General features: G+C 45.4%; 1 protein-coding gene across 9 annotated transcripts; it reads right to left on the bottom strand.

The window, feature by feature from the left end:
- Positions 1-9728: 9728 nt before the first annotated feature.
- On the bottom strand, positions 9729-97779 carry slc2a11b (solute carrier family 2 member 11b). 9 transcript variants are annotated; one of them, XM_078553949.1, is made up of 14 exons: positions 97663-97729; positions 97165-97273; positions 68486-68584; positions 65885-66045; positions 63650-63774; positions 62118-62247; positions 48958-49106; positions 47967-48154; positions 40940-41014; positions 38682-38792; positions 22829-22930; positions 20504-20579; positions 16620-16747; positions 9729-10394 (listed from the first exon to the last, which is right to left on the bottom strand). In XM_078553949.1, the coding sequence occupies exons 2-14, from the start codon at positions 97222-97224 to the stop codon at positions 10203-10205; spliced, it is 1596 nt and encodes a 531-aa protein (XP_078410075.1). In that variant the 5' UTR covers positions 97225-97273; positions 97663-97729; the 3' UTR covers positions 9729-10202. The 9 variants fall into 9 exon arrangements, 8 of the variants coding, with proteins under 8 accessions (XP_078410075.1, XP_078410077.1, XP_078410074.1 ...); XM_078553951.1 differs by lacking the exon at positions 97165-97273 and having other exon boundaries at positions 97663-97773; XM_078553948.1 differs by lacking the exon at positions 97663-97729 and having other exon boundaries at positions 97165-97305.
- Between the last annotated feature and the right edge of the window lie 3385 nt (positions 97780-101164).

Raw genomic sequence — 101164 nt, 5'->3', positions numbered from 1 at the left:
TCGTTAGGAAAGCTCCTTCGCACTGTCACGCTCAATGGCACAGAACTTGGTCTGTCAGCACAAACTGCATGCAGGGAATGGTCCTTGCGCCAGAATGGATAGGCCCAAGGCACACCTGATATTGGATTTCAGGCCTCGTTTAACTGAGACCAGCGAGCATGCTGGGCATCCCGAGGTAGCTTGCCGTCAGAGACGGTTGTATTTCTGAACTGTCCCCTAGCTAAATCCTGAGGGAGGTTGGGGTTGAGCAAATAGGAAACATTCATGCAGCGACTAGGAAGAGCAGAAAACTGGAATAAGGGTGACCAACTGAGTGGGTGGGCGGGGAGGTGGAAATTAGAGAGCAGATGAAGTGGCCAGGAGGTTTTGGAAGAGAAAGAGGCAAGTGGTCAGGAGAGGGAGGGAGAGGTAGTGATTGGAAGGAGAGGGGTAGTGATTGGGAGAGTGAGGGGTAGTGACTGGGAGAGAGAGAGTCAGAGAGGAGCAGTGACTGCAAGAAAGATGGATAGTGATTGGTAGAGAGTGGCAGTGATCAAGGGGTGAATTTAGCTATTTGGACCTTTTAAGGGTTAATGCCATGGTTATGCTGCACGCAATGATGTTTTACTGAATACAAGTGACCCATTTTGGAGATAGTGAGGAGGATGCTTGACACCTCAAGAGGGCTGTGAGGGAAGCTGACAAACTTGAGGTTAGAGGCTCAAAGAGGCATGAGTGAAGCTCTGGAGCAGATGGCTGTACCATAGTGAGCTGCAGTGGAGAAGGACGAATTGGATGACTATGTCAAAGGCAATACCCCACAGCCATTTCCAGGGGCCCCGACAGGATTGCATGCCTTTCGAGGGCTGATAGCTCTTCAGCCCAATAGCACAATAGCACCACCAGGTGCTGGCCACTGCTGGGACTGAAGGCCTTGAAGCAGCAGACAGTGGTGGAGGCCCTACAAGGCATGTGAGTGGGATGGTCTAGCCAGGGTTAGTCAGGCAGGCCCTAGTGAGGGGAGTGGGGGAGCGTTAGGGGGGTTGGGGGTGTCCAATGAGAAAAACGGGTTGGTGGGGTGTTCTTTGAACAGGGGTGCCCCCTGTTACCTGCAGGGCCCTCCATGGGGCACAGGGTTCCTGAACAGGAGGGTCCCCCGACCACCTGCCAGCCTTCCCACATGGCATGCGCTCTCCTCATCGCCGGCAAATACCAAATATCCGCAGCAGTGCGGTGAGGCCCTTAAATGACCCATTTACGAGCCTCAATTGGCCCAGGGGCAGGAAGGCCGACCTTGACATTCCCCATCCCTGGTTCAATCGAATGGAGCTGGGAATGCGATGGTCTTTCCACCCTGCACCTCCCCACCCAATTATACAGCCCCTCCACCTCCCAGCCCACTCCCAGGGCAGTCATTAAATTCTACCCACCATACTCAACTGTATACAAGAATTATAAACAAGGAAAGTTCTGGCCACTCAACAGTTAAAGATTTCTGCAAAGTATGGGTTCGATACTTTGAAAATTGTCTGAAAGTGGTAAACAGTGAGGAGGATGGTTGGAGATTTCAGGAGGTCTTAGATGGACTGGTGACATAGGCTGATTCATGACCAATGCAATTTAACCAAGAGAAGTGTGAGGTAGTTCACTCTGGTTGGAAGAATGAGGAGAGGCAACAGAAATCAAATGGTCCAATTTTAATTGGGGTGTAGAAACAGAGAGATTAGGGGACTGTATGTAGACAAATCTTTGAAAGTGGCAGGATAAATTGAGAAGGCTGTTTAGCATAAGGGATCCTTGGCTTTATTAAAAGAGACGTCGAGAATACAAGCTAGAAAGATGTGCTAAATCTTTACAACTGGACTGGAACATTGTGTTCAATTTTAGGCACCACGCTTTAGGAAGAATGTCAAAACCTTGGAGAGGGTGGAGAAGAGATTTACTAGAACGGTACCAAGGATGAGGGTCTGCAATTACACAGACAGACTGGAGAAACAGGAATTGTTCTTCTCAGAGGTGAAGGGGTTTGGGGAAATTTAACAGAGGTGTTCAAGATCATGGTAGGTTTTATGAGAGTAAGTGAGGAGAAACTGTTTCCAGTAGCAGATTGTCCAGTAACCAGGGGAGGCAGATTTAAGGAGGTTGGCAAAAAGAACCAGGGTGACACGTGGTTAAAAAAAAAACAATTACACAACAGGTTGTGATGACCTGGAATACATTGCTTTTAAAGGGTAATGGGAGCAGATTCAATAATAACGTTCAAAAAGAAAAATATTTAGATAAATGCTTCAATGTTTTTTCAGTTCTCTGACCGAAGGCAGCTCTGACTCAAGGTGCCACGACCTCTAACACACGTAAGGCAAGAAGGCAGGTCCCGAGTCCACTCCAGCTGAAGCAGGGATTGAACTCCGTGCGGTTGGCACCAATCTGATCCACACCTGCTGTCCAGCCAATTGGCCCCCAAAGCTGTCTGAGTTGCTATGGCAACATATACTTTTACATGGATGCTGTAGCCTGGGGCTATAGATAGTGAAAGATTGGAACATAGGATTTAGAAGCAGGAGTATGCCATTTGTCCCTTGAGCCTGCTCTACCATTCAGTAAGATCTGGCTGATCTGATTGTGGTCTCAACTCCACTTTCCTGTCTGCCTCCCCATAACCCTTAACTTCCTTGTCGATCAAAATCCTAACACAGCCTTGGATATATTCAATGACCCAACCTCCACTGCTCTATGGGGAAGAAAATTCCACAGACTAACACCTCTGAGAGAAAAAAAGTTTCTCCTCATCTTTGTCTTAAAAGGGAGGTCCCTTATTTTTAAACTGTGTCCCCTCGTCTCCCCCACAAGAGGAAGCATCCTCCTGGCCTCCACCCTATCAAGTCCCCTCAGGATCTTATATGTTCCAGTAAGATCACCTCTCATTCTTCTAAACTCCAATGGACACAGGCCCAACCTGTTCAAACATTCTTCATGAGATAAGTCCTTCATCCCAGGTATGAGTCGAGTGAACCTTCTCTGAACTGCTTCAAATTGTTATGATCCCTGCTGATGTTACTACTGGACAAGTCAGATCCCAGGGCAAAACCCGGCTTCATAGATCCTAACTTTTATTTTTTGTTTAGAAACGCGAAGACTGAACAGGGTCACAGAGTCAGCGGATAAACTTTTAACAAAAGAATAAAACATACATTAAACAAGAAAAGATGAACTATATTACAATACTCCTTCACCCACACCTATACCTTTACAGATATATTCAGTTTCATAAGGATAACACAAGTTACAAAAACTATATTTTACTCTCATGTTCACAGTAAGTACACAGTCCATGTAAACCATAGGCAACCTGTGGCCAGACGCACCAGACTCTGAAACCAGGTGGCAGATGCCACCTCAATCAGATGCTATGGATCTCTCATCAACTCCCTCAGACGCTTGTCATACCATGAGCCAACCAGTCTCACTGAACTCTGTCTTTCACACGAGGGTTTCCAATCTCCACTCTCGAAGGAACCACTTTGGAATCTTCACCCAAACGACACTTTCTCTCGGATGCCTTCCACAAGGGTTCACCTCCAGGATTTCGAACTCTCTTTCCAACGTTCCTTTCCCTTGCATTACCAGTGCATTCAAGTTTTGCTTTCCATGCACCCTCTCTCAGAAACTCAGCCATGGCAACAGCTTCACGTGCCCATAGTAAAGGGTTACAGACTTTCGGCTGTCTCCTTGGATCTTCTGGCTTCTCACAAGCCTATTTTACTTTAAGCCTGCATCCTGCAGCTTTCTCCCTTTAAGCTTGGAGCCCTCCTCTCTGCTCCTTGCCTTCACTTCCACTGAACAGGACCTTTTCCAGATTCCTGTTCTTTTCTTTTAACTAGAAGGTCTTGGAACTTTCTTTTACTTTCTCACTCCCTGGTGTCTGGGACCTTCTCCGGTTCTTATGGGAAATCTGCTTTCTGCAGTTCCCTCTCCTGTCCAGCTCCTCCTGGCTCCGAGTTTCAACTTTAGTTTGGGACTTGCTATCTATCCCTCTCCTGTGCTGCTTCTGCTGGCAACTCCTTCCAGCTGAACCAAAACAACTTTTCTGTTTTCCTCTGTCTATGTGGGTCCCTCTCTCTGGATGTCTGTAGCTAGCAACAGCACAGTTTTTCCTACCTTGAGTTTGTTCTAACTTCCCTTCCAGAGTAAAATCTCATTAAAATGCAGGCATCCTTTAAAGTGAAATGAAAACTCAAGTTCCCCCCTTTCTTAACATACAAATGCAGACATTCAAATGAAACTTAAAGCTAAAACTCATTCCTAACACCCACAAATGCAAATATAACTTACTTAGACTATCTCTAGTTCCTAACACTAATGCAATTATATCCTTTATCAAATAAGGAAACCAAAACAAAAACAAAAAGTGCTGGAAAAACTCAGCAGGTCTGAGAGCATCTGTGGAGAGAAAGACAGAATTAACATTTCGAGTCCGTATGACTCTTCCTCAGAACTAAAGAGAAGTAAAAATGTGGTGAAATATATACTGTTTAAAGGGGGGTGGGGTGAGACAGGTGAAGCTGGATAGAAGGCCAGTAAAAGGTGGAGGCAAGGGATAGATTGCAAAAGATGTCATAAACAAAAGGTCGAAGGGGTGTTGATGGTGGTGATGCTGGCTAAAGGAGGTGCTAGTGGTGACCCTAAGCGTAGAAAGCAGAATGAGCCAGTGACAGATGGTCCTAGTGGGGGTGGGGTGAGGGGAGGGGACGGTGTGGGAAAAAAGATCGAAATGGGCTGAAAGGTGGGGATAAAACAATGAATAAAAATGGAAATATTTTTTTTAAATAAGTGGGAATAAAAATATATATACAAAAATTTTAAAAATAAATATTTGAAAAATGGGGATCAAAAAGGGGTGGGGATGGGGGAGAGTGTTCATGGTCTGAAGTTGTTGAACTCAATGTTTGCCTAATCGGAAGATGAGGTGCTGTTCCTCCAGTTTGCGTTGAGCTTCACTAGGACATTGCAGCAGGCCAAGGACAGACATATGGGCATGAGAGCAGGGTGGTGTGTTGAAATGGCAAGCGACAGAAATATTGATGGATAGTCTATCACCAGAATTTCAGACAGAGAGACCAAGGAAGGGAAGGGAAGTGTCAGTGATGGACCACGTGAAAGTGATGTAGAGGGGTGGAAATTGGAAGCAAAATTAATAAATTTTTCCAGGTCCAGATGAGAGGAAACCAAAATTGTACACAATATAAGACCATAAGAAATAGGAGCAGAAATTAGGCCATTCGGCCCATCGAGTCTGCTCTGCCATTCAATCATGGCTGATAAGTTTCTCAACCCCATTCTCCTGCCTTCTCCCCGTAACCTTTGATCCCCTTACCAATCAAGAACCTATCTATCTCGGTCTTAAAGACACTCAATGACCTGGTCTCCACAGCCTTCTGTGGCAATGAATTCCATAGATTCACCACTCTCTGGCTAAAGAAGTTTCTCCTCACTAAAAGGTCTTCCCTTTACTCTGAGGCTGTTCCCTCGGGTCCTAGTCTCTCCTATTAATGGAAACATCTTCCCCACGTCCACTCTATCCAGGCCTTTCAGTATTCTGTAAGGTTCAATCAGATCCCCCCTCATCCTTCTAAACTCCATCGAGTATAGACCCAGAGTCCTCAAATGTTCCTCATATGTTAAGCCTTTCATTCCTGGGATCATTCTCGTGAACCTCCTCTGGACCCTCTCCAGGGCCAGCACATCCTTCCTGAGATACGGGGCCCAAAATTGCTCACAATATTCTAAATGTGGTCTGACCAGAGCCTTATAAAGCCTCAGCAGCACATCCCTGCTTTTATATTCTAGTCCTCTCGAAATAAATGCCAAAATTGCATTTGCCTTCCTAACTACCGACGCAACCTGCAAGTTAACCTTAAGAGAATCCTGGACTAGGACTCCCAAGTCCCTTTGCACTCCAGATTTCTGAATTCTCTCCCCATTTAGAAAATAGTCTATACCTCTATTCTTCCTACCAAAGTGCATGACCTCACACTTCCCCATGTTGTCTTCCATCTGCCACTTCTTTGCCCATTCTCCTAACCTGTCCAAATCCTTCTGCAGCCTCCCCGCCTCCTCAATACTACCTGTCCCTCCACCTATCTCTGTATCATCTGCAAACTTAGCCAGGATGCCCTCTGTTCCTTCATCTAGATCATTAATGTATAAAGTGAAAAGTTGTGGTCCCAACACTGACCCCTGCGGAACTCCACTAGTCACCGGCCGCCATCACGAGAAGGACCCCCTTATCTCCACTCTCTGCCTCCTGCCAGACAGCCAATCTTCTATCCATGCTAGTACCTTGCCTCTAACACCATGGGCTCTTATCTTACTGAGCAGCCTCCTGTGCGGCACCTTGTCAAAGGCCTTCTAGAAGTCCAAGTAGATAACATCCATTGGCTCTCCTTTGTCTAACCTACTCGTTACCTCCTCAAAGAATTCTAATAGATTAGTCAGGCATGACCTCCCCTTGATGAAACCATGCTGACTTTGCCCGATTTTACCATGCACTTCCAAGTATTCTGAAATCTTATCCTTAATAATGGACTCTAAAATCTTACCAACGACCGATGTCAGGCTAATCGGCCTGTAATTTCCCGTCTTTTGCCTCACTCCCTTCTTAAAAAGGGGGGTTACATTAGCGATTATCCAGTCCTCTGGGACCCTCCCTGACTCCAGTGATTCCTGAAAGATCATCACTAACGCCTCCACTATCTCTTCAGCTATCTCCTTCAGAACTCTGGGGTGTAATCCATCTGGTCCAAGTGATTTATCCACCTTCAGACCTTTCAGTTTTCCTAGCACCTTCTCCTTGGTAATGGCCACCATACTCACCTCTACCCCCCACCCCGACTCTCTTGAACTTTGGGGATGTCACTCATGTCTTCCACTGTGAAGACTGACGCAAAGTACCTATTCAGTTCCTCCGCCATTTCTTTGTTCCCCACCTTCTCCAGCGTCATTTTCCAGCGGCCCAATGTCCACTTTTGCCTCTCTCTTACCCTTTATATCTCTAAAAAAAACTCTTGCGATCTTCTTTTATATTACTGGCTAGTTTACCCTCATATTTAATCTTCTCCCTCCTTATTTCTTTTTTAGTTGTCCTCTGTTGGTCTTTGTAGGCTTCCCAATCTCCTGGTTTCCCACTGCTCTTCGCCGCATTGTATGCTTTCTCTTTAGCTTTTATGCTGTCCCTGACTTCCCTTGTCAGCCATGGTTGCCTTGTCCTCCCTTTAGTATGCTTCTTCTTCCTAGGGATGAATTTTTGCTGTGTCTCCCAAATTACTCCCAGAAACTCCTGCCATTGCTGTTCCACTGTCTTTCCTGCTAGGCTCATCTCCCAGTCAATTCTGGCCAGCTCCTCCCTCATGCCTCTGTAGTTGCCTTTATTCAACTGTAATACTGTTACATCTGATTCCAGCTTTTTCCTCTCAAATTGCAGGGTAAATTCTATCATATTATGGTCACTTCCTCCTAAAGGTTCCTTCACCTTAAGCTCCCTTATCAAATCTGCCTCATTACACATCACTAAATCTAGAATTGCCTGTTCCCTAGTGGGCTCCAAAAAGCCATCTCGTAGACATTCCACAAATTCCTTTTCTTGGGATCCACTACCAACCTGATTTTCCCAGTCTACCTGCATATTGAAATCCCCCATGATCACTGTAACCTTGCCTTTCTTACACGCCTTTTCTATCTCCTGGTGTATCTCGTGCCCCACATCTTGACTACTGTTCGGAGGCCTGTACATAACTCCCATTATGGTTTTTTTTACCTTTGCGGTTCCTCAACTCTACCCACACAGATTCTACATCATCTGACCTTACATCATTTCTTGATATCGATTTAATTTCATTTCTTACTAACAAAGCAACCCCACCCCCTCTGCCAACCTGCCTATCTTTTCAATAGGATGTATATCCTTGGATATTTAGCTCCCAGTCCTGATCCCCTTGCAGCCGTGTCTCCGTGATGCCCAGCACATCATACCTGCCAATTTCAATCTGCGCCACAAGCTCATTGACCTTATTTCGTATACTGCGTGCATTCAGATACAACACCTTCAGTCCTGTATTTTGCGTCCCCTTTCTCATTGTTGGCCCTTTATCTGATGTGCTTGAAGTTAGATTCCTTGCCCTTTCCAAACACTCTGTCCTATTTTGTGTTCTGGAGACTTTAATAGCCTCTCCTGGGCTCTCCTTTCTTTTCAGTTTTTTCATAACTTTCCATGAAGTTGAATCCACCCCCCCACATGCTAACCTGCTGCTTTGTTTCCCATTAGTCATACTTCTTGGAGTTTTACCCTCGCTCCCCACCCCACCCCCCCTCCCCCATCGCCCGCCCGCCCCACTTTCTAGTTTAAAGTCCTGTTGACCACCCTATTTACCCTTTTCGCTAGAACATTGGTCCCAGATCGGTTCAGGTGGAAACCATCCCAATGGTACAGATCCCTCCTGTTCCAATACTGATGCCAGTGCCCCACAAAATGGAACCCCTCTTTCCCGCACCACTCCTTTAGATGTGGTCTCAACAAGGCCCTGTACAGCTGTAGTAAAACTTCCTTACTTTTATATTCCATTCCCCTTGCAATAAACCCCAACATTCCATTTGCCTTCCTAATCACTTGCTTTACCTGGATACTAACTTCTTGTGATTCATGTACCAGGACACCTAGATCCCTCTGTACCACTGAGTTCTATAATCCCTCTCCATTTAAATAATAAGCTGCTTTTCTATTCTTCCTGCCAAAGTGGACAAGTTCACATTTTCCCACATTATGTTCCACTTATCAAATATGCCCACTCACTTAACCTATCTATATCCCTTTGCAGGCTCTTTACCTCCTCTTGACAACTTACTGTCTTGGTGTCATTGGCAAATTTAGCTACCATACATTCGGTCCCTTCAGCCAAGTCGTTGAAATAGATTGTAAATAGTTGAGGCTGCAACACTGATCCCTATGGCATTCCACTAGTTACAGCTTGCCCCTGCTTCCTGTTAGCTAACCAATTCTTTATCCATGCTCTTACGTTACCCCCTACAGCATGTGCTATTATCTTGTGTAGTAACCTTTAGCGATGGTAGAGGCTCCAATTTCTTTCCATCACATGGTTGACCAGGAATCTTTCCCACTCCTACCACCTGCCATTGGTGTGTGTTGGAAGGACTTACAAGTTGATATCTGTTTTGGCCATGTTGTGAAAACACTTTCTTTAGCCAGCAAGTCCAGGAGTAGGACTTGAACCTGGAGCTTCCAGCTCAGAAGCTGGGACAGTACCACTGCACCACAAGGCCTCCAAATACTTGAACACGGAAAAAAGAAATTGCAAAACTATTGGGAACAGGGTAGGGAGTGGGACCAGTTGGATAGGTTTTACCAAGAGCCTGCACAGACACAATGGGCTGAATGGCCTGCTTCAATGTTGTATGATTCTACTGCATATTAACCAGTATTTGAAATTCACACTTTATGGCAATAAGCATAATAAAGTAAGGTTCAGGCAAAAACCCTATCATTTGCTCTGCAAAATTGGAAAGCATTTCATTGCCCCTTAACGAAGGACCAACTCATTCCGACCAATTCCAGAGTTTGGTTATGTGCTTTTAGCAGGAGATTTGTAATTGAGTAGAACCAGGGCAAAGTGGTTCAGAGACCACTCTCAGTATTTGTGTGTGTGTGTGTAAAGCAATCTGTTCTATAGAAGAGATACTAGGATCAGAAACCAACTTTAATTTTATATGTTCATAATATTATTTGTATCAGTAGTTACAAGTTCTCTGGGTAAAAACTTTAAAAATTCTACTGGAATATAAGTTTAATAATGTTTATACTTTGGCCATGATTTTTTGAACTAAGCTTCACTTCCAGTTTTTAAATCATCTTGTAATCAGTGTCTGACTGACTATCAGGTCTGTGTGTGTTATATAGTGCCGCCACATTCAATTCAAATCAAAACCTTCACACTGTCCATGAAATTACTGATCCCAGTTTTCCAGGAGGTGGCGACTCCAGCTGAACTCACTCAAATAAGGCATTAACAATTTCTCCCTTCTGCAGAGGGGCTGAAATATTGCACAAGTACGGAAGGGACATTTTGCGACGCTTTAATGGGGCAATTTTCCAGGCTCCTTAACAGTGTGACAGGCTGCAGTTGTGCTGTTTTTTTGGATACCAATTAAGGTTTTTAACAACTTGACACTAGCATGTTTCTGTTGACGGCCTCTGTTATTCCACTCTTGAAATTCCGGGCTCGAAATTCCTTCTCGATATCCAGGAAGGACTTATTTTTAGTTTCAGGTAAGACGATATATATGAACAGTGTCACCAGGAGGCACTCAACCAGGAAGATGATGAAACAAAACTGCTGTAGTCCCTCCTGCCAAGCAAACCCACACAGCACTGAGCACATGTAAAACAAACATTGTACATTGAAGAATAACACAGGGGGATGGGGGAGAGAGAGCCACCCACCAATTCCACCACTCTTCCAGCCCACCTCTTCAACCACACTCCCACCCTATTACCACACCCCCTGCCTTATCCTGCCACACCCCTCGCCCTATTCCAGCACGCCCCTCGTTCTGTTCCGCCACACCCCCCGCCCTGTTCCACCACACCCCTCGCCCTGTTCCGCCACACCCCTCGCCCTGTTCCGCCACACCCCTCGCCCTGTTCCGCCACACCCCTCGCCCTGTTCCGCCACACCCCTCGCCCTATTCCGCCACACCCCTCGCCCTAATCCGCCACACCCCTCGCCCTATTCCGCCACACCCCTCGCCCTATTCCGCCACATCCCCCGCCTTACTGTACTAATTATGGTTTTATTTAGTATGTAATGTACCTTTAAGAATAATACTTATTAGGCAAAATCACATGATCTGTAGTAACCAACAGGAGAGTAGCACGGGCTACCTCAGCAGTCAATGTAGAGATAGAGTTGGAGTTGAAAGCACACGTGTAGTTGCTGCTGAGTATATTGTAAATAACCTTAATGTTTCCACCTAAGAAGTGTCTGCAGAATGACTCTATCATTAATAGTACAACTCGGCCACCCTACAACAAACTGGCGACGAGGATAAAACAGGATTGAACAGAAGAAATCAAGTTAAAAAGAAATCGACACTGTACCTCGCCCGGTGATTGTAAGTAGCAAGCTCCGTTAGAATTGAAGTTATCCTCTCTCAAAATACCACAATTTGGGAGAATTGATCCTATCGAACCTGCCACAGACGATTGGTCTCAATACTTAGAATGCTTCACGTTATTTTTTCAAGCAAATGAGATTACAGGGGAAAAGAAGAGGCGAGCGATCCTCTTGAGTACTTGTGGGAGCAAAACCTACAGCTTGATTCGAAGTTTGACGGAACCTAGTGCCCCAGATTCTAAGAATTTAGATGAATTGGTGGGCCTCGTGAAGGGTCACTTTCAACTCAAGCCCTCAGTGATGAATCAGAGGTTCAGGTTTAATTTGCGAAATAGAACCCCGGGTGAGACAATTGCATGCTACGTGACAAACTTGAAGCAGCTAACAGAACATTGTGAGTTTAGTACGACTCTGAATGATATGCTCAGAGATCATTTAGGAGAAATTTCTTCACCGAAAGTGGTGAGCCCTGTGGAATTCATTACCACAGAAAGTAGTTGAGACCAAAACATTGTATGCTTTCAAGAAGGAGTTAGATATAGCTCTTGGGGCGAAAGGGATCAAAGGGTACGGGGAGAAAGCGGGAGCAGGGTATTGAGTTGGATGATCAGCCATGATCATAATGAATGGCGGAGCAGGCTCGAAGGGCCGAATGGCCTACTCCTGCTCCTAGTTTCTATGTGTGATGTGAATGAGGATACTTCAGAAAAGATTACTGTCCGAAGTGAATCTGGATTTCAAGAAAGTGCTAGAGATAGCGCTGGCCACGGAAAGCGCAGTAAGAGATTCAAAAGCCATACAGGGTGAGCAAAATGGTGCCGTCCTCCACATCGGGCGGGAAACCTCAGCTGAAAGAGGCGCAAAAAAGCGAGATTCTGCTGAGAAGCAGGAAACAGCCCCCACTAGCCAAAGAATAAAGAAAAATAGCAAAATTTAAGAATAATTTTAATAGCGGTGAAAACAATCAAATCGGTCTTTTAGCGATTGGCAGTTTAAAAAAAATCAAATGCTACTATTGTCATAGAAATGGACATATGATGAGGCAGTGCAAGGAAAGATTCAAGCAGGCTTGTAAACAAAAGAAGAAGCCCAATGAAATCTACAATGTCGAAGAGCCTGAAACAACAAATTCAGACATTCACTCCTTGTTTAATCTGAAAGTTGGAAAGACAGAACTAATATTTGTCACTGTTAGAATGGAAGTGGACACGGGAGCTTCCACTACAGTAATTGGGGAACATACCTTCAGACATTTGAATAATGGTGAACATCAACTAAGTTTGGAAGAAACAGATGACAAGCTAAAAATATATATGGGTGAAAACATTCAAGTAAAAGGCATAAGCAGAATAACCACCCATTATGGAAGCCAATCAGCACAGCTACCCATGATGGTGGTAGCAGGTGAAGGGCCAGGCCTCCTGGGGCGAAATTGGTTAAAGGAGATTAAGTTAGAATAGGCTGAAATTTTCCAGTTGAGAGCAAGTGGGCCACCAGAGCTACTTAGAAATCACACCACCATTTTCAATGATGAACTGGGGAAAATCCAGGGCCTGCAGGCCAAGATTCATGTGGATCCAGAAGCAACCCCTCGCTTCATGAAGGCAAGACCAGTGCCATATGCCCTGAGAGAAAAAGTCAACATTGAACTGAACAGACTAGGGAAACTGGGCGTTGTACAACCCGTTCAGTTCTCAGAATGGGCAGCAACCATAGCCCTCGTCCTTAAACCCGACCAAAGCATCAAATTTGTGGAGACTACAAACTGACAGTTAATAAAGTGGTCAGGCTAGACGGGCACCCCAATCCAAAAACCGAAGACCTGTATGCCAAGCTGGCAGAAGGGACAATGTACACAAAGCTTTACATGAGTCATGCTTATCAACAACTAGAGTTGGATAATGCCTCCTGGGAATTTGTCACAATTAATACCCACAAAGGGTTGTATCAATTTACACGATTGCCTTCCGGCGGAACAATGGAAAGCTTACTGCAGGGACTGCCCCAGGTTGTAGTCTATTTAGACGATGTATTGGTGACAGGATTCACTGAAAAAGAGCATTTGGCAAACTTAGAAGAAGTCTTAAAACATTTCTTGCAAGCTGGAGTGCATTTGAAAAAAGAAAAGTGCACATTCCAAGTGAGGGAGCTATTTGATTCACTGGGTAGATTCACAGGGCCTCCACCCAGTTGAGGAGAAAGTGACAGCCATAAGAGGGGCTCTGCACCAAAGAATGCCTCAGAGTTCAAATCATTGCTAGGAATAATCAACTATTATGGGCGGTTCTTACACAATTTATCTAAAGCGCTGGCTTCCTGCATTCTCTACTCAAAAAAGGACCAATGTTGGTCATAGCAGGTGCCTCAATAAGAAGCTTTCATCAAGGTGAACTATTGTTGCACACGTCCAATTTATTTGTGCATTATGACCGGTGATGACATGTGACACATCTCCCTACGGAGTGGGAGCAGTGCTCTCTCATCGGATGAACGATGGCTCGGAACGGCCAATAGGTTACGTATCAAGAACGCTCACCACAGCGGAAAAGGGATACTCGCAGATAGAGAAAGAAGGCCTCTCCAGCATTTTGGTGGCAAGAAATTTCACCAGTATGTACACAGCCGTCATTTTACAATCGTTTCAGATCACAAACCATTGCTAGAAATGTTTGGTGAGGACAAGGCTATACCACCCATAACCTCAGCAAGAATACAATGCTGTGGTTTAATTCTGGCAGCATACAAATACACTTTCGTACATAGGCCTGGCAATCAAATCCCAAATGCCGATGCCCTTAGCCGTTTGCCTTTACAAGAAAATGATGAGTATGTTCCAGTTCCACAGGAACTTGTTGTACTGTTAAATTTATTAGATTCCTCGCAGGTATGTGCTCGACAGATCAGAGACTGGACAAGTCAGGACCCAGTCCTATCTCAAGTCGGAGAACAAGTGCTGTTTGGTCACAGGAGTCGTATCTGATGAAATGAAATCGTACTTCAACAGAAGACATGATATAACCAGCCAGGATTGTGGGGAGCACGAGTGATAGTTCCTCCAATGGGGAGGGAGCCACTTTGAATTGAACTACACAGGGCCCATCCAGGAATTTCCCAAATGAAGACCATAGCACGCAGCTATCTATGGTGGCCTGGGATGGATGACGAAATAGAGAGTTTAGTAAAGCATTGTGTGCTATGACAGCAACTGCAAAAGTTGCCAGTGACAGCTCCATTACACCCATGGGAGTAGCCAGGTAGACCCTGGGTGCTGTCACATGTTGATTATGTTGGACCTTCCCGGGGAACAATGTTTCTGCTCATTGTCGATGCCCATTCAAAATGGTTGGACGTATATGAGGTGATGTCACCAATGTCGGCCTCTACAATTGAGAAACTATGTCAGAGTTTTGCCATTCACGGACTACCAGAAGTAGCCATTTCCGATAATGGCACGGCATTTACAAGCGCTGAGTTTCGGCGGTTTATCAGCCTCAACGGTATTACTCATGTGGAAAGTGTACCATACCACCCTTCCTCAAATGGACTGGCCGAAAGGGAAGTTCAAACGTTCAAGGCAGGCATGAGAAAGCTAACTGGCGATTACTTGACAAACAAGCCAGCACGCTTTCTATTTCATTGCAGGACTCCCCCTCACACAACAACAGGTGTCACACCTGTGGAGTTATTGTTGAAACGTAGTCTCAGAACGAGATTGAGCTTAATAATGCCGAATTTAGAGGGAAAGGAGGAAAGGAGTCAGGGAAGCCAGAAAACTAGACACGACTGGCATAATCTCGAGAGGAAATTTACGGTGGGAGAGCCGGTATACGTGAAGAACTTCGGGGAAGGACCAAAGTAGTTACCGGGTGAAATAAGTGCGGTGACTGGACCTCTATCTTACCACATGGAGGTGGAAGGCCGGATCATCCGTAAACATGTGGACCATTTAAGGAAGAGAGAGACAAATCACCAAGATTTGGTTCCACTAGTGATCATGACCGGGTCTGTGTTTCCTGCTGAGGATACTCAACCCAGGACTGACATGTCTGATGTTCCTGTAAGAGTTGAGCTTACAGAACTGCAAGTGCCCACTGAAGCACCTGATGTTCAGGCAACTCCAGAAAAGGAGGTTCCTGACAAAGAATCTGAAGTTGTGGAGCTGCGACATTCCACACGTACCAGGAAACCACCTGAAAGACTGAACTTGTAAATTCCTTACCCAGTGTAAATATTATGTTGTCTGGAAAAATATGTACTTGTAAATATAATATGTACAGCCGAGTTAAAAGGGGAGGAATGTAATAATTATGGTTTTATATAGTGTGTAATGTACCTTTAAAAATACTTGTTAGGCAAGATCACATGATCTGTAGTAACCAATAGCATAGTAGCACGGGCTACCTCAGCAGTCAGTGTTAAGATAGATTTGGAGTTGAAAGCACACGTGTAGTTGCTGCTGAGTGTATTGTAAATAAACTGAATGTTTCCAACCAAGAACTGTCTGCAGATCAACTCTATCACTGATAGTACAACTCGGCCACCCTACAACACTTATTCTGCCACATTCCTCGCCCTATTCCGCCACGCCACTCGCCCTATTTAGGCACACCCCCCATGCCCAGCCACACCCCTTGCTCTATTCTGCACACCTCTCGCTCTTTTCCGCCACACCCCCCACCCTATTCCGCCACACCCCCCACCCTATTCCGCCACACCCCCCCGCCCTATTCCACCACGCCCCCCGCCCTATTCCGCCACGCCCCCCGCCCTATTCCACCACACTCCCCCTTATTCTGCCACACCCCCCGCCCTATTCCGCCACACCCCCCGCCTTATTCCGCCACACCCCTGCCCTATTCCGCCACGCCCCCCCGCCCTATTCCACCACGCCCCCTGCCCTATTCCGCCACGCCCCCCCTTATTCTGCCACACCCCCCCGCCCTATTCCGCCACGCCCCCCCCCACCCTATTCCGCCACGCCCCCCCGCCCTATTCCGCCACACACCCCCACTATTCCGCCACGCCCCTGCCCTATTCCGCCACGCCCCCCGCCCTATTCCGCCACGCCCCCCGCCCTATTCCGCCACACACCCCCATTCCGCCACGCCCCCCGCCCTATTCCGCCACGCCCCCCGCCCTATTCCGCCATGCCCCCCCGCCCTATTCTGCCATGCCCCCCGCCCTATTCCACCATGCCCCCCGCCCTATTCCGCCATGCCCCCCCCGCCCTATTCCGCCATGCCCCCCCCTATTCCACCACGCCCTCACCTTATTCCGCCGTATCCCTCGCCCTTTTCTGCCATACCCCTGACCTATTCCACTACACCCTACCCACCTATAGGGTGTTCCATGGTTTGCTGTGGGAGTGTAGTGGAATAGGTGGTGGGGGTTTTGGTAAATGGCTTTCAGTGGATAAAAGGCTTGATGGGTTGACTAAGTCTGCCTGAAGGTACTTACCACAATCATGGGGAATATTAGACCGATAAAGAAGAAGCTGATCCAGTTCATGGAACTACCGATCGTGTATGCAGCAGGGCGTGTGGATTGTGTGAACAGCTCCCCTGTCACAGTGTTGGTCACACCCCCTGGGTGAAACATAAGCACAACACATTAAAAATATTCCATTCTAAATGGATCATACAAGGAGATTGCAGTCATTGAGGCAACTGGCATTAATCCTTTAGTTAATCTCTGGATAAGAAACATCAGGAAATTAAATTGCGAGATTGTGATACCAACTCACAGAGAGCTTGTTGCCATTTACATTGAGAATATCCAGCTTGTATAAGATGGAGACTTGGTGATGTATGTTCATGAGCAAATTTAAAAGGATAGTTATACCTATTTGTGCTACAGTGGTGCTGATTGGGAACACCGACACTGGCACTATGTACAAGCACATGGTTTTAGATTTACAACTGCCCACACTGCCTAGTTACTGATCTTAGGTGTTTCGCTATGGGGAGACACTGACCACAGGCCAAGAGGGGTTTTTTTTAAACAGAAGGAAGGAGAAACAAAGAGGAGCATAGTCCCTGACTTCCCCTTGTCCCTCCAAATCCATTCCAATCCTGCCCTATTTCCCTGGATCAGAGCATATTTGTAATGGTTGACAGGCAGTCAGCAGCTTCAGCCACCAGAATAAAGTGCATTAGTGTGGTCTATAAAGGGGACTTTTAGTCATTACCTCCTCTGACTTATATTCGACTGTTTGGTATGTGTATTCAATTGACTTTGTTGATTGCTAACCATGTCCAACCAATGGCTCTAAGGGGACTTGTAGGTTTCTTTCAACTTTATTCTCAGCTGCGTTGACAGGCCTCCCAGCGGGTTCCAGGTAGGGAAGGGCCTCCTTTATGGCCACACCATGGCCCAAGAAGTGCCACCCCTGCCATGCCCATGGCAATATCTGCCCCTGGGGCTACAGCACCATTGCTGGATGTTCTACTCCTCTATCCCCATTGCCTGCCTGCCCACCTGGACCCACCACATAGGAACTTAGTACTTAGGAGCAGGAGTAGGTCTCCCTGCCCGAGCCCACTCCGTCATTCGACAAGAACATGGCTGATACAGTTGTGGTCACAGCTCCACCTTCTTGTCCACACCCCCCCTTTCCCAACCCCACACCACACCCCAACCACAACCCCGACTCCCCCGTCTATCAAAAATCAACCTAACTCAGCCTTGAATAAATTCAATGACCGAGCCTCCACTGCCTTCTGGGAAAGAGATGGTGTGGGCTGAGCCATTGAATTTTTTCGAAGCTCAGTAAATGAAAAATCTTACCCTAACATGAACTATCACTGGCACTGCCATGCTTCCAGCCCTTGGATTGGGCCAGCAGCTCTGAGAGATGGGCCACTGTCCTCAACTGGATGGTGGTCTCTAAATTGGCTGCCACCAGTAAAATGCTACCCAGGCTCCCACTGCCCACTCATATGGTCACGTCTTGCTTTTGGTCCCAAAAGTGGGACTACCATTGTTCTACCCACTCACATATCTTGTCCAACTCATTCTGTAATTTCTGAGCTGCCTCTTCCATTTCCACCGTCTCGCCTAGTTTGGCACCACCTTCATATCTGACTACTTTGCAATAAGTTTCTGATTCCAGACCATTTACGTAAGCTAAAAATTGTATTAGCTGAGCCCCTGAAGAAAGGTCCTTAACCTGAAAGGTTAATTCTGTTTGCCTCCCCACAGATACTTCCAGACATGTTGAATATTTCCAGCATTTTCTGTTGCTATTTCAGATTTCCAGCATCTGCAGTATTTTGCTCTTGTCCATTCAGTATTTCTCTTTACTCCAACTCCCCTATTGAGCACTCATTGTTTCCTACCCTTCCACCAGTTTCTTATCTATTCCTAGAGTTTACCCTGAATTCCTACAACTTTTGAGTTCAATAGTCTTTCTGTTGAACTTTATCAAAAGTCCTTTGGACTGGAGTTGAGGCAAACTATGCCATTGGGATTAGCACAGTCCACTTCAGTTATCACTTCCTCAACAAAGTTGACAAGATTGCTCTGGGAGGATCTTCCATTTCTGAATCCATGTTGACTGTTGTTTACTAGATTGTTAATGTATTAATGGCTCCCAAATTTACCCTTGATAATTATTTCCATTATTTTACATTGAATGGAAGCAAGGTTTTGCAGTAGCCTGTTTCTGTTTTGTAAAGATTTTTGAATATGCATGCCACATCAGCCTGCTCCCAATCATCTGGTATCGTCCCAGTGTCCAATGACTCCCTCATAATGATCATCAATGCTTTATAAACCTCTTCCCGATAAATACAGTTACAAACTATGATTTATTTGTTTGGAGCCTGTTTATTAAAAATAATGTCAAAGGCAGGCTAAAGTCATCAGTTTTACCTGGGTTTGGGGAGGGTATGTTGCTTAAATCTTCCTTTGTGAATACTTTGAGGAAACAGTAATTCAAAATAGTTAGTATTTTGTGCTCATCCCTTGTTTCAAGCTAGCTCACATCTTTTCTGATTTTCACTTCTTCTCTGATTGTCCTCTTGTTGTTGCAGTACTGAAAGGGTTTTTTGATGTGCTTTCTTCAGCTTCAATGCTTTCTTTTCTCTTTGCTTCTTTGATGAACTTTTTAACATGTATCTGCAATTTCTTGCACTTATCCAAGAAGCCTCCTTCTCCTTTCTCTATGCAGGAGATGATCCATTTGGGGTCACATTTGTTTAGCCTGAGCTTGTTACTTTTGGCAATATATTTAACATTACGCCTTTCAAAGGTGTTCTATTTGTCTTCTATCCAAGAGTTGTCCATAAACTTTCCCCAATCTATTTGCTTTAGTTGTCCCTCATTCCATTGAATCTAGCTCTTTTACATAATGTTCCTGAGTTCTAGTCAAGATACCTTTATGTGCCAGATCATGTTAAACTTGATCATTCTGTGGCCACTGTCTCCTATGACTTCTTTGTCCTATGCTACTAATGAACATCAGATTAACTGCACAGTGCTTCTTGTGGATTCCTTCATCATCTAAAATCATGCATTATATCTGCCAACTCTCACCCTAAACAGTACAGAAGGAGGCCATTTGCAACTCAGCTAGTCCCACTCCTCCACACTTTCCCCATAATCCTGCAAAGGTTTTCATCTTCAGGTGCTTATCCAATTGCCTTTTGAAAGCCATGATTGAATCTGCCCCCGCCACACTCTCAGACCGTGCATTTCAGATCCTAACCACTTGTGGTGTTAAAAAAAAAATTTCTCATGCCTCCATTTTTTTTTGCCAATCGTCTTAAATTGGTGTGCTCTGGTTCTTGCCCCTTCTACCAATGGGAACAATTTCTCTCTTAACCACTCTGTTTAGAACTCTCGCAATTTTGAGAACCTCTATTAAATCTTCTCTCAATCTTCACTTCTACATTTTAAAAAATCTATCCGCGTAACTGAAGTCCCTTACCTCTGGAACCGTTCTTGTAAATCTTTTCTGTACCCTGTCTAAAGCTTTCACATTTGTCCTCAAGTGTGGTCCCCAGAATTGGTACAATACTCCAGTTGGGGCCAAACCAGTGTTTTTTAAAGGCTCGCTATAACCTCTGTGCTTTTGAACTCTGTGGGCTTGGATTTTATGCCCCTCTCCCAACAGGCATGTTTTGCAAACAACCAAAGACATCAAACAGACTCCAGAGTGCCAGGCACAACACAGTGCAAGGCAACTATGCTTCTTTCTAGGTACCAGGCACGAAGAGTGAGTTGATCCATATGAATTTGCTGACCTAGCAGCCTTCAAGCAAAAGGAAGGTGTCATCAGAACTGCTGAAGCTCTGTTTGTGAATACTCACTAACTTGTGCTTTATTACGAATATACCCACCTGGTCCCAGACCGAAGCTCAGAATAAATGCAAACAAACAGGTCATGGTCATGTAGGGCACCCAGAAATAGGAAGCCTGCAAACAAAAAACCCAAAGGACAGCAGGTTACAGAATGCGTCATTAGGAATTCACGGCATTTCTGATCATTTAAAACTGAGCAGACATCACGATCAATTTTTGAGCTTACTAAGTTAAGAATTTCAATCTGTAGTACAGGTTCCTATGTGGAAGTGGCAGGGAGGGCGGGGGGGTGGGGGGGGGGGGGGTTGGGGCAGCGGGTGGTTGAGTTGGAAGCAAAGAGGAGGCAGAAATGAGACATTGGCCGGGATTTTCCGGTCCTGTCGCGGGCGAGGCGGAGCCCCAGCCAGAAGTCCATTGACTTGCGGTGGGACCGGAAGATCCCGATGGCGGGCGGGTGTGGAAAATCCTGCCCATTATCAGAGTGAAGAGGACTGGCTGACTCACACCATCTGTGAAAGGAGGTATGCTGGGGGGTGTGCTACTTGAGGACTCTGCCTCTTTGCTGTTATTGTAGAGGAAAACAGAGAGGGAGGAGCATAAAATTTAATTGGAGTAATGTGGCAATAATATGTAGAGTATAACAAATGTCTGATTAGGTTGTAGAGGGCCAGGCATTTTACAATTGCTGTTATTTGCTCGATGATTGTTCATAGACCTCACCGTAAAACGCTGGAGATCAATGGTCAAGGAGTAAACTCGTTGACAGTGAAGCACTTTGAAAAGCCAAACCCTGCACAATATTTTACCACCCATTACATCGCATGTGTGAACCATTGAAAGTAAATGTTTCTTTTTCCTATAGGAGGTCACTCTAGTACAGTTAATACTGCAAACTAAGTAAATGCAATTTATATAGTGTTCTTTGAGAACTTGTGACACACCAACATTTCTCCAGTGGCATTTCACTGAACTTGGAATAAGTGGCTTCCTTTACTCATATCAATCTTGTCATCTCCACTCCTGACTATGTTTTATACTTGCCTTTTTGCACACAGAGGAAAAATAGGTAATATTTAGTACTCTATGCATTTAGACTTCTGTGTCCTCAAAGTGATTCAAAGTGCTTCACAACTAATGGATTACTTTTGAAGTGTAGTCAAGGTTATAAAGCATCTTGAAACACTTGATTATGACCAGAATTTTCCACTCCCATTGGCAGCAGGGCCATGGCAGGCAGGCGGGCGTGGGGGGGACAATATGGTGGGAAGGCCAAAAGTCAGCGTGAAACCAGCTAGCCAGAGCCCGCTCCGCCCATCAACGGCGGGCTGCCCTTCCCACTGTCCAACGTTGGGAACCTAATTTCGATGCATTTGCATCTCATCATCTTGCCTGCTTGCTGGAATCATCGCCCCATGTCAAATTTACCGTCCACATCGGCAGGAAAACACACCGGCCCAGGACACGTCAGGACAAGTGTGACATGCAGAAGTCAGGGCTCACTGTTGTCAAGAAAACAGGAAATGGTAATATTTTTCTTCTGTTAATAACCATGTCATGCCATCCAGTGCCCAGAGCAGTCCTGGTCTGAAGACATGAAGTAGGCTGCTCTCTGGTGTGCTTTAAATATGGTGCCCGGAGTGAGGAAGCACTGAGGTCACAGCATGGCAGGCAAATCCGAGCCTGCCTGCCAGTGAGCCGGCGTTCCCTGTGAGTGCATAATTAATGAGGCAGGAAGCGCTGGGAATGGGACGATACGGCGTGAAAACCCGCCATTGCGGCCAGCAGGTAAAACTTCCTTTTTTCCGCCCGCTGCTGCAATTTGTGCATATCTGGGACGATTCCACCTCATGTCAAAGATGCTATATGCTAAATACAAGTTGTTGTTGTTGTTGTTATGTGGGCAAACACAACAGCCAGTTTGCACAGAAAGCAGCCTCACAAACAACAACAACAACGTGAATGAGTGTTGTGGGAGCCGCACTCATCCAGGCAAGTGGAGGGTGTTCGATCACACTCCTGACTCGTGCCTTGTAAATGGTGGACAGGCTTTGGGGAGTCAGGAGGTGAGTTACTCTCTGCAGAGTTCCCAGCCTCTGACCTGTTCTTGTAGCTTGCTAATGGCTGGTATGTATACCAATGACACATTTTAGTTTCCAAAACTAGCTATCTTTTAAATGACAAGACCAAAGGAGGGGTAAAAATCCCCCCCGTTGGCGTGCAAGTTCTCTCGGTGTGGCACAGCAGAATTTGTACCCCCAAGTTTTGAACCTAAATCTACTTGAATACATAAGAATATCAAACGGATTTCACTTTGTCTCCTTGATATTAATTCATGCTTGTAAATGACATATGAATCATCTTACCTGATAGGTTAGTGTGATGGTCATTACAGCACACCACAGGGCCATAAGTGAGTAACCACCAAGAATGAGCGCTCGCCTTCCGAGACGTTCAATCAGAAGGCCCTGGGGAAGCAACGACAGCATCAGCACTGCTTCTGGTATAGCAAGTGGAAGAACTACACAAAGCTTCACATAATGACTGACTCCAGCATTCACTAAAAAGAAATCAAACTGAATTATGTCATGTGATTGAAACTGCTAATCACTGACACACTCTGTATTACTGTCTCTAATGCTAATACAGCCCCTACACACTGTGCCTCTTCATCATTTCACCACCAGCCTCTGAACGTACCTTTTCTAGCTCATTAGGCATTTCTACTTCGTAATGTCTAAAATCCGATGCACATTCCTTTCTATCCCAGGAGGTGTCAGCTGTGGCTCAGTTCATAGCACCCTCGCCTTTGAATCAGAGGGTTGTGGGTTCATGTCCCAATCCCGGAAACCAAGAACTGTGATTGTACTCGAAAGAGTTGCAATCTGTGACTGTTGATAACTCGAAAGAGTTTCCTTTCTATCCCAGGTTTCTCACATTGTCTGCTGCACTGTTCAAGGGTGGGTTTCAGACCTCTGCTGATATGCATATTAATTGTGCTTGAAGTTTATACTAAAATATGTTAATAAGGAAATGTTCTTGGTGAGCTGAAATCCTGTGATTTGCTTGACTGAACAATTGAGGCATGGGCTGATATTGGCTAAAGTGTGCATTGCCTGGAGATGTTTAAAACATTGATTGCTGGGGCTGGATTTTTAAACAGCACTGGATCAGAAACAGGCAGAGTGCAATTGGGTACCATCGGCCTCCAAGCTCCACCAAGTCCTGACCCTTAGCCATTCTTAAAGGGGGTCGTATCAGCTGCTCACTAGCAAGCGGCAAGCAGGGAATTTAGGTTAGTTACATTTAATTAAGGGGCCTATTAAGGCCCTGTTCCTGCTCCAACTTGGATTTCGGTCAGTAATGTGGGCCGCCCACATTGATATGGACTACATGCAGGTCATCGTGGTGGGCTCAGGGCAGGAAAGGGGTGGGTGGCCCAATGGTTCACACGAGGAGCCCTCCCCCAACCGGACCAATAATGACCACCAGACCACAGAGGCGAACAATGGCCGTCCCCTATGTTAAGTTGCTGAACATCCATCTGCCAAAGGAGGAAGCTGGAGCCAGTATGTCTTCAACATTGATTTATTCACAAAACCCTGTGGAGGTACAGACTACTTTTCCCTTTCACACAGCCTCTACCTCCACAGGTAGAAACTGGTTCTTATATATGTGCCCGAACCTTTCCCCAATTAGTATCAGCTGCTCTTAATCACAACTAGAGCAAGCATTCAATTGTCACAGCATGTACAACATTAACACCCGAGAGGGGTTGTCCCTCCAGTATCATGGCCAGGCAGCTGTGGCTTTTTAAGAAACAAAATAAACTTTCCTGTCCTTATCCCTTGGCTGGGTGGAGCTGCTAATCTCTGCATCCCCTAGGGCCTCCCATTGGTCCTCCAGCATCCAGAAACCACCCGACATTCCTGATTGGGCAGCCAGCCTGCTTCCTAGCCTTTAATTGGCTGAAGTAATGAAAATTACTTTCGCTGCCTAAAGCGCACCACGCGGAGCTTGGGACCTGGAACCAGCCCATTTGTTCACTTCCTGACCCATGATTAAAAATCCAGCCCCTGGTGTTTGAAGAGCAGTTTTTGTTGATTTGCAGGGCATCTGTACAGAGTTGTCATGCCTTTTAACAGCCTGAGGGCCTGTAAGACCCCACCCAAAGCAAAAGGTAGCGACAGCTCCCACTAAGGCTCAATGGGGGGGGGATGGCCATAGTTTTCCTGCTATAGTACACAGAGGAGCTGGAACCAGTGTAAAACCCCTTGGGCTGTATGTATCAGGAAAGGTTGAGTGTAATATAAATGTAGATGCAATCTGGATTGCAAGAGGGGTGAGGCAGCCTAGAGTACTATGTACTGTATTTAACCAAATTGATCTGTTTTGCACTATATCAGCTGCCGCACATGAATTGCAGTTTAACATGTCTGGGAAGAGTGTCCTGCGGTCAGCATCGTGGTGAAGCAGTCTGGGAAGAGCATCCCGCAGTCAGCATCGCGGTGAAGCAGTCTGGGAGGAGTGTCCTGCAGTCAGCATCGAGGTGAAGCAGTCTGGGAAGAGCATCCTGCAGTCGGTTCTTGTTGAAAATCACACGAGTGACATCACAAGACAGTGCGAGAGAGCAGCGGAGAGATCAGAACCAGCGTGAGTGCAGGGAAGCTTCAAAAAGTGACTTCAGCAGGTGAGAGCTGATTGGTGAGTAGTGGGTAAGTGTTTTTCTCCAGTTTTTTTCCTTTAGCTTAAAATAGATTAAGCTAAGGAAAGGTAAGGGTTCTAGTTTTTGTTTAAAATACATACAGTTTTAAAAAAGTTTAATTATGTATTTAACTTAAAGTAAGGATTTTTTTTCAACTAGAGGCATGGCAGGGCAGCTCAGTCCTGTGCTATGTACCGCCTGCAATATGTGGGAAGTCCCAGATGCTCCTTGCGTTCTGACCGACCATGTGTGCAGGAAGTGCCACCAGCTGCAGCTACCTGAGCTCCGAGTTTCGGAGCTTGAGCGGCAGCTGGAGTCACTGAGGTGCATCCACGAGGCTGAGAGTTTCGTGGATAGCACGTTTTTAGACGTGGTCACCCCACAGCTTACAGAAGTGCAGACAGAGAGGGAATGGGTGACCATCAGTCAGAAGAAAGGTGTCAGGCAGGTAGTCAGGAAATCCTCAGGGTGCATCTCACTTGAGAACCATTTCTCTATGTTGGAAAACGGTGAGAGTGATGGTTCCCCTGGGGAGTGCAGCCACACTCATGGCACTGTGAATGGCTCAGCTGCACAGGGGAGGAGGAAAAAGAGAGGAAGAGCAAGAGTAGTAGGAGACTCAATAGTAAAGGGAACAGACAGGCGTTTCTGTGGCTGTAGACGTGACTCCAAGATGGTTTGTTGCCTCCCTGGTGCCAGAGTCAAGGATGTCACTGAACGGCTGCAGGGCATTCTAAAAAGGGAGGGCAAACAGACAGAGATCATGGTACATATTGGTACCAACGACATAGGTAGAAAGGGGGATGAGGTCCTGCAAGAAGAATTTAGGGAGCTTGGAAACATTAAAAAACAGGACATCAAAAGGTAGTAATCTCTGGGTTACTTCCACTGCCACACGCTAGTGAGTATAGAAATAGGAGCTTAGTCCAGATGAATGTGTGGCTGGAAAGGTGGTGCAAGAGGGAGGGCTTTACATTTATGGGACATTGGGACCATTTCTGGGGGCGGTGGGACCTGTACAAGGCGGACGGGTTGCACCTGAACCGGAATGGGACCAACATCCTTGCGGGGAGGTTTGCTAGTGCTGTTGGGGAGGGTTTAAACTAACTTGGCAGGGGGATGGGCTCCTGAGAGGAGGTTCAGCAGGGGGAGATGCACAGCCAAAATTAGAAGAGAAAGCAAGTGAGTCTGGAAGGCATAGAAATTATAGGCCAGTTAAGGCATCAGGGAGTTTGGCAAGGTTGGATGGTATTTATTTTAATACAAGGAGTCTGACGAATAAGGCAGATGAGTTAAGGGCACAAATTAACACATGTAAGTATGATGTCATTGCTGTCACAGAGACATGGTTGAGAGAGGAGCAGGATTGGCAGCTCAATATTCCAGGATCTAGGGTCTTCAGGCCAAGACAGGGAAGGAGGCAAAAGAGGGGGGGGATATCACAATATTGATCAAGGAATCAATTACAGCAGTAAGGAGGGATGACATCTTAGGAGGCTCCTCCAATGAAGCCATATGGCTAGAACTTAAAAACAAAAAAGGAGCAATCACATTGCTGGGAATGTACTATAGGCCCCAATCAGAGAGAGATAGAAGAGCAGATATGTAGGCAAATTTCAGGGAAGTTTAAAAATAATAGGGTAGTAATAGTGGGGGAGTTCAACTTCCCTAACTGGGTTAGTCATAGTGTGATAGGTTTAGAGGGAGGGGAAGTCTTAACCTGCATCCAGGAGAGCTTTTTAAGCCAGTATGTAGAAGGTCCTACAAGACGGGGGGGTCCTGGAATTAATTTTGAGAATGAAGCCGGGCAAATGGTAGAGGTATCAGTGGGGGAGCATTTTGCAGACAGTGATCATAACTCCGTTAGATTCAAGGTTGTTATGGAAAAGGACAAGGATGGGCCAGAAATCAGAGTTCTAAATTGGGGGAAGGTCGATTTTAATAAGATCAGATATGATTTGGCCAGAGTGGACTGGGAGCAGCTACTTTTAGGTAAATCTGCGTCAGAGCAGTGAGACTCATTCAAGAAGGAAACAGGGAGAGTACAGGGCCAACATATTCCAGTAAAGACAAAGGGTGGGACCAACAAATCCAGGGAACCCTGGATGTCAAGGGATATAGAGGATTGGATAAAGAAAAAAAGGGAGGCTTATGGCAGATACCGAGGGCTCAAAACAGCAGAAAACCTAGAGGAGTATAGAATGTGTAGGGGGATCTTAAAAAGGAAATTAGGAGAGCAAAAAGAGGGCATGAAAAAACATTGGCAGGTAAAATAAAGGAAAATCCAAAGTTATTTTACAAGTACATTAACAATAAGAGGGTAACTAGGGAAAGAGTAGGGCCCATTAAGGGCCATAGTGGTAACTTGTATGTGGAGCCTGAAGACGTAGGTAGGGTTCTAAATGAATACTTTGTGTCGGTGTTTACAAGTGAGAGGGACGACATGGGTATGGAAATCAGACAGAAGGATTGTGATATAATTAAAGAAATTAGCATAGAAAGGGAGGAGATTCTAAGAGGTCTGGTAGGCTTAAAAGTAGATAAATCTCCAGGCCGGATAAATCTCCAGGCCCGGATGAAATGTATCTCAGGTTGTTGAGTGAGGCAAGGGAGGAGATAGCAGGGGCGCTGACAATAATTTTCAGTACCTCTCTGGCCACAGGAGAGGTGCCATAGGACTGGAGGACAGCCAATGTGGTACCGTTATTCAGGAAGGGAGGAATGAATAAACCAGGGAACTACAGGCCAGTCAGTCTAACCTCTGTGGTGGGGAAACTATTGGAAGCAATTCTGAGGGACAGAATTAATCTACACTTGGAGAGGCAGGGATTAATCAAGGACAGTCAGCATGGTTTTGTTAAGGGGAGATCATGTCTGACCAATTTGATTGAATTTTTCGAAGACGTGACCAGGTGTATAGATGAGGGCAATGCATTTGACGTGGTCTACTTGGACTTCAGCAAGGCTTTTGATTAGGTCCCGCATGGGAGACTGATAACGAATGTAGGAGCCCATGGGATCCAAGGCAATTTGACAAATTGGATCCAGAATTGGCTGAGTGGCAGGGAGCAGAGGGTGATGGTCGAGGGGTGTTTTTGTGACTGGATGCCTGTGTTCAGTGAGGTTCCACAAGAATCAGTGTAGGGTCCCTTGCTGTTTGTGGTGTATATAAATGATTTAGACTTGAATGTAGGAGAGTTGATCAGTAAGTTTGCGGATGACACGAAAATTGGTGGGGTGGTAAATAGTGAGGAGGATAGCCTTAGATTATAGGAGGATATAGACGGGCTGGTCGGAAAGGCTAATCAGTGGCAAATGGAATTTAATCCGGATAAGTGAGAGGTGATGCACTTGGGCAAGACAACCTAAGGTTTAAAATAGTATACAAACTGATGGTAAAGGTTGATAAAATATATTAAATAAAAGAAAATAAGTGATTGAATAAAATAATTAAGCAGTTAATTAAAACACATTAATGATGGCAGGACAGGTGATGTGTTAAGGCTGCAGCATGTGGGAGCTCGTGGATAACAATATCCAGGGCAAACACCTCTGCGGTAAGTGTTTGCAGTTTGAGGAGCTTCAGCTCAGAGCCATTGAGTTGGAGGCCGAACTGCAGTCACTACAATGCATCGGGGGGGTGGGGGCAGTTACCTGTACACTTTGTACCAGGAGGTGGTCACGCCCTTTAGGTCTTCTGATTTGGTCAGTGGTCAGGGCCAGGAGGGTGTGACTGCGAGTGAGCCAGGTAAAGGGACCCAGAGGGCAGAAGTGCAGGAGCCTCCGCCTTTACAATTATCCGACAGGTTTGAGGTTCTTACAGCTTGCCTGGATGAGAGTGGGGGTGTAGGGTGGATGAGCTGACTGGCCATGACACCATGGTACAGGAAGCCATTCAAGCGGAGTGGGGGGAGCAAAAAGGAATGTATTGATGGGAATTGACACTGTTCTCAGCAGCAAAGAGCGAGAGCCAAGACGGCTGTGTTGCCTGCCCAGTGTCAGGGTTTAGGACATTTGCTCAGGGCTGGAAAGGAACTTGCAGTGGGAGGGGGAGGATCCAATTGTTGTGGTCCATGTTGGTACCAACGACATAGGCAGGACAAGGAAAGAGGTTCCACATAATCAGTATAAGGAACTAGGCACTAAATTAAAAAGCAGAACCTCAAAAGGTAATAATCTCTGGATTATTGCCCGAGCCGGGTGAAAATTGGCATAGGGTAAATAAAATTAGAGAGATGATTACTTGGCTCTAAGACTGGTGTGGTAGAAGTGGGTTATGGTTTGTGGGGCACTGGCACCAGTACTGGGGAAATTGGGAGCTGTACCATTGGGATGGTCGACACCTGAACTATGCTAGGATCAGTGTTCTAGTGTTTCACATAACTAGAGGATTTTAAGCCAAATAGTGGGGGCAAAGGATCAAATTTAGGAAGATGTGGTAAATCAAAGAGTAGAGAAAAGGCAAGAAAGAAAACTAATATGGGAATTTTTTTATAAATTCATTCACGGGATGTGGGCTTCACTGGCTAGGCCAGCATTTATTGCCCATCTCTAGTTACCCTTGAGAAGGTGGTGGTGAGCCGCCTTCTTGAACCGCTACAGTCCATGTGGTGGAGGTACACCCACAGTTCTATTAGGGAGTTCCAGGATTTTGACTCAGTGACAGTGAAGGAATGGCCATATATTTCCAAGTCAGGATGGTGAGTGACTTGGAGGGGAACTTCCAGGTGGTGGTGTTCCCATCTATCTGATGTCCTTGTCCTTCTAGGTGGTAGTGGCCATGGGTTTGGAAGGTGCTATCTAAGGAGCCTTGGTGAATTTCTGCTGTGCATCTTGAAGATGGCACATACTGCTGCTACTGTGCATCGGTGGTGGAGGGAGTGAATGTTTGTGGGTGTGGTGCCAATCAAGCGAACTGCTTTGTCCTGGACGGTGTCCAGCCTCTTCAATGCTGTGGGAGCTGCACTCATCCAAGCAAGTTGGGAATATTCCACCACAGTCCTGACTTGTGCCTTGTAGATGGTGGACAGGCTTTGGGGAGTCAGGAGGCAAGTTACTCGTCGATTCCTAGCCTCTGACCTGCTTTTGTAGCCACAGTATTTATATGGCTAGTCCAGTTCAATTTCTGGTCAATGGTAAGCCCCAGGATGTTGATAATGGGGTAATTCAGTGATGGCAATGCCATTGAACATCAAGGGGCGATGGTTGGATTCTCTCTTGTTGGAGATGGTCATTGCCTGGCACGAATGTTACTTGCCACCTGTCAGCCCAAGCCTGGATATTGTACAGGTCTTGCTGCATTTGGACATGGACTCCTTCAGTATCTGAGGAGTCACGAATGGTGCTGAATATTGTGCAATCATCAGTGAACATCCTCACTTCTGATCTTATGATGGAAGGTCATTGATGAAGCAGCTGAAGATGGTTGGGCTGAAGACACTATCCTGAGGAACTCCTGCAGTGATGTCCAGGAGCTGAAATGACTGACCTCCAATAACCACAACCATCTTCCTTTGTGCTAGGTATGACTCCAACCAGTGGAGAGTTTTCCCCCTGATTCCCATTGACTCCAGTTTTGCTAGGGCTCCTTGATGCCACATTCGGTCAAATTCTACCTTGACATCAAGGACAGTCACTCTCACCTCACCTCAGGAGTTCAACTCTTTTGTCCATGTTTGAACCAAGGCTGTAACGAGGTCAGGAGCTGAGTGGCCCTGGTGGAACCCAAACTGGGCATCAGTGGGTTATTGATAAGTATGTGCTGCTTGATAGCAGTGTTGATGACCCCTTCCACTACTTTACTGATGATCAAGAGTGGACTAATGTGGCGGTAATTGGCTGGGTTGGATTTGTCCTGCTTTTTTTGTACAGGACATACCTGAGCAATTTTCCACATAGCCGGATAGATGCCAGTGTTGTAGCTGTACTGGAACAGCTTGGCTAGGGGCGCGGCAAGTTCTGGTGCACAAGTCTTCAGTACTATTGCCGGAATATTGTCAGGGCCCATAGCCTTTGCAGTATCCAGTACATTCAGCTGATTCTTGATATCATATGGAGTGAATCGAATTGGCTGAAGACTGGAATCTCCGGCTCGGGATCTCTGGAGGAGGCCGAGATGAATCATCCACTCAGCACTTCTGAATGAAGATTGTTGTGAATGCTTCAGCTTTATCTTTTGCATTGATGTGCTGGGCTCCTCCATCATTGAGGATGGGATATTTGTGGAGGCACCTCCTCCAGTGAGCTGTTTAATTGTCCACCACCATTCACAACTGGATGTGGCAGGAGTGCAGAGCTTAAATCTGATCCGTTGGTTGTGGGATTGCTTAGCTCTATCACTTGCTGCTCAAGCTGTTTGGCACGCAAGTAGTCCTGTTTTATAGCTTCACCAGGTTGACACCTCATTTTTAGGAATGCCTGGTGCTGATCCTGGCATGCCCTCCTGCACTCTTCATTGAACCAGGGTTGATCCCCTGGCTTGATGGTAATGGTAGAGTAGGGGATATGCCAGGCCATGAGGTTACAGATTGTGTTTGAGTACAATTCTGCTGCTGCTGATGGCCCACAGCGCCTCATGGATGCCCAATCTTGAGCTGCTAGATCTGTTCAAAATCTATCCCATTTAGCACGGTGGTAGTGCCACACAACGCGATGGAGGGTATCCTCAATGTGAAGGCAGGACTTTGTCTCCACAATGACTGTGCAGTGGTCACTCCTACCATCACTGTCATGCACAGATGCATCTGCGGCAGACAAGTAGGTGAGGATGAGGTCAAGTATGTTTTTCCCTCTTATTGGTTCCCTCATCACCTGCCACTGACCCAGTCTAGCAGCTATGTCCTTCAGGACTCGGCCAGCTTGGTCAGTAGTAGTGCTACGAGCCACTCTTGGTGATGGACATTGAAGTCCCCCACCCAGGGAACATTCTGCACCCTTGCCACCCTCAGTGCTTCCTCCAAGTGATGTTCAACATGGAGGAGCACTGATTCATCAGCTGAGGGAGGGCAGTACATGATAATCAGCAGGAGGTTTCCTTGCCCATGTTTGACCTGATGCCATGAGGCTTCACGGGGTCCAGAGTGGATGTTGAGGACTCCCAGGATAACTCCCTCCCGACTGTATAACACTGTGCTGCCACCTCCGCTGGGTCTGTCCTGCCGGTGGGACAGGACATACCCAGGGATGGCGATGGCGGAGTCTGGGGCATTATCTGTAAGGTATGATTCCGTGAGGACGACTATGTCAGGCTGTTGCTTGACTAGTCTGAGAGACACTCTCCTAATTTTGGCACTAGCCCCCAGATATTAGTAAGGAAGACTTTCCAGGGCCATAAGGGCTGCAATTGCCATTGTTGTTTCTGGTGCCTTGGTCGATGCCGGGTGGTCCATCCGGTTTCATTCCTTTTTTGTGTCTTTGTAGCAGTTTGTTACAACTGAGTAGCTCGCTAGGCCTGTTGGGCCATTTCAGAGGGCATTTAAGAGTCAACCACATTGTTGTGGGTCTGGTGTCACATGTAGGCCAAACTAGGTAAGGACGACAGATTTCCTTCCCTTAAGGGCAAATGGGCTTTTACAACAATCAGCAATGGTCATCGGACTTTAAATTCCAGATTTTTATTGAACTCAAATTCCACCATCTGCCGTGGTGGGATTCAAACCCTGGGTCTCTGGATTACTAGTCCAGCAACAATACTGCTACGCCATCGCCTCCCCTAAATGATAAACATATTGTAACAGGAAGGGATAGAGAGTACAAATCTAAGGGTAAATCAACTGATAAGGCTAGAGGTTACAAAAATAACAAAAGGACAAAACTAAAGGCTCTGTATCTGAATGCACATAGCATTCAAAACAAACCTGATGAACTGATAGCGCCAATAGAAATAAATAAGTACAATCTGATAGTCATTACAGAGACATGGCTGCAGGATGACATAGATTGGGACCTGAATGTTGAACGGTACATGACATTTAGGAAGGACAGGAAGCTAGGAAAAGGTGGAGTGGTGGCTCTGTTAATTAATGATAGTATTAGCACTATAGAGAGGGATGACCTAAGTTCATGAAACCAGGATATAGAAGCGGTTTGGGTAGAGATGAGAAATGATAAAGGCAAGAAGTCACTTGTGGGGGTGGTGTACAGGCCCCCTAACAGTAACCATACAGTAGAACAGGATATAATAAAAGGAATAATGGGAACTTGCAGTGATAATCAAGGGGGATTTTAATCTATATATAGACTGGAAAAATAAGATGGGCAAAGGTAGCCTAGCTGAGAAGTTCACAGAATATTTTTGGGTTAGTTTCATTAGAACGGCAGGTTCTGGAGCTAACCAGAGGGCAGGCTATATTAGACCTGGTATTGTGCAATTAAATAGGATTAATTAATGACCTCATCATGAAGGTGCCCCTAGGTAGCAGCGATCATAATATGATTGAATTTTACATTCAGTTTGAGGAAGAGAAGAATAGGTCTAAGACTAGTATTTTAACCTTAAATAAGGGCCATAACGAGGGCATGAAAGCAGAGCTAGCTAAAGTGAACTGGCAAATTAGGTCAAGGAATAGGTCAATAGAGATGCAGTAGCAGACACTTAAAGGGATATTTCAGAATACACAAAATAGATACATTCGAAGGAGAAATAAAACTTCCAAGAGGAACCACCATCCGGAGTTAACTAAAAAAGTTGAAAATAGTATCAAACTGAAAAAGGTATATAATTGTGCAAGGATGGTGGACAGGTCAGGAGATGGAACAGAATATTAAGAAAAAGCAAACAATGACTAAAATATTTACAAGGCAGGAAAAATAAGAGTGCGAGAGAAAGCTAGCTAGAAATATAAATATGAAATACAAAAGTTTCTATAGATTTGTTATAAAGAAAGGAGTTAACAAAGTGAGTGTTGGTCCCACTGAAAGTGAGTCTGGGGAATTAATAATGGAAAATAAGGAGATTGCAGATGTCTTGAACAGATATTTTGCATCGGTCTTCACAAGAGGATACAAGTAACATCCCAGAAATAGCTGTAAACCAGGAAATGGAAGGAAGGGAGGAACTCAAAATTACAATCGCCAGGGAAGTGGTACAGAATAAATTGTTGGAACTGTGAGTTGACAAATCCCTGGGTCCTGTGAACTTCATCCTAGGGTCTTAAAAGCGGCTAGTGAGATAGTTGATGTATTGGTTTTAATTTTCCAAAATTCACTAGATTTGGGGAAGGTTCCATTAGATTGGAAAATATCAAATATAATTCCTTTATTCCAAAAGAGAGGGAGACATAAAGTAGGAAACTACAGGCCAATTAGCCTAACATCTGTCATTGGGAAAATGTTAGAAGCTATTATTAAAGAAGTTATAGCAGGGCACTTAGATAAATTCAAAGTAATCAGGCAGAGTCAACATGACTTTGTGAAAGGGAAATCACATTTAACCAATTTATTGGAGTTCTTTGAATAAGTAACATGTGCTGTGGATAAAGGGGAACCGGGGGATGTACTGTACTTAGATTTCCAGAAGGCTTTTGATAAGGTGCCACATCAAAGGATATTGAGGAAAATAAAAGCTCATGGTGTAGGGGGTAACATATTGGCATGGATAGAAGATTGGCTCGCTGAAGGGAAACAGAGTAGGCATAAATGGATCATTTTCTGATCGGCAAGATGTTAACTAGTGGTGTGCCACAGGGGCCAGTACTGCGGCCTCAACTTTTTACAATTTATGAAGGTATGGTTGCTAGATTTGCTGTGATACAAAGATAGATGGGAAAGTAAATTGTGGAGAGGACATAAGGAAGCTCCAAAGGGATACAGATAGGCTGAAAAATGAGACATGTCAAAGCTTTTCACCTTGCATTCATCAGGACACCACAAGAATACCGATATAAAGGGAAACAACAATTTACTGTGTGTGAAGAGAGTGCTGATTGGTTGGCAAGTGGACTCTGATTCGTAGAGGCGTTACCATGGAGAATGCACTAGTAATGGCGATTGACAGTTAACTACCAAGCATTGTTTGAAATGTAAACCAGACAGCTTGAAATACACACAGCCATGTTCTTTAGGGACAGAAAGAAATTGTACACACATTGCACCTGTTTCAGCTAAACAAAATAAGTGACAGCCATTCGCTGACTCATTCCTCAGGACAATGCCTTGACCAATCAGGGTCAAACTGCCTGGTTTAACTTTCAAACAATGCTTGATAGTTAACTGTCAGTCACCACCTGTGGTGCATTCTCCATGGCAATGCCTCTACCCAATCAGAGTCCTCTTGCCAACCAATCAGCACTCTCTTCATATACAGTATAAATTGTTGCTTTCCCCTTTAATTGATATTCTTGTAAAATCAGTGTCCTGATGAGTGCAAGACAAAAAAGCTTTAACATGACTCTTTTTTTCAAGCAATACTCAAGTTCTGTACTACCAAATGTACTAATACCTGGAATAGGAGGGTTGTCTTATGAGGAAAGCTTGGACAGGTTAGGCTTGTATCCACTGGAGTTTTAGCAGGCTAAAAAGTGACTTGACTGAAACATAAAAGATCCTGAGGGGTCTTGCCAGGGCAGATGTGGAAAGGATGCTTCCTCTTGTCGGAGAATCTAGAATTCAGAGTCGCTTTTTAAAAATAAGGGTCTCACATTTAAGACATAGGTGAGGAGAAATGTTTTCTCTCAGAGGATAGTGAGTCTTTGGAACTCTGCTTCCATTGCCTTTTGCAGAAGAGAGTCTTTGAATGTTTTTAAAGGAGATAGATTCTTGATAAGCAAAGAGGTGAAAGGTTATCAGGGGCAGGTGGGAATGAGGTTACAATCAGATCAGCCATGATCTTATTGAAAGGCAGAGCAGACTCGAGGAGCCGAGTGGTCTACTCCTGCTCCTAATTCGTATGTTCAAATCCCAGTGTTCTATGCCCCAATTTGTATTCTTTCATGGGATGTGGGCATTGCTGGCATTTGTTGCCCATCCATAATTGCCCTTGAACTGAACTAATTTCCCTTGAGTGGCTCCGTTGGCTATTTCAGAAGGTAGTTAAGAGTGAACCCCATTGCTGTGTGTTTGGAGTCACGTGAGGATAGCAGATTTCCTTCCCCCTAAGGACATTAGTGAACCTGAGAGGTTTTTAACAACAATGAAGTCACCATTACTGAAACGAGCTTTCCATTCCAGATTGTTTTAAATTTATTGAATTTAAATTCCACTACCTGCCATTAGTCTAGGCTACTAAGCCAGTGACATTACTGCTACGCCACCATCTTCCTTTAAATCACTGAAAGCCAGGTCTCTCCCATCATCATTTTAAAATCTTAGTGCAGAATCATCCCAGATTTGCACTAAGTGCAGTAGCAAGAATGTTTTACTCACTGGCGGCAATGGCAACTTTTCTTTTTTAGTTTTTCATGGTATGTGGGCATCACTGGCAAGGCCAGCATTTGTTACCCATCCCTAATTGCCCTTACTACATCATTTCAGAGGGCAGTTAAGAGTCAACCACATTGCTGTGGGTCTGGAGTCACATGCTGGCCAAACCAGGTAAGGATGGCAGATTTCCTTCCCTAAAAGGACATTAGTGAACCCGATGGGTTTTTATGACAATCAATGATTGTTTCATGGTTACTGTCACTAAGACTAGCTTTATATTCTAGATTTGTTAACTGAATTCAAATTTCACTAGTTGCCATGGTGGGATTTGAACCCACATCCCCAGAGTGCTAGCCTGGGTCTCTGGATTATCAGTCCAGTGGCATTACCACTATGCCACCATCTCCCCCTTTCGTGCCATATTGCCCTAATCCCGCCTCATTAATCATGCATTCCCAGGAAACATGCTGTTTTGAAGGCGGGCAGCACCTCCTTGCTTTCTCACCCCGAGTGCCATATTTAAAGTGCAGCCGCGCGCACACCTCTCAGTGCTTCCAGCCCAAGACTGCTGCACGGAAGACATGGTCCCGAAAGGCAAGATGACTGCAACTCCTCGATTCAGTGACGCGTCCCTGGAGTGCCTTTTGGACGCCGTGGAGGCCTGACATGATGTCCTCTAACCCCCGGTCTGGCAGCAGGAGGTCTAGCAATCTCACCACACCAGCTTGGTAGCAGATGGCAGTGGTGATCAGTGCCAATGCTGCATACAACAGGTTGGCCATCCAATGCAGAAAGAGGATGAATGATCTCATCCGTGCCGCCAGGGTAAGGCAACCATCTCATCACTCTAAACTCTCACGCTCACAAGCCCATCACACATTCACTGGCATCTCACTTATTGTCTCATACGCACCCTCACATCTCCATCTGGCCTCATCTCCTCTGGAGGCTCCCTCCTCCACTCTCTCCCTCTTGAGGTCACTTGCACAGATCAAAACGTGCCCTCACACACACCCTGGGATATCCTCCTTCCCCAGCACAGCTCTTGTCCTGCAGCCTCTTCTCTTGCCTGAGGCCACTTCTCTTCCTTCCCCAAGCAATTCCTAGCCCTGCAGCTATTGAAAGGCCACCCCTGCCTTATGGCTGATCTGGTAGGTAGAGACCTGCCCATGAGCACCCTCTAAAGGTGATGTGGAGCTGCCTGCGAAGCCTGGTGCTAATGACCATGAGTGCTGCCCGAAGCAAGGCAGGCAAACAAACCTGGAAGTCCCAAGCAAAGTGCAGCTTGCCAGGTGCACGTCGCTTATGTACAGTTGTGAAACACGTGTGCGCAATTGCACCGACATGGGCGGGTGATCCAGCGTTGTGGGTGGGGGGATTATTCCGACGAGCTGGGCTTATAATGATATGAAGTTCCCAACGTCCAACAGCGGGAAACGCGGCCTGCCATTGACGGGCAGAGTGTACGATCGCAAACTGGTTTCACGACGTCGTGAAACCGGTTTTTGGCCTTCCCGCCATATTGTCCACTCACGCGGTGAAACACGCCCGACGCCAACAAGCATGGAAAATTCCACCCTTACTCTGGGCTGATTTAAAGCCAGGCCCCATGATGAAACGACAGAGTTCAAATCGATTGCACAGCTTAATCCTTCAGGGATATGCTGAGGCCTGTGGTCTGCTTTACACGGAACTTAGTGTAAAACTTGGTCTGTCGCGGATCCCAAAATTATTCTGCAAATACAGCCACTGGCCTCCCCCCACTATGAGCACAGCCATTCACTTTAAAGAAGAAAAATTCAAGGTGGCTATTTAAATTGCTTGGTTGGTTTTACACAACATCTGGTTTATTTTATTTATCTTGGAGCATGAGGACTGGAAAGTGTAGGGAGATGTATGCAACACTGGCCCTGGCACTGGTGGCATCAAACCTAAGCACTAGGTGGCAGCAATGAACTAACATGGTCTCACCTATAATATGGGTTCGAGATATGGACCTTGTTAACCAGACTTTGGCAGGGTCCCAGTGTAGTCTGATTTAAATTAGTAATCTGTAATTTACCAATCCCTGGTGAGTCAAACCATGAAAACAGTCTCATTGGTTTCTGCTAAAACCATTGGCGTTTGATGGGTTTACAACTGACCCTTCTACTTACACAGCATAAGGCTGAGACACACTCGCAGGCCCCAGTGCCCATAGTTACATATGGGATATATGCTTCTGCGATTCCAGCTTGATTAAATACATAGGTGGCATAGAAGTAAATCTGAAACACAGAAAACAATTTCACTTAAATCACTAGTGCATAGGCAACATCATGGAATAACATAGGCACATCATTTTCTGATTGACAAATGGGCAGCGACTATTACATCTGGTTTTCACCCATTTGGCACTTAGTTAATTTTTTGGCAGCCAAAGTATTTGTTAGCTTGTAGTTAATTATTATAACGCTGGTCTAAAGACATCATTTAGATGGTCCCACAATAGCCCAAGTGTTTACACTGCTTAGTTCTCAACCTGTCCACGGAAAGTGGCTGTCCAAGGTTTCTAGCGTGTGCTGTTTATGGAGATGCATTCAAAGAGTTCTAAATGAGCATTTTAAGATGATTTTTGAGCCTGCCTTTGTTTTCTCCCCTCATTTCTACTCAGTTGGTTAAGAATTTGTGCCAACTGCTTGGTAGCCCACAATGTTGAGAAAATGGGAAATTCCCCTTGACTTACATTTGTTCTTATAAAGGCAGAGGTGGAGCAGTGAAGAGATGCCAGGCAGATCAGGCTCCACTAGTGATAGACTGCACCCAGCTTCCCCTCCACACACATTTACAGGCGGTGATGCCCCTACCTGGCAATAACCATGTGGGAGTGGATATGCAGCTTCTGGCTCTGACAGCCAGAGGAGAGAGTTGTGTCATCAACTGCAAATATCTCTGCAGCTAACCAGAGAATCTTCCACTAATAGTGGCAGCAACAGTCAGTTATGCCTATAGTAAGAATATTTCTGATAAACCAAAGCTTGATATTTTGGCTCCAACAAGCTGGAGGAAAGCAACTCACAAAAAGGCTGAAGGACTACTGAAAAGATTGTCAAATTACATCATCATAGATTGTTATAGCAACGTGACCATAGCAACAAGAACCAGCTCCTGGTCATCTGGAAATTGCTTGAACATCTGCCTCCTTTACGTCTTAACTAGGCATGTTTATTTGTAGCACAAGTGGATTGGACAACATTTCTGATTGGGACACAACCAACAGTTAGTCAGCAGTTTGTAATTTGGACTCTGCCTGCTTTACACTAGTTCAATATTCCCTACAGTGTGCAAGTTGATCCAACGAATGAAGTTGATTCAAAGAAGGATGTATTTGCCAGAGCGGGAGTACAACAGAGGTTCACCTGACTGATCCCTGGGGTGGAGGGATTGTCTCATGAGGAGACATTGAAGAAACTGGACCTGTATCCTCTAGAGTTCAAAGAATAAGTGGTGATCTTATTGAAACATTCAAAATTCTTTCAGGGTGTGACAGGGTAGACGTGAATAGGATGTTTCCCCTGGCTAGTGAGTCTAGAACCAGCGGACACTCTCAGCATATGGGGGTAGGTCATTTAAGACTGAGATGAGGAGGAATTTCTTCACTCCGAGGGTGAATCTTCAGAATTCTCTACACCAGAAGGCTGTGGAAGCTTAATCATTAAGCATGTTCAAGACAATCTATCAAGAAATTGATAGATTTCTGGATTCTAATAACATCAAGCGATATGGGAATAGTGGGGAAAAGTAGAGGTAGATGATCAACCATGATCTAATTGAATGGTGGAGCAGGCTCAACAGGCTGAATAGCCTACTCCTGCTCTTCTTTTCCAATCATTGGTCAGACAGACAAGCTGGTTTCAGAGCTTGCAGTGCTGATGTGATTGACCAGTATGAGGAGAGTGCATATCATGTTAGGGAGGTTCTGCTGTCTAGTTTCCTTGGATTGTAATTTTATTTATCCTCAACTAGTAAAATAAAATTATTTATACCTGAATTCAAGGGTTAGTTACTTCTTTGAAGTTTTGTTCTTTTCCCTTCTGGGAGTGATAAATTTGCTTTAATTCAAAATGAAGGGACCAAAATCCAGGCTAGAGGCCCTTAAAAGGAGGAAACATTCATTAAATATAAAATGGAAAGGCACGAATATTCAATGGCCTCTGGTCACAGTGGTGCTAATGCAGCAGGAAGCCAGTCAATAAACCATTGGGGTGTACAGTGTGTGGGGGGTGGGAGATTATTTCCACTGGTTCACTCTAGTTGCAAGAGGGAAATGGCTCAGTGCACTGGCCAGGGCAAATATTTCAGTTAAGACAAAGAAGAGTTTAGTTGCTCCCTAAGCCAGGCTGCTTTATGACCCAACAAAAATAAGATGCCTAACTGGATTTTGTACAGCCTGCCCATATTCCCCCTTCTCCAAATCAACAGTTGAGTGATAATAATAGTCAGACAATATCTGTGTGGAGAAAAACAGAGTTAATATTTCAGGTCAATGACCTTTCATCAGAACTCGAGTGTTTCCAACATTTCAATATCAGGTTTCCAACATCTGCAGCATTTTATTTTTGAATCGACAGAGTGAACAACAAGAGTGTCATCAGGTAACACCTGCACGTCGCTGAGCTCTTCATAAACACTAACTTGGAGTTCTTGGAGAATCACCTCACTGCCGTTCATGGTAAAGACTGTGATCCAGGTCTCGGAGGCGGTGAGGGTGGGGGGAAGGAAGGGAGAGGGACAGATTGGTCCAGGTATAAAAGAAAATTGGAGGGTAAAATGTGATCCAGATCTAACAGAAGAGGGGAGGGAGAGGGGGAAGAACAGGAGATCACATTACTGTTCCACCCAGCTATTCCCCCCTTTACACCTGGACCGTGTGCTCCCAGACGGCAACAGCAACCATCTTCAATAATTTTGGGTCAATCCTGAATATATACTTGTGTTATGCAGCTATGGAGTTATTTTAAGCAAGGTATTTGTGGTCAGATTTTCCTGTCCCAACATGGGAAAATCTTGCACTGGGCGGATGGAAATGGAGGTGGGAGGGTCCCACACGCGGAAGTCCTGCCCCAATTCCTGCCACCAGCTGTTTGGATCGGCGCAGGAAAGGGGGAGTGTTGCAAGCACCCATGCAGCACTCCTGACCTTGCTCTGTTGCGGTGGGTGGGCATTTTAGGCCTCCCCACAATTTTGATGGGCCTGAGTTTTGTGCCCGTCGGGCGCACGCGATCAGCAGGCCCAGGAGCGGATGGGAAACGGACCCCCGACTGCGATCGGGCCCCCGACCGCGATCGGGCCCCCGACCGCGATTTCACGCTGACTGGCCAATTAACGGCCAGCCAATGTGAAATGCACCCTGAGAAAGGCTCAGCACTACTGGTGGGGGCGGGAAGAGGGCGGGTTCCAGCATCACCGCGGGTGCTGGGTGAGTGCTTCCACGGAGTTCCCTGAACGCAGAAGGTGCCACAAGAAACTGCAGACCTCCAAATAATTAAAGATCAAAACTGCTTCAACAAAATGTCCACGCAGAACAATCAAGCATCTGAAAGCATACCTCAAAAATGCTGTCCTCAGATATTTCCTCACGGAGATTTCATCCTGCCTTTGAATGAGGAAATGATTAAAACGTGAATTCCGCTCACTCGTTTTGCCCATGCGACATGTTAAAAATCACATGGGCAACGTAAATTTGTGGTCAATGGGCCTTTTAATGACTTTAATTGTCCCTTTAAATATCCGCGGGCGCTGCTCCGACTCCTGCATGCGCCCACCAACCTCAATATTGCACATGTGTGATGGTGTTGGGAGCATGCCCGACATCTTTCCGTGCAATTTTACGTGCGTTCAGGTTGGGAGCACACCCGTCCTTGGAATGCAAGATTCAGGCCATGGGTCAGGCTGACTTCGGGAGTCGGGCTTTTAAGCTTGAACAGATGTCTGAGGCCTTTCAAGGACTTAAAAAGTTTCAAAATATTTAGTTTTGGAGACTTTGGGGAGAATTTTCTCCCCGTCGGGGGGGCTGAGCGGGGGCGGGAGCGGGTGCTGGCAGGCACGCAGCTGATCGCCACCCGCGATTGGCTGTGCGCCGCCATTTTACGTGGGCGAGCCAATTAAGGCCCACCCAGGGTGATGCGCACCCGGAAGCGCTGAGCACTCTGTGCGGGCAGGGGGAATAGGCTGACTCGGGGCCTACGCTCTTTCAAACATGCACGCAGAAATCTCCCTGAGGCACAGAGTTGCTGCAAGGAGATTATTACAATTTTTGACCATCAAACTAAAGAAAAAAAAAATTTTTATGACATGTCCCCTCATGTGGCAGTGTCACATGAGCTGGGACATGTCAATGAACTTTAATAAAAATTTTTGCGCAATTTATAAACACTTCATGAAGCCTCATCCCACCCATGTGAAGGCCACCTGGGCTCTTCGCCTGTCCGCCAACCTTAAGGTTGGACGGGAACTCCTTTAAGCATTTTAATTAGTTTTTAAATGGCCTTAATAGGCCTTTGATAGTTCAGCGGGTGCATAGCCAACTCCAGTGTGCGCCTGCCGAACTGAAAATCGGAATGACGCTGGGATGCATGCCACCCCCGCATGCCGACCTGAAGATTCTGGCCTTTGTTTATACAGCTGTGCAATGGAATCCCATTATGAATGCCTGGCTGAGTTACAAACCCAATAATGGATTCAGCTCCACAAAGATGGTTGACATAGTTGTCAAGGGAACCGCAAGTTTGTTTATCTTGACAGTTTTGTGACCACATAAGAGGATTATGTGTTTTAAAGTGGTTTTTGAATGAATGTTTGTTTGTCTTGACAGTTTCATGCGAATCACTTTGCGCCCTTTTTTGTTTCTACAATGTAAGCTTATTTCTCACCTTCCAGGCTTTGCTATCTGATGAAGGTGTCCTGGAGTAGTAACTCATTGCCACCTCATTCGGTGCCATTAACACCTTGCTCGCCATCAAACAGGCAGAAATTAAAAGATATTAACAATCGTAATTACTATTAATGGTATTTATTCCTAGATGTAGTACTTCTCCTTTAAGAGGGTGCATTCCTTTAAACATATGCATCATCTTCGCCAAGTAGAACTTAAAAAAGGTGGCCTGCATTTAATTTCCCATCCCTCCTGCAGAGCACTTCAAATGCCAGGTCTGTAAATTCAACATCAGGTGGAATAATCAGTGTATAATGGTCAGCCAGGTTACTAACACGGAGTGACTCATGCCTGTTGGATAGCTTAGCCTAGGTTTTCTTTCAGACCTCAAATCTTAATATTCTATCGTTTGTAATGCTGGTTCTTTACTATCTTACTGCAACACAGATTAAAAGTAATCATTTTTGTACCATAGCACTGAATGTGAGGTTAAAGTAGCAGCTGTGGATGTGCTGAGAGTAGGGAGGTCCACTGAATGATGGCTTTAGGGTCTGGGTGCCTGAGCAGAGAGGACAACCTGGTGGGAGCATCTTATTCCCTGTACAGAACCCACTGGATTATTCCTCCATTCGTTTTAATGGAAAAATAAATCTAGCTGGATCGGTTGTTGACCACTGAGAGATCCTCACCATCAGATTTTCCTTTCTGTACATCACCTGGTGCTCAACATCCAGGCAGTGAAGATATACCCCAGCAAATACTTAGCATGTCAAATGATATCAGGGGCGTTTTGGGTCAGGACCCGATCCTTTCACTGCAAACTCCACTCCTGAATCCCAAGTGCCTTTAAATGCTCCTGCTGCAACCAGAACCACACGCCTCTCCGCAAGGCCAGACACTCCCATGCAGTGCCTTTCCCCCAACCCATCTTGACCTCTCTATGAAGGCTGACTGAACACCATTTAAAACTCGCCTAAAAACACTTGTAATATCTTGAGTGCGTAATGATCCAGACAGGGCCTGGGAAGAGGGTGCACAAGCTGTAAAACGCTGGGGCCCAGGGCTTGGGGAGGGGCGGGCACCTGGGCTCATTGTCATACAATGAGTGAACATGGAGTTCACTGAGCAGCCAGAGCTTCAGGCCTGAAAGATTGGCTTTAAAAAAAAACCAATCAGAACGGTCAGGTTAGTTTCACTGACAGTTGCTGCTTCTGACCTTCTGGAAGCCTCGTGGTTCCAATTTTTTATTTTTGAAAAAGGCTGCCGGAAAACCACAAGCTGCCTGAAGGTCAGGAGCAGCCTGAAATAATACCTTCTAAATGTTTATAGCTGGCCCTGGGCATTGGGAGAGTCAATTACAAAGGTAAAATCTTCATTGGAGAGTAAATTCAGCAGGGGTGTAAATTGAACATCCAACCCAAACCTGCCCTTATTGGGTGAGTCAGGGTAAAATCCATTTTTTTTTTCCATTACTCTTGGCTCAAAGTTTATAGATTCTTTACAATTTGAACACAAACAAAAACTATAACTGTTATGTCTAAGCCCGTAAGGTCTGGAATGGATTCCACTCACTCAAACATACACACCCACAGCCCGTTTCTTTTTAGAGGCAAAATGATCTCAAGAAGAGTCATACGGACGAGAAACGTTAACTCTGTCTTTCTCTCCACAGATGCTGTTAGACCTGCTGAGTTTTTCCAGCATTTTTTTTGTTTCCGTTTCTTTTTAATATAAAACTTAATACTAACTTTATCCAAGTAACATTTTTTAAGTTTGTAGTCCAGATTTTCTTCAAATAATGTGAAAAATAATCAAAAAAGAGAAGCATCTGTTGAGCTCACTAAGTGCTATTGACTCATCCTGGGCAATTATAAGCACTACTGCTCAGACCTTTGAATCTGCCTTCAGATAGCAGAATTACAGCTCTAGACAAAAAAAATTACGTTAAGGCCGAGATTTTGGGTGAGACTGAGGCCTTCAGGTGAAGAATTACAGAAAAAATAAAAAATAATTTATATAGAACATGAACAAGCCCTCACAATATCACAACATGCTCTAAAGCCAGCAAAATACTTTTGAAGTGGGCCTTTTGTTAGGCAGGCGAACCCAGTGGAAGATATTTATAAATTGCATGAATAGGAAATGAATGATTGATCAGAAGCTCTGCATTTGGTAGTGCTGGTTGAGGGAGAAATATTATGCAAAACACTAGAAACTGTATAGTTGAATCTTTTATGTCCACATGAGCAGACAGACAGAGTCTCCATGAAACATCTCCAAAATATGGCATTTTTGATAATGCAGCACTCCCTTGGTGTTACACTGAAGTGGGGCTCAAATCCATAACCTTCTGACTCAGAGGGGGACTGTGCTAGAAGCTGCGGCAATTTCACCCTATAGGTATTAGAAGCTGGCTAGATTTAACCATGTTATTGTAATATGTAATTTTAGATAGCTTTATTTTGTTAAAAAAAAACTTATTTTGGATCTTCAAAATTTTAATCACTAACAAATAACGTTTGAGTGATTGAATTGGGTCACCTTTATTTTCCTTTTATTATTGGCAGGTTCTCTTGACTGACAGTTCAGGATTGGCTGTTTTTCCTAAGTATTTAGTAGATTCTCATTGGTTATTTTCTAGCTGCTTACCTTGCTTTTGATTTGCCCCATTGAAAGCTTGTCTAGCAATACACTCCAATTTAAGTATGAGAAAGAAATGATATAATGTACGAACAGATCTACAGGTGAGAGTGTGTACTGCTGAGGGCTTCCTTTTGATGTTATCTTTCCTTGAAGTTGCTAAGACCTGTTGAATGCAATCTATTGGGGAAACCAATGAGACAAGATTATGCATTCAGTGCTCGTTAGTCATTGCTCCAGCTCCTCCAATCACAGATTCCCTCCCTCGATCTCCGTACTCGTCCAGAGAGAATTGGAACAGCAGCAAGGGCAGGAGAAAGGGAACCTGTGATTGGAGGAGCTGGAGCAGTTATTCTGGCCGTTCCCATTGGTCACCATGCAGGAGTCATTCAGCTGCAGAGAACGATTTGTGACAACATCTCCTGGGAGGCCAAGGAGATGAAACAGAAAATGAAAGAACAGGAGGGAGTCTTGGCTGGTAATGAGGCTGTCCAGGCCCAGGGGAGCAGGCCTGGGGGAGTTGTCACTCAGCCTAGCATCAGGCCAGATCCGGCTGTTGTTCATATCCGCTGCACGAGCCACTCCCAAAGAACTGGAACTTTGCTTCTATTGCCTTAGACTTTTATCTTTAATGGAGGTGAATGAATGCTATTGTGCCCGGGGAGGGAGCTTAGGCAGCAGCAAGTGAATGGGACCGTCCCCTCACCTCTTCCCCTCCCTCTTTCCCTGCCACAACTCTCCAAAATGAAACAATGTGAGCTGCAACATGGAGATGGTCTTTCTTTTCTATACAGAACAGGTAGTCCAATTATATAAAACAAAACCTGAAAGGTTTTCTTATCATCTGAATTGCAAGCATTGAATCTTTCCCAAAATATGAATTTAGTGTCACCATGTTCATATGGTGCAATCTGCAGAACATGTTAATGAGGGCTGAGGCAGTGACTGAAATCAGTGTTATTGTCTGAACAGTGTTATAAATAACTAATGGGATATTTTCCTGTCAAATTAATAATATTGCACAATGCTGTTAAAATAAAATTTGTACTCTGATTCATTTAGTAGTCACGGTGGAAATACCAAAGGGCGCACACAAACTAACACTGCATTATATCATTGCTGCTCTTAATACTAATGAACATGCTGCATATATCTCAGATGTTACCTGTAACCAGATGCCGACAAAAGGTGTTATCATTTTACTAGGACCTTTATGATTGTTTGATGAATCTTGAAAGGGGAAAAAAAATCATGCATGATTGAAGGGCAAGATTAAAGCTGGGGCGCCAGGGGTGGGTGAAATAGGAGAAGCACCAGAGCCTATAATCTTTCTACTAGGCGCTGGTTCCAGGGTGCAGGCAAATGTGTTACTTACAGGAGCACACACACAATAGAGTGAATAAGATGTCCTGAGTCACATACATTAACGCCTTGCATACAAACATAACATCCTGAGAATTCTCCCAAGTGTATTCACAATCTCCATGGCATGCCCCAATTCCCCGAGTGCATGCGCTGCAAATGCATGTTGCATTCATATACTATATATATTTTTTGTTCATGTTTGTTATATAGTGAATTATCAGTGTCACCCCACCACAAGTGAATTAATCTAACCAGAGCCCGAAATTGTGTGTCAATAAAGCCCACAATAAAGGCCATCTATTTACAGACCAAATTTAATTGTATGATGCAGACAGTTTGACGCAATCAGCACATTTTTCCAGTTCTACTTTATAATTTGCAAAATGAAGCAATCACTAAATCGCTTCCTAAATTTAAACTCCAGAATGCATCCATGAAGACCTTAAATGTTTGAAGAGTTCCTTTTAACACTTGTAAGAAAGAGCAGCAAGATGCTGTGTGATAATCGGACTCTTTCACTTACAGCATTGATCCCACTAAGTTGCTGAGCCATGTTCATTATGATGACTGTGATCAGCTGCCATCGAGTTGAGTGATCTGAGAGAAGCCCACACAGTCGCTTTGACTGCTGCACTTGTATTTCCGCACATTCCTTCTCCAAATCCTCCAATTCACTCACGTAAGAGTTAGCATCATGGAATCTCCTGAGAGCTGGGAGAGAGAAAGACTCCATTTTCATTTTGCAACTGGACCTCATTATAGATTGTGCATGAAGGATGATCCTCTAAAGTTGGCCGTGCACCCAGTTCTCTAGAAGGACACTGCAGGTATTTAATCACAACAGGTGATCTGCTTGACTGATATTCATGAGCCAGGTAGTGTTAAACTGCTTTATGAAAGAACTTGCATTGACTTCAGGATCATGACCCAAAGCATTTTACATGTCATGGGAACTTAGGTCTCACCTCACTCAGGGGAATTGGGGCATACGTTTGATAGGGCAACACTCCCTCTGTTCTGCACTGAAGTGTCAGCCTAGATTTTGCGTTCAACTCTCTAGGGTAGGACTTGAACCCACGACCTTCTGAGGCAGAGGGGAGGGTGCTACCACTGAGCCAAGGCTGAAACCAAATGAACAATTACAACTGAACAAGGTGAAATTGTATTAGCATTAAATTGCATCAGACTGTACAAAGGTTAAAGTGTGAATGGAGCTGGAATACATTGTTAATATTAGACTTTTGAGTGAGACTGAATTAAAGAAAGCTAGACAAAGCAGCGCAGCAATGAGTGGAGCTGCATGCTGCGAAATGTATTGATTAGAGTGGCACTCTTCTGCAGGAGGTTAGACTGAATCCAATGGGGAGCTGTAATATACTGAAGGAAGTTAGATTATATCCAGTGGAGCAGAATTATACCATGTGAAGTTGCATTGTTTAGAGTAGAATTAGACTGTAAAGTTTTAAAACTGGGACCAACATTCAAAGAATTCCTCAATCAAGAACAGTACTTACCATGGAGGGCTTTCATTTCCTCTCTTTTATCGATGAAGAGATACCTAGGACTCTCAGGGAACCATGGTAACAGTAGAAGCTGGAGTATAGCAGGAATGCAGCTGGAGGAGAGCAGGATTGGCCAGTACTCCTCACCCCCAAGCAACTCCCTACAATGGACAGAGACAACAACCAAAAAAAGCAGTTACAGTACAGGGACATCATTCACTAGTGTAAACTTGTCAAGTGATTTACAGACAAATTGCTTTATTCATTTCATATTTGGAGATGTTTAAGTAAGGTGCCACATGGAGACACGATAGAATCCATTAAAGTTCTGGATTTTTACACTAGATATTTTATTCAGGGTCAGCATTATCGGCCACACTCATACTTTATTCCCTAAGGAATAAAGTGTTCTTAACCTATGTGGGAGGGTTAAACCAGCTTACTGGAATGTGTCATCATGTCTTTAAAAGGCTAATTGAATCTGGAATTCAGACCGAGGTTCTGATTTTAAATTACTTTAACATTGAACAAGTAAATGAACAACGTTCGGTACAAAATGTAGATTGTTACGATCCTAGACCAGACCCCTAAACTTTGGTATGGTCATGGACGAGACCCACGAATTTTGTGACAATCCAGTTTGTTTTGTTGAAGTAGACAAAATTTGAAATCCCAGTTACTTACTAAGAGAAAAAGCCACAAAATTCCATGGTTTTAAACAAACAGAAGAAATTTTGCTATATAAAAATTAACAAATCAAACAGTCAATACTATCTATCTTATACCCTAACATAACAGAATTAATATATGAGGTAAACATGAATTAACAGGTAAACTGTGGTTGAACAGATCACAAACTGCACATTAAATAGCAGATTCTACCAAGATAGGTTTCCTGAATTTCTCAGCAACCCACCCAGACAACAGTCATCACTGTGAGTCATGAAGTCCTTTAAAAATTGTTCCTCAGCAGGGAGGCAAGGGTGTCAGCTTCTCTTCTTCCAAGAGCTAATGATCCCCAGCCAACAGCAGCTCTACGTCACTTGAGTCCCATGGATACAATCCTCACCCATAAGGTACACTATTCCAGAGCTCTCTCAAATCTACTCCCAGGACCAGCTTTCTTTGTCTCTTTTCCAGCTGAGCTGACCTACTACAGATACTGTGTCCCCGTGATGGCCAGGCTACACTCAAACCTTTAAACACAGGCATGGTCCCAGCTTCTCAGCCATGCTGCTGCCAACAACTGCTTCTGTGCTTTCCCTAGTCCTAACAGCCAGTTTTCACTGAGCTCCAATCTCTCAGCTGCACTGAGCAAATCTCCTGGGCTTCCTTGACCCCCCCCCACCCCCCCAACTCCTAGCAGTATAGAGCTATTAATGACTCCCAGGACTTCAGAGCCCCAGCCCCCTCAGTGACACGGAGCTGGTGGCAGCATTTCAGCTGCATGGATCGACCTTCCTCTCTCTCTGCTCCCCACAGGCTGATGTTCACTCTTCCCTTTGAACTGATTTGAGAGACCTATTAATACCTCCCAACTGGGTTCCACCCCTGTTCCTAGGCAGGGTCTAATGTAGCCAAACTGGGTTCATTCTGTACCTTAAATGTTACAATCTCCAGTCAACCAGAGGTCAGCCCCACGGGTGCTAACTTACAAAAACACACAAACAAAAATAAAATCCAAAATATTGATTCCCTCACAATATGTTACAGTAATCACAAGCTATTTGCCTAAAGAAATTTAAATAATTTGGTAAGAGGAGGTTGGAGGGTGACCTAATAGAAATCTATAATTATAGAAATATATGAACTAGAGGACGCTATTTAGCACGCAGCCTGTTCCACCATTCAGTGAGATCATGGCTGATCTGTAACCTAACTCCATATACCCCCTGCCTTTGCCCATATTTTTTTTTATTCATTTCATGGGATTTGGACATTGCTGGTTGGGCCAGCATTTTTATTGCCCATCCTTAGTTGCCCTTGAAAAGGTGGTGGTGAGCTGCCTTCTTAAACCGCTGCAGTCCATGTGGTGTAGGTACACCCACAGTGCTGTTAGGGAGAGAGTTCCAGGATTTTGTCCCAGTGACAGTGAAGGAACAGCGATATATTTCCAAGTCAGGATGGCGAGTGACTTGGAGGGGAACTTCAAGGTGGTGATGTTCCCATCTATCTGCTGCACTTGTCCTTCTAGATGGTAGCGGTCAAGAGTTTGGAAGGTGCTGCCTAAGGAGGCTTGGTGAGTTCCTGCAGTGCATCTTATAGATGGTACACACTGCTGCTACTGTGTGTTGGTGGTGGAGGGAGTGAATGTTTGTGGATGTGGTGCCAATCATGCGGGATGCTTTGTCCTGTACGGCATCAAACTTCTTGAGTGTTGTGGGAGCTGCACTCATCCAGGCAAGTGGGGAGTGTTCCATCACACTCCTGACTTGTAGATGGTGGACAGGTTTTGGGGAGTCAGGAGGTGGGTTACTTGTTGCATGATTCCTAGCCTCTTGACCTGCTCTTGTAGCCACAGTATTTATATGGCTAGTCTAGTTCAGTTTCTGATCAATAGTATATCCTTTAATAACTTCAGCTAACAAAAATCTATCAATCTCAGTTTTAAAATTAACAATTGATCTAGCACCAAGTCGCGTTTGTAGAAGAGAGTTCTAAACCCTTTGTTTCCTAATTTCATTCTTGAAAGGTCTGGTCTAATTTTTAGGCTATGGTGCCCTAGATCTAGACACCTCAACCAGCAAAAATTATTTATTTCGATCTACACTACCTGTTCCACGTAATATCTTGAAAACTTTGGTCAAATCACCACTTAATCTTCTAAATTCAAGGGAATATAACTCCAGTTTGTCATTCTTTAACCCTTCAAGGCCAGGTAACTGGGCTAATTAGTAAGCTTGCAGATGACACTAAGATTGGAGGAGTTGCAGATAGTGAAGAGGATTGTCAAAGGATACAACGGGATATAGATCGGTTGGAGACTTGGGCGGAGAAATAGCAGATGGAGTTTAATCCGGACAAATGCGAGGTAATGCATTTTGGAAGGTCTAATACAGGCAGGAATTATACAGCAAATGGCAGAACCCTTAAGTGCATCAGTGGGTAGAGGGATCTGGGTTTACAGGTCCACAGGTCACTGAAAGTGGCAACGCAGGTGGATAAGGTAGTCAGGAAGGCATATGGCATGCTTGCCTTCATCGACAGGGGTTTTGAGTATAAAAGCTGGGAAGTCATGCTGCAGCTGTATAGAACCTTGGTTAGGCCACACTTGGAATATTGCGTGCAATTCTGGTCGCCACATTACCAGAAGGATATGGAGGCGTTGGAGAGGGTGCAGAGGAGGTTTACCAGCATGCTGCCTGGTCTGGAGGTTATTAGCTATGAGAGGTTGGAGAAACTCGGATTGTTCTCACTAGAGCGATGGAGATTGAGGGGCGACTTGATAGAAGTTTATAAAATTATGAGCGGCATGGACAGAGTAGATAGTCAGAAGCTTTTTCCCCATGGTGAAAGAGTCATTTACTAGGGGACCTAGATTTAAGGTGAGAGGAGAGGAGAAAACTTTAGAGGAGATGTACGGGGCAAGTTTTTTTTACGCAGAGGGTAGTGAGTGTCTGGAATTCGCTGCCAGAGGAGGTGGTGGTGGAAGCAGGTACAATAGTGGTGTTTAAAAGGCAGCTTGACAAATACATGAATAGGATGGGAATAGAGGGATACGGACCCCGGAAGTGCAAAATGTTTTAGTTTGACAGGCAATATGATCGGCGCAGGCTTGGAGGGCCGAAGGGCCTGTTCCTGTGCTGTACTTTTTTTTGTTCTTTGTATTATTTTGGTAAACTTACGCTGCTCTCCCTCCAAGGCCAATATATTCTTCCAAAGGAGAGGTGCCCAGATCTGGTCACAGTCACTCCAGATGTGGCCTAATCAGAGCTTTGTACAGCTGAGGCATAACTTCTACCCTGTTGTACTCTACACCTCTAGATATTATTCTCTGCACCAGTTCACAATATTTTAATGATCTCTATACCTGCACCCCAAAGTCTCTTTGGACCACCATGAATTCAAGCTTTTCACCATTTAGAAAGCACTCTGTTCTACCCCTTTTAGGTTCAAAGCGGATGACCTCACATTCATCTACATTGAAATCCATTTTCCACACTTTTGCCCATTCACTTAATCTAGCAATACCTTTGTAATTTCATGCTTGAATCTGCACTGCTTACAATACCACCTATCCTTGTGTCATCAACAAATTTGGTAATGCTGCTTTTTATCCCATCATGAATAATTACAGTGAATATTTGTGATTCCAACACAGATCCTTGCAGGACACCACAACTCATCCTGTCAAAATCTCAATTTCCTAATGAAATCAATAATTTGCATTCAATTCCATGAGCTTTAACTTTAATTAACAATCTCTTATGAGAAACTATCAAATGCCTTCTGGAAATCCAGATAAATAACATCCATTTTTAAAAATTCATTCATAGGATGTCGGCATCACTGGCTAGACCAGTATTTATTGCCCATCCCTAATTGCCCTTAAGGTGGTGGTGAGCTGCCTTCTTGAACCACTGCAGTCCATGTGATGTAGGTGCACCCACAGTGCTGTTAGGGAGGGAGTTCCAGGATTTTGACCCAGTGAAGGAATGGCGATAGAAGGTGGAATCATCCTAGATTTACACTGAAGTGCAGCAATTGCCCACCGGCCGCAATGGCGGCTTTTCACACCATATTGTCCCAATCCCGCCTCATTAATTATGCATTCCCGGGAAACATGCTGTTTCCATGGTGGGTGGGCTCTCATTCACTCACCATGCCATAACCTCGCTGCTTCCTCACACCAGGCACCATATTTAAGATGCTGCCATGCGAAAACCTCTTAGTGCTTCCAGCCCAGGACTGCTGCATGGAAGACATAGCCCTGAAAGGCAAGAAGTCTGCAGCCCCCCCACCCCAGTTTAATGACACGCCTATCTGGCACCTTTTGGATGCAGTGAAGGCCCCCATGATGTCCTCTACCCCAGCTCTGGGTGAAGACCAATGGGAGGCGGTGGCAGTGGTAGTCAGCGCCAATGCCCTGCAAAAGAGGACAGCCACCAAGTGCAGCAACAGGATGAATGGTCTCATCCGTTCTGCCAGGGTAAGTCACACTTCTCATCACTCAACTCTCACACTCCCAAACTCATCACACATCCACAGGGATCTCACACCTCAAGAGACAACACCACTAACTCTCACATACACACCCCTATCTCCATCAGGCTCATATCCTCTGGAGCTCGCGTCCTCATCTCACCCATGTATCCGTTCACCACACAAACATTCCACGCAGTGTCATGCGTCCTACTCTCACTCTCTCCATCTGTTTCCATGCAGAAGAAGCTGGCTCACAACAGCAGGGAAAGGTCCCAGACCAGGGGTGGTGTGGCCCACATTAGGTCCCTCACTCACTGAGGAGCGTGCCATCACGCTGACTGGTGAGGATGTGGACCATGCCTGTGGCAACAGTGAGGATCTTGCACCCCATCATCCCTCTCTCAATACAACTGTGAGTGCTCCCTCTCCTGCTTTTGACTCTGCTGCCATGCACTAATTATCTCTACTTTGGTTCACAGGGAGCTCTGCCAAGGGACCGACACCCTCATCCAACCAGTCGCTTAGCTCCATCCACATCCTCACCACCAGCCAAGAGGACACCTTCTCCATTGAAGAGGTGGAAATAAGCAGCCTGGAAGACCCGTCACAGCGCTTACCCACACCCTGCACCAGTGCAGAGACATACACCTCGGTGGGACCTAGATCTAGAGCAGATTCGAGTTCAGAATCTGGTGGTCACTGCACGGACACGTGTCCGCAGCAGGAGGAGGCAGGTTCAGCCGAGCTCCTTGACACTTGAGGACTACTGAGGAAGAGGCATCTGTGAGATCCGAGTCAGATGACAAGCCTCTGGATTTGGCCTTCCAACTCATCCTGGAGAGTCAGCAGAAGGCAGGGGAACATCACGCAGAGCTGTTGGAAGCCCTCAATGCGAGTTGGAGGAGTGTGTCCTTCTGCTCTCTGATGAAGTGGTGCCCACATGTGTGCACAATGAGATCTCCATGGGGAGGATGGCGGACTCCATGGAGACCCTGGTCCAGCAGAACACAGATGTGTGCAGACTTGCATTCCATCGCGGTAGCCATGGGTGAGTTCATGCAGTGGCAACCCGAGAGGGAAATGGGGCACCTCGACATCCCCCCAGGTGCTCCTTCCCCTCAAGGAGTCAGGCCGGGGCCCTCGGGCACCCGAAGGGGGGAGGAGTGGCAGCTGGACACCTCTGGGTCGTCCACTCAGGAATCTCAGAGGCTGTCCTCTCCCTCTGGAGTCCCTTTTGCCTGTGAGCCCCTCAACCTCTACCACCACAGAGGGAGCAGCTGGCCCACGAGTGACTCTGGAGGGAGAAGTGTGTGTGTGTGTGTGTGGAGCAAGGTCTTTCGGAGCTTTGTGCAAACACTCCCATGCACGCGGATCCTTCCCCCATCACACTCATCTCAACATCCTGAGCATTTTCAATACTGCCTGCTGGGGTTCACTTTCAGTTGTCCATCTGAGCTGACCTGCATCTCCGCCCACCCACTGACCTCACTCCCATGCAGCACCTGTTCTCGCCCACCACAACTCTCATTTCACTTTCGCAAGCATGGTGCATCTAAGATTTTTCTTCAGGTGTTCTGTCCTTTCCCCTCCCTCAGTGACCCATTTCCTTTCCTCCATCACTGTTGAGCACCCTGGCATCACCTTCTACCTCCCCACCATGACTGACCAGCCACAACCCTTTTCCTTCAGGAATGTCCAGGTGAATATGCAAATTCCCTTCCTTCCCGAAAATCCCACCCACGTCCACATTAACCTCCCTGAGCTCCTCCTTCCCACCCCCAGGGTCCGTATCTGCCTCCGAGACCCCGCCAACCACCCTCACCGTCCCTTCTACCAATACTGTTGCACCCTCACCCTCCGTCCCACTGCCTCACTATGTCCTCAGTCATTCTTACCATTCCCTCATACCATTCCCACCGTCCGTTCATTCCCCAGGTGGCAGTCATGAACTCAGTCCAGCCTTGCATGCTCACCTGGACATCCCCCCACCTGGAACTTCTCCCCCACCTCCTGGACTCTCCACCCACTTAGCCCTTCCCCTTTCCTGACTCCTTCCTCCACCCTTACCTCTTCCTCTAGCTTTCCTCCCTACCTCTTCCCGACTCCTTCCTCCCTCTGGACTCCTTCCCCTCTCCGGACTCCTTCCTCCCTCACACCTTCCTCCCCCATTACACCCACCTCCACAGTTGCTGTCTTCTCCCATTACCGCTCCTCCCTCAGTACTCCCTTCCCCCCTCGCAACCTCACCCCCAACACCTTCATAACCCCCCTCCCAACATCAACTCCCCTGACACCATCGTTCCCCCCTCCCAACCTCAACTGCCTGACCCTCCCAACCTCCCCCAGCCCCAACACACCTTCCTCTCTCAGTTGAGCCTAGATCTTCCTCTCCATCCCCTCAACAATCACCTGTTATGAGCAGACACCCAACGGTAACTTTCCACCTTCCGTGAGCTGCTTTGCAGTGGAACCGCGTCCATGAGAATCCACCCAGCATGCCATGGATGTTCCTCCAGTGTGCCGCTGCTGTCGGGCTCCAGCATCTTCTGCTCCTGGGATGTTAACGATATGAGCAATGCCCTGACGGTAAGTCCTGACTTCTGCACGTCACACTCTGCACTGGCGTGTTTTCCCACCGACATGGGTGGATCATCCAGCATGGGGGTGGGGGGATGATTCCAGCGAGCTGGGCTTATAATGATGTGCAGATGTATGACAATGAGGTTCCCGACGTCCGACGGCGGGGAATGCGGCCCACCATTGATGGGCAGAGCAGACGATTGCAAACTGGTTTCACGATATCCTGAAACCGATTTTTGGCCGCCTCGCCATATTGTCCACTCGCCCCGCCAAACATGTCCGACATTAATCGGGCACAGAAAATTCTTCCCATAGTTCCAAGTCAGGATGGTGAGTGGCTTGGGAACTTCCAGGTGGTGCTGTTCCTACATTCCCCTGTCCATTATTTTATCACCTCTTCAGGGAATTCAATCAGATATGTCAAGCATGGCCTACTTTTACAAATCCATGCTGACGCTCTCCGATCAGCTGAAAATTTTCAATGTCTCAGTCACCCTATTCTTCATAACAGACTAGAAATTCCCTGACAGCAGATGTTAGGCCAACTGGTCTATAATTTATTGGTTTCCCTCTCTCAACTTTCTTAAATAGTTGAGAGGCATGTACAGTTTTCCAATCTAAGCGATGGTGTAGTGATATTGTTGCTGGACTAGTAACCCAGGGTAATGCTCTGGGGTTCAAATCCACCACGACAGATGCTTGAATTTGAATTCAATAAAAATCTGGAATTAAAAGTCTAATGATGACCATGAACCTATTGTTCACTAATGCTCTTTAGGGAAGGAAATCTGCCGTCCTTACCCACAACAACGTGGCTGACTCAGTCGTATCAAACCACTACAAAGTCTCAAAAAAAAAAGGAATGAAACCGGCCAGACCACCTGGCATTGACCTAGGCACCAGAAATGACAATGGCAAACTCAGTCCGGGTGACCCTGTAAAATCCCCCTTACTGGGGCTAGTGGGAATCATATCTCACAGATAATGTTCCAGACGCCACCATCACCATCCCTGGGTATGACCTGTCCCTCCAGCTGGACAGACTGGTGTCCAGACTGGTGGCAGCACAGTGGTATTCAGTCGGGGGGAGTTGCAACATCAACATCAATCCGGACCCCATGAAGTCTCATGGCATCAGGTCAAACATGGGCAAGGAACCCTCCTGCTGATTACCACGTACCATCCTCCCTCAGCTGATGATCAGTACTCTTCCATGTTGAACATCAATTGGAGGAAGCACTGCAGGTGGCAAGGGCACAGAATGTTCCCTGGGTGGGGGCCTTCAATGCCCATCACCAAGAGTAGCTCCGTAGCACCAGTACTGACCGAGCTGGCTGAATCCTAAAGGACATAGCTGCTAAAGTGGGTCTGTGGCAGGTGGAATCAAAAAGAGGGAAAAAACATTTTTGACCTCATCCTCACCACCTGTCTGCCCCGCAGAAACACCTGTCATGACAGTATCAGTAGGAGTGACCACCGCACAGTTGTTGTAGAGATGAAATCTCAACTTCACACTGAGGATACCCTCCATCGTGTTGTGTGGCACTACCACTGTGCTAAATGGGATAGACTTTGAACAGATCTAGCAACTCAACACTGGGCATCCATGAGGTACTGTGGGCCATCAACAGCAGCAGAATAGTATTCAAACACAATCTGTAACCTCATGGCCCGGCATATCCCTCACTCTACCATTACCATCAAGCCGGGGGATCAACGCTGGTTCAATGAAGAGTGTAGGAGGGCATGCCAGCACCAGGCATACCTAAAAATGAGGTGTCAACCTAGTGAAGCTACAAAACAGGACTACTTGTGTGCCAAGCAGCATAAGCAGCAAGTGATAGACAGAGCTAAGCAATCCCACAACCAACTGATCAGGTCTAAGCTCTGCAGTCCTGCCACATCCAGTCGTTAATGGTGGTGGGCAATTAAACAACTCACTGGAGGAGGCGGCGCCACAAATATCCCCGTCCTCAATAACAGGGGAGCCCAGCTCATCAGTGCAAAACATGAGGCTGAAGCATTTGCTACAATCTTCAGCCAGAATGGCTGATCCATCTCAGTGTCTTCTGGAGATTCCAAGCATCAGAGATGCCAGTCTTCAGCCAATTAAATTCATTTCACGTGATATCAAGAAATGGCTGAAGGCACTAGGTTGTGCAAAGCCTATGGGCCATGACAATATTCCAGCAATAATACTGAAGACTTGTGCTCCGGAACTTGCCACACCCCTAGCCAAGCTGTTCCAGTACAGCTGCAACACTGACATCTACTTGGCTATGTGGAAAATTGCCCAGGTATGTCCTGTACACAAAAAGCAGGACAAATCCAACCCGGTCAATTACCGCCCCATCAGTCTACTCTCAATCATCAGTAAAGTAATGGAAAGGGTCATCAACAGTGCTATCAAGCAACACTTGCTTAGCAATAACCTGCTAACTGATGCCCAGTTTGGGTTCCTCCAGGGTCACTCAGCTCCTGACCTCATTACAGCCTTGGTTCAAACATGGACAAAAGAGCTGAACTCCATAGGTCTGGTGAGAGTGACTGCCTTTGGCACAAGTTAGGAGTGTGATGGAACACTTCCCACTTGCCTGGATGAGTGCAGCTCCCACAACACTCAAGGAGCTTGACACCATCCAGGACAAAACAGCCCACTTGCTTTGGAAGCACATCCACAAACATCCACTCCCTCCTCCACCGACGCACAGTAGCAGCAGTGTGTACCATCTACAAGATGCACTGCAGGAATTCAACAAGGCTCCTTAGACAGCACCTTCCAAACCCACGACCACTACCATCTAGAAGGACATGGGCAGCAGATAGATGGGAACACCACCACCTGGAAGTTCCCCTCCAAGCCACTCACCATCCTGACTTGAAAATATATCACCGTTCCTTCACTGTCGCTGGGTCAAAATCCTGGAACTCCTTTCCTAACAGCACTGTGGGTGTACCTACACCACATGGACTGCAGCTGTTCAAGAAGACAGCTCACCATCACCTTCTCAAGGGCAACTAGGGATGGGCAGTAAAGGCTGGCCCAGCCAGCGCAGCCCACGTCCTGTGAATGAATTTTTAAAAATCTGAAGAAATGGCTCCCACATTGAGAGAAAAAAAAACAGAAGATGCTGGAAATACTCAGCAGATCTGTCAGCCTCTGCAGAGGGAGAAACAGAGCTAACGTTTCAGGTCCATGACCTCTCATCAGAACTCTGATCCAATTCAAAAGGTGTGCCTTCATTACCTGGTAATCAGGTAAATAGGTGCTAAAAATTACACAGGGTTATTAGGGATGGTGATGTGAAGGAACATCAGCTATCCGCCATGGGTCTGAGGAGCACTAAAAACAAATAACCTAAGGCCTTTTTAAAACAAACTAATTGACATGCATAGGAACAGGAATAGACCATTCAGCCCCTCAAGCCTGTTCGGCAATGCAAATAAATCATGGCTGATCTGTATCTTAACTCCACCTACCCACTTTAATTCCATAACTCCTAAAAGGCTTACCTGACAAAGGTCCATCAATCTCAGTTTAAAAATTTTCAACTCACCAAACATCAACAATTTTTTGCAGGAGAGTGTTGCAGATTTCCACTGCCCTTTGTGTAAAGAAGTGTCTCCTGACATTGCTCTTGAGTGACCTAGCTCAATTTTAGCTCAAAGGTTATGTCACTTTTTTTTTTAAAAAATGGACTCCCCAGCAGTGGAAGTAGTTTCTCTCTAACTATGCTATCAAATCTTAAACACCTCAAAAAAAGACATGACTGGGTTTGTGCAGGCTTTCCGCTGTTGATATTCATGCCACTTCCTTAAGGAAACTTGCATCTTTTACGGTCTATGGTGTACCTCTTTCTCAGCCAATATTTAGGCAGATGAATGAGGCTCGGAACACGGAAATCGAACACTTCCACTGTACACAGCTAATGGAACATATCATACGCTGCCAAGTAATCTCCTGTCTTCAAAAAGTGGCTGATTATTCAATTGAATAGTGGCTAAGGCTCTAAAGCAGCAGACTTTGTTTAAATTAAGCAGGTAGATGAACAGTTATATTATGAAACATTGGATTGTACATTTCATTATCCTCAATGCACAAACAAAAATGTCCTTCAACTTTCTCTCTTATAAATGTTAAGAAAAGCTCACTTTGTATTCTGGGGAAAACTCCCCCCACCCCCTTATGGGAGGGGGGGGGGGGGGCAGGTGGGCACACCTCTGATCGGCGCCCCCAAATCAAGGGCGTGCTGCCATTTTACATGGGCGGCCTTAGCGTGACATCCGCTCGGAAGCGCTATGCTGTGCGGGCAGGGGGGGTATTCCCTCAGCCGAGAGTGCGCTCTTACGCGCATGTGCACGAAAGAATGCACTGATCTCCCTGAGGCTAAGTGCTGCCTCAGGGAGATCGGCTCCAAGTTAAAATTTGCAATAAAAATGATATAAAAATTTCCCTGACATGTCCCCTCATGTGATACTGTCACATGAGTTGGGACATGTCCATAACTTTAACTGAAACCTTTATTAAAAGGATAAGGTTTCCTGCTTTTTCTGAAGCCCGCCAGGGCTCCCGGCCTGCCCGCCAACCTTAAGGTTGGACAGGCTGGTCCATTAATGATTTTAATTAGTTTTTCAATGGCCTCAATAGGCCGTTGACAGGTCGGCAGGTGCGCAGCTGACATGGCTGTGCCCCTGCCGACCTGAAAATGGAAATGACGCGGCGTGACATCGGGAGTTCCGCCCGACGTCATCCTGCGTCAGTTTACACGTCCGCCCCGCCCCCGCTCGCCAACTGGAAGATCCTGCCCCTGAAACATGTTACAGTCTTAACATAGCCGAACTTCTCTGCTGAGTTCAGTCACTCCTCCCTCAGGTTGTCAGGCTCAGTGATTTCTCCTACATGCTATATTGTGTATTGTGGTGTGTGTCATGTAATATGTTGTATTATGGGATCTTGCATTAATAGGATAAATTGATAATTGTGGACAATCCACTCAGGGCTCTATTAAATGTGTGCTACTAACAGCAGTCTCGCCTGCCACTCAAAATTTCCTACTCATTAAAATTAATGGCGACAAACAGCCCACCCATCAGAATCAGGAAAAAGGGCATTTTATTACTTCTGGTGCTGATTCCCTGAACAAGTCTGAATGCCTGGTGATGAAGAGCACAAACCTAGAATGGCTAACCCTGCCTTCTCATTACAGATGCTGACTGGCCTCCTGCATTTCCTTTTGTTACTGCCAAGGTTTTATATTGCAATTCAATTCTGCAAGTAAAAGTTCCCAGAATTTCTTGCTCAAGTACAAGCAAATCAATGATTTCTTACACAATACCAAATCGTTAGAGCTCAGCTTTGTTTTCAACAAATCCTTCTACTTTAGTCCATTAGGAGCATTAACCAAGTAGAAAATCTTAAAACCCGTAAGATGCTCACTCTGCCTTACCTCTGTCCCATCACTTGCCCAATTAGAATTCCTGCAGTTATGAACACTGATGTGCCCATAGATATTGTCCCTCTCAGAGCCTTGGGTGCAATTTCTCCCAAATACATGGGCTGTACACACAGGCCGACTCCTGTGAAGAAGAAGAGTTGAATGAGAAGAAAATGAATTAGAATTTGACCAGTGATTGAAGATTGCACGCTGTGCAATCAGAGGCAAACGACGCTCCACGGAAGACAACTGCCAGGGTTCATTCATGGCACTGATGTCCAGGGCAGAGTTTACAGTATGTCGCAGACTACCACAGCCCAGTGACCTGATTGGCAAGGTCAGTGGGTAGAATTCACGTTTACGGAACAATTTTTCACTTTCCAAGTTTCTGACCTCAATCAGATTGACAGGAGCAGGCTCCAGGAAGAGGTCAGCGGAATGAAGCAAGAATCAGACAACGAATTCACACACTGTTTCCGGTACACAGACTGCAGCCTATATCAAGAGCAGGGTGTTTGTACAGCCTTTCGAATATACTGGAGATTATCAGCAATTGATGTAGATATGGTACTTACTTTTGCAGTTTTTTTTTAAATGGGAGTAATGATAATAAAGGGAATCTAGCCCAGGAACTAAGATTAATTGTTGGAATCCCACTCTGACTGTTATCAGCTAATACATCACAGTCCAGTGACAGAATATAGGAACCCTCCCAAACTGTATGGCTCAGTGCTACAATACCTTGTATAGTTGTCCATGCAACCCTCAGTGTAGAAGCCCTTGTACTTTTCAACAAGCACAGGATGTGAAGCTCATCTTTCCTTATTCACGTAGGTTTGAAATGGAAGGAGGCCAAGAGGAAACATTTGGTGGAATGCGAACCCTCGGCATATGTGAACCAACTTGTAAACCAGATTGCTGAGGTTTTCAAAAAAAAAATGTGCTAAGAATGCAGGCAATGTGAAGCTGATGCAGAAACTGCTGGGAGTACACAGCCCACCCATCAGAAATCAGTAAAAAGGGCATTTTATTACTTCTGGTGCTGATTCCCTGAACAAGTCTGAATGCCTGGTGATGAAGAGCACAAACCTAGAATGGCTAACCCTGCCTTCTCATTACAGATGCTGACTGGCCTCCTGCATTTCCTTTTGTTACTGCCAAGGTTTTATATTGCGATTCAATTCTGCAAGTGAAAAAGTTCCCAGAATTTCTTGCTTAGGTACAAGCAAATCAATGATTTCTTACACAATACCAAATAGTTAGAGCTCAGTTGGTTTTCTACAAACTCTTCTACTTTAGTCCATTAGGAGCATTAACCAAGTAGAAAATATTAAAATCCGTAAGCATGTGACACGTGCGAATTTGCCAACGTCAGAGACCTTCATGCTTCACAAAGGAAACATGCAGGCATTTCACTCACAGCCTTCCTGCAGTCTACTACTGCGAAGGGGCTCGTTCAGCTGCCACGGGCAGCCACATCCTCCTGCCCGCAGCTGCTGAATTCTCCTGTAACCTATGGAAAGATTGCCACGGCTTCCCCATACCAGAATGTAGTCCCACAAGAAACCTGCCGACTATTAATAATTCAAACACGCCGGCAGGGTTACTTGCTCCCATCAGAGCCGATCCAGCCAGAACAAGGATGTTGATGAGTAAAAGTGTCCTTTTCCTGAAACACAGAAGTAAACTGCATTGGACAGAACATAGGTGACTAAACAACATTTAATACATGCACAATCTAAAGGGACAGTGCTCTGTACAGCTACTGGTATTCACTCAGCTGCTCCATCCTGCAGATTGCCCCAGGACACTAGAGAGTATAGACATGTGGTCCTTGCTCAGGGCTGTTAATTGATGGTTACTGAATAAGCCCAATTGTGTTTTCACTACACGGGATTCTGTGATTTTTGTTGATGTTTGGAAGATCAAATTCCGAGGCTCATTTTTTTTCTTAAATTGTTCACTAGATGTGGGTCATGCTGATAGGGCCACAACTTGTTGCACAACCCTCGTTGTTTCAAGGAGGTCCTGGAGTGGTTAAATATATTTTAAATTTGAGCACTATAAATCAGAGGTTTGAAGATCGAGAGAGACTGGACTACTCATCAGAAGAAGGAAATAAAACCACCTGCAGCATTGTAAGTTGGGGATGAAGAAGTGTAAGTGTGATCATGGATCTGGGGTTCAGTATATCATTAACTCCATCAAATCTTAGATAGCTGTGGGCCCAGGGATTTATTGTGTTACATGAATGTTTATTAAATAATAATGGGTTGGCTGTACTGTATCCGAGTGCAGACAGACAATAACACTGATATTTAGCATAGCAACATGCGCCAAATCCCTTCACAGGGCCGAAACCATCATTGAGAGAAGAGTTTAAACTGGTGACTGGAGGGAAGATCAGTGAGGTAGACATTCAGGAAGCTTTTGAAGTAAGGGTTAACAAGTAGCAAGATGGTAGGATTTAAGGAGGATATTTCAGATGTGTGTGACAAGAAAAGGGAAGGCTACATTACTGAATGAGAGCAAGGGAATGGACAAGAAGTGACAAATGAGCATTCTTCAACATCCCACAGTGTTGCAAGCAGAAGTCACCACGATGGTTTGATACATGTTCAGTGGTTAAACCACTCTATTTCTTTGAATAATCCCCACCCTCATGCGGAGGAGAACTCTCTATTGCTGGTGACTTGCTGAAAGGAGGGGTTGGCCAATGGTCTGGCATGTGATATCCTTAGTCAAAAGTTAAGCCACTCCCCCTGTTGTATGGTGTTGTATGTGCCTGCATGCCATTGTAATGTAAAGGTGCTCAGCAGAGCAAGGGTTAATGTGGGACTGGAGAATAGCACCGCCCACTGTATGATGTATAGAGTCACATGGTAATAGACTGAGAGAACATTCCAGAGAGAACAGTCTGGAACCAGCCTGCATGGAAGTAACAGCACCATGCATGACAGTAACCTGGGATCTGTAAATAGTTAAGGGCTAACAATAAAGGGGTCCTATTTAAAGATACAAGTCTTGAGATCTCATCATTGAGACATCTAAAGAACCCATATTACAGCACCCCCCGATGTACTTTCCAACAGGTTAGAGTCAGGTTTTCTGCATGTTGGGTTGTGAGGTTTTCTTCACACGTGACTGTGTAGCAGCAATGTTATTTGTGCAAACATTTCTAACTAACAAATGCACTTTAAATGGGTGGATCAGAATCATCAGGAGCTGAATTTGTAAGCTTCATAAACAGATGGCAGCACTGAAATACAGAACTCGAGATAGAAATGGTCAAACATGCCTCTAGTTTCTGTTTTGGGAGAGGGGTTTAGTTCCCAATCATCCACCATTATACTGGCACATCAAACTTCAGAAAAGTGGTACATGCAGATGCTTATGCCCATCTCTCAGGGGTTTCCACCAATCTTACCCCATTCTCACTCAAAAGTTATGGAAATTCTACTTAATTTTTCCAATCAATCAAAAATAAAATCTGGCAAAGTAAACACCAACATTAATGATCACTGGATAAGCCCTTTTAGTTTCAAGGCAAGTTTTTTCTGTTCTAGATCTGTATCTGTGCTGCTAGCCCTCTGACAATGTTGCTGCCACCTCCCAGGTGTACAGAGGGTATATTTGGTGATCCACACAATAGAAAAATGCTATGATGCTGTTCCCACATGTTATTATGAAGTAATGTACAGGTTATGACCAGGGGCTCCCCAACACAGTGCATGCTACAGCACTAAGAGTCAGACATGGATAAACATGCAGAGACTTACCGGCCAAATCTGACCGCCAGGAGTCCTCCTAGCCATGCCCCCAGAAACCCACCCAGGGTGAAAGTTGAAACAATTATAGACCACAGAAGTCTCAGCAGTCCCCTGTCCAGATCACTGCTATATCGGATCTCCCATGTCTCGTTAATGAATTTCTGTACATGCTGGAGATTTGACACAATACAACCATTGAGAACAAGATCATCACCAGAGACCAGTAGCTACAATGCAAAGAAGAAGCCTATAAAATGGTTTGGTCCAACGCTAATGCTAACTTTTAGCTCTTTTTATATTTGGTCCTGTATCATCCATCAAGAGAACTTAGTTCTGTTAAAAACTTTTAAAATTAGAAATATTTTGCACTTTTTCAATGCAACGGCAACACAAAAGGTGCCTTTTGTAAACTTTAATAGCTTTAAATCTCGTAGGAACTACTCTGATCTTGCTGTTCTTCAAAATAACACCATATGAACAATCATGATCAGGAAATGACCCTCACTCCAGTCCATCCAGCCTGACCCACACAATTGTGATAGCTATCATACACACCCAGACCATGTGATCTCCTGGGAGAGGCAAAAAAAAGATAAAAACCCAAGCTAACTTAATTGAGGGATGGGGTAAGAAATCTGGAAAATTCCTTTTTAATATCCACCAAAGATGGCTGATTGCCAGAGGTCCTCCTAGCCACACCTCCAGAAACCCATCTAGGGTGAAATCAAAACGATTATGGGCCACTTGGCTTAATTTCTCATCCGTAAAATGGCACCTCCAACAGAGCAGCACTCCTTCAGTACTACACAGGAGTATCAGCCTAGATGTTGTGCTCAAGTCTCTGGAGTGGGGCTTGAACCCACAACCTTCTGACTCATGTCACAGCAATGTGAGGGAGGTAATTCAGTTCTAAAAATAATCAACTGTCCTTTTATTCTTATTTAAATGAGATTTGTTTTTTTCCAGCCCTCCCCTTCTGGACTATTCTGACTGCCAGATGTTCCCAGCCTTCTGTCAATAGTGCACAAGCTCAGGACACTGACCTGTTCAAACCTGGCCTTGTAAGTTCTTGAGCATTCAGTGGGAAGCTACACTACCCCTTATTTTGCAAAAATATACTTTATTCATAAAATATCAGAAAGAACATTACAAAACATTTCAAAATAGCCACACAAAAAGTGCAATTTTATTCAAGTTTTCCACTGTATACATTCAATGCGAGCCCAACGAGTCTATACAATTCCCAGCCCCTTGGTGCACAATAGCCGAAAAGTCTTAGACAGCGACCTTTCCCCACTACACCTTTGCGGCGGCTGCCCTAAGTTTTAGTGTATCCCTCAGCACATAGTCCTGGACCTTAGAACGTGCCAGTCTGCAATACTCGGTCAGAGACAACTCTTTGCACTGGAAGACCAACAAGTTTTGAGCAGACCAAGGAGCATCACCGAGTTGATGATCCTCCAGCTGCAGTTGATGTTTGTCTCGATGTGTGAGCCTGGGAACAGTTCTTAGAGCACAGAGTCCTGTGTCAGAGCTGCTCGGGATGAACCTCAACAAAAACCACCTCATCTCTCTCCAGACCTTCTGTTCAAAGGCACATTCCACAAGGAGGTGGACAACAGTCTCTTCTCCACCACAGCCACATTGAGGGCAATGTGCGGAGGGGGTGCGACTCCTGGCGTGTTGGAAGGATCTCACGGGGAGGGCCTTTCTCACCACCAACCAAGCTACGTCTTGGTGCTTGTTAGAAAGTTCTGGCGATGAGGCATTCTGCCAAATAACTTTGACAGTCTGCTTGGGGAACCATCTGACAGGGTCTACCATCTCCTTTTCCTGCAGGGCTTCCAGAACATTACGTGCTGACCACTGCCTGATGGACTTGTGGTCAAAGGTGTTTCTCTGCATAAATCTTTCCATGGAGGACAGGTGGTGCGGCACGGTCCAACTACTCAGAGCGTTCCGCAGTAGTGTGGCCAAACCCATTCTTCACAACACCGGGGACAGGTAGAATCTCAGGACATAGTGACATTTGGAGTTTGCGTACCGAGGGTCTACGCACAGCTTGATGCAGCCACATACAAAGGCGAGTGTGATACAGAGCAAGGCACAAGTTGGCTCTCATTTCGATCTCAGCTAGGACAATGAGTGTAGGCAGTATAACTTAGCACCATGGTCAGGGTGAGAACAAATATTCAACTGTTCCTGACCATCATTCAATAACTTCTACTGGAAAGTTTGACCAGATACTGTACAAGGACAGGGTCAGCTGTGATGCACACCTATGGTGACTGAATAGCTCGTGGAGGAACTTATCGAGCAACCAGGAACTGCACAACTGTCCATGCATATAAAGAGTGGTAGCATCACGTTGTTATAGCAACATTTCATGTGATGGGATGATGCTGTTTCCCACTGGGTGCTGGCCAGACTCACCACTGCCTGGAAAGTTGCCAAGTCGCTGTTACTGAGAAATGGATCCACCTTGTGCCAGCTCCTACTAAGTTGATCAAGTGCCAAAGGCAGCCTGAACAGCAGCAGCAGTTTGACACTGAGGCCAGATTTAACATCCATACATGGACAAGGTGAAAATACATTAAAGCTGGGACTCACCATGCTGGGAGCATTAATGATGGAAATATTGTATCCGTACTGAAACGTTCCTCCGATCCCAGTGGAAAATACTGCCAGAAGGAGGGTGACAGATGGAAACTACAAGACAAAAATTAAATCAGACAATTTTTCTCAACACAGGTACCTGGTAAAGGGTCCAGAAGGAGCCAGACAACCTTTTTCATAATTTCAAATGTAACAATCTCTGTCCAAATGCCTTTGTCACCATGTTATTGGCATCAATGTCCCAGATTCTGAATACCTTTAAGGATCTCAGCTCACAAGAGATGTTTCATTTGAATTCTGCAGAGATTAAAATTCCAATGAGATTTGCTGTATTATTAGTGCATAAAGCATAGAAAAGAAAATCAGCTGATTAAAATAATCCAATTCTCAATGAAGTTTAAGCAGTTTCACTGAACAATAAGTTCACACAAGAACATAAATAGGAGCAGGAGTAGGCCATTCAGCCTCAACTCCACTTTCCTGCCCACTTCCCCATACAATTCAAGCAAACACAGGCCTTCTATTGGACCTTTATTTCTACAAAATGACCACAAGTTGTCATAAAGGATGAATTTTAATTTCTGTATTCAACAAGCCAACTCCATAAAACTGGTATCCATGATCGTGGCGAAGAAGTGAACAAATGATCCCCAACACTAGCTAATGATATGGGCTCCGAGCAAAATCAGCAAAGATTGGTAGATCATGGGCGTCCAATAGTCAGTGATGGTCTCTTTGTCTATGTTAACACAATAGATGATGAGTGTCCCTTTGCCTGTGATCATGTGATGGGTAGCTATCAAAATCAATTCACACTTTATCCAGGGAAATTTAATGTTCAATTAAAAATATATTTCACATTGATATATGAATGCATAAATTTTTAGTCTTTTGTGAATCCATCAAAACAAATTGATAAATGTTTCTCTGGCCTTTTTCAGAGCTTCATTCACCACTGAACCGATTCTTAATTCTCAATGAATCATCCACTGATATTCACATAAATTCCATTTGTTTTTGTTTTGTGGGAGATAAAAAGTATTGAACAAAACAGGACCCCACGGTATCAATTATTTCATTGGAAAATACGTAATGTACAATCAACAGTTAGAGGTAAATTTTAACAATATCCAGGAGATGACTGTAGTATATTGCAAGTTCTGACTATTTTGTTATACTGCCCTCTCTGTTGGGGAGATGCAAATAGAGTTAGTTCAACAATGGCTGTCTGCTGAGAGTCCATGGGGTGAATTTTATGCTTCTTGACGGTGTGCAGGAGTCTGACCAGAAAGAAGTGCGCAGTTTGTGAACCTCTGCCCATGCCTTTTAAAGATGCCGAATAAAGTGTATTGTTGCCAATTAACAGCCACCCAACAGGCAGCCAGCCAGCAGATAGGTGGGAAGCATCCCCAATCAGGGTTCCAGGGTGGGATGAACATGAAGAGGCCATGTTCTGGAGGTCGGTCACTGACACCCATTTAAAGACATCCTAGGACAGGGCAGCTGCACCATAATTAGTGGTTTACAGACTCAAATTTTGACCCAGAAGAGTATGAAATCGTTTGCACTATTGGAGCAGCAGCAGTTAAGAGATTGTTTTTAAGCTTTTGTGACTATTGTGCCAGCAGTGTCTCATTTAGGATCCTTGCCAGAAAGGAAAGAACATTTAAACACACCTGTCCCATTCCCCTTTAGAAAAAGATTAAAATGCTATCTAACTCTTTGTCTCTCCACAGAGGCTGTAAGGCCACCATATGGCAGAGGAAGGAGCTGTTGAGGGGCCCAGATGAAGAATGGCCCCTCAGTTTGATGATGACTCCCTGCGAGTCCTCCTCCAGGCGGTGAGTGAACGGCAGGAGGTCCTCATGTCTGCTGGTGGGAAGAGGAGACCTCCAATCCTGACCAAAGCAGCCTGGATGGAGGTCACAGAGGAGGTCAGCAGCTGTGAGTTGTCCAAAGGACTTGGTTACAGTGCCGCAAGAGGCTGAATGACCTCTTCCAATATGCCAGGGTGAGTGTCTAACCATTTCACAGATGGACCTATATGGGAGGGTATGAGGGTGTGTCAAGTGTGCGATTGCCCAGTGCCTTGGCTAAATGCACAAGGCAGCATGAAGCAGACATACCACTCTGCATGGCACTGGGGTATTCGGGGGTGGGGGTGGGTGGTCTTATGAACTGCACCATCTGTTAGTTAGCAAGGAGCACTGAGAAATGTTAGCTGCCAATACATTAGCCACACATTTGAAAGTATGACTTTAGCACAGCAGATTTATTACAATATCACTTTTTATGTGCAGGAGAAATGGGCACATTGTGCCTGAGAGAGGGCCAGGATTGGAGCTGGTCAAGCCAACGTGGCCATTTTTACCCCTCTAGAGGAGGAAGTGCTGGAGCTAGCAGCGAAGCAGTGGAGTTGCATCACTGGGTGAGGTGAGATCAGAGGAAGACCCCGGGGGTGGTGAGATTCCAAGGGCGCATGGCTCTCTCCTGCAAACAGTGCTTAAGGAAAAAGGGTTGAGGGGGAGGTGGCCTGGAAACTGAGGAATGTCGTATATGGGTGCCCCACATAGCAAGGGTTAATGTGGGACTGGAGAACAGTACTGCCTACATTATGGAGGTAAAAAGTCACATGACAGTAGACATGGGCAGAGTTGTATGGAAAGATTCGAGTGGAGGTCAGCATGGAGATAGCTCCTAGTCTGGGCTATACATTATACATATGTGAATGGTTACGTGTTACCAATAAACACTACCTTTCAACCTTACAAGCCTCTGAGCCTCTTCGTGAAACCCACTGAAGAAACCCTTACAACATAACAGCAGCTAATGAAAGAACACAGAACCCCAGAGAAGCTGGTGAAGGACCCCAGAATCTGTAAAAAAAAAAACTTAAAAAACAGCATCCAGCCCTGATTTAAGTGCACCTGAACTGAAGATACAGCTGGAGATCGCCTAAAAAGAAACTCCATTGCAGACGTGGAGGCTGGAAGGCAGAAGAAATATCCACTGTGCAGCTAAAGGACTCCACCAGAGCAAGTGGAGGTCCATTGTGAATTCCCATCGATTGCAGAGTCAAAGGACCCAGCAAAGATGTGCAAAAATTCAGTTCTAAGGCTGGACTAGCCTTTAGAAATCTTCAGGCTATTAAATCAATCAGAGCAGTCCCTTTTGTTAATCACTGCGGCCAACATGGGTTCAGAGATGCACCATACCACATGACAGCCAAGCTCATTGGGGAAAAAAAACACCTTTTAATTGCCTTAAAATACACCACAAACATTGTAAAGGGCCCAAACCTGTGATTTAAAGAATTGCTGCAGAAAATCGATCCCTTTGAGGTCAGGTCCGTGATTGTCTTGGGAGCTTGACAAAACCCGACAAGCACAGGAAGAAGCATTGAAAGAACGGTTACTGCAACACCATTGTTAAAAGTGGAACAGCATTTAAAGCTGTAATCCCCTGTGCTACCAAGCACCCATGGACAACAAATCAACCCTACCAGATCAATTTGGGTTGATGCAAGAACCAAATCAGATGAAAAAATTGGGCGTCTTGGAGAAGAAATTTTTTGAATTACCACAGTACATCAGGATTAAGTAGGAAATCAGGGGAAGTCCAAAATAATATGTTTGTATACTCGTTCAGCAAACTTGCTGATGAAGTAATCCTAATGTAAGACACTGATGAATGCTCAGCCAGCTTTGATGAGATATTAAAAGCCTTTGACAAGTATTTTACTCTTCAAGTGGTGGAGTGCGTAGAGTTTACAAAGAGGGATAGAACATCCCAATAAAGTAACGAAATGGCAAATGACAATACCCAAACAAACCATGATGGTGGCAGGCCATGTCAGTGCAATGAAGTGCATGAGCCGAAGAGTATAGTGCAGAGAAAAGAGGTGGCTCAGAGCCAACTGGAAGGCTTAAACATAGATCTTTTTGAAGAGCCCGACACATTACCCAAATTGCAACAGCAGATGGCAGTGTTGAGCAAGCAGGCTCTGATTTAAGGGAAAGTCGTAGAGTGTTCCAAGCTGCAAGCGGATAATGAAGCCTTGAGTAGCACGAGTGCAAAGCTGAAACAAGCTAAGACCTCACCAGAGACAGATCTGACTAACAGTGAAATCAAAATGAAGAACAAGGACAAAGATCTGCTGCAGGCGGAGTAATAAAAAAGACAGAAATAAGATTGGAAAGTATTCATATCAAAGCTGAATTGGAAGATTTGAAACATATGATTCAAGTTGAATATGTACCTTTGAAAATGCATAATAAAGTCTCCACTGAACCTAACTGTTGACGATCTGAACAAACAAATTTCTGATGGACCACAATGGTACAAGGAGACTTTGAAAGAATTAAAAATGTTGAATGTAGTGAAGAATGCAATAAGCGAAAATCTGAATCATGTGCAGACTCAGTATGTATCTCCAGAAAAGCAAAAAGAGGAAATAACTCTGAATTCCATTGTTGGCAAATCGAAGAGAGAGTTGGAAGAACTCAACTAGAAATATAGCCAGGCACAAAAGCAGGCAGAAAATATACTCCAAGAACTTTCTGCCCTGAAAGATTCTTTGAATAATCAATACATGTCCCTGAAAAAACATAGAATTTTAAAAAATGTTGAACACGACTTCAGAAAAAGCTGCATTGGAACTATCAATAGTGACAAAGCAATGCACTGAAGTGCAGAATGAGATGGCAAGAACTGAACAAGAAAACAAACAAACAGTTGGAAGAACAGCTGATTGTCCTTCAAGATCAAATGCAGAAGGAGTTCATAATCCTTGAACAACATGAATACTGCCTTAAACAGCAGAATGGAAGATCAGCAGAATAAAGTTGAGGAGATTGTTAAATTACAAGAAAATTCAAGTGGAAACAACTGAGCTTTGCAAAGAAAAGGGAAACCTATTGAATGAGCTTTGCATGCTCCAAGGATCCCTCAGGTAAAAGTTTGGTCCTCCGGAAAATTCCAAGGAGAAGCAAAACAAATGTAATGTCACTCTGAAGAAACTGAAGAACCAGTTGGCAGAGAAGACTCAGCGATGTTCTATATTCCAGGAGGAAGGCAAGAGCTACAAGAGACAGCAGAGCTGAAGAAAATGGTTGGGTATTTGGAAGAAAACTTGGAAAAACCTTACATTTCCAAAGATATATATGAAGAAATGGAATTCAAGTTTGTTCGTCCTATGGGCAAAAAGGATGAGCACATGGGAAAAGTAATGAGGAAGTATGCAGAAGTCAAACTGCAAAGTGAATGATTGCAAGGGAAAAAATACCAGGCTGCAATCAGACATCCAGGCATTGAAACAGGGAATACAGTAATAGTAATTCCTGCTGAAGAGTTTGAGACAATGAAAGCATCACAGAACAGAGTTTTGGAACTGCAGGAGGGAAAGGAGAAGATGAAGAATTCTTGTGACAACGAGCAACAAAAAGCAGAAAATTTGCAGCTCCAGCTCCATCACTTCTGCAGCACAGCCAATTGAAAGTCGAAGTTTGCACAAAGGAGCATAAAGAAGCTCAGAAGCAATTAACAGAAGTAAAATTAAAGAATGTGAGCTTGAAGGACAGCACAGAGGAGTCAGGCTCTGCTAAGGGAAAACTGTTCAGTGCAGAGAACCAGCGTTCACAAATGAAAAATGAGTTTGTGAATGGAAAATAGTAGCTGATGTGAATACTGGAGTGTCACTCACAGGGAGTAGAACACTTGAAAGAGAACTTAAAATGATAACCTTGTAGAAGCAAATTCAATGAAGATAGATCTTCAATTAGAACTTGATGAACTTCAAGTATCAGAAATCTCTATTAAGCAATGTGAAAAATGCCTGGGACAGGAGGAGGAATTGCTGATGAATCAGAACAGTTGGTTGAATGCAGAATTAACAACCAAAACTTGATTTTCGATCCAACCTGAAGAACATGGAAGATGAGATGCGCAGTATGGAAGAGCAAACCCGGACTTTAAAAGCAAAAAATGAAAATTCTAAGAAACAGATTGAGGATCTGATGAGTGAATTGAACAAGTCTAAGGGGCAGTCAGTGGCCATGCAAGAAAGATTCCAAAAGGAACTGAATGCCCAGGTGAAGTTAAGCTTGTATAAGGATAGAAACATAGAAAATAGGAACAGGATTAGGTCATTCGGCCCTTTGGAGCCCTTTACTCCTCCATTCAATATGATCATGACCAATCCTTTATCTCAATGCCATACTCCCGCTCTCTTCCCATACCCGTTGACGCCTTTAGAGTTTAGAAATCTATTTCCTTCTTAAATATATTCAGTGACTTGGCCTCCATAGCCTTCAATGGTAAAGAATTCCACAGGTTCAGCACCTTCTAAGTGAAGAAATTTCTCCTCATCTCAGTCCTAAATGGCCTACCCTGTATCCTGAGACTGTGATTCCCTTGTTCTAGACCCCCAGCCAGAGGAAACATCATCCCTGCATCCAGTCTGTCCATCCCTGTCAGAATTTTATATGTTTCTATGAGATCCCCTCTCATTCTTCTAAACTCCAGTGAATATAGGCCTGGTTGACCCAATCTCTCCTCACACGACAATCCTGCCACCCCAGGAATCAGTCTGGTGAACCTTCACTGCGCTCCCTCTATGGCAAGTATATCCTTTCTTTGGGTGTAGTCTCACCTCTCCTCTCGCAACGAAGGCCAACATACCATTTGCCTTCCTAACTGCTTGCTGCACCTGCATGTTTGCCTTCGGTGACTGGTGTACAGGGACACCCAGGTCCATTTGTACATCAACATTTCGCAAACTATCACCATTTAAATAATACTCTGCCATTCTGTTTTTCCCACTGAAGTGGATAACTTCATGCTTATCCATGTTATACTGCATTGGTAACATATTTGCCCACTCACTCAACTTGTTTAAGTTACCTTGAAGTCTCTCAACATCCCTCTTCACCATTCATATTCCCACCTAAGTTTGTGTCATCAGCTAACTTGGAAATATGACATAAAAACAAAAAGCTACTGCGGATGCTGGAAAACCGCGGTCTCCTCTACATTGGAGAGACCAAACGCAAACTGGGCAACCGCTTTGCAGAACACCTGCGGTCTGTCCGCAAGAAAGATCCAAACCTCCCTGTCGCTTGCCATTTTAATACTCCACCCTGCTCTCTTGCCCACATGTCTGTCCTCGGCTTGCTGCATTGTTCCAGTGAAGCCCAACGCAAACTGGAGGAACAGCACCTCATCTTCCAACTAGGCACTTTACAGCCTTCCGGGCTGAATATTGAATTCAACAACTTTAGATCATGAACTCCCCCTCCCCCCATCCCCACCCCGTTTCTTCCCCCTCCCTTTTTTTTAATAATTTATATAGATTCTTCTTTTCTCACCTATTTCCATTATTTTTAAATCTACAACTAATACCTGGTTAGTCTTTCCACCCCACCCCCACTAGAGCTGTACCTTGAGTATCCTGCCATCCATTCTTAATTAGCACTTTTCTTAGATAATATCACCACCTTCAACACCTCTTTGATCCTTTTGTCTGTGACATCTTTTGATTATCTGCTCCTATCACTGCTTGCTTGTCCCTACAAACACCCCACCCTCAACTTCTCTCCCCCCGCCCCCCCACCTTAAACCAGCTTATATTTCACCCCTCTCCTAACTATACTTCAGTTCTGTTGAAGGGTCATGTTGGACTCGAAACGTCAACTCTTTTCTTCTCCACCGATGCTGCCATACCTGCTGAGTTTTTCCAGGTAATTCTGTTTTTGTTTTGGAAATATGACATTTGGTTCCCACATCCAAATCATTGATATATATTGTGAATAGCTGGAACCTGAACTTATCCCTGTGGTACCCCACTAGTCACCACCTGCCACTCTGAAAAAGACCCATTTATTCCCACCCTCTATTTCCTGCCTGCTAACCAATTCTCAATCCATGCCAATATGTTACCCCCAATCCCATGTGCTTTAATTTTACACACTAACCTCTTATGTGGGACCTTATCAAAAGCTTTCTGAAAGTCCAAATACACCACACCCACTGATTCTCCCTTATCTATTCTGCTAGTTACATTCTCAAAAAGCTCCAGTAGGTTTGTCAAACATGATTTCCCTTTCATAAGGATTCCACAGATAACTCAAACAAAGACAACTGAGCTCGGAGTAGTTGCTGAGCTGAATGAAAAAGTCATGGGCCAGAAATTTATGGCCCTGTTGCGGCGAGAATTGGGCTGTAAAATGCGGCAAGCCGTTCTGAACTCCTGATTTTGGTGGGACCATAAAATCCCACTGTTGTAAAATTCCGCCCATAATCCTAAAAAAAAATTGGAAAATAAGAGAGTAAACAATGTTTGGGTGAAATTGTGAAACAAGCGGAAATGAAATTTCGTAATGTCAACTTCCTTGGTGGACCCCACTGAAAAAGAAAACCAGAGCCCCGTCTGTGAATGAGTGGGATGAACATTCCCTCCGGAGGAAACGGGACAAACTCATGAAGTCCAAATAAAGCAAACGGGTTGCCGATAAACAGAAATTCAACTGCAAGGAGAACATAAAGCAAATCAGATGGAAACAGCCAAGTTCTGGAAACACAGAATACTATGATTTCTACTCTGAACCAAGAACACCAGCCCAAAGCAACTGAGACTGGCACTCCTCCGAACGTGGCCAGAGCAAGATCTGAAAGAATTGTCAAGCTTCCAGACTGTCTGAATTTATAAAGTCAGAGACTTGTGGGAGCAGGGTAGCACATAAAGAAAGACTGTCATGTAAATGTTTGGGTAAAGACTTGGGTGGTGTAGTAAAAGGGTCTTCAGCGTAGCAAGGGTTAATATGGGACAGGAGAACAGTCTACCTCAATGTGGGCGGTACAATCACATGGACAGGGGACAGAGTTGTATGGAGAGATTCGAGTAGACATCAGCATGGAGATAGCTCCTAGTCTAGGCTATGTTTCTTATATATCTATATATGTTACATATGTATATATGTTACCAATAGACAGTGCTGTTCAATCTTACAAGTCTCTGAACTTCATGAGTGCTAATGAACAAACGCTTACAACAGGGGAGGCAGCGGGGAAGTAGCATTGATGGCTTTTAACTTTGGAGGCTTGCAGAATTCAGGGAGGAATGTGTGTCTCAATGTTGAAGGGTCTAAGATTCAAATCCCGGTTACCATCTCCCAATGTCGCGAGTGTGTGTTTTTTTAGAACTATGTCTCTGAAGTCATCTGAAATGACTTGTTTGTTTCCCCAAGGGTGAAACAGCAGCAGCTGCAGCCACTAGCCCCGAGAAACCAATGTTAACTCTGAGGAGAAGGAAGGAGCCTCAGAGTGCAGCATCACATCTTTGCTCCGTACCTAGCACCAGTGCAGATACATGCACCTTGGTGGATATGTGCGAGTCAGCTCTAAGGAATTCACACACTGGTGCGAGCACATTACAGTCACTAGACCAGCTGTTGGAGGCTGAGACAGAGCAGGCCTCTGGCAGCTGGAGGAATGCGGGAGGTGACGTAGATGCTGAGCCCCATGCTGATGACGAGCCTCTGAAGCCGTCCATCAGGCGGCAGATGCTGAACATGCAGCACGAGTTACGTGCAGATGTGGTAGAGATTCAAGAGGGATAGCACACACTGGCACAGAGTGCAGGAGTCCATCCAGGCCATGAGCACTGCGATTACCTGCTCTTCAGAACTCATGGCTTCCTCCATCGAGAGACTGGCGACTCATGGAGAGCCAAACCCAGCACCCCACTGATGAGATACTGGGTGTGTGTTCTGACCTGATTTCCATCACATTGTCTCCGAGCTCAGGTGCCCAGAGCCAGGGCCAAAGGGGGACGAGGAGCCTGGAGTCACAACCAGGTCGTGGCTCCTCTCAGGGAAGCAGGGAGGGCCAAATAGACCTCATGGCAGCGGGTAAGCAGCTGCTGTCACCAATGGGCAGCACCTCAAAGAACACTCCTGATAGGCACAGCCTCTCCACCGCCCCTCTGCCATTGACACAAATGCCTCAAGAGTGCCGCAGCGACAGCTGAGCCTCCTGCAATGGTGCAGGGGACTCCCAACACACCCGGACTTCCTCTCAGCCTCAGGCAACCAGGGGATGCCTGCCAAAGTCATCCCAGGGAAAGGGGCATAAGGGTCAGCAGCCTGTCTCCAGCACAGCTGGTGGCCAGGGGCAAGCACAGCACCATAACATCCAGAAACAATTTAAGAAGGCACAACATTAGTCACATACGAGTTCACAATGGTGACTGTCGAGTTTTGAGAGTTCTGAAAATTATTGATTCATTTAGTTATTGCATCATTGTTCTTTTCACTTAGGGCTCTGGCACATTGTTTCGTGTGCATGATGTGTTGGTTTTGATTCAGATTAACTGCATGCTGTTAAGGGAGTTTGTGCTCATGTGATTGGCCTCATTTAGTTACTTTACATTGGCACATGCACAGGCAGGCCTGGTGTTGATTTGTGGGAGATACCAGGGAAAGGTAAGTACATCTAAGGTACTCACATTAAGCAAGTAACACATTGCTAGTGAAACCTTCTCGTTATCAGAGAATCTTGCTGCCATTCAAAGCATCCTGCGCATCGACCTGCACAGCTGGCTAGCATGGCTCACCCTCCTCGCACCAGAGGATGCGACTCTGTCCATCAGGTTCTCCTTTGCCAGGGTTCCCCCTCTCTGGAGCGCCAGGCTGTGCAAGGCACAGCAGACCACGATCATCAGTGGTACTCAAGCAGGGTATTGCCTGGTTGGTTCAAACATCTAAAGCACAACTCGGGTAGACCAATGGTCAGCTCCACAATGACCCTGGTGGATATGAGGCTATTGTTATACTTCCTCTCAGGCTGTGTGTGTGTGGATTTCTCACTGTGGTCACTAGCATCACTTGAGAGGATAACCTTTAATTGCCAAGAAGCCAGCCACCCACAGGTTCCGGGCCTACGAATATCCCTAGTGTGCATGGATTGTAATTGCTCCCCAGATACCATGCACACACCTGCATTATCCTTTGTCTGTGATCACATGCAATCTGCACACTGATGGAGTGATATCCTTTTCTATTGACAAATGCCCCTGGCTGTTCAGATGGAGCTTTTATTGCCACACGTGTGCAAATGATGACCTCTTGCACCTTCGGATTACTAGCCGTGACAGCAAAGCCTCTGGTTCTTTCTGCTTGACTGGCAGTCGTCACTGGTAAATGAGATAAACTCATGGGCATGTCTGGATATGGCGTCTGTAAAATCCAGTGATGGGCTGCAGGCTGCGAAATTCCACTAAGGCCTCCACACGATGCCTGGAATGACAAAGTCATCTACCTGCACCACCCTTGAAGATAATGCATTCCAGATCATAAAAACCCACTGTGTAAACCTTTTCCTTCATGTCATCACTGCATTGTTTATCAATTGCCTTAAATCTGTATTCTCTGGTTACCAACCATTCTGGCAGTTAATCCATCTGCACAAATACAGCCTAATACTTTCACGATTTAAAATGCCTTACCCAAATCCCCCTTTTCCACAAGTAAATAGACCCAGCTTTTAAAGCTGATGGCAAGGGAGGAGCCGTTTTCTCTGGTGCAGGGTTTTAGAACAAGAGGCATGACTTTAAAATTAGGGATTGGCCTTTCATGTAAGGGTGATGTAAGGAAGCACTTCTTTGCACAAAGTGTTGTGGAAAGTGGAAATTTTGGAACTGTCACTCCAAAAAGCTGTTAAGGTCAATTGAAAATTTCAAAGCTGAGCTTGATAGATTTTTGTTAGGCACAGGTCTTAAGGTTTAAAGGTCAAGGTGGGTAGATTGATTTAAGATGGAGACCATAGAAAATAGGAGTAGGTCATTCAGTCCTTCGAGCCTGCTCCATCATTCAATGTGATCAGGGCTGATCCTCAACGCCGTACTCCGCACTCTCCCCATACCCTTTGATGCCTTTAGAGTTCAGAAATGTGTTTCCTTCTTAAATATACTCAGTGACTTGGCCTCCATAGGTTCACCACCCTCTGAGTGAAGAAGTTTCTCCTCATCTCAGTCCTAAATGGTCTCCCCGTATCCTGAGACTGTGACCCCTTGTTCTAGACCCCCCCAGCCAGAGGAAACATCATCCCTGCATCCAGTCTGTCCAGCCCAGTCAGAATTTTATGTTTCAATGAAACCTCCTCTCATTCTTCTAAACTCCAGTGAACACAGGCCTAGTCGGTCCAATCTCTCCTCATACGACAATCTTGCCATCCCAGAAATCAGCCTTGGTGAACCTTCACTGCGCTCCCTCCATGGCAAGTATTTCCTTTCTTAGGTAAGAAGCCCAAAACTGCACGCAATACTCCAGGTGTGGTCTCACCAAGGCTCTGTACAGCTGCAGTAAGACATCCTTGCTACTGTACTCAAATCCTCTCGCAATAAAGGCCAACATACTATTTACCTTCTGCTTGTTGCATCTGCGTGCTTGCTTTCAGTGATTGGTGTACAAAGACACCCAGATCCCTTTGTACATCAACATTTCCCAATCTATCACCATTTAAGTAATACTCTGCCATTCTGTTTTTCCTACTGAAGTGAATAACATCACGCTTATCCACATTATACTGCATCTGCCATGCATTTGCCCACTGACTCAACCTGTCTAAATCACCTTGAAGCCTCTTAACACCATCCTCATCGCTCACATTCCCACCAAGTTTCCTGTCGTCAGTAAACTTGGAAATATTACATTTGGTTCCCTCATCCAAATTATTGATATATATTGTGAACAGCTGGGACCCAAAAACTGATCCCTGCGGTAACCCAACACTGATCCCTGCGGTACCCCACCAGTCACTGCCTGCCATTCCGAAAAAGACCCATTTATTCCTACTCTGTTTCCTGTCTGCTAATCAGTTCTCAATCCATGCCAATATATTATCCCCAATCCCATGTGCTTTAATTTTATACAGTAAACTCTTCTGTGGGACTTTATCAAAAGCTTTCTGAAAAATCCAAATACACCACATCCACTGGTTCTCCCTCATCTATTCTGCTAGTTACGTCCTCAAAGAACTCCAGTAGGTTTGTCAAATATGACTTCCCTTTCATAAATCCATGTTGACTTTGTCTAATCCTGTTGATATTTTGTATCCTTTTATCACATCCTTTATAATAGACTCTAGCATTTTCCCTACTACTGAGTTTAGGCAAACTGGTCTGTAATTCACTATTTTCTTCCTCCCTCCTTTTTTAAATAGTGGGGTTACATCTGCCACCCTCCGATCTGCTGGGACTGTTCCAAAACCTAGAGAGTTTTGGAAGATGACAACCAATGCATCCACTATTTCCATGGCCAGCTCATTTCACACCAGACCTGACCTAACTGAATGGTAGAATGGGCTTGAGTGGCTGAATGGCCTACTCCTGTTCCTAGTTTTTGAGGTTAAGAGTACTGTGATAAAAAGCCAAAACCAGCCAACCTACAGAAGGGATGAGACAAGAGGTTATTGTTTTTGCCCATGTTATTGAGAAGTGAGATGGATTTGGTGTTCACAAATTAAAATAAGTTAACAATCTACATCTCACCAAGCGTTTCGCAGTCTGGCTTTGGAAAAGATTGGAGAAATGCATGGTGGGATACATGAGAAAGATATAATGAGGGTCTCACTGTCTTCAATAGAAACTTGGGTGGGATTTAAAGGGGGGGCTAGTTGTCGATTCATTATCTCCGGTTTTGTACCACCTTCGAAAAGGCTGATTTCACCCACACAATCCAGTTCTGATCACAAGGGGGTTTCATTGTAAGTACTGATGGTATAGGCATAGCCCTAAATAAAAGACACTCAGACTATTCACAGGAGCAACCAAACCCAGTGTTTGAGATACAGCAGACTCTCAAGTTGTAACAATTTAAAATTAAAATGCCACCGCACAGGTAATAATCCACAAAGGGAATTTACTTGATACCAGCAACATAGGAATTCTACTATTCTACTGAGTATTTAATCATCTCAGACTGTACATCATTAGAAACTTCCATCCTCTGCTCTTAATCAAATACCAGCTCATTTGCTTTCTATAAAAGAAAAAAGGACAGAATTTTCAGTTTGTCGGGCAGACACACAGTCAGTGGGCCTGGGATCAGCCGGTTGCCCGCGATCAGCCCCCGACCGCGATTTCACACTGGAGGGCCAATTGAGGCCCGCCCAGCGTGAAACGCAGCTCCTCACTGGTCAGGAAGGGCCGAGCGGGGGCGGGGGCCTGTTGACTGCCAGGTCCAATGCTGACCCAGCGGCCGCTTTTAAAATGGCGCAGGCAGCCCCTGGAAGGCTCCCATGGGAGAACTTCTCTCCTGTCTCTTGTTACTAAACGTGATGGAGTCGAGCGCAGCTGGAGACGCCAGGCGGGAGGGCTGGTCAGGTGCAGTATCTCATGCCGGGTGAGTGGCTTGATACTTTATTGCACAGGCATTGAGTGGACTTTCGGTTCAGGTGAAAGGGTCATTTCAGACATCTGGGGTGGGGGTGGCAGCCCTGGCTTGAGGTGGAAGCAGATCTTTGGCAGCCTAGCTGAAGGAGCATTGGATCAAGGCGTACCTGCCTCCCTAGAGGTAACCGAGGACTGTCTCCATGCCCTTGGCATTCTCCTAACTGTGCTCATCTGTGGCCTGTGCAGCTGCATCAAGATCCTCTTCCTCCAGTGGGTCCCCCCTTGCCGGTGCCAGATTGTGGAGATTGCAGCATGTAACCACTATCAGTGACACCCGCTCTGGGGGGTATTGTAATGCTGCCCCTGCACGGTCCAGGCATTGGAAGTGCATCTTGAGAAAACCTATGGTCCTCCATCATCACCCTTGTGGAGGCATGACTCCTATTGTAACGCTGCTCTGCCTCTGTTCTTGGGTGGAGGAGAGGCATCATGAGCCACCTCTTCAACGGATAGCTCTGGTCACCCAGCAGCCATCCATCCAGTCGGGCTGGAGCACTGAACAGCCTCGGCACCTGGGAGTGTCTCAGGCTGTGCACATCATAGAAACATAGAAAATAGGAGCAGGAGTAGGCCATTCGGCCCTTCGAGCCTGATCTGCCATTTATTATGATCATGGCTGATCATCCAACTCAATAGCCTGCTCCCACTTTCTCCCCATGTCCTTTGATCTTTCTCGCCCCAAGAGCTATATCTAACTCCTTCTTGAAAACATACAATGTTTTGGCCTCAACTACTTTGTGGTAGCGAATTCCACAGGCTCACCACTCTCTGGGTGAAGAAATTTCTCCTCATCTCAGTCCTAAATGGTCTACCCCATATCCTCAAACTGTGATCATCATGGGAGCTGCCAAGGTATCTTGCACAGACTTGCAGAATCTGCATCCTGTGGTCACACACTATCTGCACTTTCATGGAGTAGAATCCCTTCCTTTTGACGACGGCACCCGGCTGACCCGCTGGTGCCACTTGGCCACATGTGCGCAGTCGATGGCACCCTGTATGAAGGGGAACCCAGCAATTGCTGGAAAGCCTCTGGCTCGCTCAGCCTGGCTGGCCTCGTCCGTATGGTAAAGAATAAAGGTCAGTACCCACGTGAACAGAGCTTCTGTCATCAACTTGATGCAACTGTGGACAGCTGATTGGGAGACTCCACATAGATCCCCCACTGACACCTGGAAAGAGCCAGAGGCATAGAAGTTGAGGGCCACTGTGACCTTCAGAGCCGCTGGCATGGGGTGTCCAACCACACAGTTGGAGCGGATCTCAGGCCCAATCATCTGACAAATGGAGTTCACGGTCTCCCTTGAGAGGCGGAGCTTCCTTCGGCATTGCACCTCGGACATATTGAGGTAGCTGCATCACTGCCTGTAAACTCTGGCAACAGGATAGTGGCATCTTCTGTGGCCCCCTATGCCTTGGACTTCCTACTGGCCCTGTGCCTCTCCTCTCAGGTCCCTCCCCTGGAAGCTGCAATGGGACATCTGGCCTCCTCTCCCTTCTGCCCCTCTCTTCCTCCTCAGAGGAGGTGCCTCTAGCTGAGACCACAATCCCTATTACCAGGGTAAGGGAAGGCTGTCTGATACCTGAAAGAGTCCACACGGTCTGAATCTTCCAGGGGCCTTGGAGACACCAATAAGTCCTGAAATGAAGTCTGGAAATACTAAGAATGAAGCCCTGAACAGAGGAGATGAAGCTACCAAGTACCAATAAGCAACCAATCTCCAAAACTCCTTGCTACTCACACTGGCAATGCTGCTGACCCTTTTTATCCCACCCTTGGTGGAGATTTAGCAAATTGTCGGCTGCCCGCCTGCCCGTTTTGCCCGTGTGACTAGTGCGAAATCGCACGGGCAACGTAACATCTAGCTTCATTGCCTTTTTAAACGGCCTTAACTGGCCTTGTAATTGATGGCGGGCGCGGCTCCGACCGAAATGTCATGCGAGTGCACACCCAACGTCATCACACGCTATTTTACACTCGAGCAGCTCAGATGCACGCCCGCCCACTCAGCGAGAAATTCTGCCCAAAGCTGCTCCAACAGCAACTTATTAATATTATCTCACATTAAATGTACAGCTGCCCATGTATGAAAAATCTGAACCTCAAATCCACGTGAGCAGAATTTACTAAATTTGGGCCACCTGGCATCAATCAGACCTTGTACTAAAAAGAAGCATCACATGATATTTGTTCACAGGGGGAGACCACATGATATTCGCTAGAGGCTTCAGCTCTCTCTTCTACATACACTCATGTGGTTTCTATCTACATTTCTTTTTATAATCGTTATAACCCTCTAATTCTTAACAAGAGATAGCTATAGACCATTGTAAATTTAAGATTTTATCTTAGAAGGGGAGGGAGGCCACATGATAAAACAGCAGCCTTTGTTGTAAATCTATAATTAGATAAGAAATGCCACATGATAAAACCTCTTACAGATCAAAGAACTTATAAAAAGAATATTGAACACATTTAACATTACACAGATAAAGTAATTGTGTACAATATATGAAGAGATTAGTTCAAGCAAATCAACTAACGAAGTCATTTTGTGATTTGAAACTTGTATAAGCTTGGACTGTATGTGACCCATTGCCTGTCAGGATTTTATGTACTATGCAGTTAATTGATTTACTTTTAGACTGCTCTGCAAGGAATCTAACGTATTCCTCAGAGAACGGAAAGGATAAACTTGCAGCTGACTTCAAGAATTCTAAAACCTGATTTTACACAAGAGTAGAGTCATCAGTATAGAAACAGCCAAAGAAGCTTTATTTTTCTGCCATTAACATTTTCTGATGTAAGACTAAGTTGAGGAAAGCTAAGGTTATATTTCAGTGATATAAAAAGCTCACAGTACAACTGAAACCAGTGAAGTTCTAAGAGTCACAATTTACACTCCTTTTAAGAGGAATGTTCCACCAAATGTGACTGCAGCATCTGCATTCCAGAATTTTACCAATTCATTAATAATGAAATTGCACTCTGGGCAGTAGTTTTATTTGGATTATGTTTCCTATGCTGATGTTCTTGTTAAAATTAAACATGGGGAAGACAGAACCGTTGGGCAAGATCTGGACTGTCAAGGGGGGGTGGGTGTGGGAGTGGGTTCATGTGCACGACGGGTATTAAATCCCCTTAAAGTGACATCAGGTTGGGGACCCTGGCACCATTCCACTCACTTGTGGGTTTCACCCAGGCAGGTTTGCTAGTGAATGGGGAAAATCCCTTGGACCTGTTGAGTAGGAATGTAATATCCAAATAAGTAATTAACTTCTATTTTAACTGGTACATTGGGAAGTGCTTCTTCAGCAAAACCGAAGAGAGCTCATGCTGTCTAGGTGAAAGGCTGGTAATTCCCAACATTTCTTCTGAGAAAGTGCTTTCACTACTTGAAAAGCGGTTTCTAACTTCTTGGAAGACAATTGAACCTTCCTTGAACTTCATTCACCTTGATCTGCAATTCCTGCTGCCAGCCAGCCTTCACTACAGCAAGGCAGCAGCTTATGCAGCTCCACCTTGGTGCTCGGACAGAGAACAAGAGGAGCAGCAGCAACACCACCACCGCCAGCAGCAAGAGCAACGCCAGCAACAGCTTCCTTCCCCTCAGCCATGTGCCTCTCCCTCAGAGGGGATGGACATTGAGATCCAGCTTCAAGGAGCTGAGACCCTCAACACAGGGTCTACAGGCAGAGGGTCAGCTCTCTCGACATGTCTGAGCACCAGTACCTCAAGGAGGCAAAGGGTCTCATGGCAGGTCGCTGCTGATACCTGCAGCCTCCTGGAACAAGACCTCCTTCCCAGTGGAGCAAGTGAGTATGCATCAAAAACAGAAAATGCTGGAAAAACTCAGCAGGTCCAACAGCATCTGTAAAGAGAAAAACAGTTAACATCGAGTCCATGTGACTCTTCATCAGAGCTAAAGAGAAGTAAAAATGTGATGTAAGTATGCATCATCAGTGGCTGACAAAGTGGCTGTCATTGCAGGGCCACCTGAAACCACCCCATCCCCCTACTTGGATCTCTGCCTCTCCCTGAAGCTCTGAGCTTTCTTCTCCTGCAAGGAGAGGAAACGAAGAGTTCAGGGTATGAAAAATGGATTGTGTAGAGAGGAGGGAAGGATATTATTTGTGCAGGGTGACTGTGAGAATTGACAATTGAGAACCAAGCTGGATACAGGAGGTTCAGAAGGGATGTGAAAAAGCAAACACGAGAAGCAAAGAAGGATTATGAAAAAAGACTGGCAGTGAACATAAAAGGAAATCAAGTATTCTAAAAGCACATCAATAGTAAAAGGAGGAGTAGGGCTGATTAGGGACCAAAAAGGGGATTTACACAGAGGCAAGAGACATGGCTGAGGTGTTAAATGAATACTTTACATCTATCTTTACCTACGAGGCAGATGCTGCCCAGGTCATGGTGACAGAGGAGGAAACTCAGTCACTAGAAATGTTTAAAATTGATAAGGAGGAGATATTAGATAAGCTGTCGTTAGTTAAAGTTGATAAGGCCGGATTAGATGCATCCAAGAATATTGAAGGAAGTGAAAGTGGAAATTGCAGAGGTCCTGGCAATAATCTTTCAATGTTCCCTGGATTCGGGGGAGGTGTTAGAGGACTGGAGAATTGCAAACATTAAATCCTTGTTCAAAAAGGTTGTGAAGATCTGCCCTGCAAATTACAGTTTAACTTTGGTGGTGGGGAAGCTTCCAGAAACAATTATTCGGGATAGAATTGATAGTCACATGGAAAAATGTGGATTGATTCGGAAGAGTCAGCATGAATTTGTTAAAGGAAAATCGTGTCTAACTAACTTGCTGGAATTTTTTGAAGAGGTAACAGAGATGGTTGATGAGGGCAAGGCCGGTGACAGGATGTATATGGACTTCCAAAAAGCGTTTGACACAGCGCCACACTACAGACTTGTGAGAAAAGTTATAGCTCATGGAATAAAAGGGACAGTTATCGACTTGGATACAAAATTGGCTGAGGGATAGGAAACAGTGTAATGGTTAATAGGAATTTTTTGGGCTGGAATAAAGTTTGTAGTGGAGTTCCCCAGGGGTCAGTATTGGGACCCTTGCTTTTCCTGATATATAAAAAATGATCTAGATCTTGGTGTGCAGGGGACAATTTCAAAGTTTACGGACGACACAAAACTTGGGAAAATTGTAAACTATGAGGAGGGCCGTGTAGAACTTCAAAAGGACATAGACACATTGGTGGAGTGGGCAGATAAGTAGCAGCTGAAGTTCAATGTGGAGAAGTGTGAGGTGATACACTTTGGTACAAAGAACATGGAGAGACAGTATAAAATAAAGGATACTATTCTAAAGGGTGTACAGGAGCAGATAGGCCTGGGTGTTTATGTACATAAGTCATTAAAGATGGCAGGGCAGGTAGAGAGAGCTGTTTCTAAAGCATACAGTATTCTAGGCTTCACTAATAGGGGCTTGGAGCACAAGAAGAGAGAGGTTATGATAAACTTATATAAATCTCTGGTTAGACCTCAGCTGGAATATTGTGTACAGTTCTGGATGCCACATTATAGGAAGGATGTGAATGCATTGGAGAGAGTGCAGAAGAGGCTTACAAGAATGGTTCCAGGGATGAGACACTTCAGTTATGAGGAAATATTGGAGAAGCTGGGACTGATTTTCTTGGAGAAGAGAAGGCTGAGAGGAGACTTGATTGAAGTTTTCAAAATCATGAGGGGTCTGGACAGAGTAGATAGGGAGAAACTGTTCTCACTCGTAAATGGATTGAGAACCAGACGGTACAGTTCTAAAGTGTTTTGCAACAGAAGCAAATGTGAGGTGAGAAAAAAAACGTTTTCACACAGCAAGTAGTTAGAGTTTGGAATGCACTGTCTGGAAGTGTGGTGGAGGCAGGTGCGATTGAGGCATTCAAGGAGGCATTGGATGATTATTTTAACGGAAACAATGTGCAGGCTACAGGGTAAGGCAGCAGATTTTAACTTAGTGCCAATGCTCAGAGAGCCAGTGCAGACACGATGGGCCAAATGCCTCCTTCTACACCATAATAATTGTGATTCAGTGAGGCATGGGTGTGAGATGGCACAAAGACGAAGGTGAGTGTTGGCTGCTGAGATGGGGATTTGAGGAGGTGCCTGTAGAGAGGGATGATTGGAGTGCAGGGTGTGATAGTCTGAGGAGTGCATGCAGGGGAAAGCTCGGAAAGTCACAGACCGGTATTTAATCCAGGTGACGGGGGTCTCGCTGTCCGCTGGAGAGCTGGCAAGAACTCCGCATCACCTTTGGGGAAGGCCCACCATATTAAGTGTCAATCAGGTATTTATCTCGCCAGCGGCAAGGACCCTGGGGGTGGAAAACCTGGCCCAGACAGCCCTGGGAGCCTGCAAGCAATTATAACAAGGTTTGCCTTTCAGGCTCCCCCCCAATGATGACACCCCAATCACCACTGGTTGAATACCAGATCAATTAGCCACAGGGCAGGAAGGCTGTTGATCAGCCTTTCCACCCTGGGCTTAATCAGGGCAGAGGGACATAGGAACAGCAGGAGGCCATTCAGCCCGTTGAGCCTGCTCTGCCATCCAATTAGATCAGGGCTGATCATCGACCTCAACATCACTTTCCTGCGCTATCTATATCCCTTGATGTCATTGGTTCCCAGAAATCTATCGATTTCTGTTTTGAACATGCTCAATGAATGAGCTTCTACAGCCCTATGGGGTAGACAATTCCAAAGATTCACCCTGAGTGAAGAAATTGCTCCTTAGCTCCTTAGTCTTAAATGGCCTACCCCTTACCCTGAGATAATGTACCCTGGTTTTAGATTCACCAGCCAGAGGTGAGAAGGCTCCCCACCTGGCACCCTCTTGCCCAATTAAAAGCCCCCTCTGCCTCAAACTCACATTGGGGGTGGGCTTTTTTTAAAAAAATTCATTCACGGGATGTAGGTTCCGCTGGCTGGGCCAGCATATATTGCGCATCCCTAGTTGCCCTTAAGGTAATGGTGAGCTGCCTTCTTGAACCGCTGCAGTCCCTGTGGTGTAGGTACACCCACAGTGCTGGTAGGGAGTTCCAGGATTTTGACCCAGCGACAGTGAAGGAACAGTGATATATTTCCAAGTCAGGATGGTGAGTGACTTGGAGGGGAACTTCCAGGTGGTGGTGTTCCCATCTATCTGCTGCCCTTGCCCTTCTAGATAGTAATGGTTGTGGGTTTGGAAGGTGCTGTCTAAGGAGCCTTGGTGAATTCCTGCAGTGCATCTTGTAGATGGTACACACTGCTGCTGCGCATCAGTGGTGGAGGGAGTGAATGTTTGTGGATGTGGTGCCAATCAAGTAGACTGCTTTGTCCTGGACGGTGTCAAGCTCCTTGAGTGTTGTGGGAGCTGCACTCATCCAGGCAAGTTGGGAATATTCTATCACACTCCTGATTTGTGCCCTGTAGATGGTGGACAGGCTTTGGGGAGTCAGGAGGTGAGTTACTCGTCACACGATTCCTAGCCTTCGACCTGCTCTTGTATCCACAGTATTTATATGGCTAGTCCAGTTCAGTTTCTGGTCAATGGTAACCTCCAGGGTGTTGATAGTGGGGGGATTCAGGATGGTAATGCCATTGAATGTCTTGTTGGAGATGGTCATTGCCTGGCACTTGTGGGGCACAAATGTTACTGCCACTTGTCAGCCCAAGCCTGGATATTGTCCAGGTCTTGCTGCAATTGGACATGGACTGCTTCAGTATATGAGGAGTCATGAATGGTGTTGAACATTATGCAATCATCAGCAAACATCCCCACTTCTGACCTTATGATGGAAGGAAGGTCATTGATGAAGTAGCTGAAGATGGTTGGGCCGAGGACACTACCCTGAGGAACTCCTGCAGTGATGTCCTGGAGCTGAGATGACTGACCTCCAACAACCACAATCATCTTCCTTGGTGTTGGGTATGACTCCAACCAGTGGAGAGTTTTCCCCCTGATTCCCATTGACTCCAGTTTTGCTAGGGTTCCTTGATGCCACACTCGTTCAAACATGGCCTTGATATCAAGGGCAGTCGCTCTCATCTCAGCTTGGGAGTTCAGCTCTTTTGTCATGTTTGAACCAAGGCTGTAACGACATCAAGAGTTGAGTGGCCCTGGCAGAACTCAAACTGGGTGTCACAGTGAAAGTGCTATGCCATTCACACCTCCTGATGTCCTAGAACCTCTTGGAACACAGTTTACAAATTGAAGGGACCATAATGCTGCTGCACGTTTACTTGGCCTCTTCCATGGACGCATGAGAGACTGATCTCTTTTCTTGTCCTTGCAAACACTACCTCACTTCAGTCCCTCAGATCCCACAGCAGAATCTCCAGTTAAGAGTGAGAGGCTCCAGGGGGCAGCCTTCCCAGGTCTCCTCTCCATCCCTGTGGTTGCTGCAGCTTCAGGAATCCATTTCAGTCCAGTTCAGCCATTCTGACCTCTGCTAGGGGTCCCTCTGGCTTAGTCCTTCAGCCCATCTGCCTTATCTGATTGGGCGGGAAACCCAGAAGTGGGGTGCTGATGGCATGGCCCAGTTAAAGAGCCCTGACAAAGCTCATATCTTTGACAGATGGTTTCCTGAACTGCTACAAAGCGCCCTGATATGGGTTAGTTGAAATAAAATTCTGTGCACTGTCTTTAACCTCTGCCACAAACTCCTTTCCCAAACCATCAACTTCATCCCCCTCTCTGGCCATTGCTTCAGCTGAACTGAACCATTCGTCATATTTGACCAACCCAGAGCTAAGTTTCCTGGCCTGTCACCATACCATTACAAGACCACCTAATTCCACTTCTGTACTATCCCTCGTTTCTGCCTCTTCCTCAGCTCATCAGCTGCTGAAAGCCTCACCGGTGCCTTTGTTAACTCCAGATTCAAGTATTCCAATGCTTTCTTGACCAGCCTCCTGTCTTACATCCTATTACACCAGGTAAACATGAACCTAAGCAAAACTCTGCTCCTCGTATCCTAACTTGACTAGGCCCTGTTCACCCATCAGTCCATGCTTGCTGACCTACACCGGCACCTGGTCCAACAATGCCTCAAATTTAAATTTCTCATCCTCATTTTCAAATCTCTCCATGGCCTAACCCCTCCCTATCTCTCTAAACTTTTCCAGCACTACAGCTGTCCAAGAACTCTGTTCCTCCAACTCTGACTTCTTTACATGTTTCAGCTTCCTTTGCCCCAGTATTGGCAGCCGTGCCTTTAACTGTCAAAGCCCCAAGCTCTGGAATTTTCCCACTAAACTTCTCCACATCTTCCTCCTCCTTTACGACACTCTATAAAACCAAACTTTTTGGCCAAGCTATTGGTTACCCAACCCAATATCTCCTCCTTCAGCTCAGTGTCAATTTTTGTACGATTTCTATGAAATGTCCTGGGACATTTTACAATGTTAAAAGGTGCTATATAAATGCACGTTGTTGTTATGTTGGATCGTGATTCCAGTGGCATCAAAGGAGCTGGTGTACCTCCTGTACCCGCTGCTCTCCTGTAGCAGAAAATAAGATTTCCAGCTCTTCTCCTTTTCATTCTAACTCAAAATTCAGTTGAGAATTATTCATTTATAAGGAACCATTTCTCAAAGGAATTCAGGCATTAAATATTAGGATCTGTCACAAAGTAGTAATCTCCTCCTCCTCACCCTCCCCAACTGACCGAAGCTGTACCAATGGCCAGAATTTTACCCTCTGGGTGTGCCTGAGGTCAGTGCGGCCGGAAATGGATATAAAACCTGCTTCTGGCCAAGATCGCGCTGTGAATGTGATCTTACGCTGGGCCAATTAAGGCCCACCCAGCGTGAAACACGACTGCTGCACATGGCGGAGCTGAGATGACTGACCTCCTACAACCACAGCCATCTTCCTTTGTGCTACATATGACTCCAACCAGTGGAGAGCTTCCCCCCTCCCCCTCCCCCACCCCCGCCAATTCCCACTGACTGCAGCTTTGCTAGGGCTCCTCGATGCCACACTCAGTCAAATGCTGCCTTGGTGTCAAGGACAGTCACTCTCACCTCACTTTGGGAGTTCAGCTCTTTTGTCCATGTTTGAACCAAGGCTGTAGTGAGGTCAGGAGCTGAGTGACACTGGTGAAGCCCAAACTGGGCATCAGGGGCCAGGTTATTGCTAGGCAAGTGCTGCTTGATAGCACTGTCAATGACCCTTTCCATTACTTTACTGATGATCAAGAGTAGATTGATGGGGCGGTAATTGGCCGGTTGGATTTGTCCTGCTTTTTGTGTACAGGATGTACCTGGGCAATTTTCCACATAGCCCGGTAGATGCCAGCGTTGTAGCTGTACTGAAATAGCTTGGCTGGGGTGTGGCAAGTTCTGGAGCACAAGCCTTCAGTACTATTGCTAGAATATTGGTCAGGGCCAACAGCCTTTGCAGTATCCAGTGCCTTCAGCTGTTTCTTGATATCACACGGAGTGAATTGAATTGGCTGAAGCCTGGCATCTGTGATGCTCCAGAGGAAGCCGAGATAGATCATTCACTCGGCACTTCTGGTTGAAGATTGTAGCAAATCATTGAGGATGGGGATATTTGTGGGGCCTCCTCCTCCAGTGAGTCATTTATTTGCCTACCACCATTCACAACTGGATGTGGCAGGACTGCAGAGCTTAGATCTGATCAGTTGGTTGTCGGATCGCTTAGCTCTGTCTATCGCTTGTTGCTTATGCTGTTTGGCACGGAAGTAGTCCTGTGTTGTAGCTGCACCAGGTTGACACCTCATTTTAAGGAATGCCTGGTGCTGTTCCTGGCATGCCCTTCTGCACTCTTCATTGAACCAGGGTTGATCCCCTGGCTTGATGGTAATGGTAGAGTGGGGGATATGCTGGGCCATGAGGTTACAGATTGTGTTTGAGTACAATTCTGCTGCTGCTGCTGATGGCCCACAGTGCCTCATGGATGCCCAGTGTTGAGTTACTAGATCTGTTCGAAATCTATCTCATTTAGCACGGTGGTAGTGCCACACAACACAATGGAGGGTATCCTCAATGTGAAGGCAGGATTTTGTCTCCACAACGACTGTGCGGTGGTCACTCCTGCTGATACTGTCATGGACAGATGCATCTGCGGCAGGCAGGTTGGTGAGGATGAGGTCAAGTATGTTTTTCCCTCTTGTTGGTTCCCTCATCACCTGCCACAGACCCAGTCTAGCAGCTATGTCCTTCAGGACTCGGCCAGCTCGGTCAGTAGTAGTGCTACCGAGCCACTCTCAGTGATGGACATTGAAGTCCCCCACCTAGAATACATTCTGCGCCCCTGCCACTCTCAGTGCTTCAACCAAGTGGCATTCAATATGGAGGAGCACTGATTCATCAGCTGAGGGAGGGTGGTACGTGATAATCAGCAGGAGATTTCCTTGCCCATGTTTGACCTGATGCCATGAGACTTTATGGGGTCCGGAGTTGATGTTGAGGACTCCCAGGGTAGCTCCCTCCCGACTGTATACCACTGTGCCGCCACCTCTGCTGGGTCTGTCCTGCCGGTGGTACAAGGCATAGCCAGGGATGGTGATGGTGCTGTCTGGAACATTATCTATAAGATAGGATTCCATGAGGATGACTACGCCAGACTGTTGCTTGACTAGTCTGTGTAGTCTCAATTTTGGTCCAATTGGCTAGCCAAATTCCCGATGTGTGTGCCAAAATTGACCCCAGATGTTAGTAAGGAGAATTTTGCAGGGTCAACAGGATTGAGCTTGCCGTTGTCATTTCCATTGCCTAGGTTTTTTGAGGCTTAACGGTTTGGTTGAGTGGCTTGCTAGGCCATTTCAGAGTCAACCGCATTGCTGTAGGTCTGGTGTCACATGCAGGCTAGACCAGGTGAGGATGGCCGATTTCCTTCTCTAAAGGATACTAGTGAACCAGATGAGTTTTTAACAACAATGGTTTCATGATCCACCATCTGCCATGGCAGGATTCGAACCCGGGTCCCCAGAGCATTACCCTGGGTCTCTGGATTACTAGTCCAGCGACACTACCACTACGCCAGAGCGACTGCAAGTCCAACAGTAAGATGTGGTTTTGATATTTCAATGAATCAAGAGGAACTTCAATCAGAGTTTTACATAAAACAATAACAGGAGTGGTTTTGAATTGAGTTGTTTTAGTTCGAAGGGGGATATATGCTAGTTCTAAAAAGGTGCAAATAAGGTAACGATGGGGTAAGTTTATTTTTTTTATAAGCATAAGAGCTAGGGTAAAGAAACAAGTTTAATCAATTCTGGGAAGAAAGCATTTCTGAAGAGACTGGTTGAGGCAATAGAGAGATCAAAGGAAAGGAACGCATTTAAGGAAATACTGAAGCCTATGAGGGGGTAGCTAGTTAGATCTCCCAGAAGACAGCAGGATAGCTGGTCAGAACTCCAAGACTAGGAGAACCAGTTGCTGTCAGCCTCAGAGGACACCAAGGAAAAAAGTCTGGTAAAAATTACTGGAATTCTATAGATTAAGATCTATAGCATAGTTGCTGAACAGAAAAGGGGACAGTTAACTCTGATGGTAGTTAATTTAAGAATTTGTGGAACTGTTTTAAAGTAATGTTTACCATGTGAAGCCATTCTTGTATTTTAAGTTTTATTGTGTCTTTTTTCCCTATTTTCTTTTATAAATGTTCACTTTACTATAAAATCATCACAAGTAGTCAGGGACATCATTTCCTGATTTCAGAGCCTCTTATGCTATACAAATCACAAAAAACATTTTGGCAGCTGTTTCAAGTTTCCCTCTGGGATTTGGGCAGCTCAGCATTTACCATCGGTCATGTCATAATAGCATTACATCAAATAAATATTCAGTAACATCTATTTTGATTTGATCACAATGGGACTCAGTTTTCTTGGCCCTACGTTCCCAAACTCTTGTTGCAGAATAAGACCAAATCATTGTGTCCCATTTAGCCCTTGAACACCCCCTCCTCAAGGGCAATTAGGGATGGGCCAATAAATGCTGACCTTTCCAGGGATTCTCCTTCCCATGAATTAATAAAACAAGAGATTCTATTCTAGTAAAGTTCAGCTTGCTACATAATTAAAATAGCTTGCTTAAAATGAGATCCACCCCATTGTCTTACATACGAACATACAAATTAGGAGCAGGAGTAGGTCACTCAGCCCCTCGAGCCTGCTCCGCCATTCAATAAGATCACGGCTGATCCGATTGTAACATCAAACCCACATTCCTGCCTACCCCCGATAACCTTTCACCCCCTTGTTAATCAAGAATCTAACTACCTCTGCCTTAAAAATATTCAAAGACTCTGCTTCCACCGCCTCTTGAGGGACAGAGTTCCAAAGACTCTCAACCTTCTGAGAGAAAAATATTCTTCTCATCTGTCTTCTCTGGACTGCTTTCAACGTATTTACACCTTTCCTTAAATAAGGTGACCAATGCTGTACACAGTATTCCAGATGTAGTGTCACCATTGCCCTGTATAACTGAAGCATAACCTCCCTACTTTTGTATTCAATTGCCCTCACAATAAACGATAGTATTCTAACAGCTTTCCTAATTATTTGCTGTACCTGCATACTAACCTTTTGCGATTCATGCGCTAGGACACCCAGATCCCTCTGCATTTCAGAGCTGGGCAATCTGCCGCCTGCAGAATGTCCTGTCTTCTCGCCGGGAGTCTCACACGCTGCCTGTTTTACCATTCGAGTTGCGGTTACTTCTCTTTGATAGGGCGGTGTCTACACCCAGGGGGGGGCAACTGACATATTCTTTCGTGGGGGTGGGGGAGGGGGGGGTTTAGGCTTTGCTCAGTTGTCTATTGTAAGTGTACAGGAGCCCAGTTTGGGCGGGACGCCTCGGAAGAGACGGAAAGGCAGGTCAGGCAACACCTGCGGAGAAAAAGACAAATGGAACTTTCATGCCTGGGGCGCAAACGGGTTTAATCCTTTCCACTGCCGATGCCTGACCTGAATGCTGATCAATCTCATCGGTTAATGAGCAGCCTCTCGTGACTAAAGCTCAACTTTCTGGCTGCGTCCGGTCTCCCTGGGGCCCGAACTCCACAGTCCATAGGGACTGGGTTTGACTGTGTTCCAGACAATCTGTTGGTCGAAGTTATTAAGAGAGCGACGGGCAGATAAAGCCCTGGCAAAGAGGGAGAAGTTCACAAGAAGAGGATTGTGTGTGAAGTATGTAACCCGAGAGCAGCCGGGTGAAGGTTTCTATCTTTGACTGTGTAACTTACTCTGCCCGAATCCTCTTCACTTCTCTTCACCAGGCGCTCCCGCTCCATGGCTTCAATCATCCGGAGCCTCTGAAAGAAAGTTCCTCTTTCTCACCTCTCCAGCCCGTCACTTAAAAAGAAAACGCCAGCAATCGGACAGCCTTTCTTCGCCTCCCTAACTTCTTTCTTTATTTGTTTGTTTTTTTTTTAAATTAAAAAAAAAACGAAAATAAATTAAAACAGTAACTTTTTAGATCGACCATTAGGGAGAGATAATCGCCCTCGCGATTGAACAGCGAGTTAGAGCCCAGCCCGGTCTGAGAGTTTATTCATCTAGTTTAATTAGGAAGTGACTTTGGCCCATCAGGTGTTGCAAAGTTATTAAACTCCCCATTTCCCCCCCAATTATAAATATCATCGGGAACCAATTAACTTTGATCCACTTATTGCAATCCAAGTAACAACTCCCAACGTCAGTCACTCTTTTATTTCTTTCTGTAAATTCTAAACACCCAGTACCTTCCTCCGATGAAGATGCTCTTCACTTTCACGACATTCCATGGCTGCATAAGGAGTTTGATCACAGTTGTATGTTAACGTTACTCCTTTTATTCTTAATCTGACAATGGAAGTAACACCCTCCCGACCACCATTGGACCTTGGACTGAACGAGCACATGTCACAGAAATCAAGCACCAACCACAGTGAACTCAGCCAATGGGCGCCTGCCCAACTTGGTGAACTATTAAGATATCCGGTGCACTTTTTAGCAGTAAAAAGAAAATACTTGCATTTATTTAGCATCTTTCATGGCCTCAGTCACGACTTTCCTAAAGCATTTCCAGCCACATACTTTTGAAGTGCGGTCCCTGTTGTGATGCAGGAAAGGCACAGCCAATGTGTACCCAGCAAAGGGCCACGAGCAGTAATCTGAGAAAGAAATATCAACCAGGATAGCCGGAAGACTGACCTGTTCTTCTTCAAAATAGTGCAGTGGAATCTATTAGCCCAGAGAGCAGACAAGGCCTCAGCCGAACCTGGAGAGTGCTGTGGAGATGGCAGCACTCCCTCAGTACCACCCTGGAGTGTCAGCTTAGCTTTTTGCGCTGGAGCCTCCAGCGTGGGACTTGAATCCACAACCTTCTGAATTAGAGGCAGGAGGGCCACCAATTGATCCATGGCTGAAAGAATAGGATCTTTTAGGCCTAATATCAATAAGTTTTTCATATAAAGAGGGATCAATGGATGGAACTGACCTCTGGGTAGAGCAGTGGGACAAAATGTGGTTGGCTTGTAACTGTCTTCGGAAATAGCCACAGAGATAGAAGGCTAACTACCACCTTTTCAGTGCAAGTAAGGATGAGCAACAAATGTCGGCCTTGTCCACATCCCAAGAATGAATGAAGAACAATCCCTGAAGGCAAAATTAAACCTCGCTTCATCTGCATTTAGGGCACTAAACAGGCCCACAACAAACAATTTTTGTTGCCAATCATACGCAACCGAAATGCACAAGTGTATCGGTCACCATATTGATGATATTTATCCCCCCACCCAGTGTGTCAAAAGACCAAGTCTGTCCCCGTAGATCCAAGGTAGCAGAATTTGCTGTCTGTTTCCAGTGGTGTGTTGTTGAGTCTGATCACAGGTGGAGATATAACAACCCTGTCCCATAAGGGTTCATTCTTGACACTGATGGTGAGGGAGAACATGACACAAGCATGGAACAGATGATCCATGAGCCTTTGGAACTGCTCTTCTGCCTGGGAAACTAGCACAGCATCATCAGCATACAGGGCTTCTCTGATCAGGACAGGCTTGTTGTTCTACAACAATGGAAGTAACATGCTAGTAAGTCAACAATTACCAAAATATAATGATCTAAATCTGCAATCAGCGCAATAAGTGTTTTGAAAACTTGTCCACTAGAAAACCAGTGAACAGCAGAGAGCAGAGAAGGGCGAGTAGTGGTGGTGGATGGGGGTTGGGGTGGGGGTGGGGAGATGTGTAGGGTAGGGGGAAACTTTGGGAACAGGAGTAAGCACATGAGGGTGATGATACAAAAGTTGAGGCTTGGGAGACAGGATAGAAAGTTTAGGATAAAAGGGGGTTGTAATAAAGAGGGGAGTGGCAAAGTTGGGGAGCAGGGAAAAATGGGATCGGGAAAGAAGGAAGTGATAAAAAGGGGAGGGGATCAAGGAGGAGAGAAAGACACAGGGAAGCCATTGAAGAAAGTGGGGGAATACTGATGAGAAGCAGAAGGGAAGAGGTATTTGGAGAGGAAGGGAAAACAGGAAGGGGACCACGGAGAAGAAAAAGCACTGCTGAAGGGGGGGATGAGGCAAGAAGCGGCAGCACAAAGAGAACTTAGTAAGGGGTGTGTATAACTGTTCTGATGGTTGTGATTTTAATCCAGTTATCAAATTAGAAGAGATTTTTAAAAATTTAATTCATCTTATGTTACCAATGGGTCAGATTCAGTTTATGAAGGGTTACGTTCCAGGATTCCAGGATACTTTTCTGTCTTAACATTGAAAAGCTTGTTAACACTGAACAATGGGTGGTTGGGAATTTCACTGCTCTGAAGGAGAAATCAAAGTTATCAAAACTGCTTACGTTTGTATTACACGGAGGCAACAGTAAACCATTGGGCACATCTCCAAGCAGTTTACAGCATTTATGCAATAGTTTTCATTCTAAGCACCCTGTAGCATTTTCTTTCGTTTCTCAGCTTGTAGACAATTGCAAGGACATTTGATCCCTATCCTAGTTGCTGAGGCTTGTTTGGTCAACCATGCAGTGTGGCGTTGGAGTCACATGTGGTTCAGAGTCTGTAGGGATCACAGGTTCTCTTCCCTGATGGATGTCAGTCAGCAAGTTAGGTTTTAATGACAATACAGTAGCTTTCATGGATATTTGGTTTCATTGCTCTTACACCAAGGAGCATGGTTAGGAACATAGGAAATAGGAGCAGAAGTAGGCCATTTGGCCCCTCGAGCCACTCCGCCATTCAAATAGATCATGGTTGATCTTCTACCTCAATACAATTTTCACACACTATCCCCATATCCTTGGATATCTTTAATATGTAGAAATCTGTCGATCTCTGTCTTGAATATGCTCAATGACTGAGCCTCCACCGCCCTCTGGGGTACAGAGTTCCAAAGATTCACTACTCTCTGAACAAAAAAATCCCTCCTCATCTCAATCATAAACGGCCTACCTCTTATCCTTAGACTGTGTTCACTGGTTCTAAACCCCCCCACCCCCTTCCACCAGCCAGGGGAAACATCCTTCCTGTGTCTACCCTGTCAAGCCCTGTAAGTATTTTATATGCTTCAATCTCATTCAAGGTGGTAACCTTGATTGTTAGCTCAGAGAGCAACTTCTTATCACACCTCCTTGGAAAAGATCTCACTTTCTATTCATCCCAAGGAAAGATGAGAGGCTCCAGACTGCAATATGAACACAGACAAACCCATGACTAGAGTTGCCAACCCTCCAGGATTGGCCCGGAGTCTCCAGGAATTGAAGATCAATCTCAAAGACATTGCTGTGTGCAACCCTGGAGAAAAATCATCCGGACATTAAAAAAGATTGGGTTTTTTTTTCATTTTCTTTGAACATTTTACCAGATATTAAAAATATTGAAAGTGGGGAGGGGAAAAAAGGCTGTTTAGCTGACAGTCAAACATCATGCAATTGGGTAATGAGTCTTCGCTTTCCAATTGGTGTAGGAAGGCAGTATGTCAAAAGGATGGATGTGTTGGCCGACTAATGGCTGGAGCCTGGGGGCAAGTCATGTGATGACACTTCCAGGAATACATTTAATCACAGTTGACAACCCTAACCATGACAGAACAGGTTAGTATGAGTTGGCTCAGAAACTACTGACTTGTAAATAATTACCTATTAATTTCCACAGGAAAGAGGTGACTGTGAAAACTATTACATTAATATATTTCATTTAAAATAAACAAGTTTCTTGGTTTATGGTTGACCTTAGCTCACTAGAGTGCTG

The sequence above is a fragment of the Cetorhinus maximus genome, chromosome 12, assembly GCF_964194155.1.
Source record: "Cetorhinus maximus chromosome 12, sCetMax3.hap1.1, whole genome shotgun sequence".
NCBI classification, from domain to species: domain Eukaryota; kingdom Metazoa; phylum Chordata; class Chondrichthyes; order Lamniformes; family Cetorhinidae; genus Cetorhinus; species Cetorhinus maximus.
This window is presented reverse-complemented; position numbering and strand designations above follow the sequence as displayed.

Coding starts and splice junctions, on each gene's coding strand:
- slc2a11b (XM_078553947.1), bottom strand. CDS start 96,622: ATGGTAAAACAGGCAGCGTGTGAGACTCCCGGCGAGAAGACAGGACAT. Junction 63,775..65,884: donor CTGGCGGTCAGATTTGGCCG/GTAAGTCTCTGC, acceptor TCTGTGTTTCAG/GAAAAGGACACTTTTACTCA. Junction 38,793..40,939: donor GGCAGGCTGTACAAAATCCA/GTTAGGCATCTT, acceptor TCTGTGTTTCAG/ATTTACTTCTATGCCACCTA.